We start from the raw sequence: 143,393 nt of genomic DNA on the forward strand, positions 1-143,393 counted from the left end.
AGTGCACTTTACAAACCTGCACAGGAGCAGGGAGCCAGAAGGCAGACAGTGGAAGCAACAACCTCAGAGCCCAGGGCTGTGGAGGCTGACGGGAAATCCTGTAGCTGTGTTTTTTTCAGAGTGAGTCCTACTCACGCAGGGGATGATTTGAAACCTTAGACTGCCTTCTGGACTCCTGCCCCAGAGTTAGAGCCCCTCACTCTCATATCAGAGGTCAGGTACACAGGTGCCACCAGTCACTGAATCACAGCTTCCTCCTCCAGAGAAGACATCCTCATCACTGCTCTCAGGGGCTGAGTCCCCTCTTTTCTCTCTCCAGAAGTTGATGCTCCAACTGTGCGAGCCCCAAGTGTCAGGACAATCTCAGAGACCAGCCCACAGGGAAAGACACAGCCAGGATGATACAGCTCTTGTTGCTGCCTCCTGAGCTTCGTGGACGGTGAGAAAGCCAAACCTGATCCCAACCCCAACAACAAGATGGACCTGGATCTCAAGGCCTGGGATAGCTTTGTCATGCTCTGAACTTAATACCAACATTACCTAGCACTGGCTTTTGGGCCCAAGGTGTTAGGCATGGCTGGAGGAATGAGTTGTGGGAGACCAAGATTGGTCTATTAGAATTTATTTGGTGTGTTTGAGCTGCGGGAGGTCAGGCTAGAGCAGAGGGAAAAGACCATAACCTCCCCAAGCAAAGAGGGGGATGGAGTTTTATAGGAGGGGTAAATGAGGCTGTTCCCCTTTCAATCCTTCAGGGGGGTTTTGTTGACAAAGGGTTTCAGGGCATGACCAAGCCCTCCAGCTTCACACCTTGGCCTCAGGTCCCTGTCCAGACCGCCTAGGCCTGCCCAGGCCTGCTGTTCACAGGCCCCTAGGAGATAAAGCAAGACAGGATCAAGACAAGATGGCTTTTAAGATAAGGTTTCTGCTCCTGGCCTAAATGTGGATTAACACAAGGGACCTAGGGCGCAGAGGAGCCAGCCCAGGATTGAAACCAGAGAGTGATGGGAAAACTGACCTTAAAATGGTTCCCTGCCACGTGGAACTGAGCTAAAATGGTGGCCCCAGCGGAGAGAGAAGTCCCCAGCCTAAGCTCCAGCCCACTTCCGCATAACCCCCTCCAAGCCACACCTTGAGCCAATCACCAGATGACACCTACCCCTTCCCCAACTCAAGGAAGTCCCCAACCCATAAAAACCTGCTCAATACCTTGCTAGGGGCTGAGTCTTTGGGGGAAAGATCCCGCTGAGCCCGCTGGCATAATAAAGCTGTGCTCTCCCTGATCTCTGTGTGCTGCTTGAGTTTCTTGGTCCTTGCCATTTTTTCTGCAACAAGAGCAACTGAGTCTGGAGCTCCTGCTGCCTGTGCTGCTTAGCCAATAAACCAACACAGGAGTGGGGCGATTTAGAATAAGCATTTATTGTCAGAGCACTGGTGACCTGAGAAGGCAGCATCTTAACTCCTTCAAAAACAGCCTTCCCATTCTGAGACCAGCTTAGGGTATTTAAGGGAAAATCTGGGCATTCCTCTAGAGGCTACAAGATGGTTCCAGGGGTCTGCATGGAGCCTTCACCCTGGTAATGTAGCTCTCCAGTGATATCAGCAACCCAGGAACAATGATGGGAATAGCCTGGAAAGAATGCTAGACCACAGAGATTGTGATCAATAAGCATAAGGGTATTAATAATAAGTTTCAGGGTAATTTTCTATAGCAGGGAACTGGGACAGGGAACATTCTGAGCTTGAGCCATAGAGGGACAATTTATTACTAAGCTATAGGTCAAGGAAAGGTGAGGTTGGGGATGCAGCGAGGCCTCTACTATGGGGGGTCCTAACCAGGCCCTGCTTCAGGATGATGCAAGCACCTAAACGGAGTTTTCCATGGCCATAAAGAGGGATCTTGTAGGGATCAAGGAGATCTGTGGGCCTGTCCTGGCTCTTGACCCCTTGTAGCTAGCCAATCACAGAGCATGCAGACGATGAAATGCAAAGCAGTCTTTAAAAACATGCAACTTTAGGTCCACTAAGGGTGGGGATAAAGAGATATCTAGTGTGAAATGGGGGAGTAGGTTTAGGGATGTCAAAGATACATTCTTCAGTGTGAAAATCAAAGTACAGATCTGTATACAAAAATGACTTTATTTATGTTAACCCAACAACTTTTACAGGAAAATATTTGAACACAAAGGCCCACACAGAATGATACACACAAGTACAGAAACAATTCTAAAAGGATAATACTATAGTGCAGACGTTAGGTTTCTATTTATTTTTGCAATCCTGATTACTCTGAATGTCCTCTTGAACTCTCTTTTCATTGGCTCAATGTTTTCAAGGATGAAGAATCATATTTTTGAGACAAAACCTTGAGTGACCATTCTAATCACTGTTCACCTTAATTCTATATCTTGGGCTGGCCCAGTGGCTCAGGCGGTTGGAGCTCTGTGCTCCTAACACCAAAGGCTGCCGGTTTGAGTCCCACAGGGGCCAGTGGGCTCTCAACCACAAGGTTGCCGGTTCGATTCTTCTACTCCCGCAAGGGACGGTGGGTTCAACCCCCTGCAACTAAGATTGAACAGGGCACCTTGAGCTGAGCTGCCACTGAGCTCCCAGATGGCTCAGTTGGTTGGAGCATGTCCTCTCAACAACAAGGTTGTGGGTTTGACTCCCACAAAGGATGGTGGGCTGCACCCCCTGCAACTAACAATGGCTACTGGACCTGGAGCTGAGCTGCCCCCTCCACAACTAAGATTGAAAGGACAACAAGTTGACTTTGAAAAGATCCTGGAAATACACTCTGTTCCCCAATAGAGTCCTGTTCCCCTTCCCCAATAAAAAAATCCAAAAAAAAAAAAAGGAAAATTCTATATCTTCTCAGACATCACTGCTAAAACTCCTCTGAGGTCTTAACTGTATTTACCATCCATTGGTGTTTCACCAGAACTATGTCCAAATCACTACATAGTCATTGTTAATAGCTCTCTATAAAATTGCATTTTCTGACTGTTTTTCTGAGATAAGTTCAATTCTTCATGGAAGCCAGTCCCTGCTGAAACCGGAGGCCAAATGAGTCCGGGGCTCATGCTGTCTGTTCTGCTCAGCCAATAGACCGACACAGGAGTTGGGTCATATAATAAGCGTTTATTATCAGAGCACTGGTGGTCTGAGAAGGCAGTGGGTTAACACCTCCAAAAACTGCCTTAACATTCTCAGTCCGGCTGGGAGTATTTAAAGGAAAATCTAAGCATTCCTCCAGAGGCTATGTGATAGTTTCGGGGGTTTGCATGGAGCCTTCCCTCTGACCATGTGATGCTCTCGTGGAATCAGGAACCCAGGAACAATGGTGGGAGTAGCCTGGAAAGAATGCTAGACCATAGAGATTGTGATCAATAAACCTAAGCGTATAAATCATAAGTTACAGGGTAATTTCCTAAAGTGGAATTGGGTAGGACAGGGGCCATTCTGGCTCAAGCCACAGGGGAATGATCCATTGTTAAGCTATAGGCAGGTCAAGGAAAGGTGAGGCCAGGGACGTAGAGAGGCCTCTATTATGGGGGTGCCAACTGGACCCTGTTTCAATTTCCCCATTTTTTTTTTTTAAGACTTTATTGGGGAACAGTGTGTTTTTCCCAGGAACCATCAGCTTCAAGTCAAGTTGTGGAGAACGCAGATCTGCTCCAAATCCAGTCAGTTTTCAATCTTGTTGCCAGGGGCGCAGCCCACCATCCCATGCAGGAGTCGAATCAGCAAACTTGTTGTTAAAAGGACATGCTCTGATCAACTGAGCCACCCAGCTGCACACCCTGTCTTTTAATTCATTTTATTTCTATAAAACTAGTATGGTTGCAAGGGTAGGGGACGATGACCGTTCTTGGCTGCTTCCTGCTGAGAGTGGGTGTTGTCCCTGCCTATGGGCACTAGAGTTTCTTGCTTATTTTCCCTAGAAGATCCCGAGAAAGAGGAGAACCAAAAGGCGTTCAATGGGTATCCCAGGTGGGGCACACGTACAGAGGCAAAAATGAGCAGCTCCAGCAATTCTGTTTGAAGAGGAGCTTAAGTTCTTCAATTGGTTCACAGGAACAGGAGTGACCTTCTTCCTTCTGGGGGAGTCCTGTGGAGACTTAAATGAAATAAGTTTGATTCAAAGGAAGTGGACCCAGCCACTGACTCTCTGAGGCCCGATGACAGTTGGGGTATTCGGAAAAATTGCAAAGGGTCCCTTTCATTTAGGAGTTAACTGGTCTGTTAGAGACCCCACCCCCTCTAGGCTTCTGATAGTACTTGGTCCCCTGGCTTTCTGGGGCTACAATATGTAGAGGAATCAGCCTGGGGACAGTGCTGGTCCCCCATATTTCCTAAGTGACTGCTGAACCTCTCCCCCAAATTAACACATAGGACATAACAAAATTGAGGTCAGAATCCAAAGCAATGGGCAGCAATTAGAGCCAGGACTTAGAGATCTCCTGACAAAACTTTCCCAGAGTCCTTTTTAAAGTCTGATTTGCTCATTTTACATTTCCTCTAAGGTATAGGCCAATGGTAAGGAACAGGCTGATTAAAATGAGTCCAAATTTAGGGGCTCTTTTTACATTTACAATGAGCAGATTTTAGAGGAAATAGGTCCAGAATGAGTGGTCAAGAAAGAATAAATGGCTCCCATATCAATCAGGAAATTAACAGGCTTTGCACAGGGGGCATGGCTGCTTTGCAGATTAGGACATTCCTTACTCTAGTGGTCTGGTCTTGCATATCCAAAGCCTCTTGGGTTGCTGGGGTGGCCCTGAGGTGGCTTCAGCCCTTGTTTGTCTATAACTGTGGTCAGAGTCGGCCTGTCTCTGGCCTCATCTTCCAGTCTCACTGTTCCTTTCTTTCCTCATTTTCCCTGTCTCAGTTGCTAAAGACATTTATCAAATTCCCTGGCCTTCTTCAGGATCTGAGCCTCTTTATCAGGGATGTAACAATGGGCCAGAACCGTTATAAAAATATGCTGCCAGGTTAGGGAAAACATTAGGCTAAGCTTGTTATATTGGCCTCCTTACATAGGCTATGCCAAGGAGGGCACATGAACTCTAACAGTCCTAAAATACAGAAGTTTACATAACAATTAGCAAAACTTAGTTCTTAAATTTAGTCTTCCTGAGTAACCAAAGACCTAATTAGATAATATAAAACATAGAAAATTATTTTGAAGACAGATACAATCTTTGCTTTTCAAGCAGAAAACTTTTTCATAATATCAGTAGCAGAACAACAGTCTAACAAACTTTGTCTTATTTAGCAGAGAGAGAAAACCAACTTTGTACCAGGTTACTTTTGATATTTAAATTTACTTAATTAATTTTCATAACTTATACCTTCCTTGAAAACATACATCATTTCCTTTTATATTAATTAGAATCCATAACCTTCAGAACCTTGATTTCTACTGAAAACTAAAAGCAAGTAACCAATATTTCCATTAGCAAATCCATAAATACATTTTGCAAACTTTAGAAGTACAAGTTTTTGTAATAAAACTTAAGATATATTTATTAACAGGTCTTAATCTATCTTTTACATTTCCTGTGACAAGAAGCCAGAAATAGATGAACTCAGACCTACCTAAATTAATATTTAAGTATTTCATTATTTTGAAATACCTAGACATTCAATAATTTTATCATTTAACACAACTTAGTAAAACTGAAATCTTAAGTTACCAACAGATGCTGAGAAACCACGTCTAAGCATCTGTCGTGCGGGAGACCCTGCTCGCTGCGCCATTTGTCGTGCGCGGAGGCCTTCTCCCCGCGCCATCCTTCAGGCGGGGCGGGCTGCGGGGTCTCTGCTCCCGCTCCCCACACAAGAACGCAGGATATGGTGAGGCCGAAAAGGAACACCAACGGAGCCATAGGTAGGGGAGTCATACCACTATGATCTCACTGGAGGCTGGGCCCACCGGACGCGTGACCTGCCGTCCGTTTTCCGCCAACCGACCGACCGACGACTCTCCTCCACTCTCTCGACTCTGTTCCTCTCTCTCGGCTCTCCTCTTCCGCTCTCCTCGGCTCTGCTCGGCTCTGCTCGGCTCCTCGGCAATACTCGGCAGTCCTCCATAGTCACAGCAGTTATACCAGCGGCCAATTGGCTAACCGGCCACAACCGACGGCCAATCAGCCACAGCCCACGGCCATTCACCACCCGAGCCAGCACCCTTCCACGTGAGGCCGAGAGCCTGTAAACTACTTTCTGGGGCTCTGTCCCCACACTCCACCCCTACAGGGTCTCGCCTCACAATCTACGCGACAAGCCTCTTCCATGAGGGTCCTTGTGCCGTATTAGCGTACTGACACCCCTGGACAGGATACGTTGTTCGAACCAACACGCGTGCTGTTCCTATGATGGCTTCTGTGGCCACTAGGGCTGCATACACAGCAGCCAACTGTTTCTCTATTAGAGAGTAGCGGACCTTCGCTCCTTTCCATAATTGGGACCAAAATCCCACTGGCAACCAGAGACGCTCCTGCCGTTGCCAGAGGCCCCATCCGTACGCCTCTTGGGTTACGTGAACATCAAGTTCAAATGGGCGGCCGGGGTCCACTACTTGCAGAGCCTGTGCCTGCTGCACTGCCCGTTTTGTGGCAACGAAGGCTTGCTCTATAGCCTCAGTCCAATCCCATGAGGCCCCCTTTTTTATCATATTGTACAAGGGCCTTGCCATTTGTGCTAAATGGGGTACAAACGCCCGCCAATATCCTAGCAGTCCCAAATACGTCTGCAGTTGGGAGACCTTGGTCGGCCAGGGAAAGGCTTGTATCTTATCAATGATTGCCTCAGGTATAACCTTTGTCTTACCCGACCACACAACACCCAAAAACTTGACGGATAAGCCAGGGCCTTGGACCTTTTCCTCATTCACTGCCGAGCCACGTGACTTCAGGTGGCGGAGAAGAGAGGGAGCTGCTTGCTCTAAATCAGAAAGAAAATCTGAAGTTAACAGAATGTCATCAACATAATGAAACAAGGCCACAGAGGATGGGTGATCCCACTGTGCCAAATCCTGGGCCACAAGCCTGTGGCAGATAGTGGGGCTGTGCAAGTATCCTTGCGGAAGGACTTGAAAAGTCCACTGACGCCCATCCCATGTAAAAGCAAACTGCTCTTGACACTCGGGTGCAATGTCAATGGAGAAAAAAGCATTGGCCAAGTCCACTACATAGTGATATGTCCCCAGGCGGACAGTCAGATGATCCATTAAATCATGAATTGAAGGCACTGCAGTGTGCAAGGGTGGCGTCACCTTATTTAACTCCCTATAGTCCACAGTCATTCGCCAGGTCCCATCTGGCTTCTTGACAGGCCATACTGGGGAGTTAAAGGGACTGTGCGTTGGCCTCACAATATGTGCCTTTTCCAATTCCAATATTGTACGACCAATCTCCTCCTGTCCTCCTGGCAGGCGGTACTGTCACACTGTAACCACACACCAGGGCTGTGGCAACACTTGAGGAGGGTGGTGAGCATGCCCGCGTGTCACCGCTTTCACCACCCGGATCCGGAGACGGAACTCTCCTACCGACGTCTGTAAGCTGAGGCCATGTAGCATGTCCACCCCTAGAATATATTCCGGAACGGGGGAGACATAAACCTTGTAGGTACGAGGAGGAAGCCTTCCTATACCCAGTGGTAAGGAAACGGCTTTCACAGTCACAGTTTTTCCCCCGTAGCCATCAATGCAGACTGCTGGTCCAGGGAACAGTTCTGGGTTCCCATAAACGAGACTGCAGTCGGCGCCAGTGTCAACTAGAGCCAAAACCCTCTGTACATTCGAAGGGGACCAATGTATGGACAGTTCCACGTGGGGCCTCCGGTCCCTGCTCGTCCCCTCTGACCGGGTACCTTGGCTCCACCCCTAATCAAGCTGAAAGGAGTCGGCCTCAAGCGGCTGCATGAAGTCCTGGAGGGACATGGGTCGCGCTTTCCCAGACTCCTCCTTTATGCTTCTCTGGAATTCTTGTTCCGGACGCAACTGTTTCCAAAGTTCCAGCAGGAGTGCATTGGGTTGTCGGTCTATTTTCTTCCTATCGACCCCTGCTGCCATGAGATCACGCCACATCTGTGCGCATGTTACTCTCTGAGGCCCGCGACCTCGCCCCTGTACCTTTGGTTTGGGCTTCCAGGTCTCAACTGTGCGGACCTCCTGTCTTAACTTCCTTCGCCTCCGGCTTTCAACATCCCCTAGGGTGGCCATGGCAGTTGTAACTTCATGGATCCGCCGCCCTACATACGGTGTAAGAATAGCAACCAAGGATCCAAAAGCACTCGCAGGTGCAGTATCCAAAACCAGATCTCTCATGCTGGCAGTAAAAAGCTCATCATCTGGGCCCTGCATACTGAGGTTAAAAATAGCATGTCATACCCATTTCACGGATTATTTGCGTAAGTTCTGTATATGACTGCCATTGACTCACAGTGTCTGGCAGCTCACCAGCCTGTCCCCATACGGTGCGTACCGCAGCAGTGAGCCACGCCATTAGAGAATGGTTGCCTTGGTTGTTGGCCAACCTATGGCAGTTTTGTAACCTTTGTCGCAGGGACGGATGCGCTGTCACGAAGGCTAGCTTTTCCATCTCGCCTGGGGAGCAGAGAATGCTGTCTGCTCCCTCATCCCATAAACGTAATAGCCAAGCCGAGACTGGCTCTCCAGGGCGCTGTCTGTACTGCCTCCCTAGCTCCTGCAACTCAGTGGGAGTGTATGGGGTGAAGGTTGTGAAATCAGTCACAGCTGGGTTGCCGGCAGCAACGCCCCCAGGGCCCAAAGGTTGCTCATGTTTTACCCTTTGCTTAAAGATTGGCCGGGCTTGGGGGTTGGGAGCTACATCGTCTCCACTTGCTTCCTCCACCTCTGCCTCAGAGTCTCCACCTTGGGGCCCCTGTTCTAACAGGCGGACCCGGGCTTCCAGCGCTTCCAACCGGGACACCTGGTTCAGCACCCGGGCCATTTCATTAAGCCCATTTTCCGTGTTGAGACTCAAGGCCTTGAGGAACATCCAGCCCACACGGCCGGCTGTAGCCTTCTCCTCTTCCGGCAACTGCTCAGCCAGAGCCTGCAGGGCCCTCTCCACGCTGGCCGGAGAGCCGTCCATGTCCTCCCACCCCTTCTTGGGGGTCCAACTCTTGAGAACAGTGGCCACCGAACACCATACACTGTGTGGGGGCCACACATCCTCCTGCCCAGAGTCAGACGCCATTCCTACCTGGTCGGAATCTTGCTCACCGTGCCAGGTGTCTGAGTGGGGTGGAGGCTATCCACAAGCTTCGGATCCTAAGGCCGCAGCAGATCAACAAAAGGAGGACACCGCCTTCTATTCCCAAGAAGGTGGTGTGCCAGCTGGAGGCTCGAGTCTCCCAGGCAGACCGCGCCTCCCGTTCCCGGTGTCGCTCCTCGTGGGCCTCCCGAAGCTGGGCTCTCACACGAACAAACCGCTCCACCATGCTTTGGTATGTTTTGGCCAGCACCGTACTCTGCTTACGAAGCTGAGCTTTATACGTGTAAACTGCTCCAGTACATTCCGGAGAGTTTCAGCCAACACCATACCCTGCTCGCTGCGCCATTTGTCGTGTGGGAGACCCTGCTCGCTGCGCCATTTGTCGTGCGCGGAGGCCTTCTCGCCGCGCCATCTTTCAGGCAGGGCGGCCTGCGGGGTCTCTGCTCCTGCTACCCACACAAGAACGCAGGATATGGTGAGGCCGAAAAGGAACACCCACGGAGCCATAGGTAGGGAAGTCATACCACTATGGTCTCACTGGAGGCTGGGTTCACCGGACGCGCGACCTGCCGTCCGCCTTTCCACCAACCGACCGACCGACGACTCTCCTACACTCTTTCCTCTGTTCCTCTCTCTCGGCTCTCTTCTTCCGCTCTCCTCGGCCCTCCTCTTCCGCTCTCCTCAGCCCTCCGTAGTCGCAGCAGTTATACCAGCGGCCTTTGGCTAACCGGCCACAGCCGACGGCCAATCAGCCACAGCCGACGGCCATTCACCACCCGAGCCAGCACCCCTTCACGTGAGGCCGAGAGCCTGTAAACTACTCTCTGGGGCTTGTCCCCACAGTCAGTTAACATTTTATTAGTTCTTAACTCTGAGGTTTCGAAGTTAATTATTACTTAAGCTATTTTCTTGACAAATTGTGTAAGAGATAACATATTTTTTGTACACCCAGGTAAAACAAAAGATACCACATTTAATATTAGTAACCTTAAAAGACATATCTATCCAAAAGTTAAACCAGCCTTAGTGTGTTTCCCCAAAAATAAGACCTAACTGGAAAATAAGCCCTAGCATGATTTTTCAGGAGGACATCCCCTAAACATAAGCCCTAATGCATCTTTTGGAGCAGAACTTAATATAAGATCCGGCCTTATTTTCAGGGAAACATGGTAGTATCAAATATTTTCTTAGATCACGTGATCCTGAGAAGTACTTGGGTTAGTGCTTTTGTTTCTGTTTTCTTAAATTTTTGTTGGGGAATATTGGGGAACAGTGTTTTTCCAGGACCCATTAGGTCCAAGTCAAGTCGTTGTTGTTTTGTTTTGTTTTGTTTTTTCCCAATCTAGTTGTGAAGGGCACACTTCAGTTCCCAATCAAGTCGTTGTTTTCAACGTAGCTTGTGGAGTCGTTTTCACTCTAGTTGTGGAGGGCACAACTCACTGGCCCATGTGGGAATTGAACCTGCGATGTTGGTATTATGAGCACTGCGCTCTAACCAACTGAGCCAACCGGCCAACCCTTGGGTTAGTTTTTCATTATTCAAATTTTATATAAGTGCTTAATCCTTTTTTGTTTAAGCCAATCAATATTATAAACTGGTAATACCATCTGGAGGCAAAAACAGACAATCATAGATATGAGATCATATACATATAAACAGAATTATTAACAATTGTAGAGAGGACCTAAGATCTTACAATTGCCCCTACAATTCCAAAGAGACTGGAACAAGGGGTGGGGTGGGGGGGTCAGCTGCTTGGTTTTAAAAGTGTCTCTTTTTTTCCTTCAGATACCTCAGCCTCAGGCATTCCTGGTTATAGGTGGATTAGGAGATGGGTGGAGTCCCCCTTTCTCTGAACTATCAGTTTAGTTCCCTCTGTCAGAGTCTATCAGAAAGGCTTATACATAAAAAATTTCATCCTATTTCCCAGACCTCTAATAGAACAATTCCAGTAGCAAAATAATATAATAATTCAACAAACTATTGAGTGACCAGCACTCTTCAGAAACTAATACATACATTGGCCAAGTAGTACTATAATAGAACATTAATTTCCTTTTGGTCAATGGCTTGTAGCCATAGTTTTGCCGATGGCCTAATATTTTGCCCAACGGGCTCCCAGCCGGGATTGAAACCTTAGATCGCATTACTGAGCTGGAACAAAATGGCCACATTTAATACAGATTTAAACACACAGACAGATCCAAGTATTCCCTGGATCAGACAGACAAAAACCAGAAAAACCAGATTCGGATCCAAACACCAGATAAACCAGACCTAGCTAGGTGACAGATTCGGATGTGACATCGTCTTACTCCATATACATGGTGTTAGGCCATATTTAGGCTGGGAACAGGAAACTTCTTATCTTAAAATCCATCTTGTCTTGCTTTGTACCTTGTACCTGCAGGCTTGTATTTATTTGCCTTAGGCCTGGAGAAGCCACCTAGAACATAGAAACCATCTTATCCTGTCGTGCTTTGTACTTTGTCTGTATTCTAGGGGCTTGTGATCAGTGAGCCTGGGCAGGCCTGGGTGGTCCAGATGGAGGCCTGGGGGCCAGGGTGTGGAGCCAGAGGGCTTGGTCATGCCCCAAAACCCTTTGTTGCTAGAGACAATGCAATGAATACCCCTGAAGCATCAAAGGGGGGAACAACCTTGTTTACCCCCTCCTATAAAACTCCATACTCCTTTTTGCTGGGGAGGTTATGGTCTTTTCTAGCCTGGCCTCCCGCAGCTCAAACATGCCAAATAAATTCTAATAGACCAACTTTGGTTGCCCGTGACTCATTCCTCCCACTGTGCCTAACACATGGTTCACTGACCATCAGACAATCAACCAGTGGGTTAAAACCAGAAACCAGATGTGGCCATAAGACCACCAGATGCCCAAAGGCCGAAACCAGATGTGGTGGCTTTTACAGTGCAGCAGATGGGTCCCACTTCCCAGAAACAATGTTGCCAACCATAAGCGTGCTTCCAGAACCAGAGCAAGCTTGCAACCAGAGCCCCTTACTAGTGGGGTTATTATGCCTTGCTGGATATTACAACCTCACCTGTTGGTGCCAATGGGTTAGTATGGCCCCCAGATGGCCCTCAAAGAGGAGCCCCAGAAGGATTTTGCAGAAGGTGAGTGCGAAATCCTCCGGCTGCGCACACGGGGGCCGCCCCGCTTTCTGAACCAGTAAATAGAGGCAGGAAACAGAGTAAAAGCTTATTCTATCCTAACTGAACAAAAAAGGCATCCGTGACAGGTGGGCACTGGTACAAACCCGACCTTGGTGACCAAAATCACTCGGTAGCTGCTTCCAGAAGTCAGTCTTGTACCAAGGAATCCACCCTGACCCAGGCAGCCCCCAAGACCCCCTACAAGCTGAAAGACTTACCAGAGAAGCCCTGAGTCTATCCCTTCATGGTTGCCAGAAACTGAAACCAGAGGCCAAGAGGCCAAACGAGTCCGGGGCTCACGCTGGCTGCACCGCTCAGCCAATAGACCGACACAGGATTTGGGTCATATGATAAGCGTTTATTATCAGAAGACCGGTGGTCTGAGAAGGCAGCAGGTTAACACCTCCAAAAACTGCCATAACATTCTCAGTCCAGCTAGGGGTATTTAAAGGAAAATCTGGGCGTTCCTCCAGAGGCTATGTGAGGGTTCCGGGGGTCTGCATGGAGCCTTCCCTCTGGCCACATGATTCTCTAGTGGAATCAGGAACCCAGGAACAATGATAGGAATAGCCTGGAAAGAATGCTAGACCATAGAGATTGTGATCAATAAGCCTAAGCGTATTAATCATAAGTTACAGGATAATTTTCTAAAACAGGGAACTGGGCAGGATGGGACATTCTGGCTCAAGCTGCAGGGGAATGATCCATTGTGAAGCTATAGGCAGGTCAGGGACAGGGAGAGGCCTCTACTATGGGGGTGCCAACCGGGCCTTGTTTCACTGCCTGTAATGATAAGAAAAGTGATCATTACTTCCCAGGGAAGAGTTGAAATCATCAATTTAAGGTTCTCCCTATTAGGCACAGCAAGAGGAATGAGTCGCGGGAGACCAGAAATTGGTCTATTAGAATTTATTTGGTGTGTTTGAGCTGCAGGAGGTTAGGTTAGAAAAGACCATAACATCTCCCTGTAAGAGGGGTATGGAGTTTTATAGGAGGGGGTAAACAAGCTGTGGGGGCAGAACCCCAGAAAGCAGTTTCCAGGCTCTCGGCCTCACATAGACAGGTGCTGGCTCAGGTAGTAAATGGCCAACTATGATTGCATGGCCATCAGCTGTGGCTAGTTGGCCGTCAGCTGTAACCAGTGAGCCGTTGGCCACAATATAACTGCTGTGGCTACGCTAGGGGAGAGAAGAGAGAAGAATGGGGGCTAGCAAGAAGATGGTGGCTGGGCTGGCAAGCGCGGATGGCGGTTTCTGGACAGTGTGAATCCAGCCTCCAGTGAGAGTATAGTGCCGCCAGAGAGAATATAGTGGTATGACTCCCCTACCTATGGCTCCGTGGGTGTTCCTTTTTGGCCTCACCATATCCTGCGTTCTTGTGTGGGGAGTGGGAGCAGAGACCCCGCATGACACAAGCTGTTCCTCTTCAATGCATTAGAAGCGAGCAGGGAGCAGGACAAGATAGCTTCTAAGATAAGATGGTTTCTATTCAGCACATTTTGGTGGTTTCTCTAGGCCTAAGGCGGTGTAGGCCTGTAGTGCAATTTTCTGTTGAGCTAGGCTTTGTCTGTCGGGGTAGGGGGAAGGTGCAGTTAAGCTGGTTATCGCAACCTTTGCATATGTTATGTAGATTTAAGTTGGAGCCAGGAGTATATCCCATACAGATGCAAAACCTTTCCCAAGTCCCAGGGCCAGCACTGCGCTGAAGTAAATAGAAACATTGAAACTGGTGCGCATAGTAAATGTATAGGAAGCAGAATCATTAAGAGGCAAAGAAAGAAAAGAAAGCTTTCAATTTTAGTATATGTGCTGCCAAAGCGAGCACAAAAAAGAAAGTTTTCAAAAAGACCAGAGATCCAAATCTTAACAGAGAAGATTTAGTGCCACCATTACAATCCCGTCTTAACACACCTAGCATGTAAAATGCAAAACTACAGAAAGCTATTAACAATGACTATGTAGTGATTCAAAGGTGGTAACGGAAATAGTTCTGGTGAAACATCATTGGATGGTGAAAACTACAGAGTATGTGCATTTGGATCTGTAGCCTTTGGGGGCATCTGAAGTAATATATTTTACCTCTGGGAACTTCACAGAATCTAAGATAATACATCTCCAAACTGTTGACGAAAAAACCGTCAGTCTAAGAGAAAGCTTATGAGTTTATTTGAGCCAAACTGACGACAGTTGCCAGGAAGCAAAATCTCAACAGATTGAGAAAATGCTCCAGAAAATGGCGGTTTTGCAACTTATTTTATATATTAGAATCAAAAGAAGAAGGTTACATGAAATCCAGGGGTGGTAAGTTACGGAGGTGGGAGAAAGCAAAGTGGGAAAATCTCTGCGATTGGATAAAAAGTAAATTGGAGAGACAGATATTTTTTCTACATTGATGTGTACAGCATAGTTAATAGGATTTTACACCACATAGAGATGGTAATCAGGGTATAAGAACAATGTTAGGTGTGGTAGATTGTACCCTGTCAGGGAGGGGGTCTGGAAAAAGGGAATAAATACCCTGACATTCCAAGGGTATGTTATCTTAGATGCAAAAAAAGACAACAGACGGGCTCACTTAAGGTAAAGATTGACCTTTGTCAAGGAAGCTACAGGCCAAGGATGTGGCTACCAGCCACGACCCACTTTTAGTTAGGGATTTTTATGTTCAGAGCATCCTATGTGGTGAATTTCGGTCTCTGAGTTTATAGGAGGCCTCCGCTAGCTTGTCAGGTTTAGTATGTGGCCCCTTTTTCATCCAGAAAAACTTGCGTGAATAAGGGCAGGCAATGCACAACAACCCCCAGAAACCTGAGTTCTGCCCCTTTAAGAAGGGACGGAGACCATCCGAAGTCCCCAGACCGGTTGATACTCTTTCCCAGCGCCCCTCAGGGGTCTAAAAGTTTCCGCGGTAGGCCAGAGCGCCTACATCAATCTAGGGGAAATACATTACCCTGGATGCTCTGTGTCGAATGGCAACCTTGCTGAGCAAATGAGGGCTCAGAATGGAGCGCGGGGCGGGACTTCCGGCGTCCTCCTCCCGGCGGTCATTTTGGCTGTTCGGGTGTGTTCATCTGGGTGGAGGTTTCAAGAGTGCTGGGTTGTGGTGGGGTACCGGACAGAGAAGGAGTCAGAGGGGTCATCGTCCCTACCTTACAAAGGCGAGTGTGGGAATTCGGCCGCGGCGACGCGTAAGATGGTTCCCGGGGTACGAACCTCCAGCCGGCTCCCGGCCCTACTCAGCCCACAGGCCGGGATGGCGGCGGCCAGGCCGATAGACACGGCTCAGGTAAGTGCGCGTCTCCCGGGTCCACACCGCCCTCACCCCACCCGGACCCTAAAGCCTGGGGTGCGAGGCACCTGCTCACGTCCTGCAGCCCAGCCCCTGGCGTCCAGGACCGTGAGGCACTAGTAGATGTGGTCCTATTTTTGATAGTGACTGGGAATGTTTAGTGTTACTGTTGAGGGTGTAAATAGATGTGGGAGAAGGTTACAGGCGAGGAACTGGTATGTGCAATTGAGCCGGGAATATTCGGGAAAGCTGGGGTTTGTGCTTGCGAGAAACAGTGAGGCTGAGTCACGCCTGGATTAGCAGGCTGAGGGTTCCACCTACATTCTTAGGACTGGGTGGCTTAATGAACAGAAATTTATTTCTTAGTTCTGGAAGGTGAGAAATCCAAGATCAAGGTGCAAACTGGTGTCTTCATATGGTGGAAAGACAGGAAGAGCAACTTCTGGTGTATCTTACGAAGGCACTAATCTCATCGTGAGGGTCTCAGCCTGGTGAACTCATCTAATCTAATCTACCTCCCCCAAATGTCAGTCTGTAACATGAAATATAGGTGTATGCAAAAAAACAGGGATGAATAGCTAAGTAATGATGCTGAGTGGAAGAATTTTGAGAAAGAACACACAGCATATTTCCATTTATTAGATTCTAGAAAATGAACTTAGTCTATCACAACATAAGCAGATCAGTATCAGTGATTGCTTGAGAATGGTGGTTGGAATGAGAAGGAATGTCATGAAAAAATTTGGGGTGGTGATGCATATGTTCACTATCTTGACGATGGTGATGGTTTCATACGTGTATATATGTTAAAACTCATCACATTGTGCACTTTATGTTAAGTTGTTATAGATCAATAAAGCCATGAAAATAACAAAATATTTTTACTTCTATCAAGATAAAGACTCTATCTGAGAATAGTTGGAATGAAAGCAATAAGGGAGAAATTGCAACTACCAGAATAGAAACCTGAAGAAAAGGTGAAACTGGGTTGTTTTTTTTTTTTCCTCTTCTGTACAGTGGTATCAATATGCAGTTAAGGATAAAGGAGAAACCACCCATAAAGAAGATGGGAGTCGTTGGTGTCACTGCCATACTGTCAAGGCTAGAGGAGGACCCAGCATGATAGTCTTAAAACCGTACTGGTGGCCTGTGGGAAAACAGTTGGGGGAGGGAGGGTTTGTTGTAGCTTATTGGAGTTATAGTTTCTAGGCCAATGTGGTAGGTAGAGTACTGCCCCACCTTAAAAAAAATAAAAAAGGTGTCCTCCTAGTAATGGTTAGGTTATGTGCTAAAGGAGAATTAAGATAGTACAGTAGTGCCTCGGTTTTCGAACATCTCCATTGACGAACATTTCGGTTTACAAACACCATAAACCGGAAGTAAATGCTTCAGTTTTCGAACACGCCTCGGAAGTCGCAGCTTCCTCTGCAAGATCCTGAGGCCTAGCTGTTGGCTGTTTTCGAAACTTTCAGGACTTGAATGATCTTCTGGAACGAATTACGTTAGAAAACCGAGGTACCACTGTAGATGGAATTAAGAATGCTAATCAGCTGACGTGAGATTGGGAGATTATCTTGGATATCTGGGCTTGCCAGGTATAATCATAAGGAAATGATGAAAAAGGGAAAGTGTCAGAGTGATGCAGGGTGAGACTCACTGACCATTGCTGGCTTTGAGACCGAAAGGGGCCATTAGGCCAAGTATGTGAGTGGCCTCTACAACTGGCAGAGGCAATAAATGGATTCTTTTCTAGAGCCTCCAGAAGGGAAGGCAGCCCTGTTGACACCAGTGAGATTCATTTTGGACTTCTGACTTACAGAACTGTAACATAATAAATTTGTGTTGTTTAAGCCACTAAATTCATGGCAATTTGTTATAGCAGCAATTAGAAACTAATATAGCCAGTTTCACATATGATACCCAATTAAAATAATGCATTACTGGTATACTTAGGATTGGCAGATTAGGAAATGAAAATACAGGACACTTAGTTAAATGTGAATTTCAGATAAACTGAATTTTTTAGTGTATGTTCCATGCAATATACCTTATAAAATTACTCATTACTCACCTGAAATTCAAATAAAACTAGGTATGTTATAGTCTGTCAGGCAATGCTAGGTATACTAGAAAGCGCAGTGAGCACAAAATCTAGAGGGCATCTATATTCTAGTGTTAATGAGCATGTTTTGCTATTTTTTTTAGAACCCTGGTTATTCCTTTAAAAAGAAAGGTAAAAAACACGCATTTATCACTCAGCTGGCTGCTGGTACGATAAAATAAAACAATGGATATGAAAGCACACAAAACCGGTATACACATCTGTTCAGTTAGTTTCAGGCTATTAGAACCTTGTGAATGACTTTGAAAACATTCTGTGGCTCTGATGCAATTGTGCAAATACACAACCTTGAGTCAGAATAACCAACTCTTATGATACACAATTTGATCATCTTTAGTAGAAGTACCCAGAAACACTTGTTTCTGTTCCTTTTCCTGCTCTCTGCCCACCCACACGTAAACATGCATACACAAAAATGTATGTATGCACATACCCGTACATACAAATGTTTGCATTAATGAACTTGCACATGTGAACACCCACAAGGGGTTTTAATTTTTTTTAGAATTTTTTTTATTTTTCAATGACAGTTGACATTCAATATTATATTAGTTTCAGTTGTACAACATAGTGATTAGATATTTATAACTTACAAAGTGATCCTCCAATAAGTAATACCCACCTGACACCGTCCATAATTATTACAATATTATTGACTATATTCCCTATGCTGTACTTATTGACTATATTCCCTATGCTGTGACTGTTTTTTATAACTGCCAACTTATAGTTCTTTTTTTTTTTTTTAAACAACTCGGACCAGTTTTATTAAAAATTCTGCATGATTTACTTTTCACCAGTCTGTTCTGGCATGCTTCTAATGATATCAGAAACACCTGGATCAGTGATGGCCAGTGTGCATACTCTGTAGTATTTTCCACACGCTGTGCCCAATTCAATATTATTGCCACTGTAATGATGGACATTAGTCTTGGCCAACATAGCATAGTACTGTACTCTATTTCAGATTTCCTCAAGGCTGGGCAGTTGTTAGTAAGGATGGCCAGTTTTGCTTTGCCTTGTCTGATCATTTTCAGAGTCTGCTTGTACCCCAGCACATACTTTCCACTTTTCATAACAAGTTGGAGTCTAGAGTTGATTGACTGTAGTGACTTTTTCATCTTTTTTTTTGTGGCCACCATTTTCCTGCGTTAGGTGTGGGACAGCCCCAACCAAGAGCAGCTAACAAGATGGCCAGGGTCCAATTTGTAGTTCTTAATCCCTTCCCCTTTTTCACCCAGACCCTCAACCGTCTTCCATCTGACCACCATCAAAATGTTCTCTGTATCTTTGAGTTTGGTTTGTTTATTTATTTTGTTTTTCAGATTCCACATATAAGTGAAACCATATAGTGTTTGTCTTTGTTTAATTTCTAGGTCCATCCATGGTGTCACATGGCAAGATTTCAGTCTTTTTTATGGCTGAGTGATGTTCCATTGCATATATATACCATGTGTTCTTTATCCAGTCATCTATCAATGGATATTTAGGTTGCTTCCATATCTTGGCTATTGCAAATAATGCTGCAGTGAACATAGGGGTGCATATGTCTTTTCAAATTAGTGTTTTGGATTTTTTCAGACAAATACCCAGAAGTGTGTTTGCTGGGGCATAAGGTAGTTCTGTGTTTAATTTTTTGAGGAACCTCCATACTGTTTTCCATAGTGGCTGCACCAATTTGTAATCATACCACCAGCATGAGGGTTCCCTTTTCTCCACATCATCACCAACATTTGTTTGTTGATTTATTGATGATGGCCATCCTGACAGGTGTGAGGTGGTCATTGTGGTTTTAATTTGCATTTCTCTGATGATTAATGACATTGAGCATCTTTTCATGTGTCTGTGGGCCATCTGTATGTACTCTGGAAAAATGTCTATTCAGGTCTTCTGTCCATTTTTAATTGGATTGTTTTTTTGGTGTGAAATTGTATGAGTTCCTTATATTGGATATTAACTTACCACGTGTATCATTGGCAAATATTTTCTATCTTCAGTAAGTTGTCTTGTCATTTTGTTGATGGTTTTTTTTTGCTGTCTGCAGTAGGTTGTCTTATAATTTTGGTTGATGGGTTTTTTTTAGTTTTTTTGTAGTCCCATTCATTTATTTTTGCTTTTCCTTCCCTTGCCTTTGGGGTTAAGTTCACAAAAACCCCTCTGCAACCAAGGTCCATAAGTTGAGTGCTTCTGTTTTGTTATGTGTATTTTATTGTTTCACTGAGGAGTGTATTACCTCTGTCTTTGTTCTCTTTTCTCAGGATTGCTTTGGCTATTTGTAATCTTTTGTAGTTTCCATATAAGTTTGAGGGTTTTTGTTCTATTTCTGTGAAAAATGGCATTGGGATTTTGATGGGGATTGCATTAAATCTGTAGATTGCTTTAGGTAATATGGGCCCTTTAACTATGTCAATTCTTCCAATCCCTGAACATGGAATCTTTCCAATTCTTTTTTTCCCCACTTTCTTCTGCCTCCACTACGGTTCAAGCCGTGGTTTCTCAGTCTAATTGTGTAGGACACAGCTCCCTGACCCATGCTGGTATTATGAGCTTTGCCCCCTTTTCCCTCCAGGCAGTCGGTCTCCAGTCGTTGGTCGGCAGCTCACGGCAGCTCTTGCCGGCTGCCGGCCACTCAATGTTGGCCACCGGCCACTCATCGCAGCACACGGTAGCCCATAGCAGCCCGCGGCATCACACAGCAGCCCATGGCAGTTCACGCCAACCTCTGGCTGCTCAAGGCAGCCCAGCTCCAGGGAGAGCTGTTCACAATCTTAGCTGTAGAGGGCGCCAGCTCACTGGCCCATGTGGGAATTGAACTGGCGACCTCGGCATTAGGAGCACGGTGCTCCAAGCACCTGAGCCACCAGGCAGGCCTGAATCTTTCCATTTCTTTGAACCGTGTCTTGTAATTTCCACTGTAACAGGTCTTTCTCCTCAGTTATTTCTCAGTTGTAAATGGGATTGTTACATACTGATTTTATATCGTGCAATTTTGCTGTCTTTGTTTATTGTTTCTAATAGTCTTTTGGTAGAGTCTTAAGGGTTTTCTATATGTAGAGTTAGGTCATCTGCAAAAAGTGAGCTTTACTTCTTCATTCCTGATTTTGATGCTTTTATTCCTTTCTCTTGCCAGCATTTCTAGTACTATGTTGAATAGCAGTAGTGAGAGTGGGCATCTTTGTCTTGTTCCTGATGTTAGAGGAAAAGCTTTCAGTTTTTCTCCATTGAGTATGATGGTAGTGGAGAGTCCTTTATTGTGTTGAAGTATGTTCCCTCTATTCCCACTTCGCTGAGAGTGTTTATCAGAAATGGATGTTGTAGCTTGTCAAATTCTTTTTCTGCATCTATTGCTGTGATCATGTTGGTGTTTCACATTGTTTGGTTTGCTGATGTGTGAGCCCTTCTTGTATCACTGGAATAAACCCTACATCATTGTGGTATGTGACTTGCTGATATTTTTTGAGGATTTTGCATATGTGTTCATCAGAGATATTGGCCTGTGATTTTCTTTTTGTGTGTTGTCCTTGCCTGGGTTTTGGTACCAGGGTAATGATGGTCTTGTAAAAGTTAAGAACTATTCCCTCCTTTTCAGTTTTTTAGAAATTAAGAAGAATTGGTTATCACATGTTTGGTAGAATTCACTTACAAAGCCGTCTGACCCTTGAGTTTGTTTTCTGGGAGGTTTTGGATGACTTCCAGTTTCCTTCCTAGTGATCGGTCTGTGTAGGTTTTCCACTTCCTCATCATTCAGTCTCGGTGGGTTGTATACATCTAGGAACTTGTTGGCATCTAGCCTTTCACAGTATGCTTGGATAGTCCATTTTAACGTCTCTTCATTTTTTATTTTGTCAGTTTCTCCCTTTGGTCCGTTAGTAGTTGCTTTATATCTTTTGGCGCATCTAAATTTGATAAATTTAATTGTCCATTTCTCTGTCTGTTGTCTTCTTTATTTCATCTGATGTAAGTGTGGCTACCCTCACTGATCTCTGGATGCTGTTTGCTTGAAGTATCATCTTACACCCCTTCACTTTGAGCCCATGTTTATCTTTGAAGCAGAGAGGAGTGTCCTGCAGCCAACATATATTTTGGTCTTATTGAATCCATGCCACTACTCTGTGCCTTTTGATTGGTGAGTTCAGTCCATTTGCGTCGAGGGTAATAATTAGTAGATGAGGAATCACTGCAGCTATTTTATCTTTTGTTTTCTGGTTGTTCTGTGTCTCCATTATTTCTTTTCGCTTCTGACTGTCATTTTAGTTGGCGTTCTTAGGGCAGAGGCAGGTCTCATGGTGGTAAATTCTCAGCTTTTGTTTGGGAAGCCTGCCTTTCTCCTTCCTATCTACAGGGTAACTTTGCTGCATAAGGATATATAGATATAGGTATAGGTATAGATATATAGTCCTTGGCTGATGGTACCTCTTTCAATATTTTGAATATTTCCTTCCAGTCTACTGAATAATGGAGTTTCCTTTGTGGGTTATGGTCTTCTTTTTGACAGTCTGAGTGGAGCCTGGTAATTCTTGCTGAATTCTCTCAATTTTTAAAATACTTAGTTCTCTCTCCTTCCATCTGAGTCATTTCTACATTTGTATTTTCGAACTCACTAATTCTTCTATCTGTCTGTCTGGCTCTATTTCCCATGCTTTATAATGGGTGCTTTCTTTGTTTTCCAGTAGACTGTGGTATAGCCCAAGTTTTGTTTTCTCTTACCAGCAGTATTTGCACCTCTGGGATCAAGGTGCAGCAGAATACCTTGTATCCACTGGGACGGTGGGTGTCGCCTCTGTTAAGGAGCACCACCAGTGGTGGGGGATGTGGCGGGTGGTAGACAAATGGTTTTGAGGGCTCCCAGGGCAATACCTTTTCTGGGAGGCACACAGCTTCTGTCCCTGTTACGCTCCAGGCCATAGTGTGAAGGTTGCAGCCTTACTTCTCTACCACTACCGTACCAAGGTGGGCGCTGAACTGCATCTGCGGCTACTGTCCCTGTCTTTACCCTCCTTGTTCATTCCAGTATTCCCACCTTCAGATGGAGAGCCATGTGTGGATCTTTCAGGCTTGTTTCTTAACTAACACTTGTCCAACTTGTGAATAAGGGAGGGAGCAAAGGAGTTCCCACTCTGCTGTGATGCTGACTCTCCAACATGTTTTAGAACTATAGTCAAAATAGTGAGTTTAAAAAATAGATAGGAAAATTCCTCTTTGGGTAAGTAAGGTGTGGGATTTGGTTTGCAGTTAGTTCTATTTTTATTTTAGTCACAGGAAGTTGCCTAAACAGTATGAAATTCCATTCCATTCTTAGAAAGCTATAGGATAAGATTAAAATTTCATTCCTTTTCACCATTTTTAACTTGTGAGTATGTATGTGTACTTTTACAGAATGTTCTACTCTCTAGACTCACGTTACCCCACAGCAATCAAGATAGAGAACTGGTATATCACCACAAAGCAGTATCTCCTGCTATGTTTGTATACCCACCCCTGTCCTGGTAAATCATTCCTTTCATTGTAGTTACATGATTTTGAGAAAGTACACAAGTGAAAGGGCATGGCACAGTATGGCACTTTGGGGTACTTTTGTACTAAACAGCATATGCTTGCAGTTCATCCAGATTCTTGCACGTATCAGTCATTCCTTTTTACTGCTGACTAGTGTATTCCACTGTATGGAGGATGTAACAGAATTTGCTCAACTACTCTTCATCCCTGGAAGGAAGGACACAGGTTGTTACTAGTATTTTGCTATCATTTTTCAATATAAGTGCCATAACAGTTTTTATATTGACTTTTTAAAATGTTTACATAGCACACAAATCAATTGACTTTACTGCAATTTTGAGGGAAAAAGAGCTAAATAAAGAGGATGTTCTGATACTTTTTTAAAGATTTTATTGGGAAAGGGGAACAGGACTTTATTGGGGAACAGTGTGTACTTCCAGGACTTCTTCCAAGTCAAGTTGTTCTTTCAATCTTAGTTGTAGAGGGGGCAGCTCAGCTCCAGGTCCAGTTGCCGTTGTTAGTTGCAGGGGGCGCATCCCACCATCCCTTGGGGGAGTTGAACCAGCAGCCTTGTGGTTGAGAGGACGTGCTCCAACCAACTGAGCCATCCGGGAGCTCAGCAGCAGCTCAGCTCAAGGTGCCGTGTTCGGTGTCAGTTGCACGGGGCGCAGCCCACCATCCCTTGCGGGAGTCGAGGAATCAAACCAGCAACCTTGTGGTTGAGAGCCCACTGACCCATGTGGGAATCAAACTGACAGCCTTTGGCGTTAGGAACAAGGAGCTCCAACTGCCTGAGCCACCAGGCCGGCCCCTTTGATACTTTTTAAGTGTAAGATTATGAACTGTAGGGTCAGCCTTAGACAGAATTTATTGAGCATGTGTCCACATCATGAGGGTGCTAGATAATTTATTCATTTGATGCTCATCTACAGAAAATAGCTTTGTAATTATTATGAAATTAAGAGAATTGTTAACGTGAGCAAAGACTTCCCCATATGATGATAATAATCAACTATTCTTTTTTTTTCTAAATTAAAGTTTATTGGGGTCACAATTGTTAGTAAAGTTACATAGGTTTCAGGTGTACAATTTTGTAATATGTCATCTATCCACTATGCTTTCTTTGTCTTTACTTTCCTCTGAGTAAGATAAATCAGCCTCTAAGTGGAGGAAGTAGTTTCTAGTACCTAGAATTCGGATATTATTATGCTCACTTGGACTGGGTTGGGATCTTTGGAAATCCCTCACTCTAACTTTCTAACTCAAAAGAGGAAGTGTTGAGAACCTGACAAGTTGGTTCTTTCTCTAAAGGAGGGGTGTCAAAACTGCGGCCTGTGAGCCAACTGCGGTCCGCAATCCATTTTTAATTGGCCCGCAGCAAATTCCAAAAATATATTTAGTTTACTTAAATAAACCCTGTGAGTCAATATGTACTTCACCTCGAGTTAGTGGCCCAGCTGTTTCTGTCTTTTACCGCATATGGCCCTTGGTAAAAAACGTTGAAAAAAGTTTGGACACCCCTGCTCTAAAGTGATCGTCTACCACTCACAGGTTTGCTGGGTGTGAACTTGACTTCTTTTTACACAGACTGGGCCAACTTTGTGCCGGTTCCTCCGCTTCTGCTCTTTCCTTACTGGATCCTGAAACTCTTGGTCTGTCGACATTCCTATGAGAGTGACAGTTTTGTTGAGCAGCAGGGGCTCGATATATCCGCATTTCCCTGGGACATTCCAGACAGAATGGACAGGCTGAGGGAACAGAGTCAATGTGTGCGCTATTGATGTAATGTGTTTGCGCTGATAGCACCATTGTCTTTGCGCTTTGCAGGTACAAGCAGTGAGTCCGGTACATCCTCAGCACTAGACTTTTTTCTGGACCCTCCTCTGAAGCCAGCGCCACGGGCACCATCCTGATCCTGGTGAGCACGTTTGGTTCGTTTTACTTTATTGCGTTCTGGCGGGGAGGAAGCCTCTCCCTCCCTCTCAAGGTTCTTTCGGCTGGTCTAATACTCAAATAGACAAGGCTCTATGCAAAAACCATGGAAACTAGTGAGCACAGGAGGTGTCAGTGACTGTCTACATAACTATAAAGGGGCTAACACAAAGGTTGTGGGAATGTGGTTTGGAGATTTATATTTTCCCCCACCCATGTCCATGGGCATTTGTAGCCTTTGGGGTCATCTGAATACTTGTAGTTTGTGGGTACTTCGTGGCGTCTGAAATCATGGCTCTAAAACGCTATATGATCAGTTGCAGGCAACACCCCAGGAATCTTGGCACGGCTCCTTTAAGAAGGAGCCAGGACGCCCACCCCTTGTAGTGCTGCGTTCCCTCTGTTCCGGGACACCTATGGAGCTGTGAGAACATCATTGCCTAGAAGAGCCAATGAAGGTCCAGGAGAGGGGTGCTTCTGTGTATGCCGTCACACTGGGGCGGGAGTTCGAGTATTGTTCTCTTAGGTCTGTTTCCTGTTCAGAGGCTCCAGATGCAACAGCTGGTCAAAGAAGGCACAACAAGAGCCGTTGTCCCAACTGCACAGAGTCCGATGGCAGCAGTCACGCTCAGGGTCCCGGCTCAGGTGAATGCACATCTCCCCAGGGCCAACTCATGTCCTGCAGCTCAGGCCCCAACATCCAGGATAGTGAGACGCTGGTGGGTGTAATGGATGGGAGAGGGGCTGACAGTATAAAGACAGGGAAGGGCAAGCGAGCTGGGAGCATCTTGGATCAGAGTGTGTGAGGTGGAGTGGCACCTGGACTGTCAGCCTGGGGGGCCCTGGGAGCCTTTCACTGAACGAGAAACATGATTTAAGGATATAAAAGCTTCTGAAGAGGCTGTTTACAAGAGCAGACTGCAGAGGGGTGATGACAGTGACGTGGCAAAGGGAGGTTGAATAAGAGTCAGCCCTGAGGCCTGAATCCCAAAGTGTAGATAATCAGCTGAGGTCTCCTGACTCCAGGCGACTCAATGGAGACCAGAGCCCACTGAGCCCCACCACGGTTTCCTCTGTCTCCTCTGATTGTCGACACAGCTAAGGGAAGGGTGTCCCACTTCATCCCCGTGGTGTCTGGGATTCTGGAGAAGCATGAAACACAGGCTGTTCATACATGCAGCACTCGATATGAGACTGTTACGAGCAGAGGTACCAGCATGTACAAAATGCTTGCAGATGAGGCTGAGCTGCAAGTATGGAGGAAAATAGAGGTCGCTTTTCCTTCTCCTGGGCAACAGGGAGGCAGGAGTAAAGGGGGCGGGGTGAGTCACAACATGGAGGTGGTTACCCCTGCCTTTACATGTTCCATGTAGTTGCTGAGGAAGCGGCCACAAAGTCCAGGTGGAGTGGACCATGTTCTCGGAGCGTGAGGAAGAGAATGGGAGGGATTGGTGATGAGACCCCTCCCCCACCGCCCCAGGGTTTTTAGCAACCGTGGGAGTCATTTTCAGTGAGGAGATGTTCAGACTCTGTCCTATTGTAGAAAACACAGACTGGAGGCAGCTGGGCATAAAAGTCTAGAATGAGGTTCTTAGTGTGATGTCCCGTGTGACTGCTACTTTGTGCTGGGCTGTGAATAAAGGTAGGTGTAAAGAAAAGGGCAGGCTGCTGAGTGGGCATCAATACCCACAAAGTGAGAAGACTGCCAGCCTGGGGCCTTCACAGTGGACTTGAGGGGCCACTAGGTCTGTAGTGTCCTGGATCGTGTTTGATGGTGCCAAGTACTCTTGACGGCCTGTGAGGAGTATGGAGGAGCGGGTGCAGGACAAAGGGGGTACCTGAGGGGACATGGTGGTGGGGTGCAATGACAGATGTGCAGGCAGAGAGTGCGTTTGAACTGATGGCCATGGTCCTTGGTATTAGGGACTTACAGTGAAGGTTGGAGGTACGATTGGGTGGACACCTGGGAGGTAACTGCAGGATTTCAGGGGAATTGCCTGGCTGGGGGCTGGTAAGGCCCTGAACTTCGATTACGTGTATGTGGGCCGTCTCCTGAGGACAGAGTGACATGAGTGGCACCAGGGCCTTGTGTCTTCTGAATTGGATGAGCAGGGGGCAGACATTTTGGGATGGATTTGTGGGGCTGTCTGTATTCTCACCTCTCCCTGTTATGGCAGGGCCGTGTGACCTTTGAAGACGTGGTCGTGTACTTCTCCTGGGAGGAGTGGGGGCTCCTGGATGAAACTCAGAGATGCCTGTACCACGATGTGATGCTGGAGAACTTTGCACTTGTGACCTCACTGGGTAAGACTCACAGCCTCCCCAGGGTCCCAGGCTCAACTCTGCTCTTAGCTTCCCTCTCCCCTTTGGACTCTAGCTACGGCCTTGTTTCCTCCCAGCTCCCTGACTGGGTGCTGGGGTCAATCCAGGTGGGCTGAGCAAGTGCCCCCTTCTTGGACTCGTGGCCCCACACAGCCTGGTGGGTCATTACCTTGCCTGACTTCCCCCGGCAGTGTAACTGTAACCACCCACACCTGGCACCACTGCCCCAGCCGGTTTTTCTCCCTCCTAGCTGACATTTCTCCCCGTCTGCCAGCACTTGTAACTAGTATGTCCACTACACTACCTTTGGAGATGAACACTTGGTTTTTGTTTCCTGTTTATGTGTTATGTGCAGAATTGCTCTGGGCCAATGCTAGTCCCCTCACCTGTCACCTTAGTGCTGGTATCATCCTGGTCCCAGATTGTTCACCTGGGGTTCGGGAATAAGAGTCTGGGGTGCCTCACCGAATGGACATGATACCAACCCTAGCACCATGGGCTCAGAGGAGGCCAGGTCCTGGTGAATGCCAGCTGGGGGAGGGCAGGACAACAGGGTGTGTTCAGGTCACTCACCAGGAACCTGTTCTGTGCCCACCATGTCAGCACTGCTGCCAGCAACCCCACACCTCGAGTCCCTTTCCTTCCCCATTGGTGACAATTCCATAACTTCTCATTTCTACTGTGACTTCTGGTCTTTGGCTACCGCCACTGTTGCGTCACATGTAACGTGTTGCAAGGAGTGCGTGCATCTGTGAGATAGACTCTGAACAGCATTCTGGCTAGTTGCAACCATCTGGGCCTGGACAGAAACTTCCACACACAGAGGAGTCAGTTGGGGACCCCGAAATTCTTGTGTCTTTTAGAGTCCCAGTGCTACAGAGCAGCCCTTTTCCCGTCAAACTGGTCACAACTGTCACATCTTGAAAACAATCCACAGGCCTCACTTCTTTCAGTGATGGGGCTGTCCCTCCCCCCCAAATCCACGTACACTCTCCAGCCTTTCTGTGCTTTCAGGTTGTTGGTACGGAATGGAGGAGGAGGTGCTTTCTGTGCAGAGTGTTTCTGTGGAACAAACGCCCCTGGGCCAAACTCCAGCCACCCAGAAGACTCACACCTGTGAGAAGAGTGTCCTGGTGGAGAGAGACATTTTGTGCCTCACGGCACAGCACGGGTTCCATCCTGGGCAGAAATCCCGTGCCTGTGGGGTCTGGGGGGAACACGCCTGGTTCACCCCAAACCTTTACCAGCATCAGCAGCACAGTGATGAGAAGCCACTGCGGAGGGACACGCACACGGCCTCATTGGTGACGAGCTGTCAACTCCACGTCTCAGGGAAGCCTTTCACCTTGACCTGTGGGGCAGTGGGGAAGGACTTCCTGGCCATGTTGAGTCTTCTCCAGCATCAGGCCACTCTCAAAGAGGCTAGGTCACCCAGCGGCTTCAAGAATGGGGGTGGGGAGGCCTTTCGTAGTGGAACGAGTCATTATGGGCACAGTGACTGCAAATACAAACTCTTTCAGCATCATCAGCTTCACCCTCAGGCTAGTCCTTATGAGTGGGAGAAACCCGTCCACCAAAGCGCCACCTTTAGTCACTGCCAGGGAACTGACACGGCGGCAAAGTCTTATGAGTGCAGTGACTGTGGGAGAACCTTCAGCCAAAGCTACAGCCTCATTCAGCACCACAGAATCCACACGGGAGCCAGGCCTTACAAATGCAGCGAGTGTGGGAAAGCCTTCACCTACAAGCTCCGCCTCGTTCAGCACCTGCACATCCACAATCGAGTGAAGCCTTACGAGTGTGGGGACTGTAGGAAGTCCTTCAGCTACAGCTCGACTCTCATTAAACACCAGCGAGTGCACACTGGGGCCAGGCCTTACAAGTGTGGGGAGTGTGGGAATTCCTTCAGCCAGAGCTCCAACCTTATTCAGCACCAGAAAATTCACAATGGGGCCAGGCCTTACAAGTGCAGCGAATGTGGAAAGTCTTTCAGCTACAAGTGCAAACTCGTCCAGCACCTGCGAATTCACACAGGCGAAAGGCCCTACGAGTGTGGGGAGTGTGGGAGGTCTTTTAGCCACAGCTCCACTCTCAATCAACACCGGAGAATTCACACGGGAGCCAGGCCTTATAAGTGTGACGAGTGTGAGAAATCCTTCAGCCAAAAGTCCAACCTCATTCAGCACCAGAGAGTTCACACAGGAGAGAGGCCTTACGAGTGTGGCGAGTGTGGCAAGTCCTTTAGCCAGAGCTCCCACATCATTCAGCACAGAAAACTTCACACCAGATAACCTCATGCAGGCAGCAGCTGTGGGCAAACCTTTGGCCACTGGTCTGCTGTATGGACACGGAAGCTTGACCACTCATATGCTTGATGTGTGCACACCCAACTTGTGAAAACCCTCATCTAAAGTCTACCTGACCTTGTTTGGCCTCAGAACGTACACCCAGGTCGAAGGTGCTTTTCTGTTGATTGAAACAGAACAGGGCCGGTGGGTGGGGGTGGGGTGGGGGGTGGCAAGGTGAAATACATACAGCTCCGTGAGTTCTGGGTTCCTCAGGAGCTTTGAGGAGCCTTGTTGTATATTCTTCTCGGTTCCCTTGCCTGATTCATGCCCCTGCCAAGAAGCCATCTCACCTTTACCAGCTAGAGGTTCAGCAGGGTATATCAGATGTTCCTAAATATTCGGGGTTGGGGAGCTCCTTCCCTCCTCTCTGATTAATCGGGCACGCGCACTCAGGGTGACGCTAGCAACTTGCAAAGGTCTACCTGCTTCCACTTGTGGCCTAACTTGCATGGTTGCCCAAGGCCTCCTAGGAGAGACGACAGGGCAGCCTGGACGTCAGCCCACAGGAGTGTAGACTGTCGTGACAGCCTCCGGTGCATGCTCCTCTGAAACATTTATATCGGTCCCCTGTCCCCAGGATGTCACACCATGGTGAGCACTACTGTGGGGATACTCTTTCACAGCTACTACAAAAGGAATCATGTGCCTTCATGTCTAGACTTGGCTTGTCTGGTGTGAGTGGTTGCAAGACTACAGGGGCCAGTCTCAAATCATAATTTGTACAGAAACACTGGGTGGCAGACTGAGAGGCCGTCCCTGTTCTAGGGTGCCCCACGGATGTTCCACTGACTGGTTGTGTGGGATGACAGCGCGTCTGGGCTGTAGGAGCGAACAAAGCTTTGGCTGTTACTGTGGCCTCTGCACTGATCACCTGAACATACATATATTGCTGCAGAGGCTAGAAAGTGAAAACAGGAGGAAGAGCCCAGGGTGTAGCTTTTGTGACTCCGCAGACTAAAGTGGCAGGAAATAGTGACAAACAATTAAGATCATTTCTGAGTGTTTTTCCTGCCACTGATGCAGGGCTGCACTTCCCAAAGCATCAGTCAACATTTCTCAGCCTCTGGTTGGGGAAAAAAAGTGGGAGAATACAGACTTTTGTTTGAATGATTGTTACATAGACATGCTATGGGAACTGCACATGTTTAAGCTGATTATTTTTGACAGAAGGTGCGCCTGCACCCATTGAAACAAACAGTCAAAATCATAACCACTTATGGACTCATGCTAAAAACTGCCTTCATGGCAACTAGACTGACTTAGTTTTGCTTTCTTTATGTAGTTTCTATGTTTTATATTATGGTTTCCTTCCTTCATGCTGCATAATAACTTTGAGGTTCACAGGTGTCACTTATGTTAAATATTTCATTCCTTTTATTGCTGAGTATTCTGTTCTGTGGCTATCCACAATGTGTTTACATTCAAATGCATTAATAGAAGACATTGGGCTTGTTTCCACTTTTTCACTCCAGCCCCTCACCCCATGAGAAAGTTATCACCCTGAATTCTCACTTCCTCAAACAATGTCTCCCACTTCCTTTCTCCCCCCTAACGTTCATCTCTTTTGTTGAACTTTTTCCTCCGATTTCCCACATTGCAACTCTGCTCTTGCTGAATAAACCTTCGCTGGTCAAAATGACTGTTTTATTTTTAATGTCCACATTAACATCTTAAACAAGATGTTATTAAGTCCTCTGCTGTAAGTCCATTATAGCAGAGGAATTGTTGGAGCTGAGTTACCCAGTTTACACTTCCCAATAGTGTCTCGGATTTTGTAGATGACAAACAGGACACTTCCAAAGAGTGTAGAAATAACACTGTCCCAAAGACCACATGCTCTGTTCACCACAATTCAGCGGATGACACACAGCTGGAATGTCTAGTTTCTGGCAACCAGACTAGTTTCTCCAATGGATCTGTCTTAAAAGGCTTCCTTTGATTTAAACCTTCGTTCCCTGTCACTTTTGGTCACCACAGCCAGTACCTTGACTACCAGTGAAAAGGGGTAGAGTAGGCATTCCAACAGGTTGTTGCCGGCGGTGGGGGATGGGGGGGGTTACAATCACACCAGTTTCTCCCGTGTCCAAAGTCCCAGTTGGGGAAGGCTGACAACCCCCATTTTGATCTGAAAGATGCAAGCACCACACCCCCATAGGGGTCAGCACCAGTTGGCATGTATTACAGTGCCAGTTGATTTCAGTGGTGTTACTGTGTCACTATAATACAGATCAAGCGACCAAAGGACCCATAACTGAGTTCATTTGCCGTCTGACCTAGTCGCATGTACCATACGCACGGCTTTATCTTCCAGATGCCAACCGATGGTCGTGGGTGGCAATTCAAGACCGAAAAGACTCCGATTTGGGGTACAGTGAAGGAAACTATTCATTGTAAGCAGCTCAATTGTGATACCATGGTGTTGAGGCAGTCTCTGGGTAAGGTGGCCCCTCCAGCTAGACAGCTCTGCTCCACGTGCGCCTATCCATTCCATTCTTCTACCTGCGCAGGTCTGCTCCAGCAAGACGTCCCCAGTCTTCCCACTCCAGCTGGGGAAACAGCCTTCAGTCTTTCCACCGAAGGGCGCCCTTGGTCCATCCTCATGCAAACACTCCAACAAATCTTCACCCTTAGGTCCAAAATACACTGTCCTGATTGGTGAGAATGGAGCCAATCTGGTCAGTGAAGATGCTAATTGGGATATAGCTGTGCAGCTCTGGTTGGACAGGGAAAGTCTCAGTCCTCTTGGTTGAAATAGGATTCCAGGAACTCCTCTGTAAGGGCTGGTTCAGATTACAGGAACACAGTGCAGGAAGTTCAGTGAGGGAGGCAGGCAGCTTAGGCTTCTCCCTAAAGCAAGGTTTGCATGAGATGCCCCTGTTCAGAAACAGCTGCTGGGCGCTGCTTTTTAAATTTGAGCTGTTAGTCAACGGGCAACCCTTAGTATGTATCATCTTTCTCATGGTGTACAGAGAAGAAGCAGGTGCTACTGGCAGTATCATCCATGTAGGGAAAACGCCAGAGAGTTCACTGCCAGGTGTCCTGGACATGCTGACAGGGGTACACATAGAGGCGGCCTCCCACAGCACAGAGAAAGGAAAGCAGCCCCACAATCTGCGTATGTGCGGTGAGGCTGACAACACACGCCCACAAAGGGTACGTGCCCCGCCAAGGCCCGGGACACCACTGGCAGTCACGATGGTCGGTCAGGCCCCCATCAGTGCATCAAAGGAGGCACATCCGCAGGCGGTCAGCTGCACAGAGCGCACCAGATGGCGGGCAGGGAGAGGGGCCTCCAGCCTCAGAAGCCATGACATACAGAGCTTCAACAGAGAAGCCTCAACACAGGGCAACCACGTGTCACCAGGTCGCGAACTGGTCTCCGCGACCGCACATCTCAGCGCTCCGCCTACAGCCCCCAGGGCCAAACCTGGATTTCCCGCACACGCGCTAATATGCTGTGCCGCTCGCCTGGGACGCCGTGGGTTTCGGGACACTTCGCCCAGGGACAACGGGGACGGGGGTGGGGGGCAAGAATCATTCCCTCACGCAGAGGCTGGTTCAGCCACCAGCAGGGGAGGGTCGGCGAAGTCCGGAGGTGCGCACATAAACGAGGCTGCGGGGGGGGGGGGGGGAGCCTCAAACGCAGCTGGATCACCGGAAAAGCATGCTGGGATCCACAGGCACCCACCTGAGGGCAGCCCCGGTACGCCCCGGGTCTCGGCACCTCGAGGCATCGGCGCCCGCCGTGGGGTTGTACTAAGCTTACTCTTGTTCGCTCTGCTGCCACATCTCAGAAACGCTGACAAACGAGGGGTCCAACTTGTGACCCGACGCTGCCTGCAGCTTAAGACGGAGCGTAGGGAGCTGCATGCGATGGGACGGGCGTTGGGGTGGCGTCCCCGCAGATACGTGACGGGGAAGCATTCATACACCACCCAGACGCGGGCCCTGCGGAACCCCCTCCCTCGGAAGAGGAGGCTCGGCGGCGGGAGGCCAAGAGCTAGCCGGGCCTCACTGACCGCCCACACCCAGCCCGCCGAGTGGGCTACGCGCCTGCACAGTGGGAGCCACACGGGTGGTTGGGCACCGAGGAGGGCCGCTGGGTGTCCGGGCCCCGTGGGCGTCCTATCGGATCGTTAGAGGCCTCACTGCGGTGTCGCCTTTACAGACTCGCTCGTCGGGAGCAGGCGTCTAGACAGCGGGGCCGCAGCTCGCGGTGCGGGGAGCACAGGCGGCCTGAACGCAGGCTTTGGGGCCGGGAGCACGCGCCGCCTCGGGCTCGTCCCGTCCACAGGGCGCTTGTGTTGCTCGTGATTACCGTTTTTATTAAAATAACCAACGAAGTTGACACGCGTAAAAAACCGGCAAAACGGCAGTCCCAAAAGTGCGGGCGCCACCTCGGCGGCTTAAACGCCACACTCGCTCGCGCCCACGGGCATCAAAAGACACTCAGGGTGCGCCCACCTCCTCTACTGGGCACCGCTCCTCAGACACTGCTGCGGTGGCCCAAGGGGGTCGCCGGGACGGAATCAACGTCCCCGCTAAGCCTCAGTTACCGTAGGAACGACCCGGAGCCTCACTGGGCGCCGCAGAGGGCTTGGCAGGGCGGCCTCCCCACCGCTGGAGACGCGGCCGAAGAGCGAGTGAATGTCTGCTGTTACGCAACTCGGACCGCTGCGCAGTCAGGCCAAGCCCCGCCGGGTCTGCACCCCGGCTTTCCATCCACCGCCTACTGGCAGGGAAGAGCGGCGAGGGGCCACCGGCAGAGCCGTCCACCCACTCGAGCTTGGAGAGAAGAGTGCGAGCGAGCTCCACACGAGTCCGTACAGAGGGTGCCGAGGGGAGCCCGGGGAGACAGCAACCGGAGATGCTCTGTCAGGAGAGCCCCGCCCCCGCCCCCCCCCCCCCGCAACCTCGGAATGGGACGGCAGATACGTGGCTCAGAGCCTGCAGGGTGAGGTCACCGCGACCGAACCTACTCTCTGGGGGGATGGAGTGTACGCGTGAGGATTCCGCCACCCTCGTGCGCTGGAACTGAGTGGCCGGCCATGGTCAAGCCCGGAGCGCTGCCCGCCCCAGAGCCAACCTCTTCCGGCACCGCAGTTGGTGATGGGGCTGGTCCACAGTTCACGGTTGCCTCCTGAAGGGGTGAACGCCCCACCCATCACTGCCACCCCGCAGTTCCCTGGGGCCATCTGGTCAATCCCGGGGTCTGGTAGCTGAAAGGGCGCGAGCTGGGCGGGCCGGCTGCGCCCTTCCAATTTCGCCCGCACGTCCAGGGCTGGTCCGTCCGTGTCTCCGAATTCGGACATAGCAAAAATTCCATCCGGAGGCGCCTCTTAAACGACCAGGGCTCACGAAAGACCGCGGCCCACCGGTGGCTTCCTACCTGGAGCTCCAAGTACGGGCCTGCGCCGTTCCCCTCCTGGGAAGCGAGACCCGGAATATTGAGAAAAGCCCAGTTCGACGACCGGGACCCACGCGGGCCCGCGGCGAAGCCCGTTGCGCCCTCCGGGTGTCTCCCCGCACGGCCGGAGGTGGCTTCCTCCTCCGGAGTGTGACAGCGTCCGGGCGCGGGACACCCATTTCGTTCTCCCGAGAAGAGCCTGGTAGGCTTCCGCAGGCGGAGTGGCACCAGCGGGTGCTGGTCGACCGGTCTAGGAGGCCCAACTCCCAAGCTGGCAGTCGCCGCAACGGTCACTACCCCATACCCTGCAGGTACCATCTCCGGCGAACGCATGAAGCGCCGACGCCCGGACGTGATCGGGACAAACGTGACAGCACGGCCGGCTCCTGGAACTCTGCCTCGTGAACCGCGAATTCCATCCCTTAACAGATTTCCCCCGAGCTCCGGAGGGTGGAAACTATAAAATCGGCCACCAGATGGCGCCCGAAACAGGCGCGAACGTCAATCGGACAGTTTCGGATCGCGGGCTGGGGAGGGCGCCCCGCCCGCCGGCCGGATGCCCGACCTCGTCCCGGTCCCCCCCGGAGCGGGCGGAAGCGTCCCGCACGAGCTGAGGCGTGTGCCTCGCAGCTCTCCGCCGTCACCGCGCACCCTGGCAGCAGAAGGGTCCGACTCGGAAAATGTCTTTTTCGGACGACTGCCGAGAAGGGGACAGACTCCCTACGCGACTCCTGGGCGGCCCCGCGGACGTGGAAGACTCCCCGGAGATGCCGGCAGGCCGGGCGCCTAGACGTGCTTCCCGGGCTCCCGCGGGGACTGGTCTACAGCGGGGCGGGGACTGGTCTACAGCGGGGCGAGGACGAAAACCGAAATCGTGCAAGTCCTCAGGACACCAACGGAGGAATCGTTTTTCTACTGTAATTGAAACCTGGCCCTAACACGTAAACCAGACCCCGGTAGTTTTCCTGATTTTCTGTTTGGCTCTTGGCCTTTCAGGAGGTAAGCGCCAGCCTCTTCACAGCGGCGGCGCGTAGATTGCCAAACCCATCTGGATCACACTGGACCCACATGCTCACGCAGGCCCAGAAAGCTAACAAATGAACATCTGACCCCGGTAGGGGCGGGACCCAGAAGTCGTCCCTAGCCTGAACTTCTGTGCGCAGACCCGGTTCCGCGGACTGTGATCGGAAACGGGGTGCCTAGTAATAAGTACTCGGCCGAGCACCTAGCTCGCACCCAGTCAGTCCCTAGCTACTGGGAATTTCTTTATGTCTTCTCTCATCTTTCCCATCCCTACCTTAGATGACTTAGCTCCAAGATTGTCCAAACAAAACTCCTGAATTAGAATTAATAAATACGTGTAGCTTCTCCTTACCATTATCCTTTACATTTACTCCAAGTCTTTATTGGGGGACACTGATCTGAGCCTGGTCTCCTCGTTTGGCAGAGGAACAAATGAATATTTTTCTCTGCTAAAATGTGTTGGCTTCTTTGTACACCGTAGGCAATGAACCCACGGACTCTCAGTTGGGTAACCTAATTTCGAGGGAGGAAAGCTTTCTAAAGCATAAGAAACAAAGCCCAGAAGCCATAAGGGAAATCACTGACCACATAAAAGTTTCAGTAAAATCCGTTTCTGCACATAGCACTACCAAGTCCAAAGACGACAGAGCGGTGTGGGGAACATTGCTGCGAATGCACGTGTGATGATAAGAATGTCAAATTCAGCATTATCTACTGTAATAACAAAAAATGGGAGGGGATTAATAACCTTTCACTAAATTAAGTTCCAGTAAATCCATAGAATGAAACACAGTAATGTGTGTATGTGTGTTTGAAGTGAGGTAAATGTTGATGATTAGCAGTTCCGTGAAATAAAAGCAAGTTGTAGAGCTTCCTTTAACATTAAAAAAAAAATGCATACACTACTCTTGCTGACGTAAGAAATGTCCAATCATGGAGAGAATTTTTATGTTTATTTGAGTCAAACTGACCACAATTGCGGGGAATCAAAATCTCCACGAGTTGAGAAAATGCTCTGGAGAATGGCAGTTTTGCAACTTGATTTATACATTAGAATCAAAGCAGGAGACTGTAAGGAGGGTCACATGAAGTCCATTGGTGGTAGGTTAAAAGGGCAGGAGAAAGCAACGTGGGGGAAATCTCTGCAGTTGGATAAAAAGTGAAATGGAGAGGAAAACTTGTTTTACATTGGCGGGTGTAGGATAGATAATAAATTAACATTTACAGAACACAGAGATGATATGTGGGCAACAAGATAACAATGAGGGATTTTGTGTCTCCTGCTCTGGTACCGCTGGGTGTGTCTTGAGGAATCTGAAAAAAAGGGATTACTGGGACATTTCAAGGGTATGTTATCTTAGCTGCAAAAAAGACAATAGACAGGCTCACTTAAGGTAAAGATTGACCTTTGTCAAGAAAGCTACAGGCCCAGGTCGTGACTACCCACCGTCACCCACTTTTAATTAGGAATTTTTATGTTCAGTCCATCCTATGAGGTTGCTTTCGGTCTCTGTTTGTAGGGCCCGCCATTCTGGCCTCCGCTGAGCTTGTCTGGTTTAGCACGTGTCCCCTTTTTCGTCCATACTCTTAAAAAAGAATGTGGACAAAGGAACTACAATTGCTATGGCAATTTCAAAAAACAAGAACTAAGTTGCCCCTAATTTAATGTTTATTTATAGAGTAGATAGAGACCATGTGATGTTGGCAGACAGATAGACATGTTGATCAATGAAACAGAACAAAGACCCAAACAAATATGCTCAAGCCCAACTGATTTTTGGCAAAGGTACAAAAGCGATTCAGTGGAAGAAGGACGGCTTCTCCGTAACACAGGAGTAGCGCAATTGGACATCCACGGGCAAAACACAAGCAAATAGAAAATCCTTCACCTAAACACCAAAACCTCACACCTCATGTAAACATAAACTTCAAATGGACCACACATTTCAACATAAAACATAAAAGTAGAACACACTTTGGGGGAGAAATCTAAGAGAAAAATTTGGGATCTAGGACCTGGCAAAGAGATTTTTAGACTTCACACCAGAAGCATGATCCATAAAAAGGAATGGAGACATCAGAAGTCGTCAAAATTAAAAACCTAGGGTCTATGAAACACCCTCTGAATAGGATGAAATGGCAAAGGATAGAGGCTGGGAGAAAATATTTGCAGATAATACATCGAACAGAAATGTGCAAAGAAACATCAAAATGCAACAGTATTATCTTCCATCTCCCAGACGTTTATGCGTGACAAAAGAAAATGGATTGTGCAGTAAAAGGTTCACTTAGCAATATGGTGGGGGCCTTGAGCCATGAGGTATCAGACCTCCAGGAAGTCAACTTTGTGGAGTCCTGTGAGTCCTTCTAGGGAGTGAGGCATCAAACCCAAGGGTGGCCTGGAGGCCCCCACCCCTCGGGGCTGACAACACTTATACTAGTATTCATGAAAATTCCTGGACATGAGTACACTTAGAAGCCCTGTACCTCATGGTCCCAAACTGGAACAACATGGATGACCTCTAAGGAGCAAACGATTAAATAAACGGTTAGCCGGGTTGTCGTGAAAATGGAGAGAAGTGTTTGAAGATGCATATCAGAGGAAGAATGGACAGGACTGGGCAATGGATTGTCTATGACACGGGGAGACACACGATGGGGAAATGCTTCCAGAGTTTGCAGCGGGGTCACTGGGTGAACAGTAATACATGCCAGTCAGATGGGAAGTCTGGGTACAGCCAAGGTGAGGAAGATGAAGACCAAGATTTTAGGGTTGAGCCATTTTTAATACGTCATGTCTATGAGGCCGTGTATCTAATTCTGGATGGAAGTGGAATCGGGGGTTTATAAGCATAGAATTCATAATTAACGTGATATAAATGCACTAGATCACCCGGAGGTTATTTTTAAAGGAAAAAGATGGTAGCGATACTAGACTCTATAGGGCCCAGGTCAAGTAACAGGTGTACTTCACATTTTAACACCGAGGCAGAGGAGCCTCTGCTGGCCAACAGGGCCATGGAGGACCATAGGGAAAGGTAGGAATGAAAGACACTTCCGGTTGTTTGGAGCCAGAGATGCAAGCTCGTGAGGAACAAAGATAAATAGGCCACTTACCCAGAATGCTCCGAAGGAGGCACCCCAAAACGGTGCCTCTTTGGCCCATTATTTTGAATTCAAGGCACTTAAGACACAGCAGGTGCAAGGACACTGTGATCCCCTTCCTGACAACAGGAGATAAAACTCCCACGTGAAGGAGACTGTACCAGGAGGAAGGTTTTTTATCACCAGAGACGGGAGAGGGAGACAGAGTTGGGGGGTGAGTAATCCCTACCAAGAAATCTCGTTAAACTCGCCACTATCTTCCTAGTTACTTCTTCCCCATCGACTACACACAGCCAAGCCCCTTTGTCTTGTCAATCCTTCACAAATTGAAATATCTTATCAATTCTTTGCCTAAAAGGTATAAAAGCTTCCTGCTCTGGTCACTTGTTCGGGTCTCCATTCTCTTGCGAAGGCTCCCGCATACATGTAAACATTTAATAAAACTGGATGCTTGTCTCCTGTTCATCTGCCTTATGTCACTTTCTATCTTAGGCTCAGCCAGACACCCTCAGAGGGTAGAGGAGACTGTTTCCTCCCCTACAGCTTCTAGAGTGTCTCAATAAGATGGAAAATGCAAAGTGGATATTGCATGTTCACCACAAAAATCATCAGTGTCCGTGGTGAGAGAGAGCAGTTTTGGGAGCAATCTGGTGTATGACAAAAGCATAGTGAAATACAGAACGGATGTCAGGTGAAGATACTGAAAGGATGGATGTGTGTTGAAAGGACAAGTATTCACAGAAGTTCGGCTCTGATGTGGCCCAGACAAATTGGAGTCTCAAGGAGGACCAGCCATGGGATAGTACTGGATTTTAAAATATAGTTTTGTGTTTTTTTTAGAGCAGTTTTGTGTTCACAGCAAAACTGAGCTGAATTCCCATATGCCCCTGCTCTGCCATTGTTGCTCCCACACCCCAACACACATACACACACTCAGCCTCTCCTCCCCTACTACTCTGCCCCTGAGCAGTGTGTGGGTTGTAGTTAGTGAATCTACATTGTCCCATCATGATGACCCGAGGCCAGAGTTTACATTAAGGTTCACTCTTGGCCTTGCAGGTCTATGTGTTTGGACAAGTGTATCTCACTATTACAGTATCACACAGAATGGTTTCTGTGTTAAAAGTCCTGTGCTCTGCCTATTCACCACCCCATGCCCCCTGCAACCCACCGATCCAGAGTTTTTCCTTTTGGGGAATATCAGAGGTAGTTGGAACTATAAGTATGTAACCTATTCAGATTGGCTTCTTCCAGCTAATAATACACATTTAAGGTTCCCCACCAGTCTCCTCATGGCTCTGTAGCTCGCTCATTTCTTTTAAGCACCGAATAACCTTCATTGCCTGGATGTACCCGTCCATGTGTCCACTCACCTCCTGAAGGACATCTTGGTGGCCTCCAAGTTCTGGCAGTTATGAATAAAGTCGCAGTGAACATCTACGTGCAGGTTTCTATGTAGATGTAAGGTTTTGACTCATTTGGGTTAATCAATACCAAGGCGCATGATTGCTGGATTGTGTGGTAATAGTATGTTTAATTTTGAAAGATGCTGCCCATATTCATAGTTTCTACGATGGTAGCTGAGAGCTTGTCAGTATTCTGAACAATCATGCCAATGAAGGAGGTAGAATTCAGACACCGGAAAGGGAGATGTCACCGAGGCAAAACCTTATCTCCACCTTCTCAGGCTGTCCCTGAGAACTGAATAGATATGAAACATATTAACATGAGGCAATCATACAAATGTCTTTCCTGTAAGTTTTACATGACATGCAGCCCTCTTAAGGAAACAAAGACCCAAAGGATTGATAAAAAGAGGCTATTGTGGAGAAGTAACTGAACTATGTGGGAATAGTAAAGAAGGAACACAATTATCTTTATCATGGTCTGTTTGCGGAGAAGTCTCTTTCTCAACCTCCCCTCCTTGACAGTAAGAATAACTGTCCTTCTGGCATAGGAGGGGCATCTTTCACGGTGGTGGTGGTGGTGTTCTTGCCTCCTACAAGAACAAAAGGGAGGGGGTGAGCACACCCTTCTTATACCTGTTTCAGGTGGGGGGGAGTTTGGTTTCGTTGTTTTAAGGAGTAGCTCAAAGCAGTATTTTGGTTTCCTTGAAATCTTTTAGGTCTGGTTTGGCTTTTGACAGGAGGGACATTTTCAGACATGATCGGGGGAGTGAATGATAAGATAGGTGTGGGCCTGTGCATTTTCCTTTCTTGGGACCTGTGAATACAATTCTCTAGTTTCTCCATGAACAATCAGGCAAGATGTCAGGCTAAAATAAGAAGTAAAAGTTAGAAAAACGTGGAGATTGGTGATAGATGCTGGAGTTTCCGGGGACACGATTTCATCAGAGGCATATGAACTTAAATGATTTCTGGAATCCCACAGATGGCACCTCTGAATGGGGGAGGGGCTCTCACTTGGCAAATTATAACTCTTAACTTGTGAACCCAGGGTTGTCAGAATCAAAGTAACAGCACAATAAAGAGGATGCGAATGTGCTTAATGCCAGCGAACTGTATGCTTACAAACGGGTAAAATGATAATTTTTTTCACGTCAGACAGGTAATGTGCTGATGTCCTAACAAGGTTTGTGGGAGGTACATCTCACACAAGAGCATTAACACCCAATCATCACACTTACGAACTACAAAAGATCAAAGTGATCAATTGTATGTGGTGTATATATTTACAAGTTTTAAAAATTTAACAAAACACCCCATCCTTGATTTGGAGTAAGGGAAATCTTGGCCTGTCAGACAGGATAATCTGTAGTGAGAAAAACCAGGGTTCAGCAATTTCTGACCTCAGGATATACAGAATGGGGGGTGGGGTGGGCAGAGGATGAAATGGTGTGTGTGTGTGTGTGTCTGCTTTCAGCAGGTGAAGGGGAGGAAAAATGATGTTCCCTTTATTGCCCATTTGAGTTCTTGCCTAACACTCCTGTAACAAAAAGACACAGCAAGAAAAGTTTATTAATGCCTAGAGCTCACCTCACGTGGGAGAAGTCAAAATCAGAAGTAACTTAAAAGGGCAGTTCAGGATTCGTTTCTACAGTATGTTCAACAATGAACAAAAATGTTGGAGAGAAATGGCAAGAGAAAGGAAAGCAGTTTTAGGCTCCTGAGGTTGGGAAACTGTGAGGTCAGCAAACTGTGGGAAGGTAAATAATAATGTGGGAAACTAATGGAGTAAGGTTGTTTGCAGATTCCTCTGGTGCCCTCTCTGGGCAGATGTCTTCTTTCCTCCTGCTTCAGAGGGGGCACCATTCACATAGGAGTTTTCATCTCCTGCTTTCAGGAAGAAAAGGGAGAGTCAGAGTGCCCTTCTTGCACCTGCTGTGTTTTAAGTGCCTTGAATTCAAAGTAATCAATGTGCCAAGTGGCTTACTTTGAGATGACGTATTCTGGTTCCTCCCCTTCACAGGGAAAATAATTCTCTCCTTATATACAAACGTGTTCCTTTTGTGCTTCACCTGTGTTATGTAGGCCTCACAGCCTGCCTAGTGGGTCTATGGTCAGTTATCTATAGGCACAAGACGCAAGGGGGATGTATTTACAGACCCAGCACTGCCTCACTCTCCTGAGACCCAAGCCACTCAAACCATCCTGACCCTGGTGTGCACCTATCACCTTCTACTCCCTACCTTCCATCTTGATACTTTATATGGCCTATTTGACAACCCAAGGTGACAGCTGATAAACACCACTGTACCTGTGGGAACATGCTTTCCCACTTTTGTCCCTCTGTGCTCCTCAGTAACAATAACTGTCTCCTGGCTCTATTATCCCTACTGGGGGAAAAGGTAACTTTCTCTAAAAGTGTCACAAGGTCTGGTGATTTGTGTTCTCAGCAAAACAAAACATTCATATGTCCATTAATCCATTAGGTAAGGCTAAGCCTCTACCACGGACCAGGCACTATTAGGTAATTCAATGGTGTCATAAATTAGGCCAGTAGTTCCAATCCTCACAGGGGCTGAAATAATTTTCAGGGATCTTGGGACACACATTTTTCTTCATTCTAACAACCCTGAAATTAACGGCATCACACACTGAATAGCATCTCATACTTGTGCCCGAATAGTTGTGACATAAGATTTCATAGTTTGCACAGGCTTCATCCCAGTCCTAGTGCTTCAACTGAGAAACAACAGCAGGAGAAAACTGCCAAACTCTTAGGCATGTGAGCAACTTGACAGTAACAAGACCATGTGACCTACTCCTGCATCATATGCAACTATCGTTAAGGCACCTTATCACATCATTTTTCTTTCTGACCTGCCTATCAAATAATATCTGTTTTTACAATTGGTGGATATCTTAGCTTTGGTTAAAAAAAAATACCTTAGCCATTTACACCATTTAAATCACTGTAAATGCTGGGAGGTCAAGTTTAGGCGAATATGAGAAAATTTAACTAGTGGGCTTGACCTAATCTAATGGCTCAAGAAACGATTGTTTGACAATATATACTTTTGTGTTTGAAGTAAATATTTTGTACTGTTTTACATGTTGAGTATTGCAAAGAGTATTCCAATGAGAGAAAGGTGTCTGTTAAGGGTTGGAGTTGAGAAGTTCTGTGTACATTCAGGAAAAGAGAAAGGGCTGAGACAGCATGAAGGATGGATGCTTCCTGTCGGAACACTGACTAAGGAGATAAAAATCATGGAAATAACTTAGCGGCCCCACAAACCCAGTGTATGCAATTCCTAATTTTTAAATTGTTACAAATGAAATCTTAGTCTTACATAAACTATAATACTGTGCTAACACTTTTCACAGGATTGGGTAAGGGCCCTCTTTAGGGCTGCAGATTTCTTGCTGTGTCCTCACATGGAAGATGTTAGGGATCTCTCTGGAGCCTCTTTTGTAAGGCACTGGTCCCACTCATGAGGGCTCTATTCTCATGATTTAAGCAGCTCCAAAAGGCCCTACCTCCTAATACCATCACCTTTGTGAGTTAGGATTTCAACAGGTGAATTTTGGGGCAACACAAACCATCATCAGACCACAGCAGTATCACTGTACCAGTCATTTTATTTGTTGAGAATGATGAAATAAAAACGGCAGGAGGGTACTTCTGGTTCCCAGTCCAGCAGGTACAAAGCTGGAAGTTGTCACTCTACCCTGACAAGCAGAAAGCTGAATAAACTGAAAAAATAAACTTGTTAGTTGCCTAAAATAAGTAAAGTCACAGGGCAAACCAGTGTTCCCAAATTGGGGATCCCAACAGTCAAATACAGAGAACCACTACTTACTGAAGCAGGATCGCCCAAACTGAAACCCCCTTGGGAAGCAGCGCCTGGGCTGGGAAAACTGAGCTGTAATTGACAAGTGCCGAGGCTCAGTAGGGACAAGTCTGAGATAAAAACTCCAGGGGAACCCAGATATGGGGAGAGCCCCCACTTTTGTGGAGTTTTCCCTCCTGGTTCTTGTGGTGAATATGGAAGAAAAATCCTGACGTGCTTCCATTTTTTTTTAAATAAGGAAATAAAACTTTAAACTACCAAGAAAACAAAACTTGCTACGCTTAGAAGCTTTGAAAATACACTCCAAAAGAACTCACAGGTGCATTCTAACCAGTTTGTGCGGTCTCCTCCACTCTCTATTAATCCAGGGCTTCTGTAACAATGACCATTCCCCTGACCCCTATAATGTTAACACCAGTGACATTACCCTACAGAATTCAGGACATCAGGGCCCATGGCTCCTCTGCAGGACCTGGGTGACAGACGTTCCCTCACTAGCCCTGAGCACAATGGAATATCCCCTGTGAACAAGTGAACAAGTGAACAAGTTTATGTTGCTCTCAGAAGGACTGAAGGTTGTCACAGTGACCCCCTCCTCAGGTTAACTCTGGGTGTACAAAATATCAAATTAGGACTACAAAACTCTGCATATGGGATCTTTCCATAAAGGCTCTGAGCAGCAATGCAAACTAGGCCGAAACTGGAGAGGTATATTGTGCCATCATACTGTCCCCTCTGAGGCACAGAGTCTGGGATCCCAACCAACGCTGTTCTCCACCTCATGCTAGCAAACCCAGTTAATTACAAACCATCTGATACAGTGAACAGACCCCCAGAATTAATAGTGGCTTAAATAATAAGACGTTTATTATTGTACAAACAAGAGCAATGGTAGACACAGTTCCTGGGTTGGTGACTTGGAGGCTGGAAAATGCCATCACAGGAGTCATCACAGGAGACACCAATAATATCCCTGAAAAATGTAGTCCATCTTTCCAGAGTCCTCTAGGCCCAAATGGGTAATGTCCATGCCCTAACTCATCAGAGGAAAACAATGGGAAAGAGTAAGTGCTCAGACTACTCATAAATAGTCCCACAAATGGGAGAGCACGGGGGTCACTTCCCTGAACATTCTGGGGTGGACAAATGTTGCACTGCCAGGAGGCAGACTTGAAATGCCTTCTGCTATAGAACTGGCAGTGACATAAATCTGGCAATGGCCCTGGGAAGGTTAAAAAGTGCAATGCAGTTCCCACATACCTGGAATTTATGTGGGTGTTCAGATGTGTGAGGTTCAATACAGGCAGATGGCACCTTCATAAGGGATCTCCCCCAGTGCTCTCGCAGTGAACAAAGAACTAGTACATACCTGTGCAGTTAAGGCAGTTCTCCCATTTGAAATCTGTGGTATCCATAAATCCTTTGGCTGCAGGTCTTCTCATATGCGCTGCACTTATAAAGCCTATCTCTACTATGATTTCTCTGGAGTGTAATTATGCTAGATTTTGGTAAACTATTTCCTACATTTTTGCAACACTCATAAAGCCTTCAACCAATGTGATGCTATGGTGTTTTAAGAGCCTGGAGTTGAAGATAAATAACTTTCCACATTCCAATACTCAAAAAGCCTTCCTCCAGTGTAAACACTCTAGTGGTAGCTAATGTTGGAACTATAGCTAAATAATCTCCCAAATTCACTGCACTCAAGGTCTTTATCCAGTGTGAACCCTCCGGTGTTTAATGAGGCTAGAGCTATGGCTAAAAGATTTCCCACATTCATTGCACTTATAAGGCCTTTCTCCAGTGTGAATTCTCCTGTGTTTAATGAGGCTGGAGTTCTGAGTAAAAGATTTCCGACATTCACTACACTCATAAGGCCTTGATCCAGTGTGAACTCTCTGGTGTTTTAAGAGACTGGAGCGGTAGGTAAAGAATTTCCCACATTCACTGCACTCATAAGGCCTTTCTCCAGTGTGAACTCTCCGATGCTGAAGAAGTGCAGAGCTTTGGCTAAAAGATTTCCCACATTCGCTGCACTTATAAGGCCTTTCTCCACTATGAACTCTGCGGTGTTCAATGAGGCTGGACTTCTGAGTAAAGGATTTTCCACATTCACTGCACACATAGGGCCTTGATCCAGAGTGAACTCTCTGGTGTTTTATGAGACTGGAGCTGTAAGTAAAGAATTTCCCACATTCACTGCACTCATAAGGTCTTTCTCCAGTGTGAACACTCCGGTGTTGAAGGAGCGCAGAGCTTTCACTAAAGGATTTCCCACATTCATTACACTCATAAGGCCTTTCTCCAGTGTGAATTCTCCGATGTTTAATGAGGTTGGACTTGTTGCTAAATAATTTTCCACATTCATCACACTTGTGAGGCCTTGCTCCAGTGTGAACTTTCCGGTGTTGAATGAGGCTAGAGCTCTGCCTAAAGGACTTTCCACATTCCCCACACTCATAAGGCTTTTCCCCAGTGTGAACTCTCCAATGGTCACTGAGGCTGTAGCTTTTGCTATAAGATTTTCCACATTCACTGCACATGTAACATCTTTCTCTGGTGAGGGCTCTTTGATGCTGAACAAGTGGGTGTTTACAATCGAAGTCTTTTGTGCATTCTCCAGAGTTGTAAAGAGTTTTTCCCCTGTGAAAGGCTGTCCCACACTCACTTCTCCTATTTGGCTTCTCCCTGGAATGTGTGGCCTGATGCTGGAGAAATGCTGAGTTGGTCAGGAAGTCTCTCACAACCTCCCCACAGGAAAAGGGCTTTCCTGACACACAGAATTTACAATCCTTCACAAATGAGACTGTGCCCATGTTGCTTCTGAAGCATTTCTCTCCAATGTGCTTTTTCTGATGCTCAAGTTCTACACTGAAATACAACTGTTTCTCACATGCCCCGATCCTGTACTGTTTCTGCCCATGACATGTTTCCTGGTGCTCAGTCAAGTGCAAAATATCTCTCAGCTCTGCACCACACATCTCACAAGGATGGGCCTTCTGGGGAGACACACCTGCCTTGGGAGTCCTGACCTGTGACACTCCTTGCACAGGAATGCTCTGCTCAGAAGTTGTCTCCTCATCCTGGGCTCCATGCCAACTACCTGAAAACAAGAAATGCTGGTGAAGTACATACTGACACTGCTGGGAGGGGCCAACTACCCAGTGTGCATCCGACAAACCCAGGAATCAGTCCATGTGACTGTGTCCGGGTTCAGGGAGCTGGTTCAGGTTGAGGATGGGACTGCTTAGAAGTACTGGACTATAAAGAACATAGAATGGGAGAGGCCTCATGAGGTGAAACACACAACCATGCAGTGTGACACACTTCATTTCTCCACTAACAACTTACCAAAGGAACTCGTCTGATGCTAACACATGAATGCAGCATAGGAGTGTGTGTCAAGATCCAAGAAGACATGACTGTAATAGGGCAGCTGGTGTCCAAGGACTGTTTAGAACTATATGCACACCTCATGACACAACACATAGGGGCCAACACTGAAAGTAGTGCAGATGGAGTGGTGAGATAAATGGGTGACACGGAGTTCAGAGATGTGATGTTAACCCCAGGCTGGAAGTAAGAGTAGAAGTGACAAATGAAAGTTGACAAATTGGCAAAGTGTCAAGAAAGGGGAAGGAAATGAAGTGTGGCTACTGCCATTTGCATTAAAATACTACTCAAGCAGAATAGGTTTCTGGTATGATTTAAACATAGTACTGACATCATACACTCCTCTAGGATGCCACTCCTTAGGGCCATTCTCCTGAGTCCATCTTGCTGGGGCTAGATTCATGTACATTTTGTGAACCACTGCTTTCCAACCCAACCCAACTCCCTCAATGAGCGAATGCATGGCATCTTGATGATATAAGTACTAAGGGAAACAGGAGAAATGAGCAGCCAGCAGTAGCCCAGAACAACTCACCATATGACAGCCAACAGGAAAGAAAAGTAAGTATCACACACAGAACTTCGGAAGAGGGCCTTGCAAGAACAGCCCATGGTCTGTATTAAGGAATAATCATGTCAGTGATGGCAATTCCTGGCACAGGCAGGTATGGGGAAATGTCAGCTCGAAGAAGGAAGCAGAACCTGGACACACAGGTGCCTTTAATCTGGACAAAGCCCCCTGGTCAAGGGGGCGGCCGGATGGCTCAGCTGGTTAAAAGCACAAGCTCTGAGCAACAGGGTTGCCGGTTTGATTCCCACATGGGCCAGTGGACTATGCCCTCCAAACTAGACTGAAGACAACAACTTGAGCTGAGTTACCGCTGAGCTGCAGAGGGGCAGCCAGATGGCTCAGTTGGTTACAGCATGTGCTCTTAACAACAAGGTTGCCGGTTCAACTCCCGCATGGGATGATGGGCTGTGGTCCCTGCAACTAGATTGAAAACAGTGACTGGACTTGGAGCTGAATTGCGCCCTCCACAACTAAGACTGAAGGACAACTTGACTTGGAGCTGATGGGTCCTGGGAAAAGCACTCTGCTCCCCAGTAAAGTCCTGGAAACACACACTATTCCTCTTCCCTAACTAAATCTTAAAAAAAAGAAAAGGCAACTAAGTATATCACTGGAAGATTCCTGACCCTGACTCCTTTCCTACAGATTCAAGAAAGCAGGTGTGGGCTGCTCAAGCAGGATAGGGTACTGCACACACCTCAGCCCAACCAACCACAGCACCTACCCAGGACATGGGGGAAGGAAGCAGTACCCATGGTCCTATGTGAAGCTAGACCTGCTCCCGAGGAAAAAGGGAAGGGCACACACTGGCTCATGGCACAGGGGTGAGTTTGAAGACCTTACCCAAGGAGGTTATAAGTGCCAAGTTCTCCAGCATCACATCATGGTACAGGTGTCTCTGAGCCTCATCAAGTAGATCCCATTCCTCCAAGGAGAAGTAAACAGCCACATCGTCAAAGGTCACCCTGCCCTGGCATGATGGGGACAGATGAAACCACAAAAAGCTCCTCTGCCAAGAACTCACAAACCCTTCCCACCACATCTACCCCATGCCCATCCTCCTCCCAAGCTCCCCAAACTCAAAGGACAACCAGGCCCTGGTGCCATTTGCACTATTGTTTTCTCATGATCACAGGGCCCAGTCAGCAGCAAGAAGAGGGAGGTAGATAAGCAGATATCCAAGTTGTGGACCTAGTACAGAGAGCTCCATACAATCATGCCAGGCTATTCCACTGGTGTGGCCACGTAAGTCTTGATACCAGGGTCCTGGAGTCACCAGGCATACTCCCTCTCCAAGTATGCAGAATTCTTGAGATTGGATCCCACAGCCACATGCCTATGGTCACCAGCACTTCACTGTTCCACACCAAAGGAATCTCCCTGGCCTCTCCGCAAGTTGCTTGTATTTAAATCACCTCCTCTTCATCCCACTGTGAGGGTGAGATTCCCATCTTAGGCTTATGGGGATGGCCAAATATATGACCCTGACCCTGTACAGAGGAGATGGATAGCAGTTTATTAAAAAAAAGTGAACAACCAGTAGCTGTAGGATGCAAGCTTTATAGAAGAGGGTGGGGTACCTCCGGATTCCTGCAAAAGGATGTCACCAGCGTGTATGAATAACTCTGAGGCCTGGTAGGGAACAGAAACCCACACTGAGGGATAAGCAAAAAGTGCACCTGGTCCCTTTGATGAGAAGGTTGTCCAGGAGACCTTATCAGTGGCAGACAAGTGGGGAGAACTTGCACTCAGGCCAGTTGAGTCCCTCCAGGTTTCACCACGTGTAAAGGCAGTACAATATTGGAACTGAATTTTAGGCCTTACCACCAACAACTGGGTGACAGGATCCAGTATTACTGTAGACCTACCATGATTTCCAATAGCAGTGGCAGCTCCAAAATCCTTCTATGAAGGCCTCTCTAACCAGCTCCTTTCCTTGCCTCAGGCTTAGCACACAGAACCATATGTGGATCTCAGATACCCATGGTCCTCTTTAGCCTGTGCTGCACTTCATCATGTCCCCTCAGCATTCACAACCTTCCTCTGTCCACCTAACCCTCATTCAAAGATAAGCCTCAAGCTTAGTGACTCTCACAGGTGACCACATCTGCAAGTCACAGATGACTTTATTCTCCAGGCTGAACGCAACACCCCAGACTCCACCAAAGACCTCACCAAATCCTGGTGGAGTTCATAGAGTGGTGAATAAGCACCAGCTCAGGCCTGAATATCACAATGCCTTAATCACTCCTAAGCTTCTGCATCTATCTCATGTCTACTCTTCCACTGGAAACCTTGGCCTGAAACTATCCTGTTCCTGACACACTCTCATTTCACGGCCACTTACCTCCCTCACCTCTCTTTGAAGACCAATACCATCTCCCAGGTATCCAAGCAAGAGAGCCAGTCCTGAGCCCCTAATCACGCCCCCTTCCTGGCACCCTAAGAGATTTACCATCACAATCAGAAAACTGCTCCTCCTAAATGTGACCCACAACTCATTCACCTTGGCCCAGACAATAAGTATGACATTTTGGATGTCTCCATCCTTAACCCTTCCTCAGATTTCCAGACCTGTGTGTTTAGCACTTCACTTAATGTCTCCACTTAGTAGTCCCTGAAAAACCTCAGAAACTCCTGATATCTTTCAAGAATATTACGCCTATTACCAACTTCCTCATCTCAGTTCATCTTCCATTCCCACAGCTGCTATGAAGAAAACCCTAGGAATATCCCTGAGTCCTCTGTTTCACTCCCTCATTGTCCACGTTAGAAAACAGTTGTAGGGGGCGGCCAGTTGACTCAGTTTGTTAGAGTGCTGGTTAAGTCGCTGGTTCAATTCCCACATGGGCCAGTGAGCTGCGCCCTCCACAACTAGATTGAAAAGAACGACGACTTGATCTGGAGCTGAGCTGCGCCCTCCACAACTAGACTGAAAACAATAACTTGACTTGGAGCTGATGGGCCCTGGAAAAACACACTGTTCCCCAATATTCTCCAATAATAATAATAATAATAAACAGAGCTGTCATTTAAGAAAACACATATCCAGGATCCAATCACATCTCCTAAGCCATCACTCTGGTCAATTAACCCTCATATGATTTGTGGCAGTAACCTCCACCCTGACCTTCCTTCCTCTTCCCTCAATCCCATTGTCTATAATCATACTTGTGGATGAAAAAGGGGCCACATACTAAACCTGACAAGCTCAGAGGAAGCCTGCATGGTGGGCCCTACAAACTCAGAGACTGAAATTAACCACATAGAATTCTCTGAACATAAAAATTCCTAATTAAAAGTGGGTCACAGTGGGTAGTCACATCCTTGGCTTGTAGCTTCCTTGACAAAGGTCAATCTTTACCTTAAGTGAGCCTGTCTATTGTCTTTTTGCATCTAAGATAACATACCCTTGGAATGTCAGAGTAATCTCTTTTTCAGGACCCCCCCAGGGCACAACCCACCACACCAAAGCAGGAAACAACAGAATCCCTCATTGTTGTTCTTGTCCCCTGATTACCATCTCTATGTGCTATAAAATGCTAATTATTAACTATCCTGTACCCACCAATGTAAAAGAAGTATGTCTCTCCAATTTACTTTTTATCCAATCCCAGAGATTCCCGCCCCACTTTGCTTTCTCCCACCCCCTTAATCTAACACCAATGGATTTCATGTATCCCTGCTCCTTTGATTCTAAAGTATAAAATAAGTTGCAAACCCACCATTTTCTGGAGCATTCTCACTTTATTGAGATTTTGCTTCTCAGCAATTGTCGTCAGTTTGGCTCAAATAAACTTTGATAAGCTTTCTCCTAGGCTGGATGTTTTTTCATCATTACTTGGTGCAGCTAAAAGGATTCCAAAGAAGCCCACCCAAGAACACCCTGCTGGCCGGAATTCTGTGCTAGGTACCAGCAGGGGCCCATTGTGCCCCACCAGCTCCCTTCTTTGCATTCGGTTAACTTGGGTATGCTTTTCTTGGAATTCTGGACGTCTCTGTTTTAAGGTAGAAGGCCCTGATTTTATTTGAGCTGTTTTTTAAAAAAATCCTCGAGGTGGCATGAAAGGTTAAGGGTTGAGATAACCCAGGCTAAAGACAAGAGTTGAGATAACTCAGGGACAGGAGAAAAAAAAATAAAATGGATGGCTGGTGTCCTCACGGTTGTACTAGACAGCGGGGAGAGAAACCGAGGCACATAAGCATGTTGAAGGGACTCAGGAGGTGACAGCCCCATAAACAGCACACTTTAACCCACTACACAGTATCACTAGAAATTTGTTCAGACTCTGCAGATCTCAAAAGAAAACTAAAATTAACATGGGAAACTGCCTCAAAGGCCAAGCTCCCCGACCCCAGACCCATTAATACTGCAGATGTACAGTTTCTAGGGAGCCTTTACTCGAAAGTACTTACAGAAATGGAAACATTTAGCTACACGTGGTATCAACTTAAGATAGCCAAAATGGAGCTCTTTTGACATGTAAATTAATTTTTTTCTGTGCACAATTGGGAAAAAGGCGGCTTAAATAATCAAACTGAATGAAATGGGAAGCTTACCTCAATTGGCAAATAGAAGCCACTTGAAACAGCACAGAGAGACGTGCTTCTCTCCAGGAAGTTAGTAAGAAAATTTTACGGACTGTCTCTGAACTAAAAAAGGTTTCTGAAGCTGCTCATTGCCAACACCCCCCTTTTCCCTCTTCTCCAACTGTCCCACTGTACACTTTACTTCGTTATCTAGACTTACTCTCCTTTCTTCCCCCCTCTCTCTTCTACACCTCTACTGTAGCTCCCTACTGACCTAGGGGACACTCAATAGAAAACCAGACCAGGATAGACTAGGGAAAAAAACCCCAGAAATTCTGGCACCTCCCTTTAGAGAAAAGCTGGTCACACGCAGAGGGGAACCAACAATTGTGTACAAACAGAATTAAGGAATCTACCAAAGATTTCCCCCAACCTTCTCCAGGACCCTGATGAGTTCGGAAAGGAATTTGAATTAACTGTTAGAACATATGATCCTGGGTGTTCTGACCTATTCCAATTAATGTACCTACTCATTTCTAAGAGCTAAGGTTTGCTAGGGAACTCCTGCAGAGGAGTCTGCTTTTATTGTAAAAAGGTTACCTTAAGGATTGTAGAAAACAAATGGGATTTAGAAAAGAAACAGAAGCAAGCATAGGGCTGCTCCAAGGACTATTAGAGGGCGTTTCCCCTTCTTACTAATACTTTAGGAGAAATTAAAATCACCATGAAAAGGGAAACTATTAAGGCCCTTATGGATACTGGGGCTACTTTATCTGTTCTTAACACTACCCAACTAAGTTACCATCTCTTTTGGAGTCAAGTTTCTGTACAAATGGTAGGGACACCTAATCAACCAATGTCTGTTTAAATCAGAACATAGTCCCCTCCAGCTAGGAAATGTTATGGGGCAACATATATTTTTACTAGTCAAATCTGTGCCAACTCGCCTGATAGGGTGAGACTTTCTAACCAATGATGCTCACATATCCTTCTCCCAGAAGGGTGAAATGTATTTAGAACTAAATGAATCAGATTGGGAAACTAATGATTTTAAAAGAAATTACCTGAGAGGAAACTAGTTTTGAGACTGACTGAACGTTTGTTACAGGACATTCCAATACAACTTTAGGCTTTTTCCAGTACAGATATTGGCAAGATTAAGCCAGCCATTCCTATTAAAATACCTACTGATAATATTTTGCCTCTACCTAATATTTGCCAATATCCTTTAAGGCCTCACGCACTAGCTGGAATTAGCCCATTATACAAGACTACCTTTAAAAGGGGGCCTTATATTAGGTTGGTGCAAAAGTAATTGCAGTTTAAAAGGATAAAAATTGCAAAAGCCACAATTACTTTTGCACCAACCTAATAAGTCCATGTATGAGCTCCTGTAATTCTCCTATCCTTCCAGTAAAGATACCCAATGGGAAAGGATGGAGATTTTCACAGGATCTCAGAGCTATAAAGATAGTCTGTGGTTCCAAATCCACATACACTATTATCAGCTATTGCTGTGTGTACTGGCAATATTTTTCAGTGATAGATTTATGTAGTGCCTTTTTTCAGCATTCTTGTAAAAAAAAAAAAAAAAAAAAAAAAAAGACAGGAAATACCTCTTTGCTTTTACACCTGGGAAGATCAGAGTTTACTTGTACAGTAGTACCCCAGGGGTACACAGAGAGTCCCACCTATTTTTCTCAAATATCAAAGCTGATTTGAATGATGCTGAATTTCCCAGAAATCCTACTCTAATCCAATAAGTGGATGATTTACTTTTATGCTCTAGGATATATGAGACTTCCAATAGGACACAATTTACCTATTACAATAGCTAGCCATAAAAGAACACAGGGTCTCATAGGACAAGTTTTGATTCTGTTTACCCCAAGTAAAATACCTTGGCTATCTCATATCTAAAGATGGACTACGGATTAACCCTGAAAGACTCACTGTCACAATTAAGTTCCAAATTTTTCATTAATGGCCCAGCCTCTATATATCTTATCAAAATAAGATCAACCTGATTCAATTCAATGGGACCCTGAGGGGAAACGAGCTGAAGAAATTGGAGACTATTAAACTCAGGAGTAAAAGGGCTCTCTCCTTGCATGATAGCCATCTCTGCTATAGTCATGTCATGCAAACAAACAAAAAAGACAGTTATACTGTGCTTCCCCGAAAATAAGACCTAGCCGGACAATCAGCTCTAATGCATCTTTTGGAGCAAAAATTAATATAAGGACCCGGTCTTTATTTCACTATAAAAAGCTCCTGTAAATAAAATCTCATACTTTTATTTCACTATAAAGACCGGGTCTTATATTAATTTTTGCTTCAAAAGACACATTAGAGTTGATTGTCCGGCTAGGTCTTATTTTTGGGGAAACACAGGAGGTGCTCCATTATTTATGTTACTCATTCTGTTGAATCTCCACTGAACTCTCATCTCATTCAACACTTCTGTCAATTATCTGGCTTCTTATGAAGTACTCTGGCTTTCTGCGCCTAATATTAAGTTGATGTAACAGTCTTAACCCAGCAACTTTATTGCCCTCTTTAAGGATGGAGACATCCACAACTGTGTTTTGCTTACTGACCACCTTCTTGTTCCTAGAAATGATTTACAGGAAACCCTTATTGATAATGCTGACTCTTATCCAAAAGATGAACAGGGACACTGCCAAGCTGGATATGCAATAATTTCCATAGTAAACATAAATTAAAATTCCTTATTTACTTGAATAAAATCTACCCAACAGCTGAATTGTTCTAACAGGAGCTTGTCAATGAGCCAAAGATCAAATAGCCAATATTTACACTGACAGTTGCTATACCTTTGGTGTAGCTCACAACTTGTTGTGGAAGCAGTGAGGCTTCTTAACTTCCTCAGGGCACCCCATAAAGAATGGAAAACAGGTTACAGAATTTAAATTAGATGTCATACAGCAACCGAAACAATTGGCAATTATCAAAATTCCAGGACATTCTAAGGCCACCACCATAGATGCAAAAGAAAATATTTAGTTGATACTGAAGCTAGCCTGACAGCAACACACAGCCAAATTGTCAAGACTTGAGAATGTTTCTTTTCCTATTTAATCAGTAACATACTTTTACAGTTCCAATAGATAGCTGCAGAAGAAGAAAAGAAAATATGGCAACAAAAAGGGGGAACCTTTGACCCAAACAGATATAGCTCAGACCTAATCTTACCTACAGTGGCTCAATTACCTACACTTCAACATTTACATGGGCTAACACACTGAGGTCTTAAAAAGATGATTTCATGGAATAAAGAATATTACTGGAAACCTTCCTCTACTGTAGCTCATAAAGTATATACAGCAGATGTTCTATCTGTCTAAAATACAACCCTGGAAAATCACTTCATGGGTCACAGTTCCCACTTCCTTTAGGTCCATTTGAGGTATGGTAATTTGATTTTATCCAAATGCCACCATCTCAAGGATACAAATATGTGTTAATCATGATTTGTATGTTGTCTCACTGGGTTGAGCCAGTCCCCCGCAGGAGAGCAATAGCTTTAACAGTAGGCGAATTATTAAAAACAAACAAACAAACAACAACCAAAAAAACCCAATTGCAGAATTCCCTGTGAGTTACATAGTGACTGAGGGACTCATTTCACTGGGCCAATAATGCAATCTACTTGTAATATTTGGCCCATTTTACAGCATTTTCAGTGTGCTTATCACTCCAGTCCTCTGGATTGGTAGAAGATACAAACGGTACAATTAAAACGAGGTAAATTTTCAGCAGCTTTTAATCTCCTTTGGGTGAAAGCTCTCTTTATAGTGCTTCTCAACCTGAGATATACCCGTTTTGGTAAACATAGGCTTTCTCCTCATTTGTCATTGTTCACCCTATGTGAAGGGACAAATAAACCAACCTTACTAAAAGTAGACATTCTACATTATGAAGGACTTATCAACCAGCTTAAAGAAATTGATAAATCAGTAACTAACTCACTTCCGTGAGCTCCTGGGAGACAAAGACGTCAAAGACCACAATTCACAACCAGGAGATTTTGTCCATTGGACAAGACATTAATTAACACATTTTTTGCGGGAAACGAGTAAACTCGTTATATCGCTTTTTATACCAAAGCGCGGGAGACGAGAATAACACATATTTTGCACCTCTTTTTAAACTAAAACACTGAAAGTTTCATAGAAAAATATCAAATAGATCGAAAGATATGAATATTTTACGGAAAGTCTAATTTTGGCGAGAAAATGTCAAAAAAGCCCCGTGTTACGACGCGATTTGGTGGGAAAATGCCCGCTTACAAAGTGCTGAAGACTCTCCAACCTCATTGGAAGGGACTTATCAGTGGACATCAAAGACTCCTGAGGATGAGAAGCTGCTGACATCAAGGGTAAACAGCTATCCCAAGACATCAAGAAGGCCTGTATACCTACATAATTGATATTAAACTTAAAATAACCATTTGTTTGATTGTCTTTACCTGCCTGTTAATAGTATTAGTTATAATGACAGTTATACTTGTTCTTTGGGCTTTTCTCAAACCCTGTACTTACTGGTTTTTGCCATGTATAATGCACTCCAGTATATAATGCACACCCACGTTTCTGGCCCAAACTTTCAGGGAACAAAAAATCTTTAATTTTAATTTTTTAATTCAAATTTTTATTAGTTTACATTTAGGTACTTGTTTTTTTTATTATAAAGGAATTTTAGCATTTATTTTTTAACATCATATTATGGTCCAAGAAATTTTACGTGTAACAAATAATTACAAAACATAAGACCAGATACAAGGTACAAGAAATTTTATGTACTGGTAACAAATTTACAATATTTATGCATCACAGAAGGCCAAGAACACTTCTTGTTGCAAGTTCATTGTAAGTTCAACAAAACTGACTATGTATTCCAGGGCATTATTTTGTATATGGATATTGTTATTGATTTCTAGAGTTATACTTTTAACTCATAAGCATAAATAAAAGAATTAAAAACATTTATATAGACATGGAATTATTACTACCCATGTATAATACACATCCTTATTTCTCCCTCACAAATTTAGGCAAAAAAGCGCGCATGATACACAGCAAAATATGGTATATAGCCCAACTGTCAATAATTGCTAAAAGTATGTAAAATAACTTCTATATTACTATTTTTATGGTTTCTCTTGAAATTTAGAAGGGATGTTATTGTAGAAAGAAGAAAAGGCATGTGTGTATATTTTTGAGAGAAGTTAAAAGGAAGTCATTTGTCTTAGTAAGCTGATTATTTCTGAATGAGGAAAAAGAGACAAACTGAGAAGGACAAGTGAAGTTGTAGAAGGTTAGTAGAAAAAATATTGAAAAAGTAATTGTATATATAAATATTAGAACCTAATTATGCCCATAACTCAATAAAGACTACTAACTATATTAATTCAGATAGAAGTTGAAGTGGATATATAAAAAAAATGGCCCTCTATAATGGCTGCTGAGGCACAGAATATTTATTTATGAAACTCTTACTGTCCTCCTGGCCTCTAGAAATTTTTAGATAGTAATTGTAATTTACACCATTGTGTTCTTACAGCCTTGGCCCCTATTAAACCTTAAAGTTACAGTTTCCAGTTATACAACAAACAGAAATCAGATTAATAATGAATGACACTTGAGTGATTCCAATGGAAAGTAGATAGGCCATATTAAAAATAACAATAATAGTAACAATTATGACAACACCATCAGTAAATGGGAACCCATTTCATGGTTAGATTGTGAAGAGGTATATGGTGTGCCCTCAAACGATAAGTAAATGTTATACTAGATGCAAAATACAGAAAAGACAGACAGCAAAACTTGGATTATGATAGTTTACAGGTTAGAAATGATCCAGTGTTTTTCTTTTACTTAGTGAAGGCCCATAAGACTCGATTGCCTCCCCTCTACCCGCCTTTCCTTTAGAGAAAAAAATTTGGCCTTGACTTCCACCTATGGTATGGTCTTGCCCCTTTCCCAATGGTCCACCATTTCAGCAAGACATATGATGTATCTTCCTAGCACTGTGGGACCACATTATCCAAACAAAAGGCTAGTCATCAGAGCATTCTTTTGATTGATTTATGACCAAAAGGGGGAAGTGTGGATGAAAAAGGGGCCACATACTAAACCTGACAAGCTCAGGGCAGGCCTGTATGGCAGGCCCTACAAATTCAGAGACCAAAATTAACCGCATAGGATGGTCTGAACGTAAAAATCGCCAGCTAAAAGTGGGCTGTTAGTCACTTCCTTGGCCTGTAGCTACCTTGACAAAAGTCAATCTTTACTGTAAGTGAGCCTGTCTATTGTCTTTTTGCATCTAAGGTAACACCCCGAATATCAAGAGTAATCCATTTTTCAGGACACCACAGGGCACAATGCACCACACCAGGAAACAGAATCCCTCATTGTTGTTCTTGTCCTGATTACCATCTCTGTGTGCTGTAAAATGCTAACAATTATTAACTATCCAGTACCTACAATGTAAAAGTATCTGTCTCTCCAATTTATCCAATCCCAGAGATTCTCCCCCTCTTTGCTTTCTCCCACCCACTTAATCTAACACCAACGGACTTCATATAACCATGTAACCCTCCTCCTTTGAGTCTAATGTATAAAATAAGTTGCATACCCACCATTTTCCAGAGCATTTTCTCAATCTGTTGAGATTTTGCTTCACAGCTATTGTCGTCAGGTTGGCTCAAATAAACTCTTATAAGCTTTCTCTCAGGCTGGATGTTTTCTTGTCATACTATAGCTTGATGGAGCCAGTTAAGACCTCTGTAATAGCACCTCCCTATTCTGATCTACATCTTTTATTAAGTGCCAGAAGAGACACCCAACTTCTCAGGCAGTCATTCCAATCCTGATTCCTATCCCCCTGCTCTTTATTACCACAAGTAGAAAAGAGACCTATAGCTTCCTGACCACTCTCAGCTCAGTTTTACCTCAGGCATGTGCACACCCTGCTACCAGTTCCCGGATAAACCTTCCACACCTGTTTACATTGGTGGACAAAAATGGAAAAACCTTCATATAATCCTTGGCATGGACTTAAGACCCTGGGATTGGGGTTTCTCCGTGGTCTCCAGACCCAAAACTGGGGAAATGGCACTTAAAAGTTCCAAGACACCACAATCGAGAGAATATGTAGGTGGGAGTTGGGGCTAATGAGGGGCTGGGACACCCTCCCTGTGGTTCCATAAGCACTTCTGCAGTCATAGGAAATGTGGAGAAGCCAGCCAGCCTTAGAGGATGAGACCATGGCGAGTTCAATGGGCTCAGGCCTCCCTGCACGCCTGCCTGGCCATGAAGACTGGGACTCGAGCTGGCTGTTTAATATCTGTGCTTCAGTGCTCAGTATCGTTCCTTACCAGGTCTCCCGCTGCCTGTAACCCTCTCCCACCCGCCGTCACACCGGATGTCACCCACGAACGCCTCACCATCCTGGACGCCGGGGCCTGGGCGGCAGGATGTGAGCAGGCGCCCCGCACCCGGGGCTTTAGGGCTCGGATGGGGTGAGGGCGGTGAGAGCCCGGGAGGGCGGTGAGAGCGCACTCACCTGAGCCGGGAGCTTCAGCGCGGCCGCCGCCATCGGACTCTGTGGGCGGAGCGGGGATGGAGCGGCGGGAGTAGGGGGCTCCGGACGCGACGGTTCCTGTCCCGGCCCTTGCGCGGGGTCACCCGGGCGGCCGAGTCTTAGACCCGTGTCTGTGCGGCGGGGCCACGACTCCTCTCGCGCCTTCTCGGGTCTCGTCACCTCAATCTCGACCCAACGCTCCGGGGCATGACCGGACGAACAAAACCAAGAGCACCTAACATGGCTGCCAAGAGAAGGACGCCAGAAGCTCCAGCTCTCAGAATGTGCCACACGCGGAACCTCCTCTTTTCTAAGCTCTCATTGGATAGAGATGCTGCCACTCGACTCGGAGCATTCTGGGTAATGCAGTTCTCTTAAAGCCACAGACTGCAGTTAAGGAAAGGCCTTCTTCCCGGAAAGGCCAAGGTCAGCTGGAGGAGCGTTAAGAAATGGGATATCCATGTGGCCTTCGCCTCCTCTTTGAAGGGATCGTAATCATATTTCTGCAAAGTGCTCTCTGCAGATGATCACTCAAATTTTGGAGACATATTATTTCAGATTCAGCATCTCCCAGAGGCTAAAAGTATTATTTCTGATGCTCCCAAAGGCTACAAATCCAAATAAGCATATCATTCCACAGTCATTCAGACACAAACTATGTCCACTGTTAGTAGAAGCTAATAAACATTATCTTATTTTAATTCAAATGTATGCACTCTACATCATAACACATTTGTCTGTCCATGAATGTTTGTTCATGGACAAGAGAGAAAATACTCCAGATTGTGTTGTGACAAAAAAGATAGAGGAATGATGTTGGGGTACAAAGATGGATCTGACAGTTTCTCTGTGACTAAATTTCAGTCAGGCTCCTCCAAGCTTTTTTTGACTAAGCCCAGTCCTTGGGCCTTTATCTTCAAGGGCAATGATTCTGCTAAGTTGGTTTGGCAAGAATTTCCCATCCTCAGTATCTGATCACCAGTGATGTCTGATCAAACTTCCTCATCTCTCACCATCACACAGGTAACATCTGATTACACTGACCTGCCTTCAGAAAGAATCTTTTCAGTCAATTTAGGAAGAATTTCCTTACTCTCTTAGTAATTTTTTATCCAGTGACCTCCACCTTGCTCCTTGGCTATAAATCTCAACTTAAAAAAAGTTGGAGTTGAAGCCAATCTCTCTCCCTTACTGAAAAACCCTGTTGTCCCTACACCTATAGCAAGGGTCCTGAATAAACTGCCTTACAGTTTTAGCAAGTGTGTGAATAATTTTGCTTTGACAGATGTGTCTGTGATTCCCAAAGAAGTCATCTCTCCTGCCTGTATAGTCAATTATTCTGTCCAATTCATTGAGCAACACTTTTATCCATTTAATATCTTGAATCTTTGTTTAAGTGAAACAGCTGGGAAGAAATGACACTGAGCGTTAAGGCACAGGGATTGGACAATCAGTAACGTCACCTAACTCCAGGCCAGGGAAGGGTAGAGGGAGGCATTGCTCACTGAATCCCACATGGACCCATTCCTCTAATGCCAGCCTCTTCCTACATGTTTCCATGGCTGCTGAAGCACTTATGGAACCTACGCAGGTCAGCCCCTCACTTGCCCTGACGCCCATCTACATATTCTCTGGATTGTGGTGTCCTGGGGCTCTTTGGTGTCCTTCCCCCAGTCTGAGGTCTGGGAACCCTGAAGAAACCCCAAGCCAAGGGTGCTAAGTCCTTGTCAGGCTTTATATAGAGACGTTCGTATTTCTGGCAACCAATGTAAACAGATATGGAGGGTTCTTCCAGGAACTGGTACCAGGATGTGCAATGCTTAGAGGTATAACTGAGCTGGGAGTGTTCAGGAAACCACGTCTCCTTTCTTTTAGGTGGGAACAAAAGCAGGGGGACTGAAGTCAGGTCTGGAATGACTGAGAAGTTTGGGGTCTATCCTGGAGGTAATGGGGAGGTTTGAGTCAGAGGAGGAAAGTGATTTTAACAAGGTCTCACCAGACTCCGTCTGGCTGCGGAGAGAACAGATTTTGGGACTGAAAGAGAAGCAAGGAAGATCAGGCTGTAGGCTACTGCTAATTGTTGGTGAGGATGAAGTGGAACAGAATGGTGGCTTAGGAAAAGTGGTTGGATTCTGGATGCATGTTTTAAAAAAGGGCAACTAGATTTTCTAATGAGAGACGGTTCAGGGATGACCCCCAGGGTGCTCGGTCTTAGCAGCTAGTGTTGGAAGCTCCACTATTTAAGATGGGGAAGAATGTAGGAGGAGTACTATTCCCTGGGGGGGGGGGGGGGTTGTATCAAGGGCTTTGTTTTGGCCATGTGAAGAGTCTGAGGTGTTTCACAGACCACTGAGTGGAGGCATGAGGTGGGCAGTTGGACACACAGGTTAGGATGGAGGCATCTGAAAGGTCATAGCTGCTGTATGGGCCTAGATGAATGAGCTGTGGTCACAAAGAGGAGGGATAATCTTCAGGTTACGGTGGTAAAGCTATTAGGGAGGCCAGGTAGGGGAGGGTGGGAGCCCACTTTCTTAAGTGTACATATTCAACAATACAATGAATCAAGCAATGATTTGTAGTGTTTGCCAATTTCCCTGGTGTATGTAGTATGGCCAATTTAAAACTGCCAGCATGATGTCACTAAATGTGGAGTTGGAAAGAGTTGCCAGTAGCCCACCAGCATATTCTATTTCAACCATACTAATTCATATAACACCATATTAATTCATATAACAAATAACTTCAAGAACATAGAAAATAATGTAGCAAAATGATTAGAAAGTGTTTTTATATTTGTTTTTTAAATAGTTTGAGGAATAATTGACTTGATGGTTTGATACATGCTTAGTTTAAATGAAGTTTCCTGCTACCCTTTTTAAACTCATCCTTCTCAACATATAAAATTACTGATACAATTGACATATTATATCTTGTTACAATCATTTTCAAATATATACAAAAATGGAAGATAGTGTTGTGAAGCTGGATGAACCCTTCTCCCAATTTTCCATCATTATTTATCATTTCATGACTATTCTTGTTTCATCTATATTTTCATGTACAGTAGTAGCTTATTTTACTTACAATCCCAGACATCATACCCCAAAATGTATGTATAACCTCTTCAAAATGCATTTTTAAATGCAAGGGCTCTTTCATAATGCAACTATCATGCAAAATAAAAATATGTAAAAATATGATCGGGGCAGATGGTTAGCTCAGTTGGTTAGTGTGTGGTGCTCACTACACACTAACAATAGGGTTGCCAGTTCGATCCCCGCGTGGGCCACAGTGAGCGGAGCCCTCCGCAACTGGATTGAAATGACTATTTGACTTGAAGCTGATGGCTACTGGAAAAACACACTTAAAATAAGCTTAAAAAAAATTCAGTCGAGGAGGTCCCCTGGTTTAAATACATCTGGTTTAAATATATATATATATATGATGTATTGATGCTCAATTTTCTCAATCGTCTCAGAAATATATTTGTTTCTTAAGACAGATTTATTGCAATCAGGATCCAAAGTGTATCCTGACAGCTTTCAGTAGCTGTCTCAAGTCTCTTAACCTATAGTTTGGGCTGGCCATTTTTATTATTTGTGGAAGTTGCTGAGGCATTTGCACATTACAATTTGCCACTTTTGAGATATGGCTTGAGTCACTGATACTGTTTAACTGAACACCCTTGTCGTTTCCTGTCTATAGATACTGATGAGACAAATGGGTGATGACGTTTGATCCCTAGAGAGAGGTATGTGATAGTGACTGTTGGGGAAACAAAATCTTTACCCAGCCCAGACATCCTCTCATAGTAGACAGAAAACACTTCATTATTGAATAAGCATTAAGCCACAATGAGATGTGCATTGCAGACACTCCACTGAGAAACTGCAAACAGAAAAAAATCTCATCCCTCTCAATAGCTAAGCAGACACAACACGTGTTTTCAAGATAGAAAGTGTAACTACTCTTCAACTAAGAGGACTTGACAGCACCATTTGTAACACAGAATTCATCTGAACTCTACCTGGTAATTGGGGTGACCATCTATGTTAGCTTATTGGCTTTATCTAGAGGGGAAAAACACTTACCTTTATGACAGGAGCTAGTTTTACAAATGGACAAGGTGCCGAACAAAGTCGGGCTCCTTCCCTTACAGGAACTGGGGGACTGAGCTCACAAAAGACCTATCTACTCTTCAAAGGTATATATTTTAAAGAGATGGGAAAGTACTTACAGGTTTTCCAAGGTAAATGATCTATAAAAAGGGAAGGAAATCTCTTTCCCCATTTTCAGCAAGGAGAATGAAGCCTCTTATTTTTATATACATGGGATGTTAAGTACAGCAGTGAATATAATCAATGGTATTGCAATAACTATGTATGTCAGGGGTAGTAGACTTGGTGGGGCCATCACTTTGTGAGGGCTGTAAATGTCTAATCATTACGTTGTTTTGTGCACCTGAAACTAATTTTTAAAAGCAAAATATATTTTGTATCCTGACTGCAATCCTATATAATTAATAATCAAGGGAAAAAATTGCTTTTCAGCATTTAAAAACAAGTGTTCCATGTGGCAAAGAAGTCACTCACATCACTGAGGAATGAGTGAAATTCCAACATATGTCTTTGTTGTTTACACTGTTGTCCTATTGGTTAATAAATTGATTTAAAAAATAGGCAAAAAGATTCTGGGCAGACATTTTATCAAAGAAGATAAAGAGATGGTAAATAAATGCATGGAAAAAACACTCAACATCATGAATCCTTAGCAAAATGGAATTAAAACCAAAATGAGTTACCACTACACGCTTATTTCCAGGGCTTTAATTTAAAAAGATTAACCATACCAAGTGTTGGCAGGGTTGTAGAGGAACCAGAATTTTCATATACTGTTGGTGGGAAGGCAAAAGGGAACAACCATTTTAGATCATAGTTCAGCATTTCTGAAAATGTAAAACATTCACCTATACTGTAATATTATATATATATATATATATATATATATATATATATATATATATATATATATATAATTGGGAAAGGGGAACAGGACTTTATTGGGGAACAGTGTGTACTTCCAGGACTTTTTCCAAGTCAAGCTGTTTTCCTTTCAATCTTAGTTGTGGAGGGCGCAGCTCAGCTCCAGGTCCAATTGGCATTGTTAGTTGCAGGAGGTGCAGCCCACCATCCCTTGCGGGAGTCGAGTCGTCAAACCAGCAACCTTGTGGTTGAGAGCTGACACTCCAACCAACTGTGCCATCCGGGAGGTCAGCGGCAGCTCAGCTCAAGGTGCCATGTTCAATCTTACTTGCAGGGGGCACAGCCCACCATCCCTTGCGGGAGTCAAGGAGTCGAATCGGCAACCTTGTGGTTGAGAGCCTACTGGCCCATGTAGGAATCGAACCGGCAGCCTTCGGCGTTAGGAGCATGGAGCACCAACCGCCTGAGCCACTCGGCCGGCCCCTATACTGTAATAGTTTGAAAAATAAAACACATCCATATAAAGAACTGAATGCAAATATTCACAGAAGCTTTATTTGTAATACCCCAAACCTGGAAATAATCCAAATCACAAACAGACAAAATGGTTATCTACAGAACAGAATGCTACTCAGCAATAAAAATAATTAACTATTCACATAGGCATTATTGTTAAATCTCAAAATAATTGTGCAGCATGAAGAAGACCAGTATTTTAAAAGAGTATACACCTTATGATGGCTATTTAAAATTATAGAAAATATGAACCAATCCATTGTAAAGGAAGGTAAATCAATGATTGCCTGGGGGGTTGGAAAAGGCATGGAGATTATAAAAGGGCATGAGGTAAATATATGGGTGACAGATAAGTTCATTTTCATGTGTGATGGTTTCACAGCTTTATCCGTATATTAAAGCTTACCAAATTGTACACTTTGGTGCATATCAATTATATACACACCCTAATAAAGCTTTAAAGTGGTTCCAAATAAATACCTAGATCTCTCTCCTTAGGAAATTAGGTTGACAATCATATATGGACTCTGCCATCTCTCTCCTCATGCCCTGGGAGGGGCAGTCTTGCCTCAGTGGCAGCAAATACTGATAAGCAATGAAGACGGTTGCCATCTTAACGAATAGGAATGCTGACTGGTTCACAAAGGACACATCCTTGGACTACAGGATCATCCTTCTATCCTTGTTTTGTTGCCTGTAAAGCAATGGCCTTGTGGTGAACACCCCAGAAATTCACAAAATCTTTAGATTACTTTCTCTGCCAATGACCTCAAGTAAAGGAAGTAGTTATGGAGGTCCTAAAAATTTCCATACACACTGATCACACAAGCCACAGTCACTGGAACATTATGGATGAACTTTCAGAAGAGGCACATCCCGTCTAATTCACTGCACTCTCTTCCACTCCCTATTAACCTAGTGCTTCTGTCCCAATTATGGTTCCACCTGACCCTTATAGTTTTACAACAAATGACACTAACCCATGAAATTTGGTATATCATGGCATATGGCTCCTTTGCAGGACCTCAGGACGAGATTCCCCTCAACACTGCTGGGAATTATGTAGTTTCCCCAAAACTAAGACCTAGCCAGACAATCAGCTCTAATGCATTTTTTGGAGCAAAAATTAATATAAGACCCGGTCTTATTTCACTATAAGACCCAGTCTTATATAAGACGGTTAAGACCCACTCTTATATAAGACTGGGTCGTATATTAATTTTTGCTCCAAAAGATGCATTAGGACTGATTCGCTGGCTAGGTCTTATTTTTGGGGAAACATGGTAACATATACTGTAAACAAAGGAACAAAATTCATAGTCTCTACAGAACCACAATAAAGGTCTCTTCTTCAGAGTGACCTCTGACCACACAAAATAATTGTGGCACCAGGCTGTAAATTAAGACCACAAAGCTATGCAATCTTTCTTCCAAAGCCTTAGGCAGCAATGCAAAATAAATCAGTATTGGACAAAGAGCGATTTTTCTGCCATCATAATGTCCCTCCCGAAGCACAGAAAGTTTGGGATCCCCACAAAACCTGTTCACCTCTACATGCTGACAGATCACAATTCTGCTTTCAAATAATCCTGTGCATTGGATAGAACCACCAAAATTAAAGATACAAAAATAAAAAGACCTTTGCAAAAAGATCTTAAATTGGGGCAATGTACAGCAAGCAGTTTCCAGGTTGGTGAATTAGAACCTAGAAAAATTTATCACAAGTATAATGTGAGAACAATGTCCCTGAAAGAGGTAGTTCTTTTTAGCTGAGATTGGGTGCTCTGGACCAAATCTATGTCAGGTCCATTTCCTAAGTCAGAAAGAAAGGAATCAGGATCCTGCCAAGGCCTTGGAGCATTCATAATTTCCTCAAGCAAAAGGGAGAATGCAGAGGTCAGCTTTCCTGAGCACACTGGCATTGTGACTGGTGCATACTGTGCAGGTCGGCCAGGTGGTAGAGGCAAAATGGCTTCAGCCACAGAAACTGGCAGTAATATAAATCTGGTAATAGTCCTGGGCAGGTTACAAAGTGCAATGCAGTTCCTTAAAATCTTGTATGTACCTGAAACTTATGAGGAATCTAGCACAGTGTATGTTCAGATAAGAGGTTTAAATTCAGATAAATGGCTCTTACAGAGTCCCCTCCAGTGTTGTTATACTGAGGAAGTACAACATTCCCAGCACATTTAAGGCTTTTCTCCAGTGTGAACTCTCCAGTGTCTAAGGAGGTTAGATTTGCAACTAAAAGATTTCCCACACTCACTACACTCATAAGGTCTTTCTCCAGTGTGAACTCTCTGGTGTTGAATGAGATCAGATTTGTGGGTAAAGGGTTTCCCACATTCATTGCATTCATAAGGCCTTTCACCAGTGTGACCTCTCTGGTGTTGAATGAGGCTAGAGCTTTGGCTGAAGGACTTCCCACACTCACTACACTCATATGGCTTTTCTCCAGTGTGAACTCGCTGGTGTTGAATGAGGCTAGCACTTTGGCTAAAGGACTTCCCACATTCACCACACTCAAAAGGCTTTTCTCCAGAATGAACTCGAAGGTGTTGAATAAGGCCAGAGCGTTGTCTAAAGGATTTCCCACATTCACTGCACTCATAAGGTCTTTCTCCAGTGTGAACTCTCTGGTGTTGAATGAGATCAGATTTGTGGGTAAAGGGTTTCCCACATTCATTGCATTCATAAGGCCTTTCACCAGTGTGACCTCTCTGGTGTTGAATGAGGCTAGAGCTTTGGCTGAAGGACTTCCCACACTCACTACACTCATATGGCTTTTCTCCAGTGTGAACTCTATGGTGCTGAATGAGGCTAGCACTTTGGCTAAAGGACTTCCCACATTCACCACACTCAAAAGGCTTTTCTCCAGAATGAACTCGACGGTGTTGAATAAGGCCGGAGCGTTGTCTAAAGGATTTCCCACATTCAGTGCACTCATAAGGTCTTGTGCCAGTATGAATTCTCTGGTGTTGCATGAGGTCAGATTTGCGAGTAAAAGATTTTCCACATTCATTGCACTCATAAGGTCTTTCTCCAGTGTGAACTCTCTGATGTTGAATGAGGATAAATTTGCGGCTAAAACATTTCCCACAAACATTGCACTCATATGGCCTTTCTCCAGTATGAACACTCCGGTGTCGAATGAAGTTGGAGAACTGTCTAAAGGACTTCCCACATTCACTGCACTCATAAGGTCTTTCCCCACTGTGAATTCTCTGGTGTTGAATGAGTTCAGATTTGCAGCTAAAAGATTTCCCACAATCACTGCAGTCATAAGGCATTTCTCTAGTGTGAACTCTCCCATGTCGAATGAGGTTAAAGATTTGTCTAAAGGTTTTCCCACATTCACTGCACTCATAAGGCTTTTCTCCAGTGTGAACTCTCTGGTGTCGGAAAAGGCTAGAGCTTTGTCTAAAGGACTTTCTGCATTCACTGCACTCATAAGGCCTTTCTCTAGAATGAACTCCCTGGTGGTCAATGAGGTTGGATTTGTAGCTAAAGGATTTTCCACATTCGCCACACTCATAATGCATTCCTCCAGTGTGCTGTCTTCGGTGGTTAATGAGTTTGGATTTGTGGATAAAAACTTTTCTGCATTCAATGCATTGGTAAGTCCTGTCTGCATTATGAGTTCTCTGGTGTTTTATAAGACTGAAGTTATGGGTAAATAACTTTCCACATTCTCTGCATCCATAAGGCTTTGTACTACTGTGAATTCTCTGGTGTTTAATAAGTCCAGAAATTTGGCTAAAGAATATCCCACATTCACCACACTCATATGGCTTTTCCCCAATGTGAATTTTCTGGTGAACAAGTCTGTAGTTGCAGCTGAAGGCTTTCCTACACGTGCTACACTCATAAAGCCCTTCTTTAGAGCAGACACTCTGATTCTGAACAAGTTTATGGTTGTGGCTGGCAGCTTTTTCATATTCACCCCACTCGTAATGAGTTTTTCCATTATGAAAGGCCTGCCCACTCTCACTATAACTGTGTGCCTCCACATTGTTAGGAGTGGCCTGGTGCTGGATAAGACCTGAGGTGGCTGGGAAGTCCTCTCCAACCTCCCTACAGGTGAAAGGCTCCCCTGATACATAGAAGCTGCAGCTGGTCACAAACAAGGCCCCATCCATATCTCTTTTCCAGGGCTTCTCTCTACTGGCATGCCTCTGCTGCTGGTGAAGGTTTGCACTGAAACAGAAGTATCTCACACATGTGTCACCCAAGTATGGTTTCTGCAAAGGGTATATTGTTTGGTGCTCAAATTGGTGCAAAATATCTTTCAAGACTGAGACACACATCTCACAGGGATGGATCTTCTGGGTGGTTGAGGCTATCTTAGAGGACCTGACCTGTGACTCTCCTTCTACAGATATACTCTGCTCAGAAGGGGCCTCCTCATCTTCCATTTTATGCCAACAACCTGAAAGCAGAGAAATGATCAGGAAATGGATGTTGACTTTGCTAGGAGGGGTAAGTCCCATTACAAAGGTGTGTCAGACACAATGTGTTGGGTACATAGGATTGTTCTCAAAACAAAGGACGTGGGGGCAGGTTGACGAAGGGGCTGCTGTGCAGTACTGGGCCTCTGAAGATCACAGAATAGGGGAGACCTCACCAGAAAAAGGACACAAATGTGGCATGCACCACACGGAAGAGAGACAGGATCTCCAATCCATTTTTGTGTTAACAGCCTTCAGCAGGATCTTGTCTACTGGTGACATGGGAAAGCTCTAAAGATGGTTGGTTTTGTCCTTTTCCAGGAAAACTCAATTGGAACTGAGTAGCTGGTGTTCAAGGACTATTTAAAGGATATGTGCACACCTTGTAACACAGGCACAGGTCAATGCTGGAGAATACTGCAGAGGGAGCAGTGCAGAGGAACAGGTGATGATTCATGGAGACCACAAAAATAAATGGAGCCAAGAGTCAGAAGTCACAGATGAAATGACAAGTCAGCAAAGTGTCAAGTATGGGGAAGAAAAGGTAGAAAAAGGTGTGGCCAGTGGTACTTGCACCAAAACACTACTGGATACATGGCAGGCTCCTGGTATGATCTAAATACAGCCGTAATGTCATGCTCTCCCCCAGTCACCACTCACCAGGGTCAGACCTCCACTGAGACCATCTTGCCATGTCCACCCTGCACAACAATCAAGGTTCTCCCTGCACCCTCTATTGTACAACTACTTAGAACCTGAACGATGCAAGTCTTAATGAAAGACAACATAGGTGAGCAACCAGCACTGGCCCAGAAAAACTTGGCACACAATAATATTCAGGAAAGAAATTGAAAAACAATTGGGGGGCAGCTGGTTAGCTCAGTTGGTTAGAGCTCTGTGCTCATAACACCAGGGTCGCGGGTTCAATCCCCGCATGGGCCAGTGTGAGCTCTGCCCTCCACAACTAGATTGAAACAACTACTTGACTTGGAGCTGATGGGTCCTAGACAAACATACTTAAAATAAATAAAGTTAAAAAAAGAAAAAAAAAGAAAAAGAAAAACAATTGAAGGAAGGTCTTACGAGAACAGCCTATGGGTCATGTAAGTAATGTAATGACCATGACCTGGCATAGGCAATCACAAAGAACTGTTAGCTATAGGAAGGAGGCAGAACTGGAGGCCATAGATCTGGACATAGTCACCTTGCCAGGCAGAGGGAAAGCAAGGTGGGCTCCATTAAGTTGTCTGCAAGACTCCTGACTCCCAGATACTTCCCTGCACTTTTTGAGGCAACAAGTGTTAGGGATGCTTGGGGTGCCCATTGCTCAGGGTACTCCACAAGGCTCAGCACTGGCTCCCACAGCACATATGACAAGAATGTGGACGAAGTGAGCAGAGCCAATGGCCCAGCTATGGGAAAGACAAAGCTACCTCGGGAGAAAAAAGGGAAGGCAGGACATCACCTCAGGACACTAAGAGAGATATGAAGGTCTTACCCATGGATGCTACAAGTGCAAAGTTCTCCAGCATCACATCGCAGTACAGGAGTCTTTGAGCCTCATCAAGGAGCACCCACTCCTCTTGGGAGAAGTCAATGGCCACGTCCTCAAAGTTCATACCCTGTCATAATGGGGACAGTTCATTCCACGATTAGCTTCTTTCCCAGGATTCCAAATTCACCTTCCACATCTATCACGTGCTCACTCCCCTCCCCACCTCAGAAAAGATACCAGGCCTTGGTGCCATTGGAGCCACTCTATCCTAATATTCCCACTGAAACCGTGTCTTCCCACAGCAACAATAAGCACATGGGCAGACAGATGAAACCTGAGCTCTGGGCCTGGCGTGCAGGCCACGTTGCTTCTTGTCAGTATGGTGGCTGTCACAGACAGGTCAGGGAGAGAAGTTGGCACAGGGAGGGTGTGATTGATCTGACACTGGTCTTGTCAGGCAATACCACTAAGGTCTCCCAGACTGTTCAAGACACAAAAAACATGGCATCACCCTTCACACTTATGACCCCAATTCCAGGGCCCTGGGGCCATCAGTTTATACTATCCTCTTCACATGCACATAATTCTTTGAACCACACTTCTCTCACACAGCTACATTCCCAGGGTCACAACTTAAAAGGTAACATGGCCCTGCCATGATGGGGACAGGTCATTCCATGATCAGCTTCTTTCCCAGGATTCTAATTTCACCACCCTCCTAATTTATTCCCTGCTTATTCCCCCTCCCTTCCCCAGGGAAGATTTTCAAGCCTGAGTGGCACTGATGTAGACTGCCTTATTGTGGTCCTATTGATAACTGTGTCAGCCCTCCATAATAGGCAGGTGGATAGATAAATGGCATCTAGGCTCTGGACCTGACATGTAGGACCTCAACATCATCCACTTTTCAGGCAATTCCCCTGGGATTCCCCATATCGTTTCTTCCAGACACCACCAAACATGGGCTTACCCTTCGCTCTTATGTCAATACCAGGGCACTGGGGACATGAATTCATACTTCCTCTCGAAGTGCACATCACTCACTCTACCACACCTCTCTCTCACAACTGCATGCCCACAGCCATAGCCCCCAACTGCCCTACACCATAGCCATCTCCTTGGCCTATCCACTTGTTACTCAGCATATGTGGTCCAGAGAATGCTTGGCAAATTAAATAGGATCAAGTACTCAACCCATACTCTGATGGTCCCCAATGCCAGAGGCAGCCTTGAGTCCTGTTATGAAGGCCTCCCTCCATGACTGCTCCTTGCGTTAACCTCACCTACCGAGAACCACATCAGATTTCAGATACCCACGGCCCTCCTCCACTTGTGCTGCACTTGATACTCCTTCACCAGTCATAGTCTTCCTCTCTCTACCAAACCTTCATTCAAGGCCCAGCTCCAGAGGCCCTCTACCCCATGTGCAGTGAGTTTCACAGATGACCACTTATGTCTATAATCTAATCTGCCAGCCTGACTGGAACACCCCAGGCCACACAACAAAATTCGGGTGAGTCTGTGAAGCAGTGAATAAGGGTCAAATCCAGTCTCATCTTATGTGAATTATTCCTATGACTCTATATCTATCTCATATCCAATGATCCCTTGAAGGCCTTGGCCACTTGCCAAACCATACTCTCTCCCCCACCCTCTACATGACTTCTTTCCCTAAACTGTGTTGTGACACCCATCTCCTACAACCAGGGTCCCAAGCAGGAAACCCAGTCCTTGGGCCCACCCTCTTCTTCCTGGGCTACTATTACCACTGACATCTTGACTAGGATTTCCCCATACGAAAGTGACTACAGCTCTTCCTTGGTCCACACACTCTCCACTATCTTTTGGAGAAGTCTCTATCCTGAACTCCTCAAGAGTTCCAGATGCCCATGAACTACTCTCTGAAACATCTCATACCTTAACTGGCCAAAAAATAAAACTCTTGATATGCCCAACGAAAATTACTCTTACTATGGACTTCCCCATCTCAGTTAATGGAGCATCCATCTTTCAGCTCATAAAACTAAACCTTCAAATTATCCAACTCTTACCTCTTTTTCTCTCAACCTCAAAATTAGGAAAATTCAGGAGGCCATATCTAAAACACCAATCCAGAATCCAACTGCTTCTCCCACCTCCACGGCCAAAATCCTGGTCGTTACCATCACACTCACCCAGACTATCACAGTAGCTTCCTACCAGGTCTTTCTACTACCTCTACACCCATACTGTTCTCCATACTGCAGCCACAGGGATTCTAATGAGACCTGGGTTGGATCCTCTGCTCCAAATCTCCCATCACCTCCAAAGGAAGCACCCAACTTCTCACAAAGCTGTTCTAGATTCGCCTCCTGTCCCACTGCTCCCAGTTCCCAGAAGGAAAAAGGATACTGCAGGTCCCTAAACTAGCTCAGCCTCCCCTCCAAGCTTTTGCACATTCTGGTACCTGTGCCCGGGAGAACCTTCCATATCTCATTCCACTGGTTGCCAAAAATAGGAATCACTCCATATAACCCTAGACCTGGACTTAAGACCCTGGGTTTGGTATCTATTCAAGGTCCCCAGGCCCAAGAGCTGGAAGAATGACACGACAATCCCAGGACACCACTATCCCAGAGACCATAAGGGTGGGGTGAGGATTAGTGACACCCTGAAATAAATTCCACAAACCAGTACCCCTAAGCGATTCTGCAATTACAGGAATCTGCGGAAAGAGAAAGGTGGTTTGAGAGCCTGGCAACCACCGCCAGGATCCATGGGCTCAGGCCGCTAAGTACCCTTGTTAAGACCATGAGCCAGGTGACCTCGAGATAACTACATTATTTCTGGGCCTCAGTGTTCCCTGCAGACTCTTGTCAGTTATGTAATCTTTGACAGGACTTAACTTTCCTGGACCTGTCATCATCTTTCTGTCCTTCCTCTGAGCATCTTTTGGAAAACTTTTAGGACCCTATCTCAGACAGTGTCCCTGTTTTCTTCATAACCCTTCCTGACTCCCAACGTACTGAGAATAAAAGCAAAACGCCTCAGGCACAACTTCGTCTCACATTCTCTGTTGCCTGTAGACAAAAAACAGAGCCCGGGTTTCCCTAATACTCGCGGATGAGTCACCCTTCCACGTCTATACACGGCAGTCCCTTCTGCCTATAACCATCTCCCACACTCCGTGTCACACCGGATGTTACCCACAAGCACCTCACGATTCTGGAAGCCGGGGTCTGGGTTGCAGGACGTGAGCAGGCGTCCCACACCCGGGGCTTTAGGGTTTGGATGGGGTGAGGGCGGTGAGGGCCCGGGGGATGCGCATTCACCTGAGCCTGGCGCCTCAGCGCGGCCGCTGCCGTAGGGCTCTGTGAGCGGAGCGGAGTCTGCGTGGCACTGAGGCCCCGATCCCGGCCTGTGGCGGGTCACCCCGCGTTGCGCCGGTGCCAAGCCTCGGACCCGTCTCTGTGCTGGAGGGCGACTACTCTGGCGCCTTCTTGGTCGCGACTCAGCACTCTGAAGCCTCTGACTCGGTGAATTGACGGGAAAGGCCAAAATGACCGCCACGAGGACGACGCTGGAAGTCCCGCCCTGACACGATAACCAGCATGGCAATGCCACTGTCTTGGCTCAACCCCGCTACCGTTGAGCGCATTGACCTCTGGGTAATGTAGTTTCCTCCGCTCCAGCGTCCCAGTCTTTGACAGTTTCCTCAGCGTCCCAGTCTTTGACATTAGCGAATAAAGGTGTTGCGGCACCGCAAGTTGCGCTGGGTAATGAAGACTTAAGTTCAGCAGCGCTTCGCAGGTTTCTGGGTGGTTTGTCTCCAACTTGTTTGGAGACATTATTTCAAACTCTGTGAAACTCAGAATGCTCCCTGAGGCTAAAAGTGTTATTTTATTTATTCCCCAAAACTACAAATACAAATGGACATATTTTCATTCAGACAGAAAACGTATCCACTCTCAGCTGGAATTTAATAAACATTTTCTAGGTATTCAAATGCATGTAGTCAGAAGCGTTAGATTTTATAGCTCTGTATGTTCAGTCTTGGCCATGACTTGGAAGCTAAGGAGGGAGGTTTACGTCGCCCTGAAGTGGAAGAACAAGGAGTTATCTCTGTCTCTGGTTCCCACAGAGAACATCTCTCCTGCCTGTATACTCAGTAATGGTATCCTATTCATAGAACAATATTGTTTATTCATTCAGTGTTCCCTACTCTGTATCCTAAGATATATTCAATTCCTTTAGGAATCTGACATGTATCTCAAGTAGAAAGCAACTTATTAAATTCTGTTTTGGTATGCAATAGTGACTAGTGTTTTCAGGCAGAGCACAAGTGCTCATGGGGCATCTGAATCCCATCATCTCATCTTCTTGTTGGGAAAGGGTATCATTTCTCAGTGATTTCTGGGACTCTGTGCATAAGAAACTGATGATATCTCAGAACAAAAGGTTGTGAAATGCAAATTACAGAAAGCTATTAATAATGATTATGTAGTTATTCAAAGATAGTGGTAGAAATAGCTGTGAGGAAACACCAGTGGAGGGTGAAAAGAGTTAAGACCTCAGATAATTTTCATCAGGAGATGAAGTCTGAGTTAGGCTGAGCCCAATCTTGGTATTGTTATCCTTTTTAATTGGTTTCATCCTAGTGGATTTGTAGTGGTTTCTCACTGTAGTATTTTTTTTTTTTTTTAAAGATTTTATTGGGGAAGGGGAACAGGACTTTATTGGGGAACAGTGTGTACTTCCAGGACTTTTTTCCAAGTCAAGTTGTTGTCCTTTCAATCTTAGTTGTGGAAGGCGCAGCTCAGCTCCAGGTCCAGTTGCTGTTGTTAGTTGCAGGGGGTGCAGCCCACCATCCCCTGCTGGAGTCGAACCAGCAAACGTGTGGTAGAGAGGACGTACTCCAACCAACTGAGCCATCCGGGAGCTCAGCGGCAGCTCAGCTCAAGGTGCCATATTCAATCTTAGTTGCAGGGGGAGCAGCCCACCATCCCTTGCAGGAGTCGAGGAGTCACACCGGCAACCTTGTGGTTGAGAGCCCACTGGCCCATGTGGGAATCGAACCGGCAGCCTTTGGCATTAGGAGCATGGAGCTCCAACCGCCTGAGCCACTGGGCTGGCCCTCACTGTAGTTTTAACTTGCAATTTCATAATGACTAAAGTTAAACAACTTTTCTAGGTCTAATAACCATTGGTATACATCCTTTACTAAAGATTCTGCTCAAATATCTTTCCTATTTTAGTTTTTGTCTTTTTCTTATTGATTTCTATGATTTCTCTTATATGCAAGTCCTTCAGTCAGATATTCATTTTTTCTACTATTCTGTGTTACAATTTTTAATCATTTTGAGGTTATATACATATACATATGGTGTTATCCCAGTGTTTTTAGAGTTGTCTTTACTTATAGCTAGCAATTCCTCACTACTCCAATGTTTTAGTTAATATTTTTTTATTGAACTTTCTCTATGGAATTTCTTTCTCCTGATTGGATCCTAACTGATAATGAATTGGTCCTTGCAGTAGTCCTAGTAAACCCATAAGGATGGGATTTGGGGATTGGTTTGGCCATGCCATTGGGCTTGACTGAAGTGCTGAACACCTAGCCAATGGGAAATGGGATGCTAGTGACCCAAGTATGCATTAGCATCATACTTAATCTATTACCTGGGACTGGTTGTGATTAAGTGGCAGCTGCAGCACATGCCTTGAGACTACATAGGTGCTGCAATGAGTATTAAGGCAGTGAAAGTGACTACAAAGACTGAATTCAAGGAAGGATTCTTTTGACTTCACATTACTGCTTATAAAGAGAAAATGGTAAGCTCAAGATCATTATCTATCAGCTCAAGTCCTAGCATGAGAAACAGAATGTTTCCATGATAGCCCTAAAAGAAGCTCTGATTTCTATAGCTGCATGGTTCATTGTTGAAAATCAAAACATTAAATTAATGGCTTGCTGAATTACAATGAGAGTTGAATACAGGACCACAATATTTCTCATGTGAAAGTTAGGGCATTGGTTAAGTGGAATTCTGAATCTTGGAATGGGGACATCTGGTTGGATGCACAAAAAACTGACAATCTGGAACCCTTAAGTAACTGAGTCGCTCTTACCAGGTATCTGGGGAGACTAGCCTTCCTTTGCTAATATCACCTGGGTAGATGCCTGTAGAGGAATGCCAGTTCTCCACAAGACTCACTGAAACAACCTATAACTAGTATCAACTCTTAGCATGATCCAGGGAAATAAGAGGAAATAATGGACAAACCAAAAGGATTGTGATACTTTGCCAGTATTGATTACCAGAAACCTGAGAAGCAAGTGTGGATATGGGCTCTAAAACTGTTTGACCAAGGAGGGTAGAATATATGAATAAACTAAATAGAATATATGAATGGACCAAATTCATTGATTTTGTGCAGTACTAGAAATTCTGGATTTAGTGTGTTAGTTTGTGTGACTGGAGGAGGCGACTCTAACAGCCTGCCTGTTCAGTTGACTGGCTGTGGATTCAATGGTGGCCTATGGTTGATGAGACTGAGATGCCAAAGTTAGTCTGGCATGATGTACAAGACAGAATTGAAAGGCTTAAGGATAGCGATATTGGCTGAATTTATCTCTATATATCTCTATATATCTATATCTATATCTATATCTATATCTATATCTATATCTATCTATCTATCTATATATATATATATGTTATTTTATTTTATATTTTATAATGTTGACATCTTGGAGGCCCTACAGTCCTGGAAGAGACTGCCACTGGAAGGGTTAGCTAACTCCTAAAGATGGTAAACAACCTGCCCAACAGCCTGCCTTTCATATGCAAACCTACCAATCCAAAACCATACCCTCATCCACCTCTTTTATCTGACTCTCACACTCTACCAAGCCAATATTTCTAGGGCCCTAGGTCAGCCCAGGCCCAGGAAGCAGATAATTAGGGACCACCCCTATGCCCCAAAGCCTGCCAGAATTATCCAAACTCAGTAGTCCTAACCGGTTTACCCTACCCTGCCTTGCCTTTCTCATGGAAACCATAAAAAAGGCTTACACCCTTGTTTTCTTTACTCCTTTATGTCTTCTGACCAACACTGTTGCTTCCACACCTTCACATGGCCCTGCTTTTAGGAACTGTAAGCAATAAAAACTTATTACAGAAGCATTAAGCTCTCCATGTTGCTATTCAGTCACCTTGAAACTGGAGGACAACCGAGTCAGCAGCTTGTGCTGCCTGGGCCGCTCAGCCAATAAACCAACACAGGAGTTGGGCCATAGGATAAGTGTTTATTGTCAGAGCACCAGTGATCTGAGAAGGCAGCAGGTTAACACCTTCAAAAACTGTTTTAATATTCTCAGACTGGCTTAGGGTATTTAAAGGAAAATCTGGACGTTCTTTCAGAGGTTATGTGATGGTTCTGGGGGTCTACATGGAGCTTTCCCTCTGGCCACCTGGTTCTCCAGTGGTGTCAGCAACCCAAGAACAATGATGGGAATAGTCTGGAAAGAATACTAGATCATAGAGATTGTGATCAATAAGCCTAAGGGTATTAATCATAAGTTTCAGGGTAATTTTCTAAAACAAGGAACTGGGACAGGAGACATTCTGAGCTCAAGACTCAGGGGGTATGATCTATTTTCAAGCTATAGGTAGGCCAAAGAAAGTCAAGGTTGTGGATGTTGCGAGGCCTCTACTATGGGGGTCCCAACAAGGCCCTGCTGCAATTTCCCTGTCTTTTAATCATTTTATTTCTATAAAATGAGTATGGTTGCAAGGGTTGGGGTGATGACCGTTCTTGGCTGCTTCCTGCTGAGAGTGGGCATCATACCTGCCTATGAGAACCGATTATAACAGGGAGGGGGCTGTTTATGGCATATCTAGCAGTCAGAGAGGCTAGGGTCCCTAGCTATTATATCAACCTATTCTCCCTAGAGGAGTCCGGGGAAGAGGAGAGCCAAAAGCACTAAAATTATGGTGATTAAAAAAACAGCATTTAATGGGCATCCTAGGTGGGGCACAAGTAAAGAGGAAAACTTGACCCAAAATAGGCCCAAGAGAAAGGCAATAATGAGCAGCTCTAGCAGTCGTCAGTACTTATCAGCCTTTGGAGGTTAACTTGTTTGTCTGTTTGAAGAGGAGCTTAAGGTCTTCAATTGGCTCATAGGAACAGGAGTGACAGTCTTCCTTCTGGAGGAATCCTGTGGAGACTTAAATGAAACAGGTTTGATTGGAGGGAAGGAAAGCCAGTCACTGACTCTGTGAAGCCTGACAGTAGCTCCAAAGAAATGCAAAGTGTCCCTTCTATTTAGGAGCTAACTGGTCTGTCAGGCACCTCTCCCCCTCTAGGCTCCTAACATTACTTGGTCCCCTAGTTTTCAGAGCTACAATGTGTACAGGGGTCAGTCTGGGGGAGGTGCCAGTCCCCCATATTTCATAAGTGCCTGCTGGACCTCTCCTATGTAATAACAACATAAGAAATAACAGAATTGAGGTCAGAACCCAAAGCAATGGGCAGAATTGAGGTCTTATAGGTCTCCTGACAATTTTTTTTTTTTAAAGTCTGATTTGCTCATTTTACATTTGCTCTAAGGCATAGGCCAATGGTAAGGAACAGGCTGAGTATGAGCCCAAATCTAGGCAAGGGACAGGAAGAGAAGTCAAGGGATGGGAAGGCAAAGCATGGCAAGGCAAGGGGCAGGAAGGCAAGGCATGGCTCTATTTTTATCCCCACAACAGAGCAGGTTTCAGAGGAAACAGGTGCAGAGTGAGTGCTCATGACAATAAATGGCTACCATGTCAATCAAGAAATTAACAGGCTTACCTACCACATCAAGGGTAACCCGCAGTTCCTCCCCTGTGCTTGGGAGCCACTGGGAATCTCAGGCCCATCATTCGATCACAGCTACTTGTGGGGAGGAGTTGGTTTCTGCTCCCTTCAGAACAGGGGACAATCCCTCCTCCAGTGCCCTTTTAGTTTGCACAGAGGGCATGGCTGCTTTGGAGGACTAGGACACTCCTTACGCCACTGGCCTGAATTTCTACATCCAAATCAGTCTCCTTTACCTGGTGTTCCTCTTCTGGGGTTGCCAGGGTGGCCCTGAGGTGGCTTCACACTTGGTTTGTCCATAACTGTAGCCAAAAGTCTGACCTGTCTCTGGTCTTGTCCTTTGGTCTCACTGTATCTTTATTCCTCGTTTTCCCTGTCTCGGTTGTAAAAGACATTGTAACAAATTCCCAGGCCTTCTTTTAGGTTCTGAGCCTCTTTATCAGGGATGTAACAGTGGGCCAGTGTTGCCACGCAGCAGCCTAACCATCTGTCCCCTCGTACCTGTCCCTAAAGAAAGAAGAGTCTGTGAGACGGATCCTTTCAGGGACTTTGCTTCACCTTTGTGCTTACATTTCATGTCTCTCTGTTTGGCTCCAAAGGATGGCTGGTAGCCAATGATGGGTAAGATTCCTCACGGAAGGAACAACCCAAGCCAGGCGGAATCGTGTGGGGACCACCAGGAGAACTCACGGGTTGATAGAGGTGGACACAGCCCCTCACCTTCCCCCAGCTAAGGAGAGCTTCTGCCTATGTGGCTACATTCCTTCCCACAACCTGCTTGGGAAGTGAGTCAATGATGTGATAACATCAGTTCTCCTTCCATTCTTAACAATAAGTTTTAGCATAAAGGATTTGTCCCTGTGGAGGCAGATATCATAATTGTTAAGACATCAAGGAAATTTCTATTCTGGTTGTTTGCAAGCAAGGGTGATTGATTTGAATCAGTTTTCTGGTATGATGTATGAGACTCACAGACCGTGGAGAAAACAATGCTACTTCCTTGTGTGTGTATCAATAAAAGCCAGAAGGCAGCCCGATTTGGGGCTCTCAGTCCTTTGAGGCTGGGAGAACTTTGGCCCCCTGTTTCATAACTTTCTTGATTTCTGTTTCTTTCTTAACCTTTCGCCGCCCCTTCTTGTTCTCTCACTGCCTGTGTTGTGCCGGACGCGACAGGCCAGAACCATTCCTAGCCTTGTCAGGTTAGGAAAAACATCAAGCCAAGCTTCCTTACACTGGCCTACATTTGACATCGAGGAGGGCACATAAATTCTAGCAGTCCCTAAATACAGAAGTTTACATAATTATTAGCAAAATTTAGTTCTTACTATTGTGGAAATTTACTTTCCTTAAGTAACCAAAGACCAGATTAAGACAATATAAAACATAGAAAATTATTTTGATGACACATAATCTTTGTTTTCCAGGCAGAAAACTTTTCCATAATATCAATAGCAGACTAATAGTGTAATAAACTTTGTCTTAGCAGAGAGAGAAAACGTAACTCTAATTTTATACCAGCTTACTTTTGATATCTGAATTTAATAAATTGCATTTAGCTTAACATATATAAAATTCTCTCAAGATTTTTCTTCACAAACTTTTTACAACTTCCCCAGTCCCTCTTAGTTTGTCTCTTCTCACTCATTCAGAAATAACCATCCGTAGGACAAACTACTTTCTTTCAGTTCCCTCAAAATTGTATTACCATACCTATACCTTTCTTTAAAACACACATCATTTCCTTTCATATTAATTAGAATCCATAACATTCAGAACCTTAATTTTTACTGATAACTAAAAGCAACCGATTAGCACTTCCATTGGCAAATTCAGGAACATATTTTGCAACCTTCAAAGCATAGGTTTTTGTAATAAAATACAAGAAATATTTCTGTGTTTTCCCGAAAATAAGATCTAGCCAGAGCTCTAGGACTCTAATACATCTTTTGGAGCAAAAATTAATAGAAGACCCCTATATTATATTATATTATATTATATTATATTATATTATATTATATTATATTATATTATATTATGACCCAGTCTTATATTATATTAAAATAAGACTGGGTCTTCTATTAATTTTTGCTCCAAAAGACGCATTAGAGTTGATGGTCCCTGCTAGGTCTTATTTTCGGGAAAACATGGTTATTAACAGATCTTAATTTATCTTTTAACATTCCTGTGACAAGAAGCCAGAAATAGATTAACTCAGTCCTATTTAATAACTAATATTTCAGCATTTCATTATTTTGAAATACCTAGACATTCAATAATTTTTATCATTTAACACTACTCAGCAAAACTAAAATCTTAAGTTACCAACAGATGCTGGGAAACTATGTCCAAGCATGCACACCATGTAATTATTACTGAAAAGTTTTATCTAAAACCTTATTTTAGTTACTTTTTATTAGTTCTTAACTCTATGAGATTTTAAAATTAATTATTACCCAAGCTATTTTCTTGACAAATTTTGTAACAGAGATAACATGAATTTATTTTTGCAAACTCAGGTGAAACAAAAGATACCATATTTAATGTTAATAACCTTAAAAGACTATTTAACCAAAAGTTAAAAACAGATAGACCGGAAGCCGGGGCCTTAGTTCTCTTTCCCAACTTGCAAGATGGCGGGTGAAAAAGCTGGTAAGCCGGACACTAAGGAGAAGAAACCTGAAGCCAAGCAGGCTGATGCTGGTGGCAGGTTAAGAAGGTGAACCTCAAGGCCAAAACGCCTAAGAAGGGGAAGCCGCACTGTAGCCGAAACCCTGTCCTGGTCAGAGGAATCGGCAGGTATTCCCGATCAGCTATGTATTCCCGAAAGGCCATGTACAAGAGGAAGTACTCAGCAGCTAAATCCAGGATTGAAAAGAAAAAGGAGAAGGTTCTTGCTACTGTCACAAAATCAGTTGGTGGCGACAAGAATGGTGGCACCCGAGTGGTTAAACTTCGCAAGATGCCTAGATACTATCCTACTGAAGATGTGCCTCGAAAGCTGTTGAGCCATGGCAAGAAACCCTTCAGTCAGCACGTGAGAAAACTGCGGGCCAGCATCACTCCCGGGACCATTCTGATCATCCTCACTGGGCGCCATAGAGGCAAGAGGGTGGTTTTCCTGAAGCAGCTGGGCAGTGGCTACCTGTGACTGGACCTCTGTCCCTCAATTGAGTTCCTCTGCGTAGAACACACCAGAAATTTGTCATCGCCACCTCCACCAAAATTGATATCAGTGGTGTGAAAATCCCCAAACATCTCACTGATGCTTACTTCCAGAAGAAGAAGCTGCGTAAGCCCAGGCACCAGGAGGGGGAGATCTTCAACACAGAGAAAGAGAAATACGAAATTACAGAACAGTGCAAAATTGATCAGAAAGCCGTGGACTTGCAAATTCTGCCAAAAATCAAAGCTGTTCCTCAGCTCCAGGGCTACCTCCGCTCTGTGTTTACTCTCACAAATGGGGTTTATCCTCACAAACTCGTGTTCTAAATTAATTACGAAGAACCTAATTTAAATGCCTGAACTGTTAAAAAAAAAAGTTAAAAACAACCTTAGTATCAAATATTTTCTTAGATCACATGATCCTGAAAAGTACTTGGGTCAGTTTTCATTATTTATTTTTAATTTATATAAGCACTTAATCTTTTATCTTAAGCCAATTAATTGTAATCTGGTAATACCACCAGAGGCAAAAAACTATATTATATATAAAACACAGACAAGCACAGATATCAGAGATTATATACATGAACAGAACTACCAACAATTTCAGATAGGAAAGTTTCAAACAGACTAGAGCAGAAGGGTGGAGGTCTGGTTTGAGAGATTACCACTTGTTTTTTAAAAATTGACTTTCCCCCCCCCTCAGTTATCTCAGCCTCAGGGAGTAGTAGCTGTGCCGTCACTTCAGATTATCTGCAAGATCTTGAAAGTTACTAAGAGTTGGAAAAGTTTTTCAAGACATTTACTTTTGCCAAGTTTCTGAACATACAGTTGGTGTCCAACTATAAGTGGATTAGGAGACAGTTGTATTCCCCTTTTCTCTGAACCATCAGTTTACTTTTCTTCTTTCTAGAGTCTACCGTAAAGGCTTATACTACATAAGAAATTTCATCCTATTTCCCAGACCTCTAACAGAACAATTCCAGTTACAAAATAGTATAATAATCCAATAAACTATTGAGTGACCAGCACTCTCCAGAACCTAATATATACATTGGCCAAGAAGTACTGTAATAGAACATTAATTTATTTTTGGTCAATGGCTCATAGCTGTAGTTTTGCCAATGGCCTAATATTTTTCCAATGGGCTCCTGGCCAGGATTAACGGGATTGAAACCTTAGATCCCAGTATTGAGCTGGAACAAATGTACCCACACTTAGCACAGACTCAATCACACAGACAGATCCAAGTATTCCCTGGATCAAACAGACAAAAAACAGAAAAAACAGATTCAGATCCAAATACCAGATACAGAAACCAGACCTAGCAAGGTGACAGATTTGGATGCGACGTAGTCTTACTCTATATACATGGTCTGTTGACCACTAGATAATTGGCCAGTGGGCTAAAACCAGAAACCAGATGTGGCCATAAAACCATCAGATGCCCAAAAACTGAAACCAGTCATTGTGGCTTTTACACTGTGACAGATGGGACCGACCTCCTGGGGAACAGTGTTGCCAACCACAAGTGCTTCCAGAACCAGAGCAAGCTTGCAACCAGAGCCCCTTACTGGTGGGGATATTGTGGCTTGCTAGATATTGCAGCCTCATCTATTAGCGCCAATGGTCAGTATGACACCCAGATGGTGCTCAAGGAGAAGCCACAGACAGTGCAAAATCTTCCAGAAATGCACGCTAGGGCCACTCCACTTTCTGAACCAGTAATTAGACGCAAGAAAAAAGAGCGAACGCTTATTCTATCCCAAATGAGTGGAAGGGCATCCATAATAGACGGGCCCTGGTGCAAACCCCACCTCGGTGAGCAAAATCGCTCCGCAGCTGCTTCCAGAGGTCGGTCTGGTGCCAAGGAATTCACCTAGTCCCAGGCACTGCCCGAGAAACCCCACAAGCTGAAAGACTTACAGCAGGAAACCTGAGGCTGTCCTGGTGCAGGGTTGCCAAAAACTGAAACCAGAGGGCAACCAAGACCTGGTCTCATGCTGCCTGTGCCACTCAGCCAATAGACCAACACAGGAGTTGGGTTATAGGATAAGTGTTTATTGTCAGCATTGGTGATCTGAGAAGGCAGCAGGTTAACATCTTCAAAACCTGACTTAACATTCTCATACCAGCTTAGGGTATTTAAGGGAAAATCAGGGTATTCCTCCAGAGGCTACTTGATGGTTGTGGTGGTCTACATGGAGTCTTCCCTCTGGCCACATGGTTCTCCAGTGGTGTCAGCAACCCAGGAATAATGATGGGAGTAGCCTGGAAAGAATGCTAGACCATAGAGACTGTGATCAATAAGCCTAAGGGTATTTTTTTCCTATATCTCTGAGTCTATTTCTGTTTTGTTTGTTCATTTATTCTGTTCTTTAGATTCCACATATAAGTGAGATCAGATGGTATTTGTCTTTCTCAGCCTGACTTATTTCACTTAGCATAATATTCTCTAGGTCCATCCATGTTGGTACTACAGTGGTGCCTCGGTTTTCAAACATAATCTGTTCTGGAAGACCGTTCAAGTTCTGAAACGCTCAAAAAACGAGGCATGGTTTCCCAATAGAAAGTAATGCAAAATGGATTAATCCATTCTCGACCTTTAAAATCAACCCCTAAAACTGCAAATTTAGCATGAATTTTACTATTTAATGATAACATAGATCCATAAAATTTACGACGTTCGTAAACCGAAATGTTTGTCAACAGAGACGTTTGAAAACCGAGGTACTACTGTAATGGTAAGATCTCATTCTTTCTTATGGCCGAATAATACTCCATTGTATAAATGTACCACTGCTTCTTTATCCAATTGTCTATCAATAGGCATTTTGGTTGTTTCCATACCTTGGCTATTGTGAATAGTGCTGCAATAAACACAGGAGTGCATATTTTTTTTTGAATTAGTGTTTTGGATATCTTTGGATAGATACCAAGGAGTAGAATTGCTGGGTCATAAGGTAGTTCCATTTTCAATTTCTTGAGGTACCTCCATATTGTTTTCCATAGTGGCTGCACCAATCTGCAATCCCACCAATCGTGCATAAGGGTTCCCTTTTCTCCACATCTTTGTCAGCACTTGTTGTTTGTTGATTTATTGATGTTAGCCATTCTGATAGGAATGAGGTGGTATCTCATGTGGTTTTTATTTTCATTTCCTAATGATTAGTGATGTTGAACATTTTTTCACATGTCTGTTGGCCATCTGTATGTCCTCTTTAGAGAAATGTCTCTTCATGTCCTCTGCTCATTTTGTAATTGTTTGTTGTTTTTTTGTTTTGTTTTGTTTTGTTTTGGTATTAGGTTGTATGAGCTATTTTTTTTTATATTAACCCCTTATCAGATGTATCATTGGCAAATATCTTCTCCTATTCAGTGGGATGCCTTTTTGTTTTATAGATGGTTTCCTTTGCTGTGAAAAAACTTTTTAGTTTAATGTAATCCCACATGTTTAGTTTTTCTTTTGCTTCCCTTCACCAAGGGGGTATATCAGTAAAAATATTACTAAGGATAATGTCTGTGAATTTACCTCCTGTATTCTCTTTTAGGAGTATTAAAGTTAATTATTACCCAAGCTATTTCTTGGGTTTCAGGTCTTGCATTTAAGTCTTTAATCCATTTTGAGTTTATTCTTGTATGTGGCATAAGAAGGTGGTTCAGTTTCTTTTTTTCTTTTTTTTTTTGCATGTATGTATCCAATTTCTCCAGCACCATTTATAAATAGACTGTCTTTACTCCAGTGTAAATTCTTGCTTCCATTGTCATAGATTAAATGACCATACAGTTACGGATTTATTTCTGGGCTCTCTATTCTGTTCCACTGATCTCTGTGTCTGTTTTTATGCCAGCACCATGATGCTTTGATTACTATAGCTTTGCAGTATGATTTGATGTCAGGTAGTGTGATATCTCCCACTTTGTTCTTATTTCTCCATGGCTTTGGGGGGTCTTTTATGGTTCCATATAAATTTTAGGATTATTTGTTCTAGTTCTGTGAAAAATGTCATTGGTAATTTGATAGGGATTGCATTGAATCTATATATTGCCTTAGTTAATATGGGCATTTTATCTACATTAATTCTTCCTATCCATGAGCATGGTATGTGTTTCCATTTATTTGTATCTTCTTGAATTTCTCTCTTCAATATCTTATAATTTTCTGAGTACAAGTCTTTTACTTCTTTGGTTAAATTTATTCTTAAGTATTTTATTGTTTTTGAAGCAAGTGTAAATGGGATAGTTTTCTTAATTTCTCCTTCTGATAGATTGTTATTATTGTATACATATGCAACTGATTTCTGAATATTAATTTTGTATCCTGCTTCTTTACTAAATTTATTTATCACTTCTAGTAGATTTTTGGGGAACTCTTTGGAGTTCTGTCTATATAGAATCATGTTATCTGCAAATAAGGACAATTTTACTTCTTTTCCAATTTGGATGCCTTTTATTTCTTTTACTTCTCTGATTGCTGTGGCTACTACTTCCAGTACTGTGCTGAATAAAAGTGGTGAAAGTGGGCATCCTTGTCTTGTTCCTGATCCAAAGGGGAATGGTTTTGGTTTTTACCCATTGAATATGATGTTACCTGTGGGTTTATCACATATGGCCTTTATTATGTTGAGATATGATCCCTCTATTCCCACTTTGCTAAGAGTTTTTATCATATATGGATGCTGGATTTTGTCAAATGCTTTTTCTGCATCTGTTGATACGACCGTATGATTTTTATTTTTCATTTTGTTAATGCGGTGTATCACATTAATTGATTTGCTGATATTGAACCAACCTTGCATACCAGGAATGAATCCCACTTGATTGCAGTGTATGATCTTCTTAATGTATTGCTGAATTCTGTTTGCTAATATTTTGTTGAGGATTTTTACATCTATGCTCATTAGGGATATTGGCATATAGTTTTCTTTTTTTGTAATGTGTTTGGGGATCAGGGTAATAGTGACCTTGTAAAATGAGCTTGGGAACCTTTCCTGATTCTGGATTTTTTGGAATAGTTTAAGTAGAATAGGTGTTTTTTGTTTTTTTTTTTTAATGCTTGGTAAAATTCACCCATGTAGCTGTTTGGTATAGGGCTTTGTTTGTTTGGAGCTTGTTGATTACTGATTTAATTTCGTTGGTAGTAATTTGTCTGTTCAGATTTTCTGTTTCTTCTTAAGTCAGCCTTGGAAGACTGTATGCTTCTAGGAATTTATCCATTTCTTCCAGATTGTCTAATTTGTTGGTGTATAGTTGTTCACAGTATTTTCTTTTTTCCTCTCTCTCTCTCTCTCTCTCTCTCTCTCTCTCTCTCTCTCTCTCTCTCTCTCTCTTTTACACTTTTTTTTGTGTGTGATATTTCTGTGGTATCTATTGTCACTTCTCTTTCATTTCTGATTGTATTAACTCGGGTCCTGTCTCTCTTTTTCTTGATGAGTCTGGCTGAAAGTTTGTCAATTTTGTTTATATTTTCTGTCTTGGCATTGAATTGACCCCTGGTCATTTGCAGAATGTAAAAGTATGCATGAAACTCTACAAATGTAAGAAAAGATTTATTGAAAGTCAAAAAGAGAGAGAAAGTTCTGTTTGGAGCTGGCAAAAGAAGTTTTGCCAGGGCAGAGCCCAATAGAGACAGCTGCAGAAGATCTTGAAAGTTACTGGCAAAGGGAATATTGCCAGGGTAGAGCCCAATAGGGACAGCTGCACTGATGACAGCACCCCAGAAGGAATACTGGGGTTTTATACATTTCTAAGCAGGATGTAGGGTGCTTGTCAGCTTGCAGGAGGGCTGCTGTTACAAATGTCTTCTCCTGGGAACTGTCCTGTTCTCATCTATGATAGATGTCAGCTTGCAGGGGGTTGCTGTTGCATTTGGGAACTGTTTTGTTCCTACCTATGATTGATGTAAGGTGCTTGTCAGCTTGTAGGTGTAATGCTAGCCAGGGTATTCAGAGACAAGTGGTTAATGTTTAGCTCTTTCCTATTAGTCCACAAGCTCGAGCCTGTTAACTCTTTGCCTGTCCTATCCTGCCACCTTACAAGCATGCTCCTGTTAACTCTTTACTTGTCTCATCATTTTCAAAAACCCAGCTCTTGGTTTCATTGATTACATTTATTTATTTATTTATTTATTTATTTATTTATTTATTTATTGTCTCTGTTTAAATTTCCACTCTGATATTTATTATTTCCTGCCTTGTACTCCCTTTGGGCTTATTTTGTTGTTCTTTTTCCAGTTCCTTTAGGTGTAAAGATAGACTGTTGATTTGAGATTTTTATTGGTTTTTTTTTTTTTTTAGGTAGGCCTGCATTGCTATGAATTTCCCTCCTTAGGATGGCTTTCTCTGTGTCCAATAGATTTGGAATCATTGTGTTTTCATTTTCGTTTGTCTAAGGTATCTTTTGACTTCTTCCTTGACCTCATTATTGACCCATTCATTATTTAGTAGCATGTTATTCAGTCTCCATGTGTTTGTGTATTTTCCGGTTTTCTTCTTGTAATTAACTTCGTGTTTCATAGCACTGTGGTCAGAGAAGTCGCTTGATACGATTTCAGTCTTCTTAAATTTATTGAGAATTGTTTTATTGCCTAGCATGTGGTCTATCTTGGAAAATGTTCCATGTGCTCTTGAAAAAAATGTATATTCTGCTGCTTTGGGGTGAAATGCTCTGAAAATATCGATTAAAGCCAACTGGTCTAATGTGTCATTTAAGGCCACTATTTCCATATTGATTTTCTGTCTGGAGGATCTGTCCATTGGTGTCAGTGGGGTGTTGAAGTCCCCTACTTTGATAGTGTTACTGTTGGTCTCTGTCTTTATGTCAGTCAATATCTATTTTATACAATTAGGTGCTCCTATGTTGAGTGCATAGATGCTTACTAGGCTTATGTCCTTTAGTTGGATTGATCCCTTTATTATTATCCAGTGCCCTTCTTTTATTATAGTCTTTGTTTTAAAGTCTATTTTGTCTATTATAAGTATTGCTACTCCAGGTTTTTTCACATTTCCATTTGTGTGAAATATCTTATTCCATCCCTTTACTTTTAGTCTGTGTGTGTCTTTTCAGTCTGAGGTAGGTGTCTTGTAAACAGCATATGCTTGGGTTTTGTTTTCTTATCCACTCAGCTACCCTATGTCTTTTAATCAATTTACATTTAAAGTGGTTATTGGTAGGTACATAATTATTGCCATTTTATTATTCGTATTTCAGGTCTTCACTGGTTAGCTTGTTTTCACCTTTCTTCTGCTTAATGAAGCCCTTTTAACATATCCTGAAATAATGGCTTGGTGGTAATGAATTCCTTTAGGTTATTCTTTCCTGGGAAGCTCTTTATCTCTCCTTCTATTTTAAGTGATAGCCTTGCTGGGTAAAGTAGTCTATGTTGTAGGTCCTTGTTTTTCATCACTTTGACTATTTCCTGCCACTCCTTTCTGGCCTGCAAAGTTTCTGTTGAGAAATCAGCTGATAGTCTTATGGGAGCTCCCTTGTGGGTAACTAGTTGTCTTTCTCTTGCTGCTTTTAGGATTCTGTCTTTGTCTTTAACTTTTGTCATTTTAACCATGATGTGTCTTGATGTGGGCTTGTTTGGATTCATCTTGTTTGGGATTCTCTGTGCTTCCTAGGCTTGTATGTCTATTTCTTTCACCAGATGAGGGAAGTCTTCAGTCATTGTTTCTTCAAAAAGTTTCTCTATCCCTTGCTCCCTCTTTTCTCCTTCTGGTACTACTATGATGTGAATGTTGTTATGCTTGATGTTGTCCCACAGGTCCCTTAAACTATCTTTACTGTTTTTTATTCTTTTTTCTTTTTTGTTGTTTCAATAGGATGTATTCTGCTAACTTGTCTTCTAAATTGCTGATATGATCCTCTGCTTCATCTAATCTGCTGGTGATTCCTTCTAGTACATTCTTCATTTCAGTTATTGTAGTCTTTATTTCTGACTGGCTCTTTTTTATGGTTTCTATATCCTTCTTTATGCATGCTATCTCTTTGTTGGAATTCTCACTAAGTTCCTTAAGCATTCTTATAATCAGTGTTTTAAATTTTCTCTGTGTTGGGTTGATTGCCTCCCTTTCATTTAGTTCCATTTGTGGAGGTTCTTTTATTTGGGACATGTTTCTTTTTTCCTCATTATGGCTGTCACTCTGTGTTTGCTTCTATGTATTAGGTAGATCATCTATGTCTCTCACCTATGTCTCTCATTTGCTGGGTGACCTTATGTCATATGTGTCCTTTGTAGATGAATTGCACAGTCTCCCTAATCTCCTGTGCATGTGTTCCAGAGGTGTCCCTTATGTCGTGTGTGTTCTCCTGTTGTAGTTGAGCCTTGAGTGCTTTTGGTTTGTCAGTGGGTGGGATTGACTCTCAGGCTGACTAACTATGAGGATTGGCAATGCCAACAGTGTATGAGCTGCTGTGTGAGGGCTGATCCCTCAGCGAAGCCTTTGCCCCTGCAGTCTCTTGTGCCTGTTGGGAACCCCCCTTGGGTGTGCTGCTTGCGGGTCAAACCAGGTAGTGCTCTGGTGTGGTCTGAAGCTGGCCTCTGGGTGCGTTGTTTCTGGTGCCTCTTGGGCAGGGCTCTAGTGAAGGGCTATTTCAGCCCTGCCTGTTATCAGCCCGTGGGTATCTGGTAGGTTCTCATGGCTGTAGTTGTTGGCTGCAGCCTGTGCTGGACCTGTAGGCATGTGGGGGTGTCCTTAATGTGAACTGAGCTGGCTGCAACCAATTTTGGGCCTAAGGCAGTTAAGCAAAAGGCCAATGGGCCCCTAGGCCTGTTGCTGCCTATCAGCTTCCCATAAGGCCCAGCTGTTGAAAGAGGCTTCTTAGGCACATGTGTCTGGCTGGTTGACCCGATGTTGAGAGTGCTTTCACTGATGCAGCACTAGCTGCATGGGGTGGAGTTCAAGTGAGTCATGAGATGCGACCGGTGGTTCTTACATTAATGCAGATTCAGATCTTACGCCTGTACGTGGCCTGTGACCACCTTGTATAGTGTCTTAAGGACACTGAGGCTTGCAAATTCCCAATAGCTGCTCCCAAGCGTTTGCAGTGCAGTTTTTGGGTCACTGTTCAGCACCAAAATCTCCCCAAGCTCTTGTGGACTGTCTGCTGCTATGACAAACCTCCTCTGCAGTTTGTGGGGGCAGGACTGCTTGCTCAGGCTACAAGAGTGCCCCTGGCATGCAGCTGTAGGTGGGCAAGGTGGGATTATAGGGGGCTGAAGGGTATGGTCAGTGCTTTCTTTAAATTCAGTGTAGTCTCAGCTCCTGGACCAGTGCTAGGCCCATGACCACTTTGCAAAACAAAACAAACCAACAACAAGAACAAAAACAAATACATACACATAAAAAAACAAACACTCAAAACAAGCAAAAAAACAAAACACAGAACAAAAAAGAAGAAGAAAAGAAAAAAATAATAAGAGATAAACAGAGAAAAGGGAAAAAGAAAAAAGAGAAAAACACAACAAAACAAAACAAAACACCAGCACAGACCTTGGCTTAACATCCTCCAGCTATTTCCTCAGGCCATTTTGGGTTGCCTGCTGCTGTAAAAAAATCTCTGTGCCTTGTGGAGGCTGGGCTGGCCACCAGGTGCCCAGAGTGCCCCGGCAATGCAGCTCTAAGTAGGTGGGGCTATGGGGCGTGGTTGGTGATTTCTAAAAAGTCATTGCAGTTTCTGCTCTGGCCCATACAAACTTGCTAAGAACACCACAGCCAGCCTACAGAAGGTGGGCTTTTCCCCTGTGAGCAGGTCACCTGGGTCTTTGGGCACCTCTTCCATGGGAGGATGTGGAGGATGATAGAGTTCTTAGCTTCTGAAAACCCAATGCTGCCCCTGCAACCCGATGAGGAACTGTGTGTGTCTCAGTAGCTCTGCTGTCCCGCTGGGATCCGCCCAGAAATGTGGGGGCTGGGTGGGCTGTGACAGGCAGGCTGGTGCGTTTCTGGCTCCCATCAGCCCAGAACCCCACAGCTCTTTCCCTATAGCTGGAGTGTGGATCAGTGGCTGCAGAACTTGTCTTTCTAGTTCTCAAGGGCTATAGCTATTCTGTTCTTTAATCTGATAGTGCTGCTGCTTCTTCTGGAACTCGCTTCTAACACAAGAAGGGTGGGGGTAGGGTGATCTCTGGGAGGGTGGGGGGAGGTGGCCAGGCTCTGTGTCTTTGTTTTCTGTTTTTTGCCCAGCAGTGAGGGCTTAAGCCACAGTTGTCACCCGAGTTCTTTACCCCGAACGTTTGTCACAGCTGTCTTATTTGCTGACCCCTCAGGCAGGACTGTGGGCCACAGGGAGAGAGTCCGCAGCCTGGCTTCTTCCTTCTCCTAAGGCTGCTGCAATCTCCAGTCTGCGTGCTGGGGCCCCAAAGTCCACGGGCCATGTCTCCGCACTTCCCCCTTTCCTCTTCCTTCCACCCCTCCGCTTACCCAATTTGCTCACCTTCAGGTAATTTGATGTGCATGTCTCTTAGCTGTTGATGAGCAGAGAATCCTTTCTTGAGTTATAGCTGTTCAATTTGTTGTAACTTCCAGGGGAGATTTCAAGAAGCATGCCTCATGCCACCATTTCTATGATGTCACCTCCCAAACCTAAGGGTATTAATCATAAGTTTCAGGGTAATTTTCTAAAACAGGGAACTGGGACAGGGGACGTTTCAAGCTCAAGTTGCAGGGGGGATGATATATTGTTAAACTATAGGTAGGTCAAGGAAAAGTGAGACCAGGGATATTGAGAGGCCTCTACTATGGGGGTCCCAACCAGGCCCTGCTTCAACTTCTATAAGTTAAAACCCATGGGTATAATTGAGACAATTGGCTTAGAGAGCAGGGTGACACTGTGTTCAATGGAGGAGCATGTTTCTTGATTGTTTTTGGTTTTATAATTGGATTCATTACAACCTACAGTGCCTGGGAAGGCACAGCTGGCTGTTGGACCATTTGCACTTTGGCTACCATTTCTTTATGCTGTGTTTGTGTATCCTGCCATGGCATTCCAACATAAATTGTATGACAATCTTGAATGCATGTGCACTTTTAGCTATCTTTAGTCTTAGGTACTGTAATCTTCTGGGGTATGGGTTCTGATAATTAAGTTAGTGAACTCATCCTAGAAAAAATGCTACATACCTCATTGCTGAATATCACTATAGTCACCTTCAAAACACTCCCCTTAGGAAACTATGCACTGATGCCAGTGCCTAGTTCACCCTTCAAAGCAATTTTGGAACTCTTTTTCTGGAATAGCCATCAGAGCTGTCATCGTATTACCCCTGAATGTCATCAAAATGTGTTCTTTTCAATATTTCCTTTATCTTCAGGTAAAGAAAGAAGCCATTGGCGGCCAGATTAGGTGAGTAGGGAGGGTGTTCCAATAGTTATTTATTTACTGGCTAAAAACTCCTTCACAGACAGTGTTGTGTGAGCTGGTGCATTGTCATGATGCAAGAGCCATGAATTGTTGGCGAAAAGTTCAGGTTGTCTAACTATCACACAGCCTTTTCAGCATTTCCAAATAGTAAACTTGGTTAACTGTATGTCCAGTGGTACAAATTCATAATGAATAATCCCTCTGATATCAAAAAAGATTAGCAACATTGCTGCAATAAGTTCATGAACTTAGTTGTCAGACCATATACAATTGGATCAACTGGATGCCATTTGATTCTGTACTCCAACACACCCAGAGGGAGTGAATAAGATAACTGGTTAAGATACAAGATCAAGGCCTAGGAGTGAGGAAATATTTCCCTCAGTAGACTGATAGGAGTGAGTTGACCCAACAATACCAAAATCAGTGTTGGCCTTCCTGTTTTCTGCCAACTCTTGTAAGCAAAATCATGCATTGGTCTGTCTTTATAGAGGATGCCCTGGTGTAACTGGGCCAGGGGTTTACTAGAAAGCTAAAAGGATCCAGTGTCAGCACAGTGTGGGGTGCCTTCCTCATAGAAGTCAGGGTACCCAGAAAGCTTAACTGTTGCTTCAAATGCAAATCTCTTTGTTGTTTACCCTGCTGTGTGGTTAAAACCCGATGTATTGCCCCCATATATTGAAAAAATACACTCCTGTGTGTCTCGTTTACTTTCATACAAGTACTACACAGAACTCTTCTCACACCAGCTGTGTGGGTTTCTTTTTCCCATACCAAGCAATTCTCAGTGTCCAGCTGGGTGTCCTACAATTCTATTAATTCTGACACTATGTGTAGTTAGAGAAAAGCCCTCAGGTTGAGGGCTGTCCCACAAGACTACCCCCTGCACTTCAGATGCTAATCAAAAATAGTAGGTGCCCAGATTACCCACAACTTCTGTCTGACTTGGCTACAAATTAAGGTTCCCATGACACCCCTCATTGGATTGGGTCATTTGCAAGAACAGCTCACATAACTCAGGGAAACACAGGCATTTTCCAGTTTATTAAAGGATGTAATAAAAAATATAGATGAACAGCCAGATGAAAAGGTACTTAGGGCAAGGTCTGGGAAGGTCTTGAGCACAAGAACTTCCAGTCACCATGGAAGTGGGGTGCACCATCCTTCTGGTGTGGATATGTTCACCAAGGTCTTTGAACTCTGTACTTATGGAGACATAATCAATTACTAACTCAATCTCCAGATCCTCTTCCCTTCCCAGAAGATGGGGGTGGGGCTGAGACTTCCAAACTTCTAATCATGGCTTGGTCCTTCTGATGATCAGCACCCATCCGGTAGCCATCCAGGAGCCCACCCAGAGTTGCCTCACTTTCAAAACAAAAGCTACTCCCATCACACAAGAAATTGCAAAGGGTTTAGGAACTCTCTGTCAGGAACCAGGGTCAAAGACCAATTATTACAACAAAAGATGTTCCTAGTGGGTTTTCAGAGCTCTGTGCCAGGAACTGGGGCATAGACACACACACACACACACACACACACACACATTTTTATTTTATTGCTTTTTATTTATTTTAGTTTTAGGTTTATTTTGATGTATTGCACACATACACATATAATTTAAAATTTCTATTATTTCACAACCTACTTCATAGAGGTCTTTCAAGAGATTTCCCTTGTAATGGGAAGCATGTACAAAAATGTTCACTATAGCACACCTGTAGACAATTCAGGAAAGAGGATGGATAGAGGTTTCTCCACATGGGAGCCTTATCTGCAGCCTAATAGTTCTCTCTTCTATGGTTGCATACAGGAAATCAGAGAAGTGTCACAATTTACCCTGCAGAATGCTCCCTTCTGTGGTTTGGGCAAATTCTACATGACACTTTCTAGTTTCTCAGTGGGATTGATTTCCTAGTGGAAACCAGCTCACAAATGGATTCTAAATAACCAGCATGCTTGCTTTTACCTCAGCACTGCACAGAATCCTTTTTCTCCAAACTATCCTTTCCAACTGGTTCTGCAAAGAACTCCTCCTCCCCCCATACCTGCCATCTCTGGAAGAAATGAAAACATTTGATTTTTATGGTATCTGCTAATAAAATGACATTCTGCAACTTCGAGTCACCAGTCATATTCATATCCAGTTTAGCTATTAATATTTCCAGTTGAATTAAAGAAATGATTACATTATTTGAACAGTCTAAGGCTACTTCTGGGTTTCTGCCTCTACTCCTCATGTTTTTAAGTGCCAGTGGCTGCACTAAAGATAATGGGTGTGGAGGTTGGAGAGACGCAGGGAAAGCCTCACTGGACCACCTCTAACTGGTGTTTATGTCCTGGGGTTGGACCTCATTGCTTTCTCATATGGGGTACATTCCTGGATTTTAAGAAATGAGCAGATATTACACTTTTCATTTATTCAGCAGATATTTATTGGTCATTTGAAATGTCAGTCACTTTTTAGGCCCTTGAGATAGTTGGTGAACAAAACTCAGAAATTCCCTGCCTTTCCTAACTTTCATTTTAGTGGGGGAGACAATAAATGGAAAATGTAATCAGGAAATTTTAAATCATAAAGGAGTACTATGGAAATATACATTTTCACAGACATTTATATATATATTACATCGAGGAAGCTTCTGGTGTGGGGGAAACACTTCTGAAGGCAATCTTTTGGTGCATCCTCAGGTGGCGGTGGTAGGTGGATGACTGGCGGTAGCGTCTCTGGCACAGGGAACACACATAGGGCTTCTCTCCCGTGTGGATTCTCTCATGAGCCAGGAGGTTGGTTCTGTGGCTGAAGGACATTGTGCACGTGCTGCACCTGAAAGGCTTCTCTCCTGCATGAGTCTTCTGATGCACATGTAGGTCTGAGGCCTGGAAGAAGCCTTTGTCACACTCAGCACAAATAAATGTCCTCTCATTATTATGTCTTCTCTGGTGGACTTTTAACCGAGAGAAATACCTAAAGATCTTGGGACACTTCTCACACTGGTATGACTTTCGAGCTCTGTGGAATCTTTCTCGGTGCCTCCGACACGTGGAGTTTCCCGCATTGCCCTGGTGAGTAGGAACAGGCTCAGGGGTGACCTGGTCTGGCTTGGAGACAGATGCAGGTCCCATCTCCATAAGGACACCTTGATAAGAGGGTCCCTTCAGGGACCTTTCCTGGGACCTGGAGGTGCCTAGACTTGCTCTTCTGGAGCTGAGTGGATTCTCCAAAGAAACGCCTCCCTCTTTAGGCCTAGAACAGCTCTCCTCCTGGATAATGAGTACAGAAGGTGTTTGATTGCCTTGACTAGAAACACTGTCATTTACTTGACAAATTTCCAAAGAAATGTCACCGTTTTCTTCATCTTCATCTCCTGTGAAAATAAAGAAGTGACTCAGTGAAGTTATACCCAAGAAAGACTCTACATAGAACATCCCTCTGGTAACTGGGCTCCCCTCATTTACCTTGTCCTGTCTCCAGGAAAGTATCTTGGGGAGTCCAGGAGGGTGTCCCCGTGTTCGCTCCTATTGGGGTTCTTGCTGACAAGTGTTTCTTGAAGTGAACAATGACTTCTCTTAGGGGCATATTCTCCGAAAAGAGGGCTTCCTGTCCTTGCATGTGGACATGGGCCTGTAAACAAAACCTGGTCACTGTCATATCTGGATCTGTTAAGTGATAGAAGCCTTTGTGGAAAACCTACCCTTTCAGGCTTTCTCAAGATCCCTGTACTGTTGCTCCCCTGTCTACTGTCCTGCCCTGCCCTTTATCTCTCATGGTAACTTCTTGTTAGTGTGTCTTCCCTAATGATAAAAGACAAATATTAAGTCTTTCTGAGGGAAGAACCAGCTCATGTTAAGGCATTTCTCTTCATTCTTGAGGTTTCTGCTTAATTGTGAATTTTGTAATGAGACCTCCTACCACCTCACCAGCTTAAATTAGTTAAATTAATTAATATGCTGGCGCCTACATGTCCCACTGAGTATATGCATATAAAACTTTTTTTTCCCTTCCTTACTTATAATGGTAAAGATTCTCCTTGGTGAGGACTGATAACTGGGTCTATAGTAACTCTTCTTTTTTTACTTCCAGGCAACCCCAACAGACTGTACTATGTCCCTCACCCCAGAGATCAGAACCCTCCACTCACTAAATCAAGGGGCTTCATGTAATCATCACTCAGGTCTTCCATGAATTTCTCCAGGTTTCTGCCACTTGACTCCCATTTCTCCTTCAATGTGGACGCATCACTGCAGTGTCTATTGATCATAAACTGTTCCAGGACCAAATGAGATATAATTTCATCCTTGCTGTGTTTTTCTGGCTGCAGCCATGAGTGAAATGACTTATAGATTCTTTGCAGTTCTTGCCTTGCACATAAGTTACTGCCGTTTGGAAATACAAGTAAGCTGAGATCAGTGATCAGGAACTCAGAGATCCCCTCTCGTTCCTGGATGGCACATCCTTGGCTGGGTTTAAGCTCTAGATTTTCTGATCCAGGATCATTCCTTGATGGTTCACCTTGACATGAGAATCTGAGATCTAAAGCTATTCTTGACATGGATTCTCAGAGATTAAACTTCAGCAATTCAATTTCTGCTGAGTTGTTTGGGGGATCTGTTTCAACAACTGGTGGATGCTTAAAGAGTGCAAGCTAAATATAGAAGTGATATATAATTAATTACAGCATTGACATGTTTAAAAACAACAACAAAAAAAGTTCAGGTCCAGATGAATTCGTGAATGAATTCTACTAGACATTTAAGAAAGAAAGAATTCTAATTTTACGTAAACTTTCTTAGAGCACAAAAAAAAGTAGGAACATTCCCCTTTTAGTTAAGGCCTTACAAATATGTTAAAGAAAGGAATACTACAGACAAATATCTCTCCCAAATATAGGTGTAAAAATTAAAAGCAAATTATTTGCAAATCAAATCCAGTCACATTTAAGAAAAATAATATATCACAAACAAGTGGGGTTCACTTTCTAGATGAAAAGTTGGTTTAAAATTTAAAAATCGATGTAAGCTCCACATTAATAGAATATAGAAAAACACACTATAATCATCTCCCTAGTACATTTTAAATGCTCAATAAGTCAGTGCTCATTACAGAAAAAGATTCTAAGGAAACTAGGACTAAAGAGAACTTTTTTTATGTAATAAAGTATACAAAATGCAGCAAAATTATCCTTAAATTTTTCATCTCAAAATTGAGAGATGGATGGTCACAGTCAACTCTATGTAACATTGGACTGCTCCCTAACCAGTAAAAAAAAAAAATTACATATATACATATATATGTGTGTATACATATATAGATAGATATAGATATAAATAGATATAGATATGTTGATATAGATATAGATATGAAATATCATTATGTCCTGATTTTGTCTGCAAAGAAATCCCAAATCCTCTTCAAATATTAGACTAGGTGAATTCTGTGCAAAATACATGATGAAAGGCCAAAATAATAGAATCAGTTAGATTGCACAATAACAGAAGCAGCTGAAAATGAAAACAAACAAAAAAACTTTACCACTTATATTACCAATAAACATCAAATATCTATGAAAACAAAAAACAAAAACCAAAAAAAAAACAAACCCTCTGCCCAAATATGCAACATTAATAAGTACATATAAAAATGATAGCCATATTCATGGGTTAGAAGACTCAGTATTATGGAAAATCTTAATTCTCCCCAAATTGCACTATAAATTCAATGCTATTTCAATGAAAATCCAGCAAGTGTGGGGCGGCCAGATGGCTCAGTTGGTTAGAGTGCAAGCTCTGAACAACTGGGTTGCCAGTTCAACTCCCACATGGGCCAGTGGGCTGTGCCCTCCGCGACTAGATTGAAGACAACAAGCTGCTGCTGAGCTTCCAGAGGGGTGACCAGATGGCTCAGTTGATTGGAGCACGAGCTCTCAACAATAAGGTTGCTGGTTCAATTCCCGCATGGGATGGTGGGCTGCACCCCTTGCAATTAAAGATTGAAAACGGCAACTGGACTTGGAGCTGAGCTGTGCCCTCCACAACTAGACTGAAGGACAACTTGGAGCTGATGGGCCCTGGAGAAACACAGTCCCCCAATATTCCCCAATAAAACTTAAAAAAAGAAAAGAAAATCCAGCAAGAGAGAGAGAGAGAGAGAGAGAGAGAGAGAGAGAGAGAGAGAGAACAATGACAAGCTGATTCTAAAATTATATAGACATAAAAGGACTAAGAATAGCCAAGACAAATCTGAACAATAATAATTCTTCAGGATGTACATAATTAGAAAACAAAATGGATTAGGAGACTACATTCTTTAAGATTGTGATCATGACACAAGGATAGGCAGAAAACATAACAGAATATTGTCCCGATACAGATCAACATCTATACAGTCACCTGCTTTCTAGAAAAAAATAACACTGAAGTTCATGTTCAAAGGGGGAAGTTTTTTCTTTTTCAATAAATGGCGCTAGGTCAACTGACTATCCATAAAGGGGAAAGTTAATCTTGATATCTGCCTTACACCATTCACAAAAATTAATTCTAGCTGGATTTTAAAAAAAACCTCTGAAATATAAAGCTTCCAGAAGACAACATGGAAGAGAACATTTAAGAACTTGCAATAGGAAAAGATAGCTTTAATATGACACAGAAAAAACTCAACATAAAGGAAGAGATTACCATACTGGCCTACTTTAATACAAAAAATTCTGTTCATGAAGTAGTCATTCATTTATTAAAAAGATGAAGCACAGTAGAGAAGAGATTTTTCAATAAGTACACAAATCACGGAGCGAGTTTATAAAGAGCCTCCTCAAATCAATTAAATACAAGACTGCTTGATAGAGAAATCATCAAAAGTACTTCTCAAAAGTGGATTGGCAAACAAGTGGAAAGAGGTTTAACCCCATTAATGATTTCAGAAATGCAAAATAAAACTACAGTATCATGCTACAAAATACCTGCCAGAGTAACTAAAATCAAATAGGCTGAGTGTCAGTATAGTTTGGAGCACCTGGACATCTCAGTCATTGCTGGGGGGCACTCACTTTGGAAATGTTTTGACTGTATTCAATCTATATTTATGCATTCCCTGAGACTCCTCAGTTTTATTCCCTGGCATATACACAACAGAAAAATGTACTCATGTGCATCAAAGACATAAACAAGAATGTTTATATCATCACAACTCACAATATTTCTACACTGTAAACCATCTAAATGCCCAACATTAAATGGAATAGATTACAATTAATTCATGTAGAGGCATACTTGGTGGCAATAAAAAGTTAATAAACTGCTTCATGCAACAACATGGATTAACCACACATCCAAATGTTGAAATAATCCAGACACCAAATATAATACATTTTGTTTAGTCCTATTTATGTTATTTTGTTTAGTCCTGTTTATGTTATTTCAAAAGCATACAGATGTTAGCAGTGTTATTTAGGATGTTGGCTACTTTGGAGATAATAGTAGATACTGCGATAGGTACATATATGGAGGGCTTCATAGGAGGACCCCATCCCAGTTTTCCTGGGGTGCTGTACTTCATTTTCGCTGGTAATATTCTAATACTTATCTCGGATGTAGCTACACAGGAGTTTTTCTTTGTAAAAATTTACCAAGCTATATACTTTTACTTTATTTTTCTTTATGTGTGTTACACTTCAATAAAAATGTTCAATTTTATTTTATTTAAAAAAATTTTAATTGCAGTTGACACTCAATATTATATTAGTTTCAGGTGTACCACATAGTAATTAGACATTTATATAACTTATGAAGTGATCACCCCGTAAGTCAAGTACTCATCTGACACCATTATTGCCTATATTCTCGATGCCATACTTTACATCCCTGTAACTGTTTTTTTATAACTAACAATTTATATTTCTTAACCCCTTCACCTTTTCCATTTACCCCCAAACCCCTCCTATCTGGTGATTATCAATTTGTTCTCTGTATCTATGAGTTTGTTTCTGTTGTGTTTCTTTATTTAAAAAATACTCAATTTTAGGTAGTAAATGGGGTCTTAACTTGCAATTGGATAGGATGTATTTGAATGGAGGCAGTGATCTTGTACAATTATGTTCTGTCAATTATAGGAAAACAAAATATTAGAAAACGTTTAAGAATAAAGTGAATGAAATAGAAGACAGGCTGGAATCCACACAAATGATTTCATCCTGTGTTGGAAATGCCTACATCACACACAGACATCTGCACTACCCCCACTGTGTCCGTCCAGTGACACATTCCATAGGAAACTTTCTCTTCATTGTTTTCCTTTTTTTCCCATCAACAATTACCCCTTCCTTGTGAAAAACATTTGTCCTTCACTGCTTTTGTCAAAGTTACAGCTTTATGTTACTCTGTTTCTTTTTTTTAAATTTAATTTTATTAAATTTATTGGGGTGACAATTGTTAGTAAAATTACATAGATTTCAGGTGTACAATTCTGTATTACATCATCTATAAATCCCATTGTGTGTTCATCACCCAGAGTCAGTTCTCCTTCCATCACCATATATTCGATCCCCCTTACCCTCATCTCCCACCCCCCACCCCCCACCCCTGTCCTTTTCCACTGGCGTGTAGGATCCAGCAAAGATAAAATTGAGTTTGCATTGCTCCATATTGATTTATGACTGCAAATTAGGTTACCTGGACAACAGTAGGTACATCATTTGGGATGTTGAATGGATAAAAGATTTAATCCTTTTTATACATCATTGCTCTATTTTTGGTCCTTTTTCCATTTTGTATATAGTTAACATTTCAAAGAGTAGTACTGTTTTAAAAATCAAGTTTCATACCACAGAATTGGAAAATGTCGGTATTGGGTGGGATTGACAATTAGGCTAGTTTGTTAGTTGATGTCATTTCATGCTCTGTGCTAACATCAACTGGCTGTCTCATCAGATTAGCCCCCCTGATCTCATCAGTTAATGGGAAAAAACCCATAGGAGAAAATTGAACACATTTTTGTCTTTACCTAATCCATTTATCATAAAGCTTCCAGTCAACCTTTATAAAATCTGCTCAGGTCATACTCTGCTTTCATGACTCCCTCTTGCCCTAGAGAAAAGTCCTTCCTGGTCCCATGAGGCCTTTCCTGGGCCACTTCTCACCCCTCCAGCCCCATCTTAGATATTGTGGCTCATTCTCTATATCCAGGGACACTGCTTTCTCTCTCTCTCTCTCTCTTTCTCTCTCTCTCAGTCCATATCCTCTCCTTCTTATAAGTCTCCCCACAAGTTCTCCTTCTAGACTACCCAAGGTACACACAGACCACATGGTCACACTTGCAGACATGCACACAGCTGTGCAGAATTATTATGGCTAAGGCCTTGGAATTCAAAACCATACTGCCATATTAAAAGTTCTCAACACAAGAAAACAAAATTGTAACTATGTGTGGTAATGCATGTTAACAGTTATAGTGGTGACCATTTTGTAATATATACAAGTATCAAATTGTTATGTGGCACACCTGAAATTACAAGGTGTGATCAAAATATATGGTGAATGCTGTTGCCAAGTGCCATCCAACAGAAAGGCAGGGAGCTTAACTATGGGAAGTGGCATGACGAACCTTATTAACAGTGTGATAAGTTTTAACTCGTTTAGTGCAGTCAGTCTGGTGTGAGCTACGGTTGAGAGGTGTGTTTTAAAGTGTGCCATAAATCACCCTCCATGATGACAACACTCTGTGTCATACATTGCTTCTAGTATACGGCCAATTTTTTTTTTATACGGTGTGTTCTCATTCATTGTATTCACTGGATCTGGCACTGTTTGACTTATGGCTCTTCCCTAAAGACAAAATGACTCAGGACATCGAGGCAGACATGACAGGGCAACTAAAGACACTCACAAAACAGGACTTCCAAAACTGCTTCAGAAAGTGGCAAGAATGATGAAATGATAAGTGTGTTGGAAGCAAGGGTGAGTATTTTGAGGGGGATTAATGGCAATGTGTCTTTTGCAGTAATAATTTTTTTTTAAATTTAAACATTCACTGTATTTTTTTTATCACACCTCATACATAATATAATGCCCCATTTCTCCGAAAATAAGACCTATCCGGACAATCAGCTGTAATGCATCTTTTGGAGCAAAAATTAATATAAGACCTGTTCTTATAAAAATAGCTTATAGCAAAATAAGACCAGGTCTTATATTAATTTTTGCTCCAAAAGGCGCATTAGAGCTGATTGTCCAGTTAGGTCTTATTTTAGGGGAAATACGGCGTTATATATCAATTATATCTCAATAAAAAACAAACAAACAAAATACCCCAGACTGTCAGATTCTTTAATCTGGAGTCTGGTATTTACAAACGGTGACCCCTGGAGCATTATCCTTCAGGTCCCCTTCTGTGTCATGGGGACTCTGACCTCCAATGACATCAGCTCTCAGAGTTGCTATGGCAGCTAAAAGAGTTAACATATACGAAGCGCATGGAGCATTCATTGGCATGTGGCAAGCACTCAGTGTAAGTCTGCTAAATAACCGACAGTCATGCTTTAAGTTTCAACTCCCACCCTCATATCAGCCATGGACCAACACTTTCAGAAGATGCCATGAAAATGAGTTACTAGAAACATACATTTAACAAAACAACAAACCCATGCAAACAGACCTTCCAGAGCAATGTCTCCTCGAATTAGGCCAGATCTTGCACAGCTAGAGCAGTTGTACAATAGACCACCCCATGCCTGAGAGACCCCTTTATCTTTGTACCAAGGAAATTTATCCCCATAGCTAAGCCTACATACTCATACACTCATTCAAGAAACTCACCTCCTTGAGAAGACTCAACTTCAATCTGGGTAATCCTGGACCCAAGGCTGAGCTGCTGTGTGACTTGACTGCCTCTGCACTGGGTTCATCTGATGTGCCTTCCCAAAGCTGCTCTCTTTTATAGGGCCTGAGGTCAGTGATGCAATTAAAGATGTGATTGGATAAAATCTGCCTGTTGATGAATCCCTGATGTCATTTTCATCCTGCTCCAACTCCAGCTCTAATACCTAGTATATAACCCCCTGGGCCTGGGGCAAGAGGCCATCATCAAACACACTCCCATTTCTGCAGTGAGATGTACCAACATTCACACTAATTGGGAACGCAGAGATTAGCATCAGTCTCATATAAATTCTGGTCAAGTGAGTCATACACCAATTTGCTAACCCTTTCTAATTTTCTGAGACTTGTGATTGCAAGTGTAGCAGAGAACGAGGCTCATGTTCTCGCCTCCTGTGCCAATCCCAGGCTGGTGAGTCAGAGGGGCCCCAGGAACACAGACGAGGGGTTCCTAGTCCAGCAAAGAGACCACAGGGGATGAGACTAAGATTGTTTCAGTGGGAAGGGAGAGATCAGTGTTTATTTATGTTGAGAAACACATGATGTTTGACAGACTTGTAAGGACTGAGGGTGAAGATGGAGTTATAATGGTAACAGCCTCCTGGTTTGAAAATCTGGTGAGGCGGAAGTGTTGTCACACAGCAGCCTACCTGTCTGTCCCCTCGTACCTGCCCCTAAAGAAAGGAGAGTCTGTGAGACTGATCCTTTCAGGGACTTTGCATCACCTTTGTGCTTACACCTATGTCTCCCTGTTTGGCCCCAAAGGATGGCTGGTTAATCAATGACGGGTAAAATTCCTCAAAGAAGGAACAACCTAAGCCAGGCACAGTCACATAGGGGCCATCAGGAGAACTCACGGGGTTGATAGAGGTGGGCATAGACCCCCACCTTTCCCCAGCTAAGGAGAGCTTCTGCCTCTGTGGCTATATTCCTTCCCACAACCTGCTTGGGAAGAGATTCAATGATGTGATAACATCAGTTCTCCATCTATTCGTATCAGTAAGTTTCAGCATAAAGGTTTTGTCCCTGGGGGAGGTACATACATCCTGTGACTTATGGTTCCGCTGCTTGCAGGCAAGGGTAATTGGTTTGAATCAGTTTCCTAGTATAATGTATGAAATTCACAGACTGCTGAGAAAACAATGTTATTTCCCTGTGTGAATATCAATAAAGGCCATAGAGTGGCCTGATTCAGGGCTCTCAGTCCTTTGAGGCTGCGAGACCCTTGGCCCCTAGTGCATAAATCTCTTGACTTCAGTTTCTTCCTTAACCCTTCGCTGCCCCTTCTCGTTCTCTCACTGTCCGTGTTGTGCTGGACGCGACACAGAAGAAAGGTGGAAGGCTGAACTCACTAGGGGCAAACTCAGCACTTCTGTTTCCTGACTTGTGGTGGGTGTGACTGCCCGGTAGAAGAAAAGGGAGAACTGACAAAGCAGAAGAGTTTTTTTGCTTATTTTAAGGGAAGGGACTTGGGCAGCAGTCTAAACATTGTCTGTCTTTACCTTCAAGTTATATCCAGAATCAAACCACTTTTCACCCCTGCACAGCCAGGACCCTCAGCCCATTACCCCCTCTCTTTCCCCTGGATTATTGAGGTCAGCAAGAGACTGGCCTCCCCTCCTCCCACCAGTCTTCAGTCTATTCTCAAAGCAGCTGTCATAGGGACCTTTTAGAACCAAGGGTGACCACATCTGTCCTTTGCTAGAAGCTCCTTAACATTTCCAGAGTAATTCAGCCAGAGCTCATAGGAATGAAATAGAAAACATAAAAGTGCAAAGGTTGTGATACACCAATGGGAAGGGATTTTTCTTGCCTTATGCCTCCAAAACAGTGGCTAACACATATAAGTTCTGACAATTAAGTTTGCGAACTTGTTGCAACAATGTTGCTAACCTTTTTTGATATCAGAGGAATTATACAAATTCATAATTTGTACCAACTGGACAGTTAACCAAGTTTACTATTTGGAAATGCTGAAAAGGTTGCATGAAAAAGTTAGTTGACCTGAACTTTTCACCAACAATTCATGGCTTTTGCATCACAACAATGTACCAGCTCACACGGCACTGTCTGTGAGGGAGTTTTTAGCCAGTAAACAAATACCTTTATTGGAACATCCTCCCTACTCACCTGGTCTGGCCCCCAGTGACCTCTTTCTTTACCCAAAGATAAAGTAAATATTGGAAGGAAGACATTTTGATGACATTCAGGACAGCAAGCGTAATACAATGACAGCTCTGATGGTTATTCCAGAAAAAGAGTTCTAAAATTGCTTTGAAAGGTGGACTAGGCACTGGCATTGGTGCATCGCTTCCCAAGGGGAGTACTTCGAAGATGACCATAGTGATATTCAGCAATGAGGTATGTAGCACTTTTTCTAGGATCAGTTCTATAAGTTAATTGTCATATCACTCATTACTATAAAATAATAGTTGTGAAATACGCAAACAAAATCGAAGTAGAGGTACCAAGATCTGGATACAAGCAGTCTCCAAAAGAGGGGGAAAATACGTGACGACTCAGCAGGAGACACATGAGCGGGGGATTCAGTGGCGTAAGCTAGGCATGGACACTTGGTCCTAAAGTTGCTGGACTCTGAAGCATGTGGCAGAAGTTCAGGAATGAGGCAGGAAGACACATATGGGTGACTCAGGGGACAGGTGACCACAGTTGGAAGCACCATGAGGATGTCACTGGAGGTCAGATGTATAGAGGTTGGTAGGAGCGGCAAAGAAAGGCCAGAAAGTAAGAAGGCAAGGGTTCTAACCAAGAAATGGTGCAGCTGGTTTAAAGCAAGGTGGGTGGGGTAGGGTCTGGGACAGGACAGGAGGGCAAAGGAGGATGATACTTTGGTGGAGGAGACCCCGGTGTGAACTGCAGAGCTCTCTCCCATTTCCCAAGGGTCCTCAATATTTAGCAATTTAACACAGAGGAGAGGAGCAAATCTGTTTCCTTCACCTCAACTGGCCCATCAGAACCAGGCACCCAGGGTCATACCCCAGGCTTTATATTGTCTTCTTGTTAGATGTTACCATCCAATCTCAGTAGGAGGCTTTTGATCTAAGGCAGTTGTTCATCCTAGATGATGCATACATCCATACTGACTATAATTTTTTAAGACTCATATTTTTTCTTGTATTAGTTTATTCCTTTATATTAAGAGTATTCCATTTATAAGTTCAATAATTTCTTACCCATTCATGGATGGATGAATATTTGTTTTTATTACCTAGTATTTGGCTTTGAAGAATAAAGTTGCTGGGAATGTGTATTTACAAGTATTTCTGGGGATATAAGTCCCTATTTCTCTTGTGATTATAATTACGAATAAGATCTTGTCAAATGATGAGTGGATGATTAACTTTATTAAGTGCCAGCATTTTCCAAATTTATTTTTACTATTTTGCGTTCCCACCAGCAATGTATGAAAGGTCCAGCTTTTTTTCATATTTTCACCAACGAGGTATTTTTACTTTTAATACTTCCCATTGAAATGAGTGTGTAGTGGTATCTCATTGTGGTTTTAATTTCTTTGCCTTTAAATATCAATAATGCTGAGCTAATTTTCATGTACTTATTTACCATTCATATATCATCTTTTGTGAAATATGTGTTCAAATACTTTGTCCATTTTTAATAGTGTTGTTTAATAGTGTTTATCTTATTATATATTCTGGTTATCCACTATTTATCAGCTATAGATTTTGTAAATATTTTTTTTAGGCTATAATCAGAGTTTTCATTTTCTTAACAGTATCTTTGAACTGCAATGAATTTTAGTAAACTCTAGTTTATCATATTTTTCTTTCATGGTTTGTTTGTTTTTTCCTATGTAAGAAATCTTGGCTTAAAGCAAGGAAAAAGAGCATTCCTCCTATGTTATCTCTAAGATGATATATATTTTTATCTTTTATATTAAGGTCCATGATCTTTTTTGAACAAATTTGTGAATGTTTTGAGGGAAGGGTTGAGGTACTTTTTTATGCATGAAGATACATTTTTCAGAAAATGTGTTGAAAATATTCTTTCACCTTTGAGTTATTTTGGCAACTTTGTTGAAAATAAATTAATGATAAGCATGTGGCTCTATTGTCTATCCTTTCATCAATGCCACACTCTCTCATTACTTTAGCTTTATAGTAAGTTTTAAATCAGATCTTTAAAGTCCAAATTTGTTTTATTTTAAAGAAACTGTTTGGACTATTATAGGTCTTTTGCATTTCCAAATACATTTTATTTTATATATTTTTTGAAGTGAACCTCAAGATTTTATTGTCTTCATAATAAAGCAAAAGATGAAGCTTAGAACTGGATCTCTTGGCTTTTTCTTATCTCCTCCCATTTCACATGTGAAGGGGGCAGTGTGGGCTGGTAGCTAAGAGCTTGAAATCGGGGGACACTTTGGAGTTCTAACTCATCTGGGCCCATTACCAACTGGCTGACTTTGGTCATGCCCATTCTCCACAGGCCTCAGATTCATGTCTGGAGAAATGGAAACATGGACATTAAATTGTACAGCACAGAAAGGGAAGCAGACAGTAAATAAGAGATATATAATGCAGTCCACTGAAGACCCCATCCTGGTGCAAAGGTGAGGAAACATGTAGCAAGACACCAAGGCTAGTGAGAACTCGGCTTGTTGATGGAATCAAATGAAGGCCAGTGGGGCTGGAGAGGTGGTTGGAGGGATGAGGGGGTAGGAGCTGATGCACATGGTTTTGTAGGTTATGATGAGAAACTTGGATTTATTCTAACTGCACTGGGAAGCTGTGGGAATTTAGTAAGACAAACACATTATCTTTTTTTAATGTCTTATTTTGAAATAAATATAGATTCACAAAAAATTGCAAATATAGTACAAAGTAACTTTCACTTAGTTTTCCCTAGGGTAACATCTTATGTAACCTTAATATCAAAACCAGGAATTTGACATTGGTTCAATCCTCAGACTTTTTTCAGAGTTCACCATTCTACATGTACGTGTGTGTGTGCAATTTTATCCCATGTGTAGATTCTTGTAACCATCACAATGAAAACACCAAACTTTTTGGCAGAGGTTATATTTAGTCCCCAAATGCAGATATTACAAGTCAAATTAAGAGAAGTTTAAGGTAGAGGGATATATACCTGCAAAAGTGAGGGGTATTTAGAGAAATAAAACCAATCACCCTAAGGAGCTAAACTCTTGGACTCAGTGTTTGGTATGAGCAACCAAGAATTAACATGTTGCCAGGAAGGATTTTGGTCAGGACATTACAGTGACATTCCTGAACACTTGGAGTTGGTATTTTAAAGGAAAGGCCAGGAGAACAATTGAGGTTTAGGTTTGGAAATGTGGCTCTTCAAATTGATCGATAGAGTGTGGATAATGTGATGGTCAAAGTTTCTTTTAGATCAGCTGAATGGGCTACAACAAGAGCAGTTGAAAGGGAACCTTATGACATATTCAACTGTACAAAATTTTGCCAGCGAGATGGGAACAAAATTATGGTGCCAAGTAGTGGTTAGCTGTGGCAGTGGTGTTTAAGAGGCCATTTAAGTATGGTGTCAGTGTGTCAAAATACAGCCAAGCAGCTGTTGCATTGCCAGGTGGGGTCCTGCGGTGTCCCAGGTCTAGGCTATTATCTACCCACCCAAAATAGGTATAGCCAGGCTACAAAAAGCCAGAAGGCCAAGCAATAGCATTTGTTCTGTGTGAGTGCTACAACTTGAGGCACCAAGGGCCCCCTGAACACATGGGCATAGTGTGGAGCGGGAGATGTTTCAGGTCTATGTGGCTGGTGGGGGCAACCTGCACTCCTTAGTGGAAGATGTTTTAATGAGTTCAGTTTTAATCTATTGGCCTCTGCTATTCACACTGTTGTGGCTGTGGCTCCCAGAGCCATGATCTCTACTTCCTAAGTAGGATTATTATGTGCATTAGAAATTATTAAGTATCCTCTATAGCCAGGAATATTTGTGGTTTAGGCCAGACAAATAAACATTATCAGATAATTCTGGCAGATAGCCAAAGGGGCATTTGATCGTGAGAGGATCATAATTCTCAGTAATTCAAGCCTTGGTCTGGCTACAATCCCAGTCATGGTGTAAGAAAAAAAAAGCGTAGATGAAAGAGGAGGAACAAGGAGGAATGCTTCCATCAATATGATCTTTGTCAACCCTGAAATGTGAAGTGTCACTGCAGAGGGCAAGGAAAGGTTAATTGTTTTTCAGTGCATTTTGACATGGAGTAGAGGGCCCCAAAGGCCAGGAATTTAGTATAATGAGGTCCAATGGTAGGTAAGAGACCGATTTATAAGATTATGTTATTATATAATTTCTGTAAGGTTTAAGTAAGCTATTGTGGCAGTTTGTTAAGCCCAGCAGCCTGGGACTGATAGGGAAAGTGAAACATTTATTGAATGTCTTATTCTAAAGTGAGAGATTTGTTCCATGTAGACAATGTCTAGAACTCCAAAGGGAATGAGGAGTGTTTTTATGAGGCCTTATATTGAAGCTTCAGCATGTCTAGAGGGGTGGACAAATACGTCTGGGTAGGTATCCACCACTGTCAAGGAATAACAAGTAGCACTGGCAAAAGGGGACATAGCTCGAAAAAGTTGACTTGCTAGCAAATACAGGAGTGAGATTCCATTTGTATGGCCAGTGACAGGTGTTCTCACAGAGTGCATTGACCTGTCACCATGTGAGCCATGACAGAAAAGTGAGGAAGCCCTTTGTGATCAACCCAAGCTTCAATGGCATAGGTTCCTCTATGACTGACGTTTAGTGGGTCCACTGGGCCAAAGATAGAGGAATGGGATCTGGAGGGTCATCTGACGAAGTTTTCACCTGAGCTTTTAAAATTTTTCTATCCGCTTGGGAATTAAATTGAGCCTCAGCAGTCCAAACTTTGGTGTAGGCAAAGACATAGATGATCTTGATTAGTCTCTGGGATAAAGTTCTTCACCCCAAAGGGGGAAGTCTTGAATGAGAAATTGTTGGCACTGCCAGCTCCAAAATACTAGAATTGGCAATGGCATGAGAATCTGTGGAAAAGTGTCACTTCCTATTCATTTTAGCATTTTATTATCATCTATGTTCTAGAAGTTATTTATAGCAACTAGATTAGTATGGTGGAAATAAAATGGTGTGTCTCCATGTTCAGTGATATCATGTCAGCAATTTGAAATTGGCCATGGTGGGAGTATTTACACCAGGGAAACTAGAAAACACTACAAACCAGTATTAATTATATTACTGAAAGTCTAGACTTAAGAACATGATAAGAGAATATGTGAATAATACAAATTAAACTTAAAGTGCATGATGTATATATATGTTCATTACATTGTGCATAGCACAAACAAACTGAGGAACAAAAATGAGCTGTTTGTTAATGAAAAGGGAAACAGCCACAATTCATAAAAAAAAGAAAATAGGCAAAAGATATGAATGTACATTTTACCAAAGAAGATACAAAAATGGTAAATAAACACATGAAAAAATTGCTTAACATCATGGAAACACTATTAAAACTACTGCTTGCTTATTAAAAGGATAAATTCAAACAACTGACCACACCAAGTATTGGCAAGGATGTGGAAGAATTGGAACTCTCACACACTACTGGTGGGTACCAAAAGCGAACAACCATTTCAGATCAGTTTAGCAGTTTCCAAAATAAACATTCAGTTGTCCTATGACTCAGGCATTATACTTCAAGTTATTAACACAAGAGAAGTAAAACATAAATACATACAAGTACATACGAGGTCTGACAATTAAGTTCGCGAACACATCCTAGAACAAGTGCTACATACCTTATTGCTGAATATCACTATGGTCACCTTCAAAATACTCCCCGTGGGAAGCTATGCACTAATGCTAGTGCCTAGTCCACCCTTCAAAGCAATTTTGGAACTTTCTCCAATGGCCATCAGAGCTCTCATTGTATTACCCTTGATGTCCTGAATATCATCAAAATGTCTTCCTTTCAGTATTTCTTTTACCTTCGGGTAAAGAAATATCATTGCGGGCCAGATCAGGTAAGTAGGGAGAGTGTTCCAATACAGTTATTTGTTTACTGGCTAAAAACTCCCTCACAGACAGTGCTGTGTGAGCTGGTACATTGTTGTGATGCAAAAGCCATGAATTGTTGGCGAAAGGTTCAGGTCATCTAACTTTTTCACACAGCCTTTTCAGCATTTCCAAATAGTAAACTTGGTTAACTGTTTGTCCAGTTGGTACAAATTCATAATGAATAATCCCACTGATATCAAAAAAGGTTAGCAACATTGTTGCAACAAGTTCACAAACTTGTCAGACCTTGTATAAAGTATTATACACAAATGCTGTAGTAGCTTTACTTGCAGTAGCCCAAACTGGAAGTAACCCAAATGACCATAAACAGATGAATGGATAAACAAATGGTTTATCCATAGAAAAGATATTACTCGGCAAATAAAAGAATAACTACTCACATAAGCATCATGGAAGAACCATGAATGAAACCGGAAAAAATAAGACATTTTATGAATCAAATCATATAAAATTCTAGGACATATAAACTAATCTATTTGAAATGTAAATCAACGATTGCCTAAAGACCTGGGGAGGGGAAGGACAGATTATAAGATGACATGAAGTAAATAAAGGGTGATGGACATCATTCTGATTATGATCAGGTTTCATGAGTTTGTATGCATGTCAAGATTTAACTAATTGTACACTTCAAATAGTTGCAGGATATTGCATGTCAACTATATCTGAATAAAGCTTTACAAAATGGTTCAAAAGAAAAATCTAAATCTCCCACTCTTTTTAGAAAACCAGGTTTGGCAAGCCTATATTGACTCTTTCCTGATGACCTTAGAGGAGTAGCCTTGATTCAGGGATAACAAATATTGATAAGCAATGAAATCTGTCTCTGCCTGAGTCAATAGGAGTGCTGGCTAGGTCACAGAGCCACACCGCTGGACTAAGAGATCTCATTTCAATCTATGCTTGTCTCTCTGCCTGTGTAGCAATGGCCTTTTCGTGAACATCCAAGAAAGGCTATGGGAATCCACACAACCAATAGCGTATTTTCTCTGAAAATGACCTTGGCTACAAAAGACATACATGCCTTGAGGTCCTGAGAATTTGTGTGCATACTGATCCTTCAGAGTCACAGTGACTGGAACATTTTTTGTGCAATTTTAGCAGTGGTATCCATTTATTTTTCTGTAGTCTCCTCTACTCCAGTGTTAAATACCAAATATGGTTGCCCAGGGCTCTGTACTTTACAGTGAAACTAGCCTAGTGAATCCTGGGTATCAGGACAAATGGCTCCTTTGCAGGACCTGGGGTACAAATTCCCCTCAACATTGCTGAGCATTTTGTGATAAACACTGTGACAAGAAAAACAATTGACATTGTTCCCAGAAGCACTTGAGGTTGTCACAACTTCCTGACTCCTTGGGGTGTTCCCTGAGCCCACCAAAAAATCCTGACACCTAGTCCACAAATAAGGACTACAAAACCCTGCAGTCTTTCCTAGGAAACCTTGGATAACCATGTATATAAGGCCAAAACTGGAAAGAGAGGTATATTCTTCCACTACCCTATCATCTGAGGCACACAGAGCATTGGATTCCCACAAACACTGTTCACTCCTTAATGCTGGCAGAGCCAAATTGTTTTCAGATCATCTCATACAGTGAACAGAACCCAAGATGAAATGTGGCTTAAACATTAATGCCTTTATTCTTGCAAAATCCAAAGCAATACATGGCAGGCAGTTCTCAGGTTGGTGACTTGAGGGCTGAGAATATCCCAAATATGTCACATGAATCTAACATGTCCTTAAAAATGTAGCCCTCTTGACAAGTCATCAGCAGAACTCAGATTGGGTACACTGGGCCAAAACTCAGTCAGGTCCACACCCTAACTTGTAAAAAATAAAGGAATGACGACCCCAGAAGGCCTAAGACTACTCAGGATTTCCTCCAGCAAATGAGGGGCCAGAGGTCACCTTCCCTGAGCTGGTTAGGGTGGTGACTGATACATTGTGTGGACCTGCCAGGTGAGAGAGGTGCCATAGAAACTGATAAGGGCCCTGGGCAGGTTACAAGTGTAACACAGATCCTTAGATTCCCACATATCTGGAACTTAAGGAGAATCTCCCCACAGTGGATTTTCAGATGTATGGGTTTTAATTCAGGTAAATGACTCCCTCACAAGTTCTTTCCTTCAGTGTAATTATACTAAAAGGAAACTGCACACCCCTCGTACATTTACAATCTTTCTCCATTGTGAAGTCTCTGGTGTTGAATGAGGTCAGATTTGCAGCTAAAGGATTTGCCGCATTTACTGCACTCATAAGCCCTTTTTCCAGTGTGAACTCTTCGGTGTTGAATGAGGCTTGAGCTTTGGCTAAAGGATTTCCCACATTCCCCACACTCATAGGGCTTTTCTCCAGTGTGAACTCGCAGGTGTTTAACAAGGTTAGATTTGCAGCTAAAGGATTTCCCACATTCACTGCACTCAATAGGCCTTTCTCCAGTGTGAACTCTCCAGTGGTTCTTGAGGTTGGAGCTATGGCTAAAGGATTTTCCACATTCCCCACACTCATAAGGCCTTTCTCCTGTGTGGACTTTCCGATGTGAACTGAAGCTAGAGCTTTGCTTAAAAGATTTCCCACATTTACTGCACTCATAAGGCCTTTCTCCAGTGTGTAGTCTTTTGTGATGAATAAGGCTGGAGCTTCGGCTAAAGGATTTTCCACATTCACTGCACTGATAAGGCCTTTCTCCAGTGTGAACTCTCCGGTGGTAAATCAGGCTAAAGTTTTGGCTAAAGGACTTCCCACAATCACTGCACTCATAAGGCCTTTCTCCAGTGTGAACTCTCTGATGTTGAATGAGATTGGACCTTTGGCTAAAAGACTTTCCACATTCTCTGCACTCATAGGGCTTTTCTCCAGTGTGAACTTTCCTATGGCTATTGAGGCTGTAGCTTTGGCTAAAGGATTTCCCACATTCATTGCACTCATAAGGCCTTTCTCCAGTGTGAATTCTCCGATGTATAATGAAACTGGAGTAGTAGGTAAAGAATTTTCCACATTCACTGCATTCAAAAGGCCTTTCTCCAGTGTGAACTTTCTGGTGCTGAATGAGGTTACATCTTCGGGTGCAGGCTTTTCCACATTTGCTACATTCATAAAGCCCTTCTTGAGTGACGACTCTCTGGTTCTGAGCATGTACATCTGTGGAGCTGAAGGCTTTCTTGAACTCTCCCCAGTTGTGATGACTTTTTTCACTGTGAAAGATAGCCTCAGTCTGGTTTCTCCCCAGTATGAGTGATCTGTTGTTTGGTTTCTCCCCAGTATGAGTGACCTGTTGATGGAGAAATCCCAGGCTGGCTAAAAAGTTCTTCCCAATCTCCCCACAGGCAAAGGGCTTCCCTGACACATAGACTATGCAGCTCTTTGTAAGCAAGGCCCTGTCCACAGAACTTCTGAAGGGAATCTCTCTAATGTGCTGCCCCTGGTAGTGTTGAAGGTTGGCCATGAAATAGAATCGTTTCTCACATGTGTACATTTTCTGCCTAAGGTATGTTCCCTGGTGATCAGCCAAGCATGAAATGTCTCTCAAGATTGGTCCACACATCTCAAAGGGCTGTGCCTTCTGGGGAGACAAACCTGCCTTAAGAGTCCTGATCTGTGATGCTTGTTCTACAGAAATGCTCTGTTCAGAAAGTGTTTCCTCACCTTCTATTTCACTCCAACAACCTGAAAACAAAGAAGTGACGATGAAATATATGTTGACTTTTTGGGAGTAGGTGAAACCACCATAAATGTACATCTGACAAATTAAAGAACCAGTCCATGGGACGGACTGTTTTTAGGAAAAAAGAGTTGGGGTCAGACTGAGGAAGCCACTGCTTGTACTACTGGGTCCCTTAGGTCACAGAATTGGGCAGGCCTCATCAGGCACAGGACATAATGAAAGGGTGTGGCCCAGTGGTGAAAGGCATGTTCTACAAGTCATTCTTCTGTCAATGGCTTTTAGCAGGATTGTATCTACTGGTGACATGTGATGCTATGCAGAAGTGTATGTCCAGGCCCATGAAAATCTGATCAGAACATAGTAACTGGTTTTCAAAGATTATTAAAATACATATGTACACTTCAGGACACACCAATGCTGGAAAGCATTATAGAGGGGAAAATGTGAGGAATGAGTGAGATAAGCAGTCCAGAGGGTCGGGATTAGCCCTGGGCTGGAGTAAGAATTAAAAAGACTAGTAGAAATGACAAGTTGGCACAATGTCAAGAATGGGGAAGGAAAGGTAGAAGTAAAGTGTGGCCACTGGTAATAGCACCAAAACATAAGTCAAACAGGGTCGGTTCCTGGTATGATGTGAACAAAGCCTTGATGTCACATCCTCCAATTGCCATTCACCTTTTAAGCCCCTATTGTTATGACAGGGGCCAAGTCCATCCTGTGAAGCAGAAGGACTCCTCCCCTAGACCCAAATGAGCAACTACACAGGACGTAGATGATCCAAATCCTAAGGGAAAAACGGGAGAGATCAGTGGCCTGTACTGGCCCAGAACAGCTCAGTGCATAACAGATCAAAGGAAAGATATGTAAATACTATAAAAAGTGCCTTTGGGTACAGCTAGAGGGAAGATGGCAGAGCTTTGGGATTCTGTTTCCCTACTTAGACAATAACTACACTGGTAGAATCAATCTGACATAACTAGTTTGTAACTCTAGAGCCTACTGAAGGCTTGCAACACACTAAAATTGATTTCATTTAAGTCCATTTCAGTTCTTAGCATGGTGTCAGTTATCCATTCCCCAACTTTGCCAATCCCCCAACTATGAACGCAGGGGCAAGCAGCCATTCACATGTAACTGGAGAAGCTTGCAGAAGCCAGGGTGGCAACAAGGACCCTGTCCTCTAAATATCAGTGATATATGTACTCTGACTTCTGCTTCTGATGGTAGAGGTACTACAGAGAGGAGGGTAGCCATTGTTACAAACCACACCACCATTGTTGCAAAGCCCCTACCTCACTGGTTTAAGTGACTTCATAGGGGATTTAAATGGCAAGCATCCATTCCCTCCATTCGCTCTTCCTTCATTTTTTCTCTCATTCCCCCTTTGGGAGGCAGAAATTCAAGTAGGATGTTGAAAATCAATGATATATATAGAGGAATTCAGAAAGTCATTACTCATGCACAGGGAAAGGCATAGGCTTAGAGATAACCTGAGAAGACCTTAAGTTTACATGTCAGACTATTGTTCAGCACAGAGATTCCCTACAACCATTAAACAAACAACAACAACCCCCCCAAACCGAGGAAATTCTAGGGACGGGGGGATCAGATTTCTTGAGTTACCATATCATTAAGACACAAATGTCTAGTTTTCAACAAAAAGAAAATCAAAGAACATACAAAGCCACAGAAAAATACGGCACAGTCTAAGAAAAAAAAAATCAAGAGAGACTGACCTTGAGAAAGACCAGATGGTACACTTATTAGACAAAGACTTTAAAACAACAGTCTAAAAGATTCTCAAAGTAAAAGACAATGAGGACAAAGTCACGAAAATGTTGCATGAGCAAAATAGAAATATTCATAAAGAGATGGGAAACAAAGAATTAAAAAGAAATTTTGAAGCTGAAATGTACAATAACTAAATGAAAAAAATCACTAGAAAGATTCAAAAGCAGATTTGAGCTGGGATTCAAAAGCAGATTTGAGCAGGCAGAAGAAATAATCAGTAAACTTGAAGATATCAAATTTGAGGAACAGAAAGAAAATAAACTAAACAAAAGTGAACAGAGCATAAGGACCTGTGGGATACCATCAGGTGAATCAACATATGCAATGTGGGAGAGAAGAAGAAGAGAGAGTGAAAAGGGCAGAGAGCTTATTTGATGTAATTACAGCTGAATGTATGTCTGTGGATGCATGACTGTTACGGTTACACAACAATGATACTAAATACCATTCAGAAATGGTGTTTTAAAAAATTCATTTCAATCCTCTAGTGCCAGAATTTTGTTGCTATGATTTCAAGAAGTTGGACTGCAAGAAGCAGTTGTCATCCACTTATTCTTCCATTGAGTTAGCTCAAAAATGATTTAAATGTATGAACAACTAGAAAGAGTCTGGGGGAATAGAATAAAGAACCCAGAAATAGGGGTGGCCCGGCGGCTCAGGTGGTTGGAGCGCTGTGCTTCTAACGCCAAAGTCACCAGTTTGATTCCCATATGGGCCAGTGAATTGCGCCCTCTATAGCTAAGATTGTGAAGAACAGCCGGACCTGGAGCTGGGCTGCCATGAGCAGCCAGAGGTTGGCATGGGCTGCCATGAGCTGCCATGAGCTGTTGTGAGCGGCCAACCGATGAATGGCGACCGACTGCCTCAGTGGGGTGGGGGGGGGGGAACACAAGGCTCCTAATACCAGCATGGGCCAGGGAGCTGCATCCTACACAACTAGATTGAGAACAACGGCTTGAATTGGAGGGGTTGGAGGGGAGGAGGGAAAAAGAACCCAGAAATAAACTCTTGCATATATAATCAAATGATTTGCAAAAAGGAGACGAAGACTATTCAATGGGGAAAGGACAGACATCTAAAGACATGATGCGGGGGAAAACCGGATATGTACTCCTACCTAACATCATATATAAAAATTAACTCAAAATGGATCAAAGATCTAAACTTAAGAGCTACAACTATAGAATTCTTAAAAGCAAACAGAGGAAAAGCTTGACATTGCATTAGGTAATGATTCTTTAGATATGACATCACAGGCACAACAGCACAAGAACAATAGACAAACTAGACTTCATATAACTGAAAAACTTTTGTGCATCAAAGAACATTATGAAAATAGTAAAACAGCAACCCACAGAACTGGAGAAAATATTTGCAAATCACATATCTGATAATGGATTAATATCCAGAACAATATCCAGAGAACTCCTAAAACTCAACAACAAAAATACCAAACAACTTGATTCAAAAATGGGCAAAAGACTTGAACAGACATGTCTATTATATACAAATGGCCAATAAGCACATGAAAAAATGCTCAACATCACTAATTCTTAGGGAAATGTAAATTAAAACCATTGAGCTACAACTTATCCACTGGGATGGCTACTATCAAAAAACAGAAACCAAGTGTTCGCAAGGATGGAGAAATTAGAACCTTTGTGCACTGCTGGTGGAAATATAAAATGGTGCATGGAACTATGGATATGGAAACAGTATGGCAATTCCTCAAAGAATTAAAAATAGATTTATCATATGATACAGCAATTCCAGTTCTGGGTATATACCCCCCAGAATTGAAGCAGGGACACTAAAGATATTTGTACACCTATGTTCATAGTAGCATTATTCACAAGAGCAAAGTGTCCATCAATGGATGAATGGATAAACAAAATGTGGTACCTACATACAATGGAGCATTATTCAATCTTAAAAAGGAAGGAAATTCTGACACATGCTACAACACAGATGAACCTTGAAGATATTATGCTAAGTAAAATAAGCCAGACACAAAAGGACAATTACTATATGATTCTATGCATGTGAGATACGTGAGTAGTCAAATTCATAGATATAGAAAGTAGAATGGTGGTTGCCAGTGAAGGGAGAGAGGTACTGTTTAATGGGTAGAGTTTTAGTTTGCAAGATGAAAATGTTCTGTGGACGCATGAATGTGATGGTTGCATAACAATGAGACTGTATCAAATGCCACTTAGAAATGGTATTTTTTGTTGTTGTTGTAATGTGTATTTTACCACAAGTAAAAAAGAAAAAGAACTCTGCAGGAGGGTCTCACAAGAACAGTCAGTGAAAGTAGTAACCATGTAAATGACTACAATTCCTGGCATAGTGAGGCATGAATAAATGTCAGGTCCAGGAAGGGAGCAATACTAGGGTGCCATAGATCTAGACAGTCACACTGCAAGGGAGAAGGCGAGACAGGTGGGATCCATTAGGTTGACCTCAAAATTATTGATCCCCAAATCCTTCCGAGAGGCTCTGGGGAGGAAGCAAGTGTTGGGGTGGTAAAGGAAGAGAAGTAGGCATGTGCTCAGCCTAGCCTTAGGACTGCAGCCTAGCACTGCACACACCCAAGAAACTGGGGAAAGAAGCAGTATCATGGTTCAAATATGAGAAAGACAAAGCTGCCCCTGGCGAAGAGAAAGGCAGAGCCTCACCCAGGGCACAGGGGTGGATGTGAGTCTTACTCAGCGAAGATATAAGTACAAAGTTCTCCAGCATCACATCGTGGTATAGGCACCTCTGAGCCTCGTCAAGGAGATCCCATTCCTCCCAGGAGAAATACAGGGCCACGTCCTCAAAGGTCACACATCCCTGCTAGGATAGAGACAGATGAAACCATGAAATGCCTTACCCTGAAGACCCACACATCTACCCCATGTCCATCCTCCTCCCAAGATTCCCAAATCAGAGGAGATACCAGATCCTGGTGCCACTGGTGTCTTCTCTCTCCTCATACTCCCATTAATCACTGTGTTTACTTTTTTTCTGCTCTGTAGCCATAGGGAGACTATTAAGACCTAGGTAAGATAACCTCCATCCTCTGATCCAGACCTCCCACTGGCTCCAGAACAGATGCCTAACTTCAAAGGCAGTCAAGTCATTCCAAGCCTGACTCCTGCCCCCTTCTTCTTTTGTTCTCACCAGAAAGGTGACCTTCGATTGCCTGAACCAGCTTAGCCTCACCTCCAAGCAGTTTGACATACTGTTACCTGTTTTTGTGATAAGCTTCCACGTCTCTCTGCACTGATGGTCCTAAATGGTCCCTCCACATAACCCCCCAGCCTACACTCAAGACCCTGAGCTTGGCTGGGGATTCTCCAGGGTCCCCACACCCAAGGCCTGGGAGAATGGCAAGTAAAGAGTCTGATGACACCACAAAACCAGGGAAAATGTGGGTTGGAACCAGTGAGGCTTTGGGACACCTCCACTTATCTGTGTAGGTTCCAAAAGCACTTCTGCAGGCCTGGGAACCCGTGGGAAGAGTCAGATCTTAGAGGGATGTTACCATGGTGGGGTTCCATGGACTCTGGCCTTCCCTGTGCCACTGGGAGGCACCAGAGCCAGGTAGCCCTGGCGAACTGTCTACCCTCTGTGCTGCCTCTCACCATTTCTGTCCTTGGAAAAGGACTAAACCTCCCTCTGCTTCAATGTCCTCCTCACCCCTACAGTCTATTCTTCTACTGAACAAACTTTGGGGGATTTTTCGAACCCTATTATATTAAACGTTATCTCTTTTCCTCAAAATTCTCTACCGCTCCCAGTGACCTAAGAAGGACGGTATTAACTCCTCAGTCTGCTACTGCTGTACGACTCTACCCAAACTTTGTTTCCTGCAGAAGCAAGAAGGACACCAGGTTCCCAAATCCTACCGGCTCAGTCATCTCTCCATGTCTTTACACAGCCGGCCCCTCTGCCTGTAATCCTCTCCCACACCCCGTCACATCGGATGTCACCCACGAGCGCCTCACCGTCCTGGACGCCCAAGCCTGGGCTGCAGGACGTGAGCAGGCATCCCGCTCCCGGGGCTTTAGGGTTAGGGTGGGGTGAGGGCGGTGAGAGCCCGGGGAACGCGCACTCACTTGAGCCGGGCCCCTCAGCGCGGCCGCCGCCATCGAAGGCCCTGGGCTGAGTGAAGTGGTGACAGCCGAGCGACCGGCGGGGACCGGGACACCGACTTCCCGAGGCCGGCCTTCCAGGAGGCGATGTCCCCGACCCTAAACCCGTCTCTGTGCAATAGAACAAAGCCTCCTCTCACGCCCTGTCCGTCACCTCGGCCCCGACCTGGAGAGCGGGAACCAGAGCCTCCAACACGGTGAACAGACCTGAAAGTCGTTAAAATGACCACCACGAACAGGCAGGAAGTCCCGCCCCAATACGGTTTGCCCTTACGGAAATACCCCCTGCTTGGGCTTTCATTGGATTGACTCTGCTGCCGCTCAACGCGTAGCTTTCTGGGTAATGTAGTTTCCACAGCTGCCCAGATCTGGACAATGCACCACAGAATCTCCTAGAGAATGGTCAAGAGACCGCTGGGAAATAACTTCACTACCCTTGTAGGATGGGAAAGGGGCTTCACTCTTTCATAAATGGCCAGCAGGCCGATTTTTGGGGAGTCTTAAGTGCTACTGATCACTGAAGTGTTAAGACATTTCAGACTCAATGAAGCCGATTCAATTTGACACCCACTGGTAGCTGGAAGGGAATAAACGTTATCTTATTGCTGTTCAAATGCACGCTGTGAAGCGTTAACGTCATTTTTGTGAGCTTCAGTAGGTTCCATCTGGGACCAAAAAATACACCATTCAGGGCCATGGTGGAGAAAATAGAGGAGGGATATTGGGCAGCCCTGAAGCATGGGCAAGGTGGGATCAGAGCCTCTGGTCCCCACAGAAAAAGTCTCTTCCGTCTGTATGTTCAGTGATTGTGCCCAGCGCAGTGAGAAACACTGTGCTATCCGTAAAACTTAAAATTGTTTTATCTACAAAACATAAAACTGTTTTATATATGCATATACGTTTCCCTAATATACACATAAAGTTTTTAAGGTGGAAAACATTAAATTAACTATTGTTTATTAAGGAGTATTACTCTATATACATTTATAAAATAGAGAGTAAAAAGTCTGATAAGTCTTCCTCCTGGAGAAAAACCATGTTGGCAGTACAGTATCTTTTGTCAACTGATCGTCATTGGCACCAATTCAACACCAACAGAAATCCCCAGTTTGGGGTGCAGTGAAGAAGGAAACTTTATTCTGTGCAAACAGCTCAAACACATTAGGTTTTATTCAGATGATAAAACAAACTATGGGGATTATGATAGTGTACTAGTTCTATATGTATTCATAATGGAAACTTTTGGTCCATGCAAAGCAGGAAGGTCCAAGGAAGTCATCACCAGGAATATGACACAACAGGGATGGGAGAAATGGCTTTATAAAGTGGAAATAATGAGGGTAAAACTTCTAAAACAGGATTGTGTTTTTTTATTTCTCAGAAGCATCGAGAAGCCAGTGAATCTGTAGCAGTGAGTCAGGAGTGGACTGACACTGTGGTTTTCTGCCAGATGGGAAACGTTGAGGGCAGCTCAATGGGAACATTCTAGGGAACATTAACACAGAGTACTAACCATTGCACACTCCACCATTGATTTCAAAAGCAGCATACATCTTGTATAATGCTCCCTCATGTACCCTGTCTGTCTGTCAAAATTTGTTTTAGTTCATTATTGATTTAGCTCTTCATATACCATCCTTTTCCATTGCCATGGTTTAATCATGTTTCCCACCATCTGGTGTATGCAAGTTATCTTTGTAATAACACAAATAAAAGAGGAAGAAAAAGTTTAAAAGGGAAGACCCATGCCTAGATAAAATTATTACAAAATTTGAAAAAACTTTTGTGGGGGCGGGGCCCCAGAGAGTAGTTTCCAGGCTCTCGGCCTCACATAGAAAGGTGTTGGCTCAGGTAGTAAATGGCCAACTGTGATTGCATGGCCATCAGCTGTGGCTAGTTGGCCGTCAGCTGTAACCAGTGAGCCATTGGCCACAATATAACTGCTGTGGCTACGAGGAGGTAGGAGAGGAGAGAGAAGGAATGGGGGCTAGCAAGAAGATGGCGGCTGGGCTGGCAAGTGTGGATGGCGGTTTGCGGACAGTGTGTATCCAGCCTCCAGTGAGAGTATAGTGCCGCCAGAGAGAATAAAGTGGTATGACTCCCCTACCTATGGCTCCGTGGGTGTTCCTTTTTGGCCTCACCATATCCTGCGTTCTTGTATGGGGAGCGGGAGCAGAGACCCCGCAGGCCGTCCCGCATGACAAATGGCGCAGCGGGCAGGGTCTCCCGCATGACACATGGCGTAGTCGGCAGGATATGGTGCCGGCCAAAGCTCTCCAAAGGATGGTGGAGCAGTTTGTGCGTATGAACACTCAGTCTCAGGAAGACCAGGAGGAGCAGCTGCCGGAGAGCTGGACCCCCGTGGAGGGGTGGGAGGACATGGATGGTTCTCCCACCAGCACAGGAAAAGCCATTCAGCTGCTGCAGAGATGGAGCCCCGTGGAAAAGTGGAAAGATGTGGACGGTTCCCCAACCAGCACAGGCCGGAGAGAGCGAGGTCGTTGCGGCCCTGTGGGCCGGGGAAGTTCCTGCTCAGGCAGCCCGGATGCAGGACTTATAGTCCCAGGAGGTAACGCTTGCTGAGTCCTCCATGGGAGATGAGGGTGAGGTCAAGGTCATCCCTCACCCCCAGGACAGCCCTGGTGAATGACTATGGACTATGGGGAATTGCCTTCCATCCCTAATTTAATGGACCGCTTGACTGTTTGTTTGGGAACTGTTGTTAGTGGAACTGGGGGATATTTGCTTTTGTCTTGACTGGCCGCCATTGAGAATATGTAAGCACCTTGATTGTGAGTCACTTGTTCCAGCCGGGTACCCTGAGAGGCACAGAGAGAGTGGCAGTGCGCTGAGAGGTCTGGCTGAGCCCTGAAGATACCCTGGCTGTGCCCAGGAAGTCGGGCTGTTCCCAGAGAGAGTGGCAGTGCCCTGAGAGACCTGGCTGAGTCCAGGAAGTTTGGCTGAGCCCTGAAGATACCCTGGCTGTGCCCAGGAAGTCGGGCTGTTCCTAGAGAGAGTGGCAGTGCCCTGAGAGCCCTGGCTGTGTCCAGGAAGTGTGGCTGAGCCCTGAAGGTACCCTGGCTGTGCCCAGGAAGTCGGGCTGTTCCCAGAGAGAGTGGCAGTGCCCTGAGAGCCCTGGCTGTGTCCAGGAAGTGTGGCTGTGCCCACAGAGAGTGGCAGTGCCCTGAAAGCCCTGGCTGTGTCCAGGAAGTGTGGCTGTTCCCAGAGAAAGTGACAGTGCCCTGAGAAATCCTAGCTGTGCCCGGGGAAACTAGTGGTACCCTAAGAAGTCCAGGAAGTCTGGCTGTGCCCAGGAGTACTGGTGGTGCCCTGAGAAACCCTGGCTGTGTCCGGGAAGACTAGTGGTACCCTAAGAAGTCCAGGAAGTCTGGCTGTGCCCAGGAGTACTGGTGGTGCCCTGAGAAATCCTAGCTGTGCCCGGGGAAGACAGGTGGTACCCTAAGAAGTCCAGGAAGTCTGGCAGTGCCCAGGAGTACTGGTGGTGCCCTGAGAAACCCTGGCTGTGTCCGGGAAGACAGGTGGTACCCTAAGAAGTCCAGGAAGTCTGGCTGTGCCCAGGAGTACTGGTGGTGCCCTGAGAAACCCTGGCTGTGTCCGGGAAGACAGGTGGTACCCTAAGAAGTCCAGGAAGTCTGGCAGTGCCCAGGAGTACTGGTGGTGCCCTGAGAAACCCTGGCTGTGTCTGGGAAGACAGGTGGTACCCTAAGGAGTCCAGGAAGTCTGGCCGTGCCCAGAAGCACTGGTGGTGCCCTGAGAAACCCTGGCTGTGCCCAGAGAGCCTGGCTGTGTCCAGGATATTGCATTCACCCCCAGGCTCCTCGCACAGGTCCCCTCGCGGAAGACGCTTGTCGCGTAGATTGTGAGGCGAGAGCCTGTAGGGGTGGAGTGTGGGGGCGGGGCCCCAGAGAGTAGTTTCCAGGCTCTCGGCCTCACATAGAAAGGTGTTGGCTCAGGTAGTAAATGGCCAACTGTGATTGCATGGCCATCAGCTGTGGCTAGTTGGCCGTCAGCTGTAACCAGTGAGCCATTGGCCACAATATAACTGCTGTGGCTACGAGGAGGTAGGAGAGGAGAGAGAAGGAATGGGGGCTAGCAAGAAGATGGCGGCTGGGCTGGCAAGTGTGGATGGCGGTTTGCGGACAGTGTGTATCCAGCCTCCAGTGAGAGTATAGTGCCGCCAGAGAGAATAAAGTGGTATGACTCCCCTACCTATGGCTCCGTGGGTGTTCCTTTTTGGCCTCACCATATCCTGCGTTCTTGTATGGGGAGCGGGAGCAGAGACCCCGCAGGCCGTCCCGCATGACAAATGGCGCAGCGGGCAGGGTCTCCCGCATGACAACTTTAAAGGTAATGATAATGTTATACAAACTCATGAAAAAATGGATTACCAATGAAAAATAATGAAATCGAGTTCAAACTTTTCAACAGTATAAGGAGGTGCAAAACTAGAAAGTAGTCAGAATTTTAAATAATTGAAGAAACGATGACCTTTAAACCAAGATCTTTGTTATGTAGCCAGAATGTTATTTTAGAAGGGAAGATTAGTACATGCATTCAAAACTAAAAATCATAAGAATTTTTACCATGTCGGGCGGGAGACCCTGCTCGCTGCGCCATTTGTCGTGCGCGGAGGCCTTCTCGCCACGCCATCTTTTAGGCGGGGCGGCCTGCGGGGTCTCTGCTCCCGCTCCCCACACAAGAACGCAGGATATGGTGAGGCCGAAAAGGAACACCCACGGAGCCATAGGTAGGGGAGTCATACCACTATGGTCTCACTGGAGGCTGGGCCCACCGGACGCGTGACCTGCCGTCCGCTTTTCCGCCAACCGACCGACCGACGACTCTCCTCCACTCTCTCGACTCTGTTCCTCTCTCTCGGCTCTCCTCTTCCGCTCTCCTCAGCTCTCCTCTTCCGCTCTCTTCGGCTCTCCTCTTCAGCTCTCTTCGGCTCTGCTCGGCTCTGCTCGGCTCTGCTCGGCTCCTCGGCAATCCTCGGCTCTCCTCGGCAGTCCTCCTAGTCGCAGCAGTTATACCAGCGGCCAATTGGCTAACCGGCCACAGCCGACAGCCAATCAGCCACAGCCGACGGCCATTCACCACCCGAGCCAGTACCCCTTTACGTGAGGCCGAGAGCCTGTAAACTACTCTCTGGGGCTCTGTCCCCACACTCCACCCCTACAGGGTCTCGCCTCATAATCTACACAACAAGCGTCTTCCACGAGGGTCCCTGTGCCGTATTAGCCTACTGACACCTACGGACGAAAAGAAACGGTAGTCTTAGGAACCAACAATGGCAAATCCCTTCCATCTGGGAGGATACATGCTAGCTTTTTGTCCTGGGAAAGGAGGGTCGCTGCCACTGGCACCTTTCCCGGTTTGTGGTACCAGACCTTTATGGCAATACTTGGGGTCCCTTGTATAGTTTCAACATTTAACAGAACAGGGGACACCATAATAGGCCATAGTGAGAACACATAGTTTCCTCGCAAAATCATCCCGTTATCGGGACCTCTGTACACTACAGTCACTTGGGGTGGCCACTCAGCCACCACCCCTGGCGTCACTTGCAAACCATGAGTCAAACCGGCCCCCCATGGGGCTATCAGACCCAACCACCGACAGTGGGGGCTTTTGACCTGCCAGGGCCAAGTCCATTGCTGCCGTTCCCCTGCTTTCAAGCACGTGGGTGCTGGCAGCAAAATGTTCCCATTTCTGCCATATCCTGGCTTTAACAGAGTCTCCCTGGTGGTAACTTGTAATTGAATGGGAGCGGCCATTCGATGTAGCAGAGCTTCTACTGGTGCGGGCCCTCCCTTCCGTGGTCTCTCATTCAGGACTCTCAAGACATCCCATAGACGAGCGGCCCAGTCACGCATCGTGGGAGGGTGTTTTGACACCCGGAGGCCTTGCTTCAAAAGGCCATTATAGCGTTCAATCATGCCAGCTGCTTGTGGATTGTACGGGGTGTGAAACAACCATTGCACATCCATCCTGGCAGCCCAGCGCTGCACTTCTTGCCCTGTAAAATGGGTACCCCTGTCACTTTCAATGACTTGGGGGCGCCCATAGAGGGCGCACAGCCATGTAAGGGCGACCACTGTATGCCGCTGATCCGCAGACGGACAGGGCCAAGCAAACATCAACCCCGTAGCAGTGTCCACTGCTGTAAATGCATATATCGCATTGCGGGCCTTAGGCAGGGGTCCAATGTAATCCACTTGCCAGCGAGTGAGGGGCACTCTCCCTCGCGTAATCTGCTGTGTCTCCCAGGGGAGCCTCCGCCTTTGGGGGCTGTCCTGGGCACAGACGGCACAGTCATAGCAGGCATCTGCTATCTCCTGCCATTTCAAAGGCAGGCCCCAGCATCTGCTCACCTGCCACATGGTTCGGCTTCCAGCGTGCTGCAATTTCCTATGCAGCCAATGGGCCACATCAGTGGCAGGAGCCCACTCTAACCATCGTACCCGTGCTAGGGTGTCTGCTTCATCATTACCTGGGGACACTAAGGGGGAGTGACCTGTGACATGCATTAAGGTCACCTCCTTTCTTTGCCCTAGGTCCCAGAGGTCCTGCCACATGGCTTGACCCCACAGTGGACGGTGTCCCACCAACCAGTTTTGCTGTTTCCATGGTAGGCAGCCACAGTGTTAGGCCCCGGAACACCACCCAGCTGTCAGTGCAAATAACTAGGGGCCCAGGCTCGTGGCTGATTATCATCCACACAGCCCGTAATTCAGCCCACTGGCTATTCTGGCCCGTCCCAGTATCAAACCAAATGGTGTCTGTTTTGGGCTGCACACCAATAGCCGTCCAAACAGCTGCAGCCCCTCGGCTAGGACCATCGGTAAACCAGGCATCCTCAGGTACTGGGGACTGTCCTTCTTTGTAGGGCGAGGGCTCCAAGTCCTCCCCTCTAGGCAGAGTACTTGGCTCAGCCTGGGCTATAAGCTCCACAGGCCCCAGGACCTGTTGTAGCTCTGTGCTCAAAGGGCTTGAACTAAGGGTGCTACGTTGCTCCAAGTAGGCACCCCACTTGGCGAGGGTGGTGGTCTGTGCCACACCCGTTTTGGGTCCCTGGGTCCACGTATGGACCCACCCCTGGACAGGATAGGTTGTTCGAACCAACAGGCGTGCCGTTCCTGTGATGGCTTCTGTGGCCACTAGGGCTGCATACACAGCAGCCAACTGTTTCTCTATTAGAGAGTAGCGGACCTCCGCTCCTTTCCGTAATTGGGACCAAAATCCCACTGGCAACCGGAGACGCTCCTGCCATTGTCAGAGGCCCCATCCGTACCCCTCTTGGTTTACGTGAACATCAAGTTCAAATGGGCGGCCGGGGTCCACTACTTGCAGAGCCTGTGCCTGTTGCACTGCCCGGTTCGTGGCAACGAAGGCTTGCTCTATAGCCTCAGTCCAATCCCATGAGGCCCCCTTTTTTATCATATTGTACAAGGGCCTTGACATTTGTGCTAAATGGAGTTCAAACGCCCGCCAATATCCTAGCAGACCCAAATACGTCTGCAGTTGAGAGACCTTGGTCGGCCGGGGAAAGGCTTGTATCTTATCAATGATTGCCTCAGGTATAACCTTTGTCTTACCCGACCACACGACACCCAAAAACTTGACGGATAAGCCAGGGCCTTGGACCTTTTTCGCGTTCACCACCCAGCCACGTGACTTCAGGTGGCAGAGAAGAGAGGGAGCTGCTTGCTCTAAGTCAGAAAGAGAATCTGAGGTTAACAGAATGTCATCAACATAATGAAACAAGGCCACAGAGAATGGGTGATCCCACTGTGCCAAATCCTGGGCCACAAGCCCGTGGCAGATAGTGGGGCTGTGCAAGTATCCTTGCGGAAGGACTTGAAAAGTCCACTGACGCCCATCCCACGTAAAAGCAAACTGCTCTTGACACTCGGGTGCAATGTCAATGGAGAAAAAAGCATTGGCCAAGTCCACTACATAGTGATATGTCCCCAGGCGGACAGTCAGATGATCCATTATATCATGAATTGAAGGCACTGCAGTGTGCAAGGGTGGCGTCACCTTATTTAACTCCCTATAGTCCACAGTCATTCGCCAGGTCCCATCTGGCTTCTTGACAGGCCATACTGGGGAGTTAAAGGGACTGTGCGTTGGCCTCACAATATGTGCCTTTTCCAATTCCAATATTGTACGACCAATCTCCTCCTGTCCTCCTGGCAGGCGGTACTGTCACACTGTAACCACGCGCCAGGGCTGTGGCAACACTTGAGGAGGGTGGTGAGCATGCCCGCGTGTCACCGCTTTCACCGCCCGGATCCGGAGACGGAACTCTCCTACCGACGTCTGTAAGCTGAGGCCATGTAGCACGTCCACCCCTAGAATATATTCCGGAACGGGGGAGACATAAACCTTGTAGCTATGAGGAGGAAGCCTTCCTATACCCAGTGGTAAGGAAACGGCTTTCACAGTCACAGTTTTTCCCCCGTAGCCATCAATGCAGACTGCTGGTCCAGGGAACAGTTCTGGGTTCCCATAAACAAGACTGCAGTCGGCGCCAGTGTAAACTAGAGCCAAAACCCTCTGTACATTCGAAGGGGACCAATGTATGGACAGTTCCACGTGGGGCCTCCGGTCCCTGCTCATCCCCTCTGACCGGATACCTTGGCCCCACCCCTAATCAAGCTGCAAGGGGTCAGCCTCAAGCGGCTGCATGAAGTCCTGGAGGGACACAGGTTGCGCTTTCCCAGACTCCTCCTTTATGCTTCTCCGGAATTGTTGTTCCGGACACAACTGTTTCCAAAGTTCAAGCAGGAGTGCATTGGGTTGTTGGTCTATTTTCTTCCTATCTACCCCTGCTGCCAGGAGATCACGCCACATCTGCGTGCGTGTTACTCTCTGAGGCCCGTGACCTTGCCCCTTTACCTTTGGTTTGGGCTTCCAGGTCTCAACTGTGCGGACCTCCTGTCTTAACTTCCTTCGCCTCCGGCTTTCAACATCTCCTAGGGTGGCCATGACAGTTGTAACTTCATGGATCCGCCGCCCTACATACGGTGTAAGAATAGCAACCAAGGATCCAAAAGCACTCGCAGGTGCAGTATCCAAAACCAGATCTCTCATGCTGGCAGTAAAAAGCTCGTCATCTGGGCCCTGCATGTTGAGGTTAAAAATAGCATGTCTCATACCCATTTCACGGATTATTTGCGTAAGTTCTGTATATGACTGCCATTGACTCACATTGTCTGGCAGCTCGCCAGCCTGTTCCCATATGGTGCGTACCGCAGCAGTGAGCCACGCCATTAGAGAATGGTTGCCCTGGTTGTTGGCCAATCTATGGCAGTTTTGTAACCTTTGTCGCAGGGACGGATGCACTGTCACGAAGGCTAGCTTTTCCATCTCTCCTGGGGAGCAGAGAACGCTGTCTGCTCCCTCATCCCATAAACGTAATAGCCAAGCCGAGACTGGCTCTCCAGGGTGCTGTCTGTACTGCCTCCCTAGCTCCTGCAACTCAGTGGGAGTGTATGGGGTGTAGGTTGTGAACTCAGTCACAGCTGGATTGCCGGCAGCAATGCCCCCAGGGCCCAAACGTTGCTCACGTTTTACCCTTTGCTTTAAGATTGGCCGGGCTTGGGGGTTGGGAGCTACATTGCCTCCACTTGCTTCCTCCGCCTCTGCCTCAGAGTCTCCACCTTGGGGCCCCTGTTCTAACAGGCGGACCCGGGCTTCCAGCGCTTCCAACCGAGACACCTGATTCGGCACCCGGGCCATTTCATTAAGCCCATTTTCCGTGTTGAGACTCAAGGCCTTGAGGAACATCCAGCCCACGCGGCCGGCTGTAGCCTTCTCCTCCTCTGGCAACCGCTCAGCCAGAGCCTGCAGGGCCCTCTCCACACTGGCTGGAGAGCCGTCCATGTCCTCCCTCCCCTCGTTGGGGGTCCAACTCCTGAGAACAGTGGCCACCGAACACCATATACTGTGTGGGGGCCATACATCCTCCTGCCCAGAGTCAGATGCCATTCCTACCTGGGCAGAATCTTGCTCACCGTGCCAGGTGTCTGAGTGGGTGGAGGCCTCGGTGTAAGATGTCCACCACCCTCGGAGCTTAAGGCTGCAGCAGATCACCAAAATGAAGGCAATGCCGTCCATGGCCAAGAGGGAGGTGTGCCATCTGGAGGCTCGAGTCTCCCAGGCACATCGTGCCTCCCACTCCCGGCTTAGCTCCTCGCGGGCCTCCCGAAGCTGAACTTTTGTACGCATAAACTGCTCGACCATCCTTCGGTGAGTTTCGGCCGGTACCATACCCTGCTCGCTGCGCCATTTGTCGTGCGGGAGACCCTGCTCACTGCGCCATTTGTCGTGCGGGCGACCCTGCTCGCTGCGCCATTTGTCGTGCGCGGAGGCCTTCTCGCCACGCCATCTTTCAGGCGGGGCGGCCTGCGGGGTCTCTGCTCCCGCTCCCCACACAAGAACGCAGGATATGGTGAGGCCGAAAAGGAACACCCACGGAGCCATAGGTAGGGGAGTCATACCACTATGATCTCACTGGAGGCTGGGCCCACCGGACACGTGACCTGCCGTCCGCTTTTCCGCCAACCGACCAACCGACGACTCTCCTCCACTCTCTCGACTCTGTTCCTCTCTCTCGGCTCTCCTCTTCCGCTCTCCTCAGCTCTCCTCTTCCGCTCTCTTCGGCTCTCCTCTTCAGCTCTCTTCGGCTCTGCTCGGCTCTGCTCGGCTCGGCTCCTCGGCAATCCTCGGCTCTCCTCGGCAGTCCTCCGTAGTCGCAGCAGTTATACCAGCAGCCAATTGGCTAACCGGCCACAGCCCACGGCCAATCAGCCACAGCCGACGGCCATTCACCACCCGAGCCAGTACCCCTTTACGTGAGGCCGAGAGCCTGTAAACTACTCTCTGGGGCTCTGTCCCCACATACCGCATTCACAACAAGCATCAGAAACTCTAACAAAGCATTACGTAAGAAGAGGAAATCAAGCAGAACACTTTATATGTCACCTAACTTGAGTTTTACTTCCTGAGTTTAATCAAGATTTTCTCACTTTAAACAGATCATTTGCTGATAGTGTCAGAGTTTCTAAGTGTATCTTGATCTGCTGTATTCCTGATAAATCTCTTTAGAATATTTGGGGGAAAAAACTAAAAGTGATTCTAAGAGTTTAAAAACCTAACACAGTACAGCACCATGCACAATACAACCCATTCTTTTGGATTTGACTCTAAAGAACAGTGACTAAATAGAAAACCCCCAATTCCATGTATAAGACAACATAGAGCTCTGTGAAGTTTTCAGAATGAAACAATAACGGCCTACATAGTCCTACATGTTTTCCATTAAAATCTGAATTTACTCAGGTTAAGTATGACTAATTGGTAGGTATTGGGTTAAAAAAAAACGACCAAATGACTACAATTTGGAATTATCTGTTCATGACTTTTGTTGGTTAATTGTGAGGTTTTAAAATCAGTTAGATATGAAACATACACATATAAAACAATTTCCTGGTTTAAAATCTTGGACCAATCAAGTTAATAGAATGAAGAGAAACTTCTCAAAATACAGCATAAACATGGGCACAAAATGTTCATAAATTTTGTGAGCTCTGATAAATTGGGATAGATTCAGTATTTCACAATTGTAGTTCCCAGACCAGGAGACTCAGCATCCCTTGGAAATTGTTAGCAATACAAATTTAGGCATTCTAACTCTAACTTAATCAGAAACTCTGGACTCTAACTTAATCAGAAACTCTGGAGATGGGGCCCAGAAATCAGGATTTAACAGACTTTACAGTGATTCTATGGCATACTCCATTTTGAAAGTGACTGGGATAGACAAGCCAACATTAATGTGAGAGTTCTGGACTAGGAAAATTGTTTAAGCTCATAGTTTTGGTGCAGTAAATTAAAGACTGTTCACTTCCAGAAAATGAAATGCAATTAAAGGCATTATATAAATAAGCAATGAAAATTGCATAAAAAACCTGATTTATAATGAAAATTAGATTGGTATATTAAAAATCTTTTAGAAAACATAAGAAGACTAAATGAAAGTAGATAATATCAAATTGTTGAAAAGAAACTACTTTTTTCTATGGTGAATAATAGAAAATGGAAAATACAACTTGAGTTATTTCAAAATATTTGCATTTATTAGCAATGACTGAGCAAAAACATTTATATTTGAATGTTGAACAGAATTTGAACCTCCAAAATGAAAATTATTTATCTTTTCAGACCAATTAATACCATTAAAAAACCTAAAGTTAAATGTAAAAATGTAAATTTTTAATCAAATACATAATATTTTTAAAAATTGAGATATAATTGACATATAACATTGTGTAAGTTTAAGGAGCAAAATGTGTTGATTTGACATACTTATATATTACCATATGATGACCACCACAGCATTAGCTAACACCTCCATCATATCACATAGTTATTATTTATTTTTGTGGTGAGAATATTTAAGATCTTGCCTCTTAGCAACTTTGAAATATATAATACAGTACTGTTGACTATAATCACCATGCTGTACATTACACCCTCAGAACTCATTCATCTTCTAACTGCAAGTTTTTACCTTTCATCAACATCTCCCCAATTCCCCCATCGCCCAGTCCCTGGTAACCACCACGTTACTCTCTGTTTCTATGAGTTCAGCTTTTTCAGATTGCATATGTAAGTGATATCATGTAGAATTTGTCTTTCTCTGACGACTTACTTTGCTTAGCATAATGCCCTCCAGGTTCATCCATGTTGTTGCAAGTGGCAGGACTTCCATCTTCCTCATGGTTGAGTAATATTTTATTGTGTATATACACTGTACCTTCTTTACCCATTTTTCCATTGAACATTTACTAAATAATTTAGAGAGCTTCTGATGTTGCTCATCATAATAGACCTGTCACTATTCTTAGGACAAAAGTTAGAATTCTTGACTGGTCCTATAATATATTTTAGAACCGGTTATTACATATATTTATTGCTCCCCCTGCAGCCATATGTCTCCAAATTCTCTACATTCCAAAAATGATGGATTTCTTCAGACCACTGAAAACTGTGTGTGAATTCACATGCAGTGGTCTTTCCAGGTGATTTTTTTTCTCTACTTGAAACTGCTGGGCTCAAATATGTCTTAAAAACTCATAACTTATTCAGGCAGCCACATGAAAAACAAGTACATAGTGAGCCAACACTTTTCCCCAAATTTGATGTGTCTTTTTATTATATTTATTCAAAACTTACTCAGAAATCCCCATTAAATAATGAAGCATAATTAGATTAAGTAAGTTCAATACAACTGTGTAAAATTTTTCATTTTCTGGTTACACTATTAACTCTAGAAAGGCAGAATCATTCTATTTACCATTATATCACAGAGTCTAGCAGAGTATTTTGTACCTGATTAATCATCTAATAAAAATAATTAAAAACAAATTAATAAATGATCCAGCTGCAGAAATCAGAGTTACACCTATTGAACCAGATTGGGGGGAAAATTCCTGATGCAGGAATAAAAAAAGAGTAGACACATGGGTGTCACTGCTGATAAGCACGAAGGCGTTGAATGCCAGGAAACATGAAGACATTAACTCAGAGATTAACACCAGCCATTGGTTTGGATTCATAATTAGAGCAACACAGTCAAAATGGAAGAGAGACAGTAAAAGTAGACAAATACACCTATCAGGATCAGGATGGTGCATGTGGCTCTGTCCTCATGGGAACACCTGGGGGAGAGTCTACTGCTATAAATGTGATGTACTCTCTGCTTGTGCCTGTGCAGAACAAGGACCATGTACCCACTAGTTCATATCATGAAGTCCAAACACATAACATCAATGAAGGAAAACAGGGCTGCATGAAATAAGCTGATAGATCTGTCTGGCGTGACAGAAGAACAATACCCATAATTGTTTTTCATACTTAAATTATTGAAGTTTCTTGGACCAATCAGTTTCACAGGAATATAGACATTTACCAAGAGTTGAAGGATCCAGAAAGGGAAATTATAGAAGCCAATGCATTTGGGGGATCTATTTCTGAACTCCATCTACCAAGAGGTTCTGGGGCAAAACATAATGGCCTGGAAGCCACTCAGAAGTCAAGTAATGCTGAGAGAAACCCCTCTGACCACTGTGTAAATAGAAGACAAGTTCACATCCCACATCATCCAGGAAATATTTCAATCCAAAAGTTGCCATTGTCTGTGGGATCCCTTTGGATAAAAGAACCAAGTTGTTGGCTAAGACCAGTTGGTTGACAATCTAATCTTGGGGTCTTAATCTGTGCACTGAGCAAAGAGAAGTTATAAAGACAAAGGAGGGAGGAGTTTCCCAGGATCCCAGCTCCAGGCTGAGGAAGACAATCCCCATTGTCAAGTCGGCATGCCCATCACTTTCATATCTAGAAGGTATTGATGTTAATATGAGGTGGAAAGAAATGATAGAAAGATAAAAAAACATAGACGTGCTACCTTCTCAGCTGTGTCTACTTGCTCAGTTAACACACATTTCCCCTCTTTCGGTAACACATTTTCTTTCTTAAATGGATTTGAAGAGTAAGTGCATATGGATGCAGTGCTTATTAATTAAAATTTTATTGGACGGATGGATGGCTCAGTTGGTTAGATCATGAGCTTTGGGCAATGGGGCTGCCAGTTTGATTCCCACATGGGCCAGTGAGCCCTCCGCAACTAGAATGAAGTCAATGAGTTGCCGCTCAGCTCCCAGGTGGCCAGGTGGCTCAGTTGGTTGGAACATGAGCTCTCAACCACAAGATTGTAGGTTCCACTCCTTGACTCCAGCAAGGGTTGGTGGGCTGCGCCCCTGCAACTAACAACAGGAACTGGACATGGACCTGAGCTGCGCCCTCCACAACTAAGATTGAAAGGACAACAACTTGACTTGGAAAAGACCCGGAAGTACACACTGTTCCTCAATAAAGCCCTGTTCCCCTTTCCCAATAAAATCTTAAAAAAAAGAATCTTATGATGGAATCAATCTAAATGTCCATATAAAGGGAGCTGTTTGAATAAACAATGCATCGAGGCTCTAAGGACTACTTAATAGATAATGACAAGAAAAAATATACATGTAATAGATTGGAAAGGAAGAAAAACCGTTTTTCCTCCTTTTCTTAGAGTATTTCTAATAAAGTATCATCAGTGTGAGTCCTTCAATAAACATCCTGTTCAATTTTGTAACCATCCCTTCCCCAATGTTTTACAACACCTAAGTCCTGTTCTCTCTTTTCCATAGAACCCATCAGTTCCTAATAATGCAGTGTGTAACTTAATAACTTGGACGTATCACTTATGGTCTGTTTTCCTCAACCAGAATAAAAGTTCCATGAGGGAAAAATTATTTTAATGTTTTGCGTTTAATGTTTTGTGTTACCCACATAAGCTATAAAATTAATCTTTCTTGAAACACTGAAAAATATGTCACTGCAATATTCCTGTCTATTTGAACCACTCTAGGTACTCCTTTTGACAATTCATTTACTGTCCTCCCTTCAGTTTGTGTTCCCTCAGAGACTCAGGAATGAAAAAAGAATCATATTTTGAAGAGAAACCACCAAGGTGATTAAAAACCCAGCAGAGTTCATGCTTGATGTCTTTCACATAGATCTCAGTGTCCTCTACTGCACCTCTATTGGGATTATTGTTGATTTAAATTTGTGGTCTCCCCCATCTGTCTCTGTCACTTCCTTGGATATTTTTGCTATTCACTAGTATAGCTTTCGGTAATTTGCACAATTAACAAATGTTTTTGACAGGTACGCTCCACTCCCCTTGTACATATCGTCACTGCAATTATGGGTGAAATGATAATCACTTCCCAACAAGCAAATGAGATCATGGAAACCCAAACCTTCATCTCAGGATTGAGCTGCCCCTTTCTACACCTGCACAGGTGATGCCTGGGTACACACTGCCCCAAGAGCAAATGCCAACCAGGTAAGTAGCTCTGCAGTTGAGGTAAGTATCAGGTTCTGAGATGGACTTCATTAGAAAATTCACTGATACATATGGAAAAGAATTCTGTTTCTTGGGATCGGAACATAAAACTACGACACACATACAGACACACACATGTGTACATATTCAGGACAGATTTTTGTCTTAGGAAAGATTTTATCTTATTTTCTCTCCTTCCTGTTACAGCCGTCTCTGAAGTCATCTCTCCTGTGTCCCTGATTAGACACAGGGATTCTCACATTTGCATTGTCCAGGCTCATGCTGCAGGCAAGTGACGAGCAGTAATATAGAGAAGGTGGCACCCAGCTGCTGAGCCGATGTCCGGTGTCTGAGTGACAATTGCTGTATGTGCAATTGTTTTTGCTTTGTTGTTTGGGGGAAAGAATATGTTGGACAAAGTGGATTCTGTAATATGTCTGTAAAGTTTCTGTCCCTACTAGAAGAATGTTAACATTCATTTAGAGAATGGCAAGACTCATTCCATCTCCCATGTCAGGGGAAAAACCAACGCTTCTTTAAGGAAACCTGTGGCTAACTATTATGTTTGACAAGCTTTAGGGACTTGTGGATATTTTCTGTCCCACCCCCAGTAATGTCACTTTGTCTTCAAGTTTTGCTTTGCATTCATGAGAAATGGCATTTAGGCATCACAATTAATTACTTTAGGTGGTCATTACTATGGACATGCTTATGATATCTAGACTCTTTCAATGAAACTAAGTAGGAAATACATATGTTTTTTTTTTTTTTTTTTAGTAAATCCAAATGTCAAACAAATTGATTACTTTAGATGAAATCTTAGGCAAATGGCTTATGCTGTCATCTCCTAAAGCAACATGTGTAGTCATTTTTACAGGGAAAGAAAAGTTCATGGTCCCTATAACACTAAAGCCAATGCTTAATCCAGGACCACAGCTGAACACTTTCTCTCTTCACCTAAAATGATCACACAGCAAACTCATCTGAACATTCTAAGAGATTCTGTCCACATTGCTATGTTTTCTTATATAAGAGCCATGCTTTTCTACCATCTTACAGTGGAATGTTGTTTCATGGAGATAGATGCATAGGGGAGGAATTACTGTAGATTTTCTTTTCTACCCAAATCTTCATGGCCCTTCTCCAATGTTGCTTCTTGACTATCAAGTGAAACCAATTTTTTATTTCTCCTCTCCCACATTAGGTTTTCTTTTCATGTAAGTTCCTGCACATAATTCTCTCTCATCTTTACCTACCACATCTACCTGTTTACCTGCTCTTTCTCTCTGTTCACCTCTCAACAAAGTGCAATATCTTTGTCATATTGGGTCAGTAAGACATTCAAGTGAAAACCTCTAGTTGGAGAGAAAGATATATAAGTGATGGTGGGAAGAAGGAAGAGAGAAGGAGGAGGGAGAGAAGGAGGAAGAGAGAGAAGGAGGAAGGAGTGGAGGAAAGCGAAGGAGGGGAAGAGAGAGGAGGGGAAGGGAAGCATATATGGGTGGGAGACATAGAATAGGTTGTTTTGAGATGGAAGAAACTCCTGTCTGTAGAAATGTTAAAGCAATGTCTCTGGTGCTACCTATCAGAACAGTAATGTGAGGGATTTCTGTGTAGAATGGGAAATTGAAATAGTCTAGAAAAGTCGCTACATTGTCTAATATAATTTGTGATAAAGAACTGTGGAAATCCCAATTCATTTTGAAGTTTGTAAAGTTGTAGGATGTCTATTAAGATGATATTCAAATTGCCATGAGATATTGGTCTTTTGTGTCTGCATCTGTTTCTTTGGAGTATCTGTCACTTTGTATGTTTGTATATCAATTTTTTAAAATTAGTTTCAGGTACACAAGACAAAGTAATACTTAGATGTTTAGCATTTATATCCCTCACACTGTGTGAACCCCCCACCCCCCATCCACTATCCCTCTGACATCGCACAGAGCCATTACATTTCCACTGTCTCTATTCCTAATGCTGTACTCTGCTTCTTGTAAGTATATACATACATATATATATATATATATATATATATATATATATATATACATATATATATATATATATATATATATGTATATATATATATATATATATATATATATAAAATTACAGTTGGCATTCATAATTGTTCAGCTTCAGGTGTACAGTGCAGTGATCAGGCATCTACATCATCCCTGAGGTGATCTCCCAAATGGGACAAGTGCCCATCGGATACCCTACAAAGTCTTTACAACATTATTGACTACATTCACAACATTATTGACTACATTCCCCAACTTAATTTTCAAAACCCCGTGGCCATCTTGTGGTTACCAACTATTTTCTAATCCCCTCACCTTCCCCCTTATCCCCACCCCCCCGCCCATCTAGCAACCCTCAGTTTTTCCTCTATGTCTCCAAAACTGTTTCTGATTAGTTCATTTACTTATTCTTTTCTTTAGATTCCACATATAAGTGAGATCATATGGTATTTGTCTTTCTCTTTCTGACTTATTTCACTTAACATAATGTTCTCTAGGTCCATCCATGTTGTTGCAAATGGTAAGATTTCTTTCTTCTTTATGGCTGCGTAATACTCCATTATATAAATGTACCACAGTTTCTTAATCTAGTCATCTACCAATGGGCATTTAGGTTGTTTCCATGTCTTGGCTATTGTGTACAGTACTGCAATAAACATAGGAGTGTGTAAAGATTTTTGAATTAGAGTTTTGGATTTCTCCGGATAGATACCCAGGAGTGGAATTGCTGGCTCATAAGGTAGTTCCATTTTCAGATTTTTGAGATACCTCCATACTATTTTCCATAGTGGCTGCACCAATCTGCAAGCCCACCAACAGTGCACAAGCATACCCTTTTCTCCACATCCGCGCCAGCACTTGTTTGTTGATTTATTGATGATAACATTTTGACTGGGGTGAGGTGGTATCTCATTGTGGTTTTTATTTGCATTTCTCTGATGGTTAGTGAGGTTGAGCATTTCTTCATATGTCTGTTTGCCATCTGTATGTCCTTTTTAGAAAAATGTCTCTTCATGTCCTCTGCCCATTTTTTAATTGGGTTGTTTGTGTTTTTGGAGTTGAGTTGAGTGAGTTTTTTATAAATTTGTGATATTAACCCCTTATCAGATATATCATTGGCAAATATCTTTTCCCATTCAGTAGGATCCCTTTTTGTTTTATTGATGGTTTCCTTTGCTGCGAAAAAACTTTTTAGTTTGATGTAATCCCACATGTTTATTTTTTCTCTT

At 44.2% G+C, this 143,393-nt stretch overlaps 5 protein-coding genes, 2 non-coding genes and 2 pseudogenes across 17 annotated transcripts; 3 read left to right on the forward strand and 6 right to left on the reverse strand.

Moving 5' to 3' along the window:
* The first annotated feature begins 15,434 nt into the window (after nt 1-15,434).
* LOC109434537 (zinc finger protein 418-like) lies at nt 15,435-31,558 on the forward strand. 4 transcript variants are annotated; one of them, XM_019711602.3, is made up of 5 exons: nt 15,435-15,699; nt 25,148-25,238; nt 25,570-25,971; nt 27,430-27,556; nt 28,589-31,558. In XM_019711602.3, the coding sequence occupies exons 3-5, from the start codon at nt 25,705-25,707 to the stop codon at nt 29,863-29,865; spliced, it is 1,671 nt and encodes a 556-aa protein (XP_019567161.3). In that variant the 5' UTR covers nt 15,435-15,699; nt 25,148-25,238; nt 25,570-25,704; the 3' UTR covers nt 29,866-31,558. The 4 variants fall into 4 exon arrangements, with proteins under 4 accessions (XP_019567161.3, XP_019567162.3, XP_074171638.2 ...); XM_019711603.3 differs by having other exon boundaries at nt 25,570-25,897; XM_074315537.2 differs by having other exon boundaries at nt 25,779-25,897.
* LOC141567605 (large ribosomal subunit protein eL30 pseudogene) lies at nt 16,177-60,930 on the reverse strand (annotated as a pseudogene). The gene is made up of 2 exons (XR_016022161.1): nt 60,799-60,930; nt 16,177-23,527 (listed from the first exon to the last, which is right to left on the reverse strand). The product of XR_016022161.1 is annotated as a large ribosomal subunit protein eL30 pseudogene (transcript).
* LOC141567740 (small nucleolar RNA U13) lies at nt 42,016-42,118 on the reverse strand. Its single transcript, XR_012490575.1, has one exon. It is a non-coding gene; the product is annotated as a small nucleolar RNA U13 (small nucleolar RNA).
* Nucleotides 44,482-60,931, reverse strand: ZNF154 (zinc finger protein 154). 2 transcript variants are annotated; one of them, XM_088800439.1, is made up of 3 exons: nt 60,799-60,931; nt 49,519-49,645; nt 44,482-47,814 (listed from the first exon to the last, which is right to left on the reverse strand). In XM_088800439.1, exons 1-3 carry the CDS (start codon nt 60,829-60,831, stop codon nt 46,424-46,426), a joined length of 1,551 nt encoding a protein of 516 aa, XP_088656565.1. In that variant the 5' UTR covers nt 60,832-60,931; the 3' UTR covers nt 44,482-46,423. The 2 variants fall into 2 exon arrangements, with proteins under 2 accessions (XP_088656565.1, XP_088656564.1); XM_088800438.1 differs by lacking the exon at nt 60,799-60,931 and having other exon boundaries at nt 49,519-51,589.
* Nucleotides 60,932-66,327: 5,396 nt separating this feature from the next.
* ZNF551 (zinc finger protein 551) lies at nt 66,328-76,178 on the reverse strand. The gene is made up of 3 exons (XM_019719928.3): nt 75,569-76,178; nt 72,261-72,384; nt 66,328-70,743 (listed from the first exon to the last, which is right to left on the reverse strand). Exons 2-3 carry the CDS (start codon nt 72,379-72,381, stop codon nt 68,504-68,506), a joined length of 2,361 nt encoding a protein of 786 aa, XP_019575487.2. The 5' UTR covers nt 72,382-72,384; nt 75,569-76,178; the 3' UTR covers nt 66,328-68,503.
* On the forward strand, nt 71,631-71,704 carry TRNAM-CAU (transfer RNA methionine (anticodon CAU)). Its single transcript has one exon. It is a non-coding gene; the product is annotated as a tRNA-Met (tRNA).
* A 7,499-nt stretch (nt 76,179-83,677) lies between the features above and the next one.
* Nucleotides 83,678-84,616, forward strand: LOC109439638 (large ribosomal subunit protein eL6 pseudogene; annotated as a pseudogene).
* A 12,032-nt stretch (nt 84,617-96,648) lies between these two features.
* ZSCAN4 (zinc finger and SCAN domain containing 4) lies at nt 96,649-122,835 on the reverse strand. Its single transcript, XM_088800441.1, has 4 exons — nt 122,698-122,835; nt 99,755-100,258; nt 99,072-99,237; nt 96,649-98,980 (listed from the first exon to the last, which is right to left on the reverse strand). The coding sequence occupies exons 2-4, from the start codon at nt 100,163-100,165 to the stop codon at nt 98,238-98,240; spliced, it is 1,320 nt and encodes a 439-aa protein (XP_088656567.1). The 5' UTR covers nt 100,166-100,258; nt 122,698-122,835; the 3' UTR covers nt 96,649-98,237.
* On the reverse strand, nt 116,180-124,395 carry ZNF211 (zinc finger protein 211). Of its 6 annotated transcripts, none has more exons than XM_074315533.2 (3): nt 124,123-124,395; nt 122,781-122,854; nt 116,180-118,230 (listed from the first exon to the last, which is right to left on the reverse strand). In XM_074315533.2, the coding sequence occupies exon 3, from the start codon at nt 118,106-118,108 to the stop codon at nt 116,735-116,737; it is 1,374 nt and encodes a 457-aa protein (XP_074171634.2). In that variant the 5' UTR covers nt 118,109-118,230; nt 122,781-122,854; nt 124,123-124,395; the 3' UTR covers nt 116,180-116,734. The 6 variants fall into 6 exon arrangements, with proteins under 6 accessions (XP_074171634.2, XP_088656559.1, XP_019575528.3 ...); XM_088800433.1 differs by having other exon boundaries at nt 122,728-122,854; XM_019719969.3 differs by having other exon boundaries at nt 122,698-122,854.
* Between the last annotated feature and the right edge of the window lie 18,998 nt (nt 124,396-143,393).

The sequence above is a fragment of the Rhinolophus sinicus genome, chromosome 8 (assembly GCF_057876585.1).
Source record: "Rhinolophus sinicus isolate RSI-liver-muscle chromosome 8, RSI-T2T, whole genome shotgun sequence".
NCBI classification, from domain to species: domain Eukaryota; kingdom Metazoa; phylum Chordata; class Mammalia; order Chiroptera; family Rhinolophidae; genus Rhinolophus; species Rhinolophus sinicus.

Bases quoted from the DNA above. Each gene is read 5' to 3' on its own strand.
- LOC109434537 (XM_019711602.3), top strand. From the start codon at position 25,705: ATGAAGGTCCAGGAGAGGGGTGCTTCTGTGTATGCCGTCACACTGGGG. The intron at 25,972-27,429 runs GTGGGTGTAATG...CTGTTATGGCAG, and splicing joins TCCAGGATAGTGAGACGCTG to GGCCGTGTGACCTTTGAAGA. The intron at 27,557-28,588 runs GTAAGACTCACA...CTGTGCTTTCAG, and splicing joins TGCACTTGTGACCTCACTGG to GTTGTTGGTACGGAATGGAG.
- ZNF154 (XM_088800438.1), bottom strand. From the start codon at position 49,717: ATGTGGTGGGAAGGGTTTGTGAGTTCTTGGCAGAGGAGCTTTTTGTGG. The intron at 47,815-49,518 runs GTAAGGTCTTCA...TCTTGTTTTCAG, and splicing joins GGCACTTATAACCTCCTTGG to GTAGTTGGCATGGAGCCCAG.
- ZNF551 (XM_019719928.3), bottom strand. From the start codon at position 72,381: ATGAACTTTGAGGACGTGGCCATTGACTTCTCCCAAGAGGAGTGGGTG. The intron at 70,744-72,260 runs GTAAGACCTTCA...CTCTGCTTTCAG, and splicing joins TGCACTTGTAGCATCCATGG to GTTGTTGGCATAAAATGGAA.
- ZSCAN4 (XM_088800441.1), bottom strand. From the start codon at position 100,165: ATGTCAAGAATAGCTTTAGATCTCAGATTCTCATGTCAAGGTGAACCA. The intron at 99,238-99,754 runs GTGAGTGGAGGG...TTTTGTTTACAG, and splicing joins ACATGAAGCCCCTTGATTTA to GCCCATGTCCACATGCAAGG. The intron at 98,981-99,071 runs GTAAATGAGGGG...TTATTTTCACAG, and splicing joins TTTCCTGGAGACAGGACAAG to GAGATGAAGATGAAGAAAAC.
- ZNF211 (XM_019719968.3), bottom strand. From the start codon at position 124,155: ATGGCGGCGGCCGCGCTGAGGGGCCCGGCTCAA. The intron at 122,858-124,122 runs GTGAGTGCGCGT...TCTCTATCCTAG, and splicing joins CGCTGAGGGGCCCGGCTCAA to CAGGGATGTGTGACCTTTGA. The intron at 118,231-122,697 runs GTGAGGCTCTGC...CTTTGTTTTCAG, and splicing joins CATCCACCCCTGTGCCCTGG to GTTGTTGGAGTGAAATAGAA.